Genomic DNA, 144,179 nt, shown 5'->3' on the forward strand with positions numbered 1-144,179 from the left:
AATTTCAGCCAATGAGTTAAATGGGAAAGAACATCCCATTTTAAAGCTTGCATTGGTAAGTTCAAACTCTAGGGGCCAAATGAAGTCAGAAGACCTTCCCATATTTTTACCAGAAGAGGAGTTGGTCCTTTATGTTTTTAAATGGAACTAAATGAATAAATATTTTAGCAATATATATTCTGGTTGCACCATTGCATATAGAAAGTTAAACAAACAATAATACCATAACTCAAAGCCCATTATGGTGCTTGAATCTTGTTAACTGGGTTAGAAAATATGAAGTAGCTATTATGCAAATGTTATATCCTTGAATTAATTACATGTTTTAGATGATGAGTCTGACCCATACTTAATAAGTCTCTCCCCTTCAATGTGTCTAGTAGGAATCATAAAGGTTTTGTATTATGAATGAGCTTGCCAATCATCTGACTTCTCCATAAAACACTACTATTAAGTCTCTACAGAGATGTTTCAGGCATATTTACTAATGCTTGCTGTTCATGAAGATAAAAAGACAGCAAAATTGCTGGTTCACACAAATTTTTATGCCTGAATTGCACACAGCAACAAATGCATTCTTAAATGCTGATTTGTCCGCACTGACCTTTTTAGAATGTAAATTGGTTATCACCCTATATAGTGTAAGCAACAGAATATAAGGCAATTGGTTCAGAAAAGAAACATTCTTTGAGCTCTTCAGGTGCAGACCCACCTATGGTGTGTGTGCGGGCGGGGGGGGGGGGGGGGAGGAGCAGGAGCAAAATTGCACAGGGTACAATTGCCCCGGGGCCTGGTAAAAATGGGACCCCGGGGTCCAGCTGCCGTTGTTGCTATTGCCGCAGTGGCCAGCATGCTGGGCTCTTTAAAGTGCCACTGGAGTACCACGCCATGCACTCCTGTGCAACTCTGAGGGCTGCAGAGGTGGGGGTGTACTGTGCTTTGGGCAGTGTGCACGGCTGGCTGCCCCTGGTCCTGCCCCTTCTACTTGAGGCCCTACCCCTTCTGGGAGCACTGAGCTGGCTCTCCCTCACTTTCTGTAAGGGCTTGCAGAGGCTGTTGGCTCCCCTATTAAAATGAAATTATTATTAAAGTAATTGCAAGGCGTAGCATAAGAGAATATAATGTGCATACCATGTACAGTAAGTGTGCATTCTCAACACAGTGTTTTAAAGGAAAGCATCTGTACCTGAGCAATTCTCAGGTAATCGGTGATGCTACAGTGGCTTTCATTCCGAAAGGCAAGCAGCAAAGATACAAATCATGTAGCACACACTAAGTATTGAGCAAAGGCCTGTATTGTAAAGCGTTAGTAAATTAATAAACCATGTTATGACTTCTGATTGAATTGGAAGATCTAAGCTCCAGACATGAATGAGCAAACATAAGACTCAGAATTTCTCTTTTATTTACAATTTGCACAGGTACAACAGGGTATGGATCAGAAAATGTTTCTGGGTCATGCACCGACCTCCTTTATCCACATGAATACAGCCTTTAAAATATAAACCGATAAAACTTAACAATAGTTTGGACCACACAGTTGGGTTTTGCTTCCGCTGGAGACACCCTAAACATCTCACTCATCCATTTTTTGTGAGATGGTATAAAGATTTTGTTGAAATTTCATTGGGGGAAAAATCAGCAGAATTACTTTTTTTAATAGACACTTCATTTTTAATTCCCCTCTTCTGTTGGCTAGCTCTCCTAACTGAGTCAATTAGGATTATTGCAAAAAAGTCTAAGTTATTAAAAACTCCTCAGGTCCATTCGGCTCATGGTTGTATGAGCCTACTGACAAGACTTGCTTACATCTTAAGGCATGAGGAAATGTGTGTGCGTGCTTGTGCAACATCACTAATATTGTCTCTAGAAAATGGATATTAGCAGAAGTAGAGCACAAATTGAAATGGTCAGGAGCACTATTTACAAAGGTCAGGGTTCTAGAACATGGCAATGAAAATCAGACTGCAGCTGTGGATTTTTCAATCAATCCTCTTAAGTAGGCGCTTGTTTCACTCAAACCCATCAAATGAAGCTGGCATCATAGTCACTGTTTTGGGTCTGGTTGCAATAGAAGGTTTGTTAGACATTGCAATTCAAAATGTTACTCGTTATTCAGAAGACTCTTTTCACGACAAGCCGAGTTACTGAAAGTCCTCAAATTATGGTTTGAAGACATCAAGTTACAGAGAATTCACCATTTATACTAGCTTAAACTTGCAAGTGACCCATGTTGACAAGGAAAGTGAATGCTGCCCCCTTCCATCATCCACCCGGAATCTCAGGCAATTTGATTCAGGGGAAAATGCTTTCTTGACTGCAAATATGGTGATCAGTTAGAACCTGAGCACATGAGCAAAACCTGCCAGGAAGATACCTGGGAAAGAATTCTCTGTAGTCACTCACAGCTCTCTCTATCTAATGTCCCATCTTAAGTAGTTGAGAATTTTTGCTACTGGCAAAAATTGTAAATGTGAGAATTTCAACTTACTTTTAAAATGAAAGTTCCTAGCCTTTGTGGTTGTGGTCTGCATGTGTGATACCTGGCAGTTCTATATTTGAAAAGGTATTGAAATCGTTAAAGTATATACAAGGATTGTGCCTCCGCCACAAATTACAGCAAAGCAACAACTCTGAGAGTGTTAAATTAAGGTAGATGCCCTTTTATATAAAACCTTGGTAAGATTTATGAATGAAAAGCATAACTTCAGAACAAAATATGAATACAGGTTTTACCTCCCTAAAGTGGGACTCTCTGGTCTGACAACATTCATGGTATGGCCAGTGGTGTGGCTGGGAGCCCGATAGCAGGAGGGGCTGGCAGGAAGGGGGGCTGGTGTCTGGCATGTCCAGCCAGGGCAAGAAGCTGAGCCAGGCCAGAGGGAGAGTGGCCGGCCAGGCCAGAAGCAGAACTGGCTAGAGGAGCCCTGATCCTGCAAATTTCCTCATTTGGGACAGTCAGGTCCTGAAAGTGCCAGATCAGGGAGGTCCAACTTGTAATGACTTATTTAATTTCCTCATTTAAAGGAATAATAATCCGTTTTGATATAATTCTCTCCATAAAAATCCTGTCTTCATGAAGCTGAGCTGGTTTTTTTGGGGTATGGTTTTTTTTTGGGGGGGTGGAGAGGGTTGCATGTTTTGAATCAGATTTTTGTTTTTGGCATAATAAATGAAATAAAAATCAAATTAGTTTATCATTGTTTTGACTGAAAAATGTTCATAGAAACAATAATAAAAGCCTTTATAGGATTTGAACTCAGGGTACGTTTACATAGCACACTTATTTTGAAATACAGGCAGTCCCCGGGTTACGTACAAGATAGGGACTGTAGGTTTGTTCTTAAGTTGAATTTGTATGTAAGTCGGAACTGGTACATATTGTAGGGGAAACTCTAGCCAAACATTTCTCCAGAGCTCAGTTTTATTCTCCCACACCTCACTTCCCTCAGTCCTTTATTCTCAAGCTGAAGTGTCTGCTGAGAAAAGTCGCTCCGCGTCTCCCTGGTCTGCTGGAGGGGGGGGGCGCTAGCTTCACGTCTCCCTGGTCTGCTGGGAGGAAGTAGCTAGTGCGGGGTTGCCTCACCCCGTTTGTAAGTAGGGATCTGATGTAAGTCAGATCCAGGTAACCCGGGGACTGCCTGTAAGCTATTTTTTTCCAAAATAACTGATTGTGAAGTAGCGTGTCTATATTTCCGGGAAGCCTCAAAATTAGTCCAATGCAGGTTTCCCTAATGTGGATGTGCTACCTTGATTTAGAGGCCCAGGAGGCACTGGAGAGTAACTTTGAATGGCCCTGGGAAGGAGCTATTTCAAAATAACAGCAGTGGAGCATCCAGACTACTGCTATTCCAAAATAGCTATTTTGGAATAAGTGTTATTCCTCGTGGAATGAGGTTTGCAGAAGTCTGAATAAGCCATCCACTATTTCAAAATTATTTTGAAATAATGGAATTGCTGTATAGTCGTTCACATTGTTATTTCGAAACAACTGCTGTGTCGACACACCCTCAGTAAACAGTAAAACTTGACTGGGGTGGTATAACCAGCCTCATCTACAATTTCTGAACTGATTTTTAATAGCCTAAAAAGAGTAGTTGGTGATGGAGTCTGACCCTGCCTTTTTCCATGTCTTTTATGAAATAGTGATGTTGTGAGGGGTCTGTACTTCTGATAGCAACCGTTTGCAGCGGTGGGTACCTGCATCCTGTTTTATTCTTGGCACCACGCCTCAACTGTTTCATAACTTGGCTGGGATTGGCCATACACCAGCCCACATGAAAACTGTCTGTTTTGCAAAGAAAGAAAATGTAAAAGTCAGATTTTTATCCACTTGATGCTGAGCACTATAAGAATCGAAGAGTAATTTTTAATCAATGCACAGCCTGCCCAAATTGGAATGCGATTATTTATAAAAACAAAATAGGGCAAGTGGTTTTTTTAGCCAACTAAAAATTCTTCGGTTAGCACTTACATGAATTTAGAGGCGTGATAAGTAATGTACTGCCTTATATTTAACTCTGAAGCATTTGAGGATACAGTTTCTAAGAATAGTGTTGAACACAATACAGTCACCTAGTATTATTTTGGTCACTGGAGACCTGTCATATTTTTGCATTACATATTATAGAAGGAGTACATGGAGGGAGGAAATATAGGAGTTACTAGAAGACTTGCCTGGCATTGCCTGGGTCCTTCAAGGCTGGGCCTTGGGGATGTGGGGTGGGGCAGGAGGCTGGGGGTCAGGGCTCCCCCCTGCCCCAGACAACCTCCCTAGGCCACCCAGGATCTGTTATCTCCCTCTTCCCCACTATCTACTTTCCCAGCCTATCTGCGCCAGTTCTCTTCCCCCTGACTTCCTCCTCAGCCTGCCCAGGGCCTGTTATCTCCCGCTCAGACCCATCCAGCAGCCAGGGGCCTGCTCTCTTCTCCCCTTAAGCTCTGTGGCCAGAGGCTGAAAGGGAGGGAAAAGCTTTGGGACAAAGGGGCTATTTACTAGCAGGCAAGATGGCAGAGCCCCAGCCCTGCTGGCCACTCCCTTGGTGGTACTGTTGCCCCCAGTGGATACTTTGCATATAACTCTCCCCGTGGGCTTGCTGCCCCCCGTGGCCACTCTCATATCGCCCCCCTCCAAAAAGAAGCCCCTCCCTTTACATGTTGTAGGAAACAGTCCCTTTCCCGGGGCTTCCAGTTCTCCTGGCACAACCAAACCCTGACCTTGCTTTAAGTTAGGAGAAGAGGAATCTACATATGGAATCTCAATAGCTCAAATATGGCCAAGCAGCTCATAGCAGAGTTTGTGGGGTAGGTGCATATGTATATGTAAAGAGAGCCCTTTCCCACCCTTCATCTGTCTTCCAGGAGGGACTTCGCATGTTTGTCTTGTAGACATCATGATATACAAGTAACTGCTGCCTGGATGCTAAAAAATACAACAGAAGCTGAGTTAAACTGAAGCCAATCTTTTTCCTTTTATCTAGCAAAGCAGGCCACAAGATTTTCATCGATGTCCAGAGGCCTATGTTTTTCTTGTAATGAGCTTGACAGGGTGTTTTGTATGACTCATCAGAGTATGACACGAGGGCTAGAGGGAGACAGCAGCAAAACAGAGGCGCTGCACTGTTCTGTATAATGGCTGATCAAGATTCTGCTCACTTGGACAAGATAACTTGGGAAGTCAAAGAAAATCATTCCGTACTGTACTGTGATTTGTAAAAGGATAGTAAAAATATCCTAGCTGAAATAACTGCTTTAATAAATTCAGTTAGGATAGTTGAATCCATTGCGATAAATAATTTAAAATGGAATAGTTCTGTACAGCCTGAACAACCCATTCTCCAGCGGGCTAAATTCTGCATTTATGTGCAGATCCTATGCAGCTGGTATGTCTACATTGTAGCTGGGAGTGAGCCTTGCAGCCCAGACAGGCTCATGCTAGCGGGACTTGAGCCAGGGCACTAAAATGAGCAGGGTGGGCAGTGCGGCTCAGGATGCAGCTTGTGTACTCCAGTCCACCAGGCCGCATGGGCTTGGGAGCCTGAGCTGCAGCCCAAGCCATGAAACCTATACTGAGGCTAGCTCAAACCCCACTTGCATGAGTCTATATGGGCTGGGAGGCTCATTTCCAGCTTTAGTGTAGATGCACAGGCCCTCCGATAGAGGGGGCAATTGCCCCAGGGCCCAGGGCTTCAAAGGGGCCTGAAGCTCCTGGCCACTACCGCCACTGCTATTAAGAGGGCCAGTTAGGTGAGTACCTTGGGCCCTTTGTATTGCCATGAGAGAACTTGCTCTGTGCAAGTTTGAGAGCTGGAGGAGGGGCCTAGCACCATGCTCCAGGTGGTGCTATAGGCTTACTGCCATCTGCCCCTCCCCTTGCACCCTCAGCCCCATCCTCTCCAGGAGTGTGGAGCTGGGACTCCTCACACCTTGCCCCAAAGCCCACAGTGGCGGTTGGCTCCACTGTAGATACAAACCATACATACTTCCCTAAGGAGGAGCCTAGGCAACTGTAACAAATCCACACAGCACGTGGGAGGGGGTATGGTATTTTTTAAAAAGTGAAACCCTGGTGCTGTAACTTAAAAATAAAGTGTTTGTTTTCCCCATCTCCTGCCACCATTGTGCTGTGAGAGAGCTGGAAATGTGTTGCTCAGTTGTTTTTCAGAAGCTCTGCTAGCCCTATATCTAATCTCTCACACACAGAAACAGCAAAGTGGCTGAAAATGAAACAGCACAACACTGCAGTCTTTGCAGAGATAAGGAGCCAAACTCTTATTCTGTTACATTAGTTTTATGCCAGTGTTATGCCACTGACATTAGTGGAATTACCCCAGTATGAAACTCACGGAATGAAGTAGAGATTCAGGTCCAAGGAGTGAGCTTGCAGGAAGCATAATACCTACTTTCTCCCCATGATCCACCTAAAATGTGTGTCCTACTGTTACCCTTGAGAGCTAGATGGGCTAGAAATGCCTAGGTTGTATGACAAAAAGCAATTTCACTATTATATTTATGGGCTATAACAGATACAAGCAATAAAAGGCACATTTGAATAATCTCTTTCTAAAAAGGTGTTTCTGGGAGGAGAGGTTATAAGCAAAAACTACTTCAGTGTGCAGAGCTTTCCGTAATGAACAACATGGGCATTATATTGGGTCATAACCTGAAAGATGGTTGTTGAAGTTACAGGCATGAGTGACTAAGTGGTTCAATAGCGCCACAACAGTAAAAAACACAATTTGTTGTAGGTTAGTGCTCTTATCTGCAGCATTTCATGTCAGAGACTAAGGCTACGTTGACACTACACTTATGTCAGCAAAATGAATGTCACTCAGGGTATGTCTAGACTACATGCCTCTGCTAACCGAGGCATAAGGGATCAGTCTGCAAAGGCTTTCCTTGCTGACCGATCCCCGTCTTGACTGCCACTTTGTGCTGACAAACAGCTGAGACGGCACAACACGGTGGCCATTTTTATTCTAATGAAGCAGGGGATATTTAAATCCCCACTTCATTGATGATGTCGGTATGTCTAATTTACATGCCTCGGTCGGCAGAGGTATGTAGTCTAGACATACCCTCAGGGTTTGAAAAAAGCACACCTCTGAGTTTCATGAGTTAGTGGGCATAATGTTTTGGCAGCAGGAAAACTTCTCCCACCAACATATCTCCTGCCACTGCTGGAGGTGGGTTTGTTATGCTGATGAAAGAGTTCTCACCCATCAGCAAAGAGGCACTACACAAGCACTCTTACAGCAATGCAACTGCATTGGTACAGCAGTGCTGCTGTAAACTCACCAGTAAAGACATGGCCTAATCTCTTCTCCCAGTATTACAACCTAAGAGTAGCAATGAAAACTGAAAGAAATCTATAGTACCTCTTTCTTTCCCTCCAACGAACTTTACAAATGACTCAGTGACTCATTAAACAAAATGAATTATTCCTTTATCATTGGCAGCCAGGGTATATAGAGCCAGATATAATTGTTTTGGAAAACTCAGGTAGATGATTCCCTGGATATCTAAGCATCATTAGTCAGTATTGTCAGTTTTATGGCTTCCAATGTCTTTCTAGGATTTTCCAATTGGAAAGTGGCTGGCAGGTGGTTTTTGGTTTTTGTTACAAAGAGGGGGAGGGAACCCTGAGAGAAACACTAAAGTGTGTTAGATCAGTTGTGAGCTTGCTTAAGAAATCATTTCCCTAAGAATAAGTCACAATAGTTTTTGACCTTAATTAATCTTCCTCATGGAGCACTGCTTAGGTTAGGATCTCATCTGCTTTTTCACATTCAACTGATATTTTATGTGGACAGTATTTATTCTATTTTCAGGTTGCAACGCATGATGAAAGTTATAAGCTCAGTTGTAACATATTTTATGATCTATGCTACAGTTGACTCTTGAATCTATGGCTATGTCTAACTGCAGTTTTGTTGGCAAAACTTGTCAGTCAAGGTGTATGAAAAAACTGCACCCTGGAGCAACAAAAGTTTTCCCAATGAAAAGTGCTGGTGTGGATAGTACTTTGTCAGTAGGGGTGTGTCTAGACTACAGGTTTTGTCAACAAAACTATACCTGCGTCTACACTACCACCGAGTTCTGTCGACATAATGTCGACAGAACTCGGCAGTTTTGTCGACGGTGGTAAACCTCATTCTATGAAGAATAATGCCTTAGGCATTATTGCATCTACACTGTCCTTTGTGTCTACACTCTCATGTCGGCAAAGCAGCTTGCTTTGTCGACAGAACTGGATGTAGTCTAGACACTCTTTGTCGACAGAAGCCTATAGTCTAGACATACTCTCCTGCTGACAACTACTGTTTTTCATTGGAGGTTGTTTTACTCGGTTGGTAGGAGATCTCTCTCCTGCTAACAAAAGGCAGTTACACTGCATACCTTACATAGTTGCAGCCTCAATCAACTCTCTTTTTTATGTTAAAACAAAGATGCCAACCCTCTTCTCCCCCTCCCCACTCCCTCTGGGGAAAACTGATTTAAAAATTAGTCCAGAACAGAAAAACATGAACTGTATTCCATCAAATCCATTTAGATTTGCAATGTGAGCAGAAACGGATGGTGTCACATCAGTAATGATGGATGTTCCAATATAAGGAAGACAATATCAGCTTATAAGTACAGGTGCATTTGCAATGTTTATCTCATAGCAACCGCCCCCGCCACAAAAGTAAATGTGAAAAATCTCTTTTGCATATAATAATAGAGATAGTGGCAATCAATGGAATCTCGGAAAGCAGGTAGATAATGTCATACAAGGAAGATGTATAGATTAATGAAGGCAGTTCCAAATCTCAGAAAAAATAACTTATGAAAGACAGAGGTAAATAGGAGCTGTGTATATGAAGAAACACACAGGAAAATCAGATGCTAAATAGTATAGTTCCACTAAACACTATGTCTAAAGCTGTAGCATAAACAGCATGCTATTAAATCTGCTGGCATGTTAGCTCTGAAATGGAGTTTTCATAGTTTAACATAGGAATTTCCATACCTGCTCACAAATATTCATCTAGTTCAGGGGTGGAGAGCCTAAGGGCTGGGGGCCAGATGCAGCCCTCAGCTTACCTGGATCTGGCCCCCAAGTCTCTTGGCTCCACCTCAGGATTGGGGAGCCTGTGCTGGCACTCCATCCCCCATCCCCACTGATCCCCCGTGGGACTAGAGCACACAAAATCTACCCGCCTAGGCTCTGGTGTGTAAGGGAATGTGGAGAGTGTCTTTTTTCTTCTCAGTAGGGGGCCACGTCAGTGAGGAGTTTTTGTTTTGTTATTGCTTCTCACTTGTGTATGGCCCCTGACTGATTTTTCTGTGGGTCATTGGTTCCTGACCCAAAAAAGGTTCCCCACCTTGATCTAGTTCAATATCTTTTCTGAAAGTTACCGTGTCCTGGTTTCTGCTTAAGTCTGCTTTTGGCTGCTCCAAAAGGTGCATCTCGGGATTCTACTCATCTAGACATTATGGTGAAAAAATCTCCTAAGAGGCTTTTTTCTGGTTTTCATGGAGTTGAAAATATTATGAGAATGAGGAGTATTTGAGTAGTAATGAGTAGTATTTAGCTTAGACTAAACCAGAGAGTACAGAATGCATGAAAAACAGGACATGTGAATATAGGTGTGAGGTCATTAAATACATGTAAGAATCTCAGAAATAAATTGGCTTAAATATTTGTCTAAGTATGCAGTTTTGAGTCAGTTGTTATGGTCTCATGTGGTTCTTAGAGACCTGGATCCAGCAGGCTACTTTATGTAGGCATCTGTTAGTCTGGAACAGCTTGAAGGATTAGGCCCAGAGGCAGTCTCTAGCTTAATCCTAAACTGAGGATTAGTTGGGAGGATATGCACCTTGAGCTGGAGTGGGACTGGTGGTCCTAGGTTTTTTTTTCCTCCCCTCAACTCATGAATAAAATTACCTTGCTCACCTCAAATTGCCAGGAAATTTGCCATAAATTGTTGTATAGTAATATTCTGGGTTTCTCTATGCATTTGACAGAGGCATTTTGTAAATGTTCTTCATTTACAGCACTGGCGCTAGGCTGATTGTGAGTCATGGCTTCAAAACATCTTTCTCGGCTGTGTGAAGTGAGAGTTTCAGAGAAGCTTATTAATGGATTTGTGACTGTGGTTGAAACAGCTGGTATCTGGATCCAGCTATCTTTTTTTTTTTTTTTTTTTTTTTTGCTGGCCCAAAGACAAAAAAAAAAATCTTGTTACTTTCTGTTCAGCAGACATAATCACCAATCAGTTTTAACCATTAATCAAGAAAGCAGCTTGTCAACTTGACAGTGAAGTTGTGCCACATTGTTTCAGCACATGAAAAATGACTTGTTCATTTTTCTTGGTATCTCATGCACTGTGAGTTGTTTTCGCTTTGATTTTTTTGATTTGATACTAATCCAGCGAATATTGTCTTTAGTCTCACTTGCATCTTCAATACTGGATTTTCTGCATTTGTACAAAGTGCACTATGACCTAGTATGTGCAGACATTATCACAGTTAGTAAATATGATCATCTCTAGGCAGAGTTATCCACTGAGGTATAATGCTGAAACGCTGTTGCAGTCAATGGAATATATTTTGCCCTATCATTTTAGTCTTTTTTTTATATGAGACTAATGAAAGACTTGCCGAGACAATTTTTTAATAGGAAAAAAACTATTTGTTTCCTCAATTCCCTTTTAAATTAGAAGTCATACAAGATAAAATGTGTCCATAGCTCTGAGACTTGTTTAATTTTACGTGGGCGAGCAAAGTAATTTAACCATGATGAAATGAAAGGTTAGACTTTCTCGGGTCATGTCATTGGTAGCCTGCAGCCAATATAGCTATACAGAGGCAAACCCCACAAATGAACAAAGAAGGTTATTGTTTTGATGGCTTAAGCTTACCTATTTGAAATCTAGATAACACCAACTCGTGCAAATTGCATCTTTCCTTGTCTATTTTTAGAGTTTGCACTAACGCAGTTGCACTGGTTGCTGGCCACTGGTTCTTAATTCGGGCCTAATTTGAAGTATAGATTAGACCTAGATGTTTTAGGAAAGAGAACCAACCTAGCTTTCTGAAATATCTGGGAGTGTTTTAAGTACTGCATGCTGGATGATAACATGAGAGGCCTTCATGTTTCTAACACCAAAGTGTCTCTTTATTAAGAGAAATATTTATGGAGGTGGTGCAGCTGCAGTTAGGATGACAGCCATGTGCACACAGATTGACTTCCTGATGCTTCTGCCAAACCCCTTTCTTCCTGCAACCTGTGCTCTCTCCCTCCCCCCACCCCAAATTTAATGCACGTTGCTTTAGTGAGCATGACCAGAGATAAAGTAGTTATCCATCTCTTTTCTCTTCAGGTACTACCTTATTTGATGTCTGTTGTAATTATTACTTAGTTGAAATATTTCTATATCCAGTCTATTTCATAGCAAAAGCTCCACTGAACTGGAGATGAACTGGAAGAGTGAACTGATTAAGATTTCTAACTCTCAAACCAAGTGTCAGCATATTAGATGTGCCAGGAAGTTTGCGCTCTCATTTTCTGGGAGCTTCTAAACACAGGATTCTGGGTGGACATTCTGGGGCCCCATCCTCTCTGAAGAGGAACACTGATCAGTGGGGTTCGAGGAAAATCTTATGCCTCCTTTGAGATCCATGAGTCACAGAGAAAATAATATTGTTGCTGGGTGGTGAGATAGTGAGGTCTTTGGTTTCTCACTCCTAAATGAAGAAACCAGGAAGCAATATAGAGAGCCAGGGGACTGTTGAGAGTTCTGTGGAATGGAACATGCAAAAAAATGGAACATTTGGATGATTAACAACCCCCAGGCCTGGAAGATCCACCTATCCTGACTCCTAACCCTGAGAATGTTGTGTTAGCGTAGAATTAACTGTTTAGATTAGAGCTGTATATTCTTGGTAGAAACAAAAGCTGTGACAATGGCTGAACTAGCAACAAAACTGGCACTCAGCCCGATGGTAAGTAATGGCATCTGCAGTCCATAGAGGTAACAGTGCCAACACTGGCATCTGTGCTACTTCTGGTCTCACGTCTCTGCGTTTGAGATCAGTACAAATTCTGTTCTCTGGCAGAGTAATCTCTTTAGTCCCTGGAAGAGAGGCCTGTGTTGCTACACAGTCCAGTCCAAATTTCTGTGGAAGCCCTCAGGAAATGTAAGTGGCTTGCGGGCCTGATTAGCTCTGCAGCAGCAGAGGCTCAGTCTGTTTTGTTCTTGGCTATAGCTGTACTTTGTGATACATTTTTGGCTATTGATGCTTTTGTCATTGAAAATCAGTAAATGTAAAGCCCTAGTTCAAAAGATTGTTTTCTCTCAAATGTATGATAAAAATCACTCTTGGCTTTGATCCGATTGTTAAAAATGAGCCCTGTGAAGCTGGGTAAACTGGTTTTTAATAACAATTTAATGCTCTGTGACTTTTCCTCTCAATCAAGATCGTTGTTCTCTATGAGGATCTTTCACTGAGCAGTATGAAAGCAACTGAGGGGAACACCCAAGGCCCATATGTGCTAGAAAGCTCAGGCTCTCTTCTGGCATGTTTATAACTATTTTTATATGCTCCCTGATTTCCCCCACCTCAACGGCTTAAGTTCAAGGTTCGTGCTGCATTCTAAAATGACCCACACTTATTCAGTAGAACAGGGAAGGCAGGCTCATTCAGGCAACTAAGGGGTTTGTGTTGGTTCTCCTCGCCTCATTAATCATGCAGTCAGATTTTAGGAAGGTGATACTGAAGTCTGAATATTTCTCTGAGTCTTGCAGTCCTTACAAAATCAAGGTGCCCATTCCCCTTCTGGACTCCTGAGGTCTGTGCAATGGTAGAGCCTGGTGTCACAAGCCTTATCATCAATATAGCTTGCTTTGCTTTCTTTTATCTTCACAGTTCATAATAAACTAGTGTCTAAATTTATTGACAGTCTCAGTAATACTAAATACTTTATATGTCTGCATGTATAGACACGCCCAAAGTTGGGGCGTGCTGATTGTTAGTGAAGCAGCGAGTGATGAAAACAAATAGTGCCATGAAAATTAAAAGGAAAAAAATGTAATCTGGTTTGTTAGATTTATTTTTCAATGCAAGCTTATCAAGAAGTAAATTGATATTTTACAGAATTTGCATTTGAATTAGATAAAATATTCCATTTAAACCCCCAGGCTTGGGACATCTTTCTATGATTCAGGTCTTGTAAACAATTTTATGCAAAGCTTTACAAAAGCTATTATATTCAATAATCTATTTCCTCAGCTAAAATAAACATATTGTCAATTTGCCCAGAGACTACAATTTTTTTCTATTTCATTTACAGCAGCTTTGGAGGTAAACAAGCCCCTTCTGAATTCTTCTAAAGTATATTAAATCAAAACTATTGCTGTGGAGGAGAGTATTTTCCTTTAACCATATGTAATCATAGCAGAAACTGATATTTAGGGTTAAAGGTTATCCAGGAAATATGAGATGCTAACATTGTCAGTTTAGCTTTGGCACTTTTAAATAACTTTTGGACACTACAAATATTTGCATTAGTCCTTCAAGGACTTCAGCAAAACCCAGTTCCACTCCCTCTTTTCTAGGCCTGAGAAATACCTTTTACACATTTTGGGGTCCATTATGTTAAAAATACAGTTGTGTTTGTGATATTATAAATTGTATGTATGCACCTTTCTCTAGACAGTACTTCAAAGGGCTTTTTGGAACAACACACGTGAAGTGTGTTTTCTAGGAAGAACCTGGGGATAAGGAGAATGCAAATGACCCGCTTTTAATTCAGTTGCTCAAAGCTATGCCCTGAGGATGAAAACTAATTACTTGTTCCTGGAAACTCCCAACTGAAGACAAGATTATTAGGAAGGTGCTAGTTCTGAACTGAAGCTGTGATGAACTTACAACCACAAGAAACACTTTGGGTGGCAATGTGAAGGACTGTTCCTGACAGAATCCACACTAAGTTGGGGAGACTCTGGTAAGCTCCTTAGCATCCATGCAGATTCTTTTATTGTTTTTAATATGTCACTTCTGCAGTGCTGTTACTTTAAAAATAAAATAGGCTGCATAAAAATGTTGAGTGTGAATGTTTAGCTCTTAACTCTGTTATCAGACTCTGAAGAGAAGACAAACAGGTGAGCTTGAACAGCCTGGCTCTGCTGGGATCAACACAGTGAAAGCAGGGAACTGTTCAGCCTGGAAATACCCCAGTCAGAAGGGTGATAGAGATGCAGCCATGTTAGTCTGGTCTAGGTAAAACAAAAAACAGGACTATGTAGCACTTTAAAGACTAACAAGATGGTTTATTAGGTGATGAGCTTTTGTGGGCCAGACCCACTTCCTCAGATCAGTATGTGGAAGAAAATCGGCACAACCATATATACCAAAGGCTGTGTCCAGACTCAGGGGTTTTTTCGGGAAAAGTAGCCTTTTTCCGAAAAAACTTCCCCTGCGTCCAGACTCAAGCTGCGTTCTTTCGAAATTAAATCGAAAGAACGCGGCTTTTCTTTCGATGGCGGTAAACCTCATTTCACGAGGAAGAACGCCTTCTTTCGAAAGTTCCTCTTTCGAAAGAAGGCGTTCTTCAATGTAAATAGGGCTTCTTCGAAAGAGAGCATCCAGACTCACTGGATGCTTTCTTTCGAAAAAGCAAGCCGCTTTTTCAAAAGTTCAACGTGCAGTCTAGACGCTCTCTTTCGAAAGAGGCTCTTTCGAAAGAGGCTTGCAGTCTAGACATAGCCAAAGTGATACAATCAAAAAAATGAACGCATGTGAAATTGACAAATCAAATTTTAGAACAGAGTGAGGGTGAGGGGGGAAGGTTAGTGTCTGTGAGGTAATGACATAGGGGTGATAATAGGGGAAGTTTCTGTGAGGTAATGACATTAGGGGTGATAATTGGGGAAGCTATCTTTGTAATGAGTGAGATAATTAGAGTCTTTGTTTAAACCCATACTTAAAGTGTCAAATTTAAGCATGAATGACAATTCTGAAGCTTCTCGTTGAAGTCTGGAGTTAAAGTCTCTTTGAAGCAATATGCATGTTTTAAGGTCATTGAGGGAATGGTCAGTCTAGCTGAAATGGCAAGCAACAGCTTTCTCTCTCTGAGAGAGTCTTATGTCTGTTTTGTGTGCATTGATTCTTTGGCAAAGTGTCTGAGATGTTTATCCAATGTACATAGCAGATGGACACTTTAGGAACATGTTGGCATAAATTATATTTCTGGATGAACAGGAATATGTGTTCTTGAACTTGTAACTGGCATGGTTAGGTCCAGTAATGGTGTCAGCAGAGTAAATATGTGGACAAAGCTGGCACCGGGGTTTGTTGCAAGGGAAAGTTCCAGGGCTGGAAGATAGTGAGATCTTGGTCTCCACCCAGAAAGACAACAGCAGGAGAGCTGGAAGCTGGGGAGTAAATGCCCTTGCTGGACCATTGATGGCAAATACAGGTGCAGTTGCCCTGAATTGTGACACACATGATTTACCATTCTGGTTTACACCCATGTTCCATCTAGTCCATGATCCTGTAACAGTGGCTGGTACCAGATGTTTTAGAGGAATGTGAGTAATCTCCCCCCCCCCCCGCCCCCACCCCCCACACACCATATTGGGTCCTCCTAACTCTTTTAGTTAGATATTGGGTTACAGCCTGAAATATGAGATGGAATATCTCTTCCAAAAGCATGTTAGCATAAACTATTGTAACTCCAAATATACTCCAAATGTATCTATATCCAAACTGTATTTGAATCTTGCTAACTTCTTAACCTCAGATGTCATCCAATGGGTTCCACAGTTTAAATGCAGATTGTCTGAAAAAGCATCTCCTTTGTGGTTATGAAGCTGTCATCTTTTAAATGTCACTGAAAGTCCCATTCGCGCATTATGAAACTGAGAGCTTCTGTGCTCTCTGTCTACACTCACTAACCCCTTCAATTTTCTTTAACAAATTATTTTGCTCTGTAAGATCTCAGTACTGAAGCTAGAGGGCTACATTCATGCAGGGCATTGACAAATTTAGGGCATTGACAAATTTTAGGGCATTATTGCATTGCTTTGACGAAGCTAGACACAAGCATATTTCACTCCTACCAGGTTGGGCTTTGTAAGGTGCTGCAGGAATTACTTTCTTGCTTCCTGGACTGCTATGACGCCTTATCCCTCTACTTCTTTACTCCTGGCCATCTGTGCTGGATCTCAGTAGAGATTGATCAGGAAGGAGACAGCTGGGATAATGGGAAAAGAAGATATTGGAGCGGGGATCTGGCCCCACCCAGCTTTCCTGACCATCTGGCACCAACCCTGAGATTCCTTCCAACATTCACCTAGCTTGACACAGCTGCCAAATTATGTGAAGCTCCATGTCTTGACTTTGCCACTGCTTGGGGGCAGGGTGTGTTATGGAAATGTGTGATTCTCACTCATCTGTCAGGAATGTCACCATGGAGCTGTACAAAACTAGGCAGCTATACCCACTTTTTTTCTCCTGCTTCAGCTGAACGATCATTCCAAGTAGAGGACCACAATAAAAAATAAAATATCTAGTCAAATTCAACAAAGGCTCACTGGTTGGATTCAATAGGATTCTGTGATAAATACAAGTGACTATCCAAATTTCTATTTATTTGAAAGCAGAGGGTATAGTATCCCTACACGTTCATACAAATTGCTAAAATGATATAAAATTATCAGAACTTCTAAAGGCATTAGACTGCTGTTAATTTTATCACTGATAAAATTCTGCCACTTTTAACCATATCAAGTGAGAGCTCATTTTCTGATAACTAAACCACTTATTTCATGTGGGCAGCTAACAGGCTAAGGTATGATTCAGCATGGCTAACATGGGTGGAATCTGGCATCTTTTTAAAAATATTCCAGTGTGTTCACATCTTTTTAGTAAATTCACCATTGTGCTTGGCACCATTTGTACACTACATGAATTTTCAGTGCGGACCTATGTCAAATGTTAAATATTATTTCGAGTTTGCAAAAAAATAAAATGTATATAGGTTTGTTTAGAAGGATTGGAATTTGACAGTATAAAATCTTGATGTAGACGGCCATCTTCAAGAGTAAATCATACAACACAGACATACCATGAGCTTCATCCTGATTGTCAACAGAGATACCTGCGACTCAGAAAATGAAGAGGAAAAAGGCAAATCAAAGCATCTGAAGAACAAATGTGTATGTTTGTTTTGCAAGGAAACTGTTTGAAGACTATCTAACATAACACCAAGAAGGGCACAGTGCACTCAGAAGGTAAACTACACACAATCACTCATGCCCTGGGAGAGTACAGAAAGACAAATCTCCTTAATCTCTGAGAGCTCCCTTTGTTCAGCAATAAGCAAGAACTTACAATATAGTGGCTTATGGAAACCTGCACTACAATATAAGTCCATGTCTTCACTTGCTGCACCAGAGATCGATCTTTTGGTGTTCAATTTAGTGGGTCTAGTTAAGACCTGTTAAATCAAATGCTGAGGACAGCTCTGGTCAGCACCACTACTCCTAACAGACATGAGGCATAAGGGAAGCTGACAGGAGTGTTTGCTCCCATCAGCCTCCCTCTGTGAAGATGGCACCAAGCTCAGCTTAAGGTAAGCTAACTGCAGCTACATATTATTTTTTTTATATTTTATACATATGTAGCTGGAGTTGTGTACCTTAACCCAGACTTCCTAATCTAGTGTACACCTGGCTGAAGGCTCATATTGGTAACTGTATTGTTCCCATACTGGGTGAATATTGAGATGTTTTACATAATTCCTGAAAATGTAAGACCATAAGAACGGCCATACTGGGTCAGACCAAAGGTCCATCTAGCCCAGTATCCTGTCTACCGACAGTGGCCAGCACCAGGTGCCCCAGAGAGGGTGGACCGAAGACAATGATCAAGCGATTTGTCTCCTGCCATCCCTCTCCAGCCTCTGACAAACAGAGGCCAAGGACACCATTTTATCCCCTGGCTAATAGCCTTTTATGGACCTAACCTCCATGAAATTATCTAGCTATTCTTTAAACTCTATTATAGTCCTAGCCTACGCAGCCTCCTCTGGCAAGGAGTTCCACAGGTTGACTACACGCTGTGTGAAGAAGAACTTTCTTTTATTAGTTTTAAACCGGCTACCCATTAATTTCATTTGGTGTCCTCTAGTTCTTCTATTTAGGGAACTAATAAATAACTTTTCTTTATCAGCCCTCTCCACACCACTCATGATTTTATAGACCTCTATCATATCCCCCCTCAGTCTCCTCTTTTCTAAAGTGAAAAGTCCCAGTCGCTTTAACCTCTCCTCATATGGGACCCGTTCCAAACCCCTAATCATTTTAGTTGCCCTTTTCTGAAACCTTTCCAAGGCCAAAATACCTTTTTTTGAGGTGAGGAGACCACATCTGTACACAGTATTCAAGATGTGGGCGTACCATAGTTTTATACAGGGGCAGTAAGATATTCTGGGTCTTATTTTCTATCCCTTTCTTAATAATTCCTAGCATCCTATTTGCCTTTTTGACCGCCGCTGCACACTGTGTGGAAGTTTTCAGAGAACTGTCCACGATAACTCCAAGATCTCTTTCCTGAGGGACCTTGTCAAAGGCTTTCTGAAAATCCAAGTATACTATATCTACTGGATCCCCCTTGTCCGCATGTTTGTTAACCCCTTCAAAGAACTCTAACAGATTAGTAAGACAGGATTTCCCTTTACAGAAACCATGTTGACTTTTGTCCAATAAATTATGTTCTTCTACATGCTTCACAATTTTATTCTTTACTATTGTTTCGACTAATTTGCCCGGTACTGAAGTTAGACTTACCGGTCTGTAATTGCCAGGATCGTCTCTAGAGCCCTTTTTAAATATTGGTGTCACGTTGGCTACCTTCCAGTCATTAGCTGGAAGATGATTTAAAGGATAGGTTACAAACCACAGGTAATAGCTCAGCAATTTCCCATTTTAGTTCTTTTAGAACCCTTGGATGAATGCCATCCGGTCCCGGAGATTTGTTAACATTAAGTTTTTCTATTTGTTCCAAAACCTCCTCTAATGACACTTCAATCTGGGACAGTTCCTCAGATTCATCACCCAGAAAGGACGGTGCAGATTCAGGAATCTCCCCAACGTCCTCAGCCGTGAAGACTGAAGAAAAGAAATCATTTAGTTTCTCCGCAATGGCTTTATCGTCCTTGATTGCTCCTTTTATAGCTCGATCATCTAGGGGACCCACAGGTTTTTTAGCAGGCTTCCTGCTTCTAATGTACTTAAAAAACATTTTGTTATTTCTTTTTGAGTTTTTGGATAGCTGTTCCTCAAAATCTTTTTTTGCTTTTCTTATTACATTTTTACACTTGATTTGACAGTGTTTATGCTCCTTTCTATTTCTCTCACTAGGATTAGACTTCCACTTCTTAAAAGATACCTTTTTGTCCCTCACTGCTTCTTTTACATGGTGGTTAAGCCACGGTGACTCTTTTTTAGGTCTCTTGCTATGTTTTTTAATTTGGGGTATACATTTAAGTTGGGCCTCTATTATGGTGTCTTTAAAAAGTTTCCATGCAGCTTTCAGGGATTTGGCTCTAGTCACTGTGCCTTTTAATTTCTGTTTAACTAACCTCCTCATTTTTGTGTAATTCCCCTTTTTGAAATTAAATGCCAGGGTGCTGGACTGCTGAGGTGTTCTTCCCACCACAGGAATGTTGAATGTTATTATATTATGGTCACTATTCCCAAGTGGTCCGGTAATGGTTATATCCTGGACCTGATCCTGCACTCCACTCAGGACTAAATCGAGAATTGCCTCTCTCCTTGTGGGTTCCTGCACTAGCTGCTCCAAGAAGCAGTCATTTAAGCCATTGAGAAATTGTATCTCCGCTTCTCTTCCTGAGGTGACATGTATCCAGTCAATATGGGGGTAATTAAAATCCCCCATTATTATAGAGTTCTTTATTTTGGTAGCCTCTCTAATCTCCCTCAGCATTTCAATGTCAGTATCACTGTCCTGGTGAGATGGTCGGTAATATATCCCTACTGCTAATTTCTTATTATTGGAGCATGGAATTACTATCCAATACTATACAATAAAATGTTACTTTATATATGATATTGCCTGGCTAATACTATAAGCATTTATCTAAATATCCATCATTCCTCCTTGAGGCTGTCTTTCTTGTGACAGCACCTGGACATGACAGCTCCCGCTTTCTCAGTATGCATGCCTGCAGTGAGCTTTTGTATGCTGAGAATGGCTGGATATATTTGGTATCTCAGAGTAGGGCTCAATGTTCTTTACAAACCGTCAGCCAACTCCATTGCAAATAATGACGCTCATGTAGTCTGATTGTTTTTTTTAACTGAAACCAGCAACATCGTCCTCAGGATTTCCTGTTGAAGATAGCTTTTATCCAAGGAATTGTGAATGCCTTGAAGCTTGGGCATCTGCTAACAATTTGCTCTCTCTGGAGGCAAAGAAAGGGATGAAGGGTAGGTACCAGATAGGAAACACAAAGAATACAGAAAAGATTTTTTTTCTTAAGTTGGATATTTTGGATCAGCACCCCAACTGGCTTGTTTACAGCAACACTTGGTAATGTATTTCTTTTCAAGTATCAGAATATCCCTAAACCAGAGCACTACCAAGAAGATAAAACAGAGCTAAAGAGGCTTCCTCCTTATAAAACTTGACTGCAACAATTTTTTTCAGAAAAATTAACCAGTCAAGTAACGGTTTCAAAACAACTGTTTTTTTTAACCCAAATCAAATTGTTCAGAGAGGAGCATGTCATAAAAAAAACCAAAGGCAAATACAATGAACAGAGGATGACAAGAGAAAGAGAGAAAGAAAAAAAATTATTGAAAAGGTCTCTCTGGAGGCTTAATAGGAGTTGTAATATTTGCTTTATTAGAGATAAATAACTAAAATTTTAGTATTTGGAAGGAAAATGAGAATAGCCATGGTTAATACTAGAAGTTTTCTGCTGTCTTTGGCTGACTCAATAGTTCAGCATGACACTAGTCATTAAAGCAGCATGCTCAGCCTTTGCCCTTTTCCTGGCTGATAGCCCAGAGATGACAGCAAGACAGGAATGCAATAGACAGAAAATGTGCCAGGTTGCTGATGAAGGCAGGGCGATATGTCCTGTGGTGAGTGGCAGTGGTTGTAATCATGTAGGAAGTCAGAAATAGGACATCTTTCTTTAAGCAATGTAGTTCTGTCCATCTGAACTCAGAGGATTTCTGAAGAAAATACATAAAAAAGGCAAAACTGATGGGTACTTTTGCTTTCTTAGCTACAATGTGCCCTTTATGCAACCTCAGAGGGCAGAACCTAGAGGCCAGAAAGACTCATGGAGCTTCTGGGATGTGAATGCCCACTTTGTCTTTAGGGTGCAGCTTATTCCTACCCGTATAGCAAGTGAGCTCTGGAAGCTCCCAAACTCCTTCCAGACATTTGTTGGGTTCTGTGCAGAATAGGGCGGATTAGACTTGTGCTGCTCCTGAGCAGCAGCTGCAATTCTGCCTGGCCTTTACTTAAGACACAGAACAGAAGTAAGGAAAGCTCCTGTCCATGCACTATGTACCCACAGAAGAGCTTGGCAGAATGTAGCTCTGACTATGTAGCATATGCGGCAAGGAGTCCTGTGGCACCTTATAGACTAACTGAAGTGTTGGAGCATAAGCTTTTGTGGGCAAAAACCCACTTCGTCATATGCATGTAGTGGGAATTTCCAGAGGCAGGTATAAATATGCAGGCCAGAATCAGGCTGGAGATGACGTTGTGGATCCAATCAGGGAGGATGAGGCCCACTTCTAGTAGCTGATCTGGAGGTGTGAATTCCAAGAGGAGAAGCTGCTTTTGTAGTTAGCGAGCCATTCACAGTCTTAGACAAAGTGGGTCTTTGCCCATGAAAGCTTATGCTCCAACACGTCAGTTAGTCTATAAGGTGCCACAGGACTCCTCGCCACTTTTGCAGATTCAGACTAACACGGCTACCCCTCTGATACTATGTAGCATATGCAAGTCAAGAAGATTAAATGAGACTTTTACCTGAGAATACACTGAAGTTTCTATGTAGCACAATGCTACATCTTTGTAATTGATAATACTGTTTTCCCAAGACTGTCCCAAATCATAGGCAGTGTCTGGGGAACAGTATGACACAGGCCTTTATTAACCATGAAAGATACAGCAAAGTTCTCCAGGAGTAAACAGCTGTGAAGTTTTGATGGGCTACTGTAGCCAGACAGAAACCCCCCTGTAACATCCATCTTTGCTTGCCTGGAAGCATACAGGGCACACAGAGCAATAAGATCCTTGACAGAAGGCCCGGATATGCAGGCTGCTGTGACCCTGGATGGCTGTAAACAGAGATAAGCCAATTGCTGACCAAGAGGATGCCAAGGAGTGCCCTTGACTGAAACCTATATTAATACGAACACACACTGTCCGGGGGGAAGAATCTCCTGCCCAGTAAAAAATGTCCAGTACACACAATTTAGTTATCTCTCTTGCAAGTGTAAATTAAGTTGAACTCCCTTGCAAGAACTGACGTCACAAAGACGGACCAACACAATTTGGCATCTTAGATAAGAAAGAGGATATGGGCCCCTATGGGTATAAAGATGGGTCCAGCAGCACACTTACTCTGAGTGTCAATCTACCATCTATCTGCTGGTCAGGTTAGGTGATTGGCCTCCCAAGGTTCCACGGGGATGCCCACCTCGTATTCATCTGTCCTAGGAATTGAGGGACCGGCCCTGGCCTGATACGCTGGAGTCAAGAGGCACAGAAGGGGGTAAAAATTGTACCTGGATGTGTCCTTTGTCTTAAGTGTACACATAGACTTAAAGCTCTTTAAAGATTAAGCTGTCACTTGGTACCATTATTTCTATTTTCTATCTTTATTTTCTCTGTAACCATTTTTAAGATCTATATTTGCTAGCAGTTAAAAAATAAAGCAATAGCCATTGTAACCATATAATTTATAAGCTTCTTTAATAAACATGTAACTGTTTAAGCTTTAACCTAACTCCTTCAGTTGCTGTAATAAAACCAAGCACAATTTAAAAAAACTCCAGCTGGTCATAAGGAAGAGGTATAGGAAGAGCTTGGGCACTTGAATCATGTCACTTCCATAAAACAGAACCGTAGGGGCATCTCTCAGTCTTCCCTAGGCTGCCCGCTGCGAATCCTGTATCCTAGCAGTTAAAATCGAAAATGTAATAAGCTCTTCCTATAAACTCTGGGGCATCTGTCAGCCTGTTGGCTGCCCTCCACGAAGGGATCCCGATCCTAGAAGACAAAGACACGGACGTTAAACTCCTTGGAGAGCCCGTCAGTCTCTCCTAAACTGCCCACGGCGACGGGGCCTTGTGTCCCAGCAGTTGAAAACTCGGTTGTAACACACACACACACACACACACACACACACACACACACACACACACACACACACACACACACACACACACACACTGCCCTGACCATCGGCTAACAGCTACTGAAGAAGACTGCTACGGTAGAAGAATCACCCCTCAGAACCCACCCCTCAGAAGATTACCCTGATCTACCCATCATGAACTTTCCTGGTTTGTGGAGACAAATGTCTTGTCACTACTTCAAGGCATCACTCAGAAAGCATCACATTGGCATTCTCAACACAGTGTACTCTGTTCATGTTTCTGTGAGGCGATGTCCTCTGAGATAAATGTCTAATAACCAAAATTATTTAGTTTAGGATCATAAATCTTCCAGGTTGGCTTCTACTGCAGTCATCAGTTTTTTAAGTGAAATTTTGTATACGATACAGGACAACCATTTTGTTTCCTAGAAGCAAAAGAGATTTAGGTTTTTTTTATATATTGTAAAGTTTTACTATTTCATTTTCAGCGAACCAGCCAGATTTCTAAGCAGTAGAATAATCATATGATAATGAAATATTTTTTTAACTGTCCCTAATATACTGCTTTTTGGTGGCACACTCTAGGGGTCTACAATGCCATTTCATTAACAGACAGAAATGAAAGTGGGACTGCTTACATGCTGACTGATTCATTTCAGATTAAATCAGGTTAATCGCATTTAGGTCAGGCATTAAAGGTGAACATACAGGTTCAGTTCATTATTGAAAATTGAATTCATATCATGGCAAGATATATTCTGGCGCTATTTTGACAAATGCTATATTGTTATTTATAGATAGCTAGAACGTCAGATAGATGAAATTAATAGTTTAATGTAACCAGCAATTTTCCCATCAGATTCATGAAACTGATGACATGCTATTGGTTTTTTGAAGCCATTTCAGCTGTTCAAAAACTTTCCAATTTACATGAAATCCATAGTCTCTTATCAGTGCTGGGAGGTAAAAATGTGGGTGTTCTGGTCCTGTGTCTCTCCAGTATGTTCTGGAAAGGAGGGGAGACCACTCATCCCTCAAAATAATCCCTGCAAGAGGAGAAAAACACTTCAGGAGTCTTCCCTCAGGATTCCTCCTGATTTGGGGAAAGGTGCTGAAATTCACTCTTCTGCAAAATACACACAGTCACCTTCTTTCTGATCAGCTCTTCTCCTGAAGAAAATATCTCTTCTTCATGTCTAATTAGGGTATGACTAGACTGCAGCACTATTTCGGGATAGTATCCCGAAACAGCAACCCTGAGTCTTTTAACGCTCCTGCTATTTCCCGAAATAGTGGGCGTGCTATTCTGGCATCCCTATAGCCCTTGTTCCATGAGAGGTAAGGGATTTGTCAGAATAGTACCTTATTTTGAAATGTGGTGCTGACTACACAGCGTCAACATTCAAAATAGGCTCTTTTGACCTAGACTCGGAATAAGCTACGCAATTTGCGTAGTGCAAATTGTGTAGCTTATTCTGACAGAAGGGTGCTGTCCAGACACACCCTAAAGCATGCTTGGGCTGTAGTCCCCATGGCTGCTCCTGCTACTATAGAGGACTGCACTTGTGAGTGGGCTTCAGGAAGTATCTCACAACAAGGAGTTTCCAGTATGGAAGAACTTAATTGGGTGGTACTCTCACAATTTCTTAAAATAATACTATTACTAAGGGATAGCAAAATATGAAACTAAAAAAAAGACCCACCATGCCTTTGAGTACAAAATAATTAGTGAGATTGTGTCCATTGACCTATTGCAAATATTTGCACTTAATGGGACTATTTTATGCTGTTTGCCCTGGAGCAAGGGGCTACTCTTTGTTTGTGTACATAGCTCTTCTTTGATATAGTACCCTTTCGCTGTGCTAGTAGCTACTCTAGTGTCCTTTTCAAACACATGAAGATAAAAATCGTACTATTCTACATGTTGTTTTTTATTATTTGTGGGCTTTCAGATTCATTGGCACATTAAAGACAACAGGAGTAGCAGCCATGTGTCTCAGGGCAAATTCTTGAACTGCAGTTTGATCTGCCTCAGTGCAAGCAATATATTTCCTGATATGTGTATGTTAACATGTTTATATTTAGACCTAAATATTTAGGATGTGTGAGGTATATTGTTAGTTTGTTGGTAGCCCATCACGACAATGATGATGATCTGAGAGCTGCGAGAAAATCTGTTTTAAGTGAGAAAGCTGTTGCACATGGGCAGTCCCATTCTCTCGACTGTGGAAGTCCCATGGGCACAAAGCATCATCATGGTGGGGATATCCTTTGCTACAGTGGGTGACCAGAACATCTTTGTTCTCTGTATGCCCCATAGTGCATTGCTGAACTGCCTTCATGACAGTGGATTCACAAATTGATTTCCTCCACCCAGTCCACCAGAACAGTCTTCACATGCTAGAGAAAGGCAGTTTCCCTATCTCACAGAGGGCAAAAGACCCATCAGCTACCTCACTCAGTTTGGCCTACTCGTCAAAGGGGTTCCATGAGTCAATGGTTTGTTCCGCCACTGTCACATGCAGACAGCTACTTGGAGTTACATGCCAGAGCTGGAGGTGAGGACCAAAGCAGATGAACACATGTTCCTCCAACAGAAATACTACCTCTCCCTAGTCCCCATGCACCCCTGTAGGAGGTTTTAGTTAAGGAACAGAATACTATTTAGATATAGACGTTATGCTGATTTACATAAGCTGAAGATCTAGAGAAGGGCTCCCCCAAAAAGAAGATATTTTATTACCACAGTTACTCAGTCATTTCCCTGTTATTTCCATAGCAGACTCCAGATACATCACTCAAATGGGATCTGCTCTATTCTCTGTATATAGCCACTCTGCAAGAGGATCATCTAATGCAGGGAAAACTGCATCCACTGTTGAGATCATCAGAGGGCATACTTTCCTTGCAACACCCCCTGTTGATTTAGTGGAACACGGCACATATTCCATGCCTCAGTTTACCCCCCACAGGAATCCTTCACTTCAGTCCCTCTTGATGTTTCATTTCATTATACCTTCCTTAGAACTTGTTTATTATAAAACTTCATATAAAATGGGCTACAACAGAGACTCCAAAATGAACAAAAAGATGCTTCTGGATTTCAGGTCCCTCTGAGGTCTCCCCTGCTAACTTTGATCCCAGACCTTTTAGTCTTTGTCTATCCTTAGCTGGAGTCCTAGCTCACGCTCTACCAGGAGTCTTGATTTATCCTCCTTCTGGAGTTGGATAAATCAAGCAATTACTATCCCCCTCCTTGCTGACAATCCCAGCTCTGCTCAGGAAGCTGGGTTGTAACTTATCTCCCACAGCTGGCCTCAGTTTGTCCACAGGCTCACAGAGTTTGACAGTCTTCTGCTGATGTTCATCCCTTGCTAAGTCAGGACCCTGTAGAAGCCTTCTTATTCTCTGTAGTGTCTGCAGGCATTTATGTTTATTCCCTACTCCCAGTCTATCCTGAATTGGTTGGGAGAGAGGAAAGCCTCATCCTGCCTCCTTAGGAAAATAGCATCAACCCCATCATTTAACACAAAGATTCAGTGACTCTCTTGAAGCTTAACAAACAGAAAATATCAATATAAATCACATACTATGAGCATCACTCATGCAATTATACCTTATATTGCCAAGAGGACCATGACTTATGCTTCCTATGATTTTAAAATGGGTTCTGAGACAGGAAAAATAGAAGATCCTCTACAATCTGACAAATGTCTAATACAACATAATAGGAACCTTTTAAAATATGAAACATCCATTGTCCAGTTGAAAAGTAAAGATTTTACTGAAATTGTACTGATTAGCCTTGAGCAAGTCATCAAGTAGCTTAAAAATACAGCTTTGAAATAAACTTGTGAGTAATGTTCTCCCCAGATTCTTTTCATTGTGTACAGACCATTGCCAAAATGCACAGATATAATCGCTTGCCTGAACTAGCTGCATGGTTACTGCAGTTACGTAGATAAATATGGTAATGGCAAATGTTTAACTAAATGATCACTTGTGCATGCAATTCAGTAATTCTGTGTGCAAATGTAGGTAATCAGAAACATGTACTTTTTTCCTGCATAGAGCTAGGTTCATAACTATTCAAATGTAGCCCATATCTTTTTAAAAATCAGTATTACTGAGAATTTTTTAAAACTGTGACTCTGCATGGCCCTCTGATAATTTTGCACTTGTCAGACATATATGTGTGGATACATTTTTTTTTTTACTATTTCCAGAACAACCAGATTTTCAGCTAATGCAAATCAGCGTAGCCCCCCCCTGCTTGCATAGTCTATGATAATTTACACCATGTGAGGCCTTGGCCCTGTTTTTCTCCTGCTCTTTTTTGGGCAGCTGCTGTATAGTCACTCTATTATCTCTGCCTTGACTTCTGAATGCTGCAACTTGATAGATTATCTCAACAACCTCAGGTTTCCATGGTGAGTCAGGTAATCTAACTTCCTCTGATGGGTGACAGAAAATGTGGCCAGCTGTATTATTTCTACAGGTATGGAGGCTACAATGTTTTAACTCACCTAGGGGAATTAAGCAGAGATAATTATATAGAGCAACATGTAGACAGAAACCAATCAGACCTGGCAAATGCATTGTACAATTTTGTTGTTACAAAAGGAATGTAGTGTTATTCTGGATGGTAAATATGCTACTTCGATATGTAGTTAGCTTTGAAGACAGTGGAACTTAAATATGTGCTTAACTTTAGACTCTCTTTTACAAGTTTTACTGAATGGGGGACATAGCTACAAATTAGATTTTGACAAAGTTCATTTGCAACTAATACTGTGTGATTAATCTGACCCTTTGTTCTGTTTGTAAATAATTGAAGAACTGATCTGGAATTCTACAGACATTTGTTATGAATGTGTATTTACTGAATAGTTTATATGAATAATTTTCATTATATTAAGGTTTCACAAATTGTTTGTCTTGACTATTTGATATCATGAATAGTCACCTATTTCACATAGGATTGTTTCTGTTTAAATGACTGGAACTCTTTAAACAGACGAATAATAAATAGCTAATGCCTAATTTTTGTAAACTTGAGGGATATGGATTTTACACACTCCATCTGTGAGTTACTGTAGTGGTCTTCATGTTAGTCATTGACACACCAAAGTAAAGATTCAATCAAATAGTATGAAAGTGATGTAGATACCAATTTTAATCAAATCCATGCTACCCACTGCTGTTTTATTTTTTAAAGTGTTATTACAACCTTTATTTTCATGTAGAGTGAGGGCTGGAGGCTAAAATGTTTCATTTCTCCTAACTATAGGAGAAATGTTCAATGAAAGTTTTAAATAGTTGTTTACAAAAAAAGTGTTTAGGTTTTTTTTTCAAATAAAATAGTCATGAAGGAACATTTGGTGTTTTCAGCAAATAAATTATATCTACTATATATTTAAGATAGTCTGTCTGTTGGTTCAACAACTACTAAATGGTAAGCACTAGGACCATCAAATTTGGTATATAGCTTCCTCTGATCATAACTTAAAGCAAGGTAAGAGTTTGCATGTGCCAGGAAAATGGGATGTGCCTGAAATGGGATTGCTTCTCAAAAAACCATACAGAAAATAGACAGAATCACAAGGCAGGTAAAAAGGGCTGGCTGGAGGCATGTCCCTCCCATCCGAGCCTGCTCCAGACCAGAGTCCGGTGACCTCTGGGAAGGGTGAGGGGCAAAGTTCCCCCCCTTGAATTCGTACGGGAACATTGCTGGCTGTTTCCCTTTTGTCAGGGAGTGAGGGGAAACTGCACAGTTTGCTGTATTCATCACCGACTGGAAAGCACAGGGGACAGATGAACCTGGACCCTGTTAAGGGACATGCACCCCTCTCCAGGCTGTGCCCGCTGGAGCTGCAGTGGCCATGGAGAGGTGCTTCTCACTAGGCCCCAAGCTACTGCAGTGAGAGAGGGCTGGGGTAGTTCTCATTCTTCAGGGTAGCCTGTATACTGAACTCCTCATTCCCAGTCCCACCTCAGAGCAATGATTTTAATGAAGCATGCACATTTTCATTTTATTTTCTTAAAAAGCCTGAAACATTAGTTGAGTTAAGGATCCAACCAATGGATAGATGACGGATAGAAGGATTGATTTGGGGATGGGAAAACTGAAGAGTGAAAATATATTTCACAGCTATTCAGTTGGCTACACTTGCAAATGCTCTCCTCATTCATCACTGACCCAGTTCTGCTCCCCTTAATCATACTGAAAAATATTTCACTCCATTAATAAAGGAGGCAGATGTATGATGCATATCCAAGTGGGACCTGAGTCCCTGAGCCCTTTATATATTGAACTTTTTGATGGTCATTTGGCTTTCCCTAGCCTACATATTTTTTAAAAATTTATTTAATGTATTTGGGTTTATAAAATACTGGGGTAAAGCACAACCAATATATTTTACAAGTTCTTGACAGTAGTTAGAAGATGAGAGGGAGAATGGTTGTTTGATTGGGAAAATTTACCTGAAACTTAGGAAACCCAAGATCGTGGCTTTTCTCTATGGCTGTGTCTACACTGCACCCCTTTTCCGGAAAAGGGATGCAGATTAGACACTTCGGAATAGGCAAATCAGCGGGGGATTTAAATATCCCCCGCGGTATTTGCATTAACATGGCTGCCGCTTTTTTCCAGCTTGGGGATAAGCCGGAGAAAAGCGCCAGTCTAGATGTGATTCTCCGGAAAATAAACCCTTTTCCGGAGGATCTTTTATTCCTACTTAAAAGGAGGAATAAAAGTAGGAATAAATGAAAGTAGGAATAAAAGCTCCTCCGGAAAAGGCTTTATTTTCCGGAGAATCACGTCTAGACTGGCGCTTTTCTCCGGCTTATCCCCAAGCCGGAAAAAAGCGGCAGCCATGTTAATGCAAATACCGCAGGGGATATTTAAATCCCCCGCGGATTTGCCTATTCCAGAGTGTCTAATCTGCATCCCTTTTCCAGAAAAGGGGTGCAGTGTAGACACAGCCTATGTGTTTAGGGTTTCTGAGGCTGTGTCTGTACAACAGCGTTATTTTAAAATAACCGATGTTATTACAAAATAACAAAATGCGCATCTACATAGCAAGCCATTATTTCAAAATAATTTTGAGAAGGAGGACTTCTTACTCCAACCCCTTTAAGCCTCATTTCATGAGAAGTAAGGGAAATTGAAGAAAGAGTGTTCTTCCTTTGACTTCCTGCTATGTAGACAGCACCAAAATCTGAATTTAGCTATTTCAACTTCAGCTGCACAGTTGATATAGCTGAAGTTGCGTATCTTCATTTGACTTCTGTCCTGCTGTGTAGATGTTCCCTGTGTGACCTTGGAGAAAGATCTTTAAAACCATTTAGTCACCTAAAAATGCAGGTGGGTGCTCACTGAGATTTCCAAGAAGCTAGTAGGTGCTTAACTACACAGTGATTTTGAAAACCTTAATAGATATATCTATGAATCTAAATACCATTAAAATTTTCACAATCTCTGTGGATTAGACTTACAAAAGAATTTAGGCATCTAACTGTCCCTTTAAATATTCAGCATCAGATCCCACCGAGATTCATAAAACATCCATTCAACTGTTACCAAACCCTGGAGGTGCCTAAACTCATTTGGCACCTAATTTTTGCAATAAAAGTTCCCTAGATGCCTGTGTTTCTACCTTGCACTGTTGAGCTATGCCAGGTCAGCATAAGGTGTTGTACCTAACCTTGTAGTGTAGTACAAAACTGAGGGCACCAGCCTCCGAATATCCCATAGTCCACTGGCCAGAGCACTCAGCTGAGAGGCTATTGAGCCCTATTCAAATCCCTTCTCTTGTGGAAGAGGGATTTGAAGTGGGGGGTTTCCCATAGCTCACATATTATACTAATCAATAAACTAAAAGTCATGAGGGAGGTCCTCTTTCCCAGCTTCTTGCAAAAATGGTATAGGCACCTAATGCTTAGAGAGGGTTTATAGCTGAAAGTCCCAAGCAGAGAGAGGAGTCTCCTTCCCATCCATACTTAGGTGCCAATCTCACTGATAGGAGGTCAGACTTAGGACGCATTCCTCACCTGGTCACCTTTCAGTGGCTAGCTGCCTCGTATGCTCTTTTTTGTGAATACCGTTCTAAGGAACCTACCTGCCCATTCAGGCTGTATCTAGACTACATGCCTCTGTCGGCAGAGGCATGTAGATTTGTTTGTTCAGCAAAGGCAAATGAAGCCGCGATTTAAATGATCGTGGCTTCATTTACATTTACGTGGCTGCCGCGCTGAGCTGACAAACAGCTGATCAGCTGTTTGTCGGCTTGTCGGCTTGCGCGCTAGTCTGGACATTCCCCCTGTCGACATCAAAGCCCTTTGTCGGCAGCCCCGTTATTCCTCGTGGAATGAGGTTTACCAGGGCTGCCGACAAAGGGTTTTGATATCGACAGGGGGAACGTCCAGCCTAACGCGCGAGCCGACAAACAGCTGGTCAGCTGTTTGTCGGCTCAGCACGGCAGCCATGTAAATGTAAATGAAGCCGCGATCATTTAAATCGCGGCTTCATTTGCCTTTGCTGAACAAACAAATCTACATGCCGACAGAGGCATGTAGTTTAGACGTACCCTCATTGCATAGGGAGCCTAAGCACCAAACTCAAGCTTTGTGAATCCCAGTGGTAGTTTAAAGGTAGGTATGATGGCAAGGGTCTTTGTGAATCTATCCTTCTGTGACTTAACTTATTGTCTCAATCACTTCATTTCTTTCCTTGAGAGAGACTTCTGCATGACACACAGGTTTGTCATGGGAAACATGAGAGAGTTATGAAGTATTCATGGCAAAATTTTCCAACTGTCTGTGTGATTTAGGAGCCTATGTCCAATTTTCAAAAGAGACATAGGCACTTAAACTACATTCCATAGTCTTTTAATTAGATTTTTAATTGTCTAAAAGTTGTTTTTGAAAATGGGACTTAGATTGCTACATTGCTTAGGTGCTCTTGAAAAATTTTACCCTCAGGTACCCTAATGATGTCACTAAGGGTGCATCTACACAGCAGGGCTTCACTCAAAATAAGCTACGCAAATTGAGCTATGTCAGTTGTGTAGCTTATTTCAAAATAGCTTATTTAGAAATTGGGAGCGTCTACACAGGGGCGGATATAGGGCAGGGCAAACGGGGCGGCTGCCCCGGGCCCCACACTTCAGAAAGCCCCGCGCATGCGCCATGGCGCCACCGCGCATACGCATGGCTGTCACTGCGCATGTGTCGTGGCAAAGGGGGGGCCCCGCGGAATTATGCTGCCCAGGGCCCCGCAAAACAGTCATCTGCCCCTGCGTCTACACAGCACTTATTTAGAAATAGAGCACTCTTCCTCTGACTTCTGTAACCCTCATTATACGAGGAGTAAGGGGAGTCAGAGTAAGAATTCCTCCAGTTTGAAGGTATTTTGACATTATTTCGAAATAACTGCTTGCTGTGTAGATGTGAACTAACTTATTTTGAAATAATGCTAGTTATTTCGAGAAAATGTTGATGTATAGATATGTCCTTAGATTCATTTCACACACATTTCCAGATTTCAATCAAAAATATTCCTCATCTTTGCACTTGTCTTTGGTCGCTAAACTCAGATTTTGAACTTAGCAACTGAGATTTCTTTCAAATGATTTTTAAGATTCACAATCCCTTGTATTGAAGGCTGCAATCCTTTTTTTATGTTTTAGAGAGAGTCCTGGTTTTAACCTTCATTTCTGTGATTTTTATCAAGGTTGCCCTAGATTCCCATGACAGAGTTGAGGTGTATGATTCATGCTCTTTCCCTTTCTCTCTCCTTTTATTTAGATAACATCATATTCTGCCTTAATTATTCTCCTAAGTATTTAAAGAAATAAAGAATAATGATTATATTTGTTAAGCTCACATTTCCACAGATTCAAGTAGCAAAACAAAGACAGAATTAGATATGAACATGACCCTGTATAAATATAGTTCATGTCAGAGTGGGATTCATACTCCAAGCAAAAGGATGGTACTGTAACTATAATTTCTGTCTCAGAAAGCCATCTTAAAATGGTAAGATGATATTTCACAGGTTGTTGTAGTAAGAAAGTTAAAATTACAGATTTACAGAATCACAGATGTTCAATAATTTTTGCATCATTATTTATAGTAGTGAGAGTATCAATTTCCTAACTAATGCTTGTCAATATTGAAAGATGTCATATTAAATAGATTCCCTGTTTGTTAGTATTCTCAGTGTGATCATAGGGTTTTATCAGGAAAATAACCAGTGGGACAAAATTTAAAGAATGCTAACTAGTATTTTCAATGCACTAGGAAGTAGTATAATTCTTGTGTATATTATGAATATGTTTGAGGAAAATGAGATCTTATTCATTAGAAATCTGAAGTGGGCATTAATGATGTTCGTATATACTATATGAATCCCATATTTTCTGTATGTGATTGTAGAATTTATATTGTTAGGATAATTTGTTTTCTTTTGTATCTGTTCATTGTTTTCTGTGATTCATAATGACAATTCAGACACTGCTTTAACATTTCAAACTGAGTTCAGTTTAAATGCATGAACAGTACTATTCTAATAACAGTAGGGACAGTCATTTCATTAATAAGTTTAGACACTTGCCTTGCAGCAAAGCATAACTAATACCCACAAATACAGGGGGGAAATAGAGGCAAAAATGTCTGACCATAAATGCAAAGAAATAAGAATGCTGAAATCTTAGTACAGGTAATGAGCTTTGGAAGGAATATCGCAAATACAGTTTGAGAAAGTGTTCTATAAGAAATAAGGTGTTTTGAGGATCAATCCTAAAAAAAAAAAGTCACTTAAAACACTGCAAAATGTTTCAAAAATAGGTATGAAAATCATATTTTTCAACCTCCCAGGCAGGTAATAGGTATATTTTCAAAGCAACACTCAGGGATTTAGTTGAGCAATTCTCATTGACTTTAAATGGGAGTCACATAGCTACATTTCTCTGCACAGCTTTGAAAATCTACCCCCTAATGTGTAACAGTAATTATCTGCAAATGTGTAGCAAAGGATCAGAAGTCATAGTATTTTGCATCATGTTTATGAGCTACAGAATTCAGGCACATCATCATTGTTAAATTTTCAAATGCAAGTTTTTCAGGTGATTACCCTCTGTAAGCAGGCCTGCCTAATTAATGACATGTGTCATTCACTTATATCCCTATTGTTTCATTTTAGCTTTCTTCAGTCCTTCTGGAGTCAGCTCATCTTGCTCTTCAACCCTCCTTCTGATCTGCATAGATGTATAGCACAGGCATAAACACAATTTTTCAACCTAGCCATCCCAGGTAGTTATCTTCAGGTTCTGACTCCTAACCCCCAAGCCTATTCAATTCCTAAGCAAATAACTGACATGACAGAGAGAAGAACCTTCTACTTTTTCCTTTCTTCTATTTCCCTTCATCTTCTCTTATTTTTTTACTCTGTATTTCTACCCTTTCCTTACACTTGAGTTCTCATCTATGTAACACTATCAATATTGAGCTAGCTTTCTTCGAGCTGACTAGACATTTTAAAAATGTCTTAAACATTTATCTGATTTACAACATCCTCTGATTTTGTCATTGTGAGCAGGTGACCTCCAAGTATAGTCCACGTATTGTGTAAACTCAAAATATACCTCTCCTCAAGATTTGGCGTTGTCAATAAAGAAAACAACAAGACCAGCTCATTTCTTTTTCTCCAGGCTTAGATGCTTCAAGGCTTACCTCCTGGGAATTTCCCAGACTACACCAGATATTCTCTCCTAAGATTCGTGGGATAAAATATTTTTTTCTTGTCCAAACATTCCTTACAATGCTATAAATAGTGGTGCTATTTTCATCCAAAACCCAAGCACCCTTCATTACTGCATCTTACTCCAAATTAACATTCCATAAAGATGAAGCTGGGACCCACAGGGATTGTCCCTCGCCTTTATTTGTGATGATCCATATTTGAGTCCTAGCTGAGGACAAAAGTGAAGTTGAGTTTGACAGTTACATTCCAATTCCTCCTTTCTTGTATAGGTTGAAAAATGATGGTCTGCTTGATGTAATCATTAAGCTGAATGCCCTTAGTGCCCAGTCTAATTAAAATGGTCAGGAGTTTAGGTATCTCTGCTGTACACACTCATTTTAAAAAACAAGGAATTTGACAGACCACAGAGTGTATGTGGACTGCACTGGAACACTTACAATCAAATGCATGGTGTAACCTAAGAAAAAGCAATGTGTCTAACAGCAGCAATACATTAAATGATGACAACATGGAATAATGTCAGGTATTTCTTCTCATGTGGAAGATATTTTATTTTATTTATTAATTAGTGCCACTCAGAGACCTTCTATTATTTAAATTCTTCTTTGGCACAATAATTTTCAGGTGCAAAATTATTCTGCTCTTTTTTTCAAGTGTCATCCTTATGATTAAAATTCACAAAGTCATTGTCTGTTATTTATATCTGTGCTTTATTCCTGTTGAAAAGGTTGATGCTTAGACACCTATTCAATATTTTCTGAGACAGAGAGTGAACTGAAAGAACCAAGCAATTAAAAAAACTTTTAGTAATCAGTGCATATCATTTTCCTTGCATGCAGTCAGGGCTGTCTGATCAGTGACAAAGGCATTTGAAATACTTCCCAATTTCATATTTCAAACACAGTATATATGCAGTTTTATATTTGTGAAGGAGCTTTGCAAAAATATAGGGCTGGATTCTTCACTCTGCTCAAGCAGGTCTTGGGTGCCACAGAGGAGTGGAATAAAGGGACCTGATTACATTTCTTTGATCCAGTGTCCACCACACCTGGTAGAAGTTAGAGCAATCACTGGCTTATTCAATCTCATGCTACTGTCATAAATGTCTAAAAGGATCTTTACACCAGCAGAGGAAGGGTGAAATGGACCTATGTACCCTAACTCCCTGTTCTCTCTGCCCACAATATGCCCTCTCTTTTCTATGAAGGGTAAAAAGGAAGTCTCCACTTGCCACAAATGGCTGAAATCAATTCCTATTACATTGACTGAGTGAAAAAAGTGAACAGTTGAAACCAGAGAATCTGGCCCATAATCTGAAGATGACATTATAAATTATAATTTTATAATGTATGCCTTTCTGAATGTTATGACTTTAAAAATTGTAGTTTTTAAAAGGCTGCAGATACATCACAAATGCTAAACCATCCATTAACCTTTTTATCCATGTACATGAATATATTGCTTTTGGAATGTGATATTACTGTAATATTGTACAAACCATCTTCTCAATAGCTGGAGATCAAATTCATTTCAGGCAAATATGACACTTGACAACTTCAAAAAAACCTTTATTTTGGCCAGGGGAAAAAAAAATATTTGCCTTTCACTTTTGACCTTAAGTTAGTTTTGAGTTGAAATATTCATAGTTCTAGATGACTCAACATAGGCTCACAACTTCTAATGCACTGATTTAGCCCACAAGTAGATTCGCACATTCAAAACTCCATCTGTAGAGTCCTGGGCTAAATGTTTTATTTCAGTCTTGCTTTACTCTAAATAGCATAAATCATAAAATAATAGTAAGGACATTGGATTAAGATTTTTTTAAACTGGCCAGATAGAGTGCTATCATTTTTTTTATAGTTTGAAAATTATTTTCAAATTAATGACCAAGTCACAAACACAACAAAAATAAATATCAATATACAAAACATATTTGAATAAATGTAATTAAAAATAAAAAGGCAATCTAAAATCCATTTTACTAGACAGGTCCTGGTATTGAGGTGCTATTAATACGGTTGAATAATAGTTTGTTATAATTCCTTCTTGTAGTCACATTTTGAAAATTTTCCCCTCTAAGCATAAAGGTTCTATGTTTTGATTTCTGATCCCAGGCAACTTAAAAAAATAAAGCTAGAGCAAAAACAATTCAGTGAGATGAAAATACCAAAAGCTAACTTTTCCCATTGGAAAAAAAAATCTAGTTACTTAAAAAAAAAACCCCCAAACCAACAACCCTCCAGATCAAATGGCAGCATGGAGATAGGTTCAATTTAGTAATGAATCAGGAGCAGCATCTTTCCTTGTTCTAGAAGAAATGATTTTTTTATTTGACCAAATCCTGATCCCATGTCTATGACAAAAATATATTAACATAGTGTGGCAAAGCTCTGGCTATTTCCTGTGGGTCTCTTGCTACTGATGGATAGTGTTAGCCTCAGAGGCACACTGTGGCCCTCCACACAGCCTCTTTCTCTTTACTGAGCCATACTCATCACAGCCTAGTTCATAAGTTTGGGGTAAAATCCCCTCTGGAGTCCTGATCTCCCTTCTTGAGGCAGAGATTGAGATGTCATGGGAAGGTTGGGAGAACCTGGGCTCACCTACTACTCTGCAATCTGGCCCAGGGACCCTAAGGCTATGTCTATATTGCATGATTATTTCAGAATAAGCTATTCCAGAAGAAATACTCCAGAATAGTTTATTCTGAAATAGAGCATATACACTACAGAGAAGCCTGGAAATTAGTCTGAGGCAAGCTCCCCTAATGTGGACATGCTACCTTGATTTAGAGCCCCAAGAAGTACTGGCAGGGTTCCAGTCACACTCTGTCTGGAAGCTTTACCTGGGCCACTTCCCCCAAATGATCCCTCCCAGTACCTTTCCTTTGGTACCTGCTCATTAGTCCTCACCTCTCCCCCACACAGCTCCTCCAAACAGTACTTTCTGTCCTTCACTCTTTTCCGTCTCCCTTCCTTACCTGGGGGGAGACCTCTTAATGCAGCACCACAGGTGTTAATTGGCCACAGGTGGCTAATCAGGAAGCTCTAATTGACCCTAGGTGCCTGCCTGATTATGCTGCAGGTAGGTTTGGGCTTTTTTTTTTTTTTTTTTAAACTCTGGGAAAAGAGAGAAGTTCACCCAAGCCCTGGCAGTAAGCTAGTCTGGGTCTGTCACAATAGAAATATGTATACAAGGCCTAGAACACTAGGACTCATGAATTTGCATTTTAAGGCTGTATTGTATAACACTTATCCATGTACACAAGTATTTATTTATGCAAATAAGTCTTATTGCTTCAGTTGGTCTATATGTTGGATTATGGTCTCATCAGCATTAATAAGGATCAAACAACCTATCCCTTAGTTATTATCTGTGCATCATACCTTTTTTACTTACTATCTCAGACCAACTTCCTAGGAGGCAAATGAATTTTGCTGAAGTTGTTAATTAACTTGTCCAAGGTGAGGTAGGAAATTGGATGATATCCTAAATCAGTAGAAGTTAATAACAAAATCCCATTGACTTTGTTGGGGCCAGAATTTCACCCCTTGTCAGAGTTGCGAACAAAACTTGGATCTTTGAAGGGATAGAACCATTTCTTATCTAATAGAAATACAGAGTCTCTGAAAATTGTTTCCGGTCTATCTACTTTTATTTTATCCTGCCTGAAAAGTGAATACTTGTCCTTTTGTCAAGCATTTTGAGATCAAAAATGCTTTGTAACTGCTAAGTGTTACTACTAGGTTCATTTTACAGCGGTAAAACTGAGACATGGAAATGATGAAAAATTAATCTGGACAGTCCTGTGAGTGGTGAGTTAGGCCTTGCCTTCCAAAACTTAACAACCGTTGTGTATGAATTTGCTACATTTCAACAGAAATTTTCCACTTTTTTTCATTTGCTTATATTCAGTATACCTATATTTAGACTATTTACAAAACAAAATGCATATTTTAGGGAGGAGATAGTTTAACACTTTTGTCAGCACTTATCTACTATGCATTCTACAGGGTGTTTTTAGCTTCCCCTTGTTTGTGTGCCTTTGATTACCTTTCCTTATATCCCTTATATGTCAGCTTCCAACATTGAACTATTAATAATTGTCCTTTGTGTTGAGGATTTTTTTGTGTTTTCATAGAATTATAGCAGATTAGGGTTGGAAGATACCTCAGGAGGTTATTTCGTATGACCCCCAACTCAAAGAAGGACTAAACTCAACTAAATCATTCTATATGGGGACACTGTTTGAAGCCTCATCTTAAAACCTGATAATGATGAATATTCCAACACCATCCTATGCAACCTATTGCAGTTCTTAACCACCCTCCTAGTGAAATAATTTTTCATAATATCCTATTTAGACCTTCAATACTGTAACTTGAGACCATTGCTCCTTGTTCTGTCATCTGCCACCACTGAGAATAGTCTGGCTCCATCCTCCCCTTCAGGTAGTTGGAAACCCCCCCCTTCAGGTAGTTGAAGGCCACTATAAAATCCCCTTCATTCTTCTCTTCTGAAGACTAAAATAAGCCCAGTTCCTTCAGCCCCCTATTCATTTTCATTGCTCTTTGCTGGACTCTCTCCAATTTGTCCACATCCTCTCTGTACATGTGGGCCCCAAACTGGACATGGTACTACAGATTTGGCCTCAACAGTGCCAAAGGGAGGGGAATAATCATTTCCTCAATCTGCTGGCAATGGTCCTACTAATGCAGCTCAATATGCTGTAAGCCTTCTTGGCAACAAGGCACACTGCTGACTCATGTCCAGCTTCTCAGCTATTGTCATCCCCAGGTCTTTTTCTACAGAACTGCTGTTTAACCAGTCAGTCCCCAGCCTGTAGCAATGCTTGGGATTCTTCCGTCCTAATTGTAGGACTCTGAACTTGTCATTGTTGAATCTCATCATATTTCTTTTGGCCCAATCCTCCAATTTATCTAGGTCACTTTCCTATCCCTACCCTCCAGCATATCTGCCTTTTGCCCCAGCTTAGTGTCATCTGCAAACTTGCTGTGGGTGCAAACCAACCCATCATCCAGAACAAAACTAGCTCCAGGACCCTACTGGCTGCCAGCTACACTGAGCCCTGTGATCTAGCCCTGCTTTCTATTAATCTTAGAGTTCATTCATCCAGTCATACTGTTTTAACTTGCTGTCAAGAATACTATGGGAGATCATATCAAAAGCTTTGCTAAAGTCAAGGTATATCACGTCCATTGCTTTCCCCATATCCACAGAGCCAATTATGTCGTAAAAGGCATGATTTGCCATTGGTGAATCCATGTTGACTGTTACTGATTACCTTCCTTCCCTCTAAGGGTACGTCTAGACTACATGGCTCCATCGTCAGAGCCATGTAGATTAGTTTACTCGAAAAAGGGAAATTTAAATCAAAATGGCCGCCGCGCTGTGCCGATCAGCTGTTTGTCGGCACAGTACGGCAGTCTAGATGGGGATCTGCTGACCCTAGAACCCTTCGTTGGCAGATCCTGTAAGCCTCATTTCACAAGGCATAAAGGATCTGCCAACAGGATCTGCCAATAAAGGATTCTGGGGTCGGCAGATGCCCATCTAGACTGCCATGCTGTGCTGACAAACAGCTGATCGGCACAGCACGGTGGCCATTTTGATTTAAATGAAGCGACGATTATTTAAATCGCCACTTCATTTCCCTTTGCCGTCCTGACTCATCTACATGGCTCCGTCGACTCAGCCATGTAGTATAGACACACCCTAAATGTTCCAAAATGGATTCCTTGAAGACCTGCTCCATGATTTTTCCAGAGACAGAGGTTAGTCTGACCAGTTTGTAGTTCCCCAGATCCTCCTCCTTCCCCTTTTTGAAGATGGTGACTATATTTGCCTTTTTCCAATCATTTGGGCCCTCTCACGATTGCCAAGAGTTTTCAAAGATCATGGATAATGGCTCTGCAATCACATAGCCAACTCTCTCTGAAGGGTCAGATGCATTAGATCCCACCCCATGGACTTGTGCATATCCAGCTTTTCTAAATAGTCATTTTTTCTCACCTGTGGGCTGCTCACCTCCTCCCCATACTCTTGCTCGGTGGAGCAGTCTGGGAGCTGATTTTATCTGTGAGGCAAAGAAGCATTCAGTTTTTTCCACATCATCTGTCACTAGGTTACCTTGCCCATTCCCACACCTTCCCTGATCACCTTGTTGCTAATGTACCTATAGAAACCCTTTTTGTTATCCTTTGCATCCCTTGCTAGCTGCAACTCCAATTGTACTTTGGCCTTCCTGATTGCACCCTTGCATTCTTGAACAATGTTTTTGTACTCCTCCTCAGTTATTTATTCAAGTTTCCACTCTTTGTAAGCTTCCTTTTTGTGTCTAAGTTCACCAGAGATTTCTCTGTTAAGCCAAGCTGGTCACATACCATATTTGCTATTATTTCTGCACACTGGGATGGTTTGCTCCTATGCCTTCAGTAAGGCTTCTTTACAATACAGCTAGCTCTTCTGGACTCCCTTCCCCCTCTGCTGGGTATCCATCTTACAGAAGTACAATCTAGTTTACGTTGCTCTTCTTTTCCCATAAAACCCTTTTGTGGAACCTCACCAAATGCCTAGCTACAATGAGGTACGCTGTGTCCACTGTATTTTATGCACACAGCTTGTTGATATATTTATGACATAATTTGTTTTGGCATGATTTTACAAGCCTGTTGCCTTCATCCAGGTACTGTCAGGCTGTTTGCTTTAATAATTGTTTATGCAATTTATCAGGTGCTGAATTTACATTTACCAGTTTAATTTCCCAAGTCTTTCTCTATTCTAATCAGGACATGTAAATAAATAAATAGAAGTTATCACTTTAAAACATGAGACAAGCACCCTCCAGTGATAACCATAATGCACAGATATTCATCCATCTGTCATTTAAATTCTTTCCCCACAAACCAATCTAAAAAAATGTACTAACAAAGGGAATATTTCAGAATATATATTCATTAATACTTACATATTACTTTCTATTCCTCATTTTAATAATTTTCATTTACTGTAGCTAATCTATGAACTTTGGGTTTTGCAGTAGCCTAATGCCTATTTCACTTTAAGACAAGCCACAAAAGCTACTGAGCCAAATTCATATGTATTGTAGCAGGGTGTTCTCCCTTTGTTGACTCTAAATCTAAGGACTGTGACTTGAATAGAGTTTTGCCCACTTACAAGTCTAATTTGGCCCATTTTATGAAAAGCCACAACTCACCCCCCCCCCCCCCCCCCGAACTATAGGTTCATATTATTACATACAATTCTTACTATCCAGAAGGCAAATCAACTGGAGCCATAATACAGTAACAATATGCCAGTTTCTGAGCCCAACTCAGCCTGACATCAGATCCCTGAGGGAGTGAGAGAGTCTGTCACTGCTAATAATATACAGCTTATAAGCCAACTACATAGCTTTAAGGTGCTTTCTACTCTCATAATAACAGCAGGACCACTGTAGAATACTGACAAGTCTACCTATTAGCTACAATAGCAAAATTCAGACTGTAGAGAAGTTAGCAGATCTATTAGTCAAATTATTGTGAGCTACACTGCATTAGTCTTAGAATAATTATTTTCTTTTCGTGTCAATAATGTTCAAACTAATTAAAGATTTGTGTTTCTAGTTTTGATTATGATGTGTCAGCAATTAAATGCAAAATAGACTACATGAATCATACACTACGACAAGCATGTCTCTCAGATAGATGTCGGATGGATGTCAGCACATAAAAGCTTTGAGATAAACTAATCAATGTTCAAACATGTTAATTGCTTATGCTCTTTGAAAACCAAATTTACCTTCATAAAGTAAAGTATTTATCTCACCAGAAAGAGGACAAAGTTACACATAAGTATAGAAATAGCACAATTATGAGTCTCTAGTAAAGCCTTTGTCATTTGCTTTGCCTTCAATCCAGCAAAACATATGCTTTGAACCATTGCTTACGTCCAGTTGCTTATAGCAGCCATTCTGCTTGTGTGCATTGCTGGATCACTAAATATTTCCTCATCAAACAAAAGTGAAATGAGGTCATTTAAAAAAATAGAAGATACACTTTTAATTAGTTACACTAGCAAAACTGTGAAAAGCTAATTATTTAAAAGTTAGCAGATATCTATTATAGTCTAAAGAACTCAAATTGGACTTACCTGTTTCTCTGTCCACTTACTGCTAATAGTGTAGCCAAAAAAGTTAAAATAATCAGGATTCAAAACTATTGGCCACATTCAATAAAATAAAGCCAGATTTTAATAAATTCTCATTCAACTGCCATATTTAATCACTAGGCTTTGTATCAATTTTCCCTAGTTCAGTGTGGTAAAGTAACTACAGGTGGAACCTCTCAAAACCAGGACTCTCTGGTCTGGCAACATCTGTGGTAAATAGGGCTTCTTCGAAAGAGAGCATCCAGACTCACTGGGTGCTTTCTTTCGAAAAAGCGGCTTGCTCTTTCGAAAGTTCCGCGTGCAGTCTAGACGCTCTCTTTCGAAAGAGGCTTGCAGTCTAGACATAGCATGTGAAAGTCCTTTGTGGTTTGAGAAGTAGAAAGAGGCAGGGATTTTCCATGCTGTAAGTAAAGGGGGCCAAGAACAAGGAGTGAACAGCAGTAGTGAGGAGTTGTTGGAGGGGAAAGCATCCACCTCTACCCAAAGTTGCAGCTGAGAAGTCAGAATGAATCAAAGAACAACAGGTTTTAATCCGTTCATGAGGCTAAGATCCAGAAAGAGGCATCTCAGTCTCAGCCCTTCTGTTCAAGGAGAAGGTGAGTCATGGAAGAAAATGTCAGTGAAGATTAAGATAATCAGAATTGAGACAGTCACAGGCCTGGGGAACTGATGCAAGCATCCTGGAAGAAATATGCATTTTAAGATCAGATAAAGATATTTTTGTTCTAGTTAATAGATTAATTTCCAGTATTTTATACATACAAATATAAATGTATAAAAAGCTGGCTAAATTAACTGCAACTAAATTAGATCCAAACCACAAAAAACTAATTATTTAAAAATTAGTAAGTGTCTATTTTTTAGTCTGAAGAATTCCAATTGGACTTATTGGTTTCCCTGTCCTCTTACTGCTAATTTCCCCTCAATTCAACCCCCCATCCTTCTTCAAACTATTCTACTCCAGTGTGAAATCACATTCACCACATCATGCTCCTAAGCTCCCCTCTTTTTGATAGTGTTCTTTCAACAGTCTTCTTACATGGCCTGTAAACTGCAGGCCTGGAAGGACATTTCCTAGACCTAATTTTTGAACACATTGCCCCAAGAGACAAGAAGAAGGGAAGAGGGAGGGAGAAAGAATAACATCTTGCCAACCAAACAGGAAAGGGAGTAGACTGGGCCAGTTTTTCTGACCTCCTCACCCCTCCTTTACCCCATTGAAGATGCAGGGAAGAATGGAAGTTAATAATTCCCCGAGCCACGTAATGAAGTTAGCCCACAATAATGCCATAACACTGCTCAAGCTGAGAACACACTAAGGGGGCATCCTCACAGCAGGGCTTAACTCAAAATAAGCTACACAAATTGAGCTACATCAATTATGTAGCTTATTTCGAAAATGGGAGCATCTACACAGCACTTATTTCAAAATAGAGCACGCTTCCTCCACCTTCCCTTATTCCTCATACAATGAGGGTTACAGGAGTTGGAGTAAGAAGTCCTCCAGCTTGACAGTATTTTGAAATAACTGTCTGCTGTGTAGACAGGGATTAAGTTATTTCAAAATAATGTTGTTGTGTAGATGTACCCTAAGAGAATGTTGATACAGATACGGGGGGGTACTTTAGAGAAAGCTTTTGTCCTTTTGTGGAAACACACGTCTCTTGAGGTGTGTCTAGACTACAGGGTTTTTACAAAAAAAGTGGTCTTTTTTTGAAAAAACTTCCCCTGTGTCTAGACTGCTGCCGCGTTCTTTTGAAAGTAAATCAAAAGAATGCGGCAGTTTTCTCGACTACGGAAAACCTCGTTTTACGAGGACTAGCACCTTTTTTCGAAAGCCCTTTTTGAAAAAAGGAGCTATGTAATGCAAACTGTGCTTTTTCGAAAGAGAGACTGCCTGGGTACTCTCTTTCAAAAAAGCAGCTTGCTTTTTGAAAAGTAGTGGTTGCAGTCTAGACTCTCTTTTTTGAAAGAGATTTTTCGAAATTATCTTTCGAAAAAGCCTCTTTCGAAAGAGGCTTGTAGTCTAGACGTAGCCTTGGAGAATAAAGAAAGTATGGAATCATATTTGTACCCAATAAGACTACAAGATAGCTTAAAGAGATTGCAATGCCATCGCTGGTATGCAACATGATACACCCTGCCTCCTTTTCCTTCACTCTTCAGAATTAATTGGTTATGAATTTTTAGAGCATGCAAAGGACTTCCTGCAAATAATATGGCATCAGCACTGTTATTTATCAAAGCTGCCTATCTAAACCAATCATAGTTTGGCATCTGTTCCTTAATCAACATGTCCAATCAATATGTGCTTCAGTAGGCTGAATGCCATCTGAAAACACAGACATGAATTCAGACAGCAAACATATTCTTTTTTTGATTATCATGTGCAGTCATTCAAGCCATCAGTCCTAGCAGACTGTCTAACAGCTTTCTGTTTAGAGTTAAAGGGATATTCTTTTGTTTTTTTAATCTTGACTGAAGATGCTTAAAATCACATGCGGGTTGTTTCAGAATGTTCTAATGACAAGTAGGTTTACCAGCTAATTCAAATTAGGGGCTTTAAATCGGACTCCCATTTCACTGCCGTGTGTAGACGCAGGCAGTTACTCCAGGCTAGTGAATTTCTAAAATGGCGACCTGCTGGGAACATGCAAATCAAGTGCGGGATATTTAAATCCTGGGCTTGATTTGCAACTTTGGTATGCTTCATTTGCCTCCCTACTTCGAAGAAGGGGGCAAGTGTAGACATACCCTTATATATTTTTAACATCCTTGCATCTCTAATTGTTCTTTAGAACAAGATCATTGAAGACATGAAAAAATATAATACTAAATGTTTTGTGCATCTTAGCCAAAAATTTGCAACTTTGCACCCAACCCTGAAAATAATCTTAAGTAACTTTATTTATGGGAAAGGTCCCACTCCCTTTATATTTAATATAGTATAGCAATTTGCATTCTCTATTTGACCTTTCATTTATCTAGACTAGACAATTCAGAGGAAAGTGTAAGAGCCCTGGACTAGGCATATATGGAATAAGTCTCATCCTGATCCCTAATTTTTAAGGTTTGTTTTAAGCCTTGAAGCACAAGGTTTAATATCACTTCCACATAATTCATTATGATAATTCTGGATATTCTTGATGACTACCTAATCCCTTTTTTGACTCTTGTTCAAGTCTTGGTTCTAAATAATTTCATGTGGCATTGAGTTCCACAGTGTAATTATGCATGTTGTGAAAAAATATTTTTCTTTATCAGTCTTGAATTTACTGCCTTTTAATTTTCTTGAATGTCCCCCTATTATATTATGAGACAGGAAGAAGAAAAGTTCCTTAACTCCCTTTTTTAAACCATTCATTGTTATATATACTTTCATCAAGCCCCTTTTTATTTGTCTCTTGTCTGAGGTAAACAATCCCAGGTTTTTTCAGTCTTTCTTCATATAGGAGTTTTACTGCCCCAATCATTCTTGTCACACTTCCCTGAACCCTCATTAGTTCCATAATATCCTTTTTGAGATGGAGTTATACAGTATTATGGATGAGGACACATCACCTATGTATATAAAAGCATTATAATGTTATCTGTATTATTCATCATCCCATTCCTGATGCATCCTAAAGCCCTGTGACAATTTCATTCCATGCACATCCCATTGTCCAGGCACAAGCAAACCCTGACCTTGCTTTAAGTTATAAGAGGAAGTTACATTCCAAATTTGGTGGTCGTAGCTCTTAGCATTTAGGATGCATTTCTGAACAAATGGACTTTCAGATGGATGGATGGATACACAGACTCTCTAAAATTATATCGTAGATAATATGGACTACAGATAGTGTGAGTGAGATTAATATATGCAGAAATTCAAGCATTTCATAAAGTTTAAACACTAAACAATTTATAAATCTAATATCTATTTTGATAATATTAACACACAAGTGAGTCAGACTTGTTTCCAGCTCTGTATTTGTCAGTGTTCTGTGAGGCCTCAGGGCCTTGTCATGAGCTGATACCTGGTCTGTCAGCATCACTAAGCACATCTGTATTCACACATTACACAGTAGTGTAATAATCTTTGTACAAATTAAGCCTCCTGTGATATCATTTGAAAACTAACAATTCACATCATTAATATTCTGCCATGATATAGGTATACAACGTGTATTGAGAGTTATGAATATATGCTGAAATTATGTCTAAAATGTGTTTAAACCAGGTATTTCAGCAGGAGTTGTTAAGCAGATCTACCTTAAATAAAGGAGTGTATTTACCTCATTGTACATACAAGCAGTAAACAAGACCATCAAGACAGCAGGAGGAGGAGATGCAGAACAATTTGCATTTCAGCAAACACAAATGGGGCAAGAGACAGTATGGAGCTTCCTTAATCAGCTCCGTGTCACCTCCCTCTTAGATTAAATAAACTTTACTCTAATGGTAACATTCTAAAGAATCCATTTCAAAGGTTTACTGGTCTATAAAGAGAGAAGTCTAAACCTCAGGTGATAATCACTTGAATCAATTGAGTGTATTATATACAATATTATTGTATTATAAAAGTGCATACTGATGTCTTTTTCTGAAAGCTAGTGACATACTGGTGATTAATATTGTGAAACATCTGGATTAACACTATATGAGGAAATACTTAATCATTTTGTATTTTGAAGAGTGGAATATTGCAGGCAGGCAATAGAATTCAGAGCATTGGACCAAGACTGCCCAATACAAAGGTTTGTTGCTGGCTGTGGGCATCCCAGGCAGAGAGCCACAGTGGCAGGACACTCAGGGTTACTAGGTAAAATCTCAGAGGGGTAGCCATGTTAGTCTGAATCTGCATAAACAACGAGGAGTCCTGTGGCACCTTAGAGACTAACAGATTTATTGCAGCATAAGCTTTCGTGGGCAAAGACCCACTTCATCAGATGCATGTAGTGGAAATTCCAGAGGCAAGTATAAATATACAGGCACTGAAAAGAAGGGAATACCAATCTAGAAGAAGGCCAGAGATAATGAGGTCAATTCAGTCGGGTAGGGTGTGGCCCACTTCTAGCAGCTGATGTGGAGGTGTGAACACCGAGGGCTTGTCTAGACTATGCTGAAGTTTTGAAGAGGATATGCAAATTATGCAAATTCTGCAGGATTTTGCATATCTTCTTCTGATCTCACTTTCGAAAGCGGAGCTTTCAAAAGTGAAAATAGTCAGGATGTGGGTTTTTTTCAGCAATCCCTCTCTTTTTCAATAAGCCGTGTAAACCTCATTTTTTGAGGAAGAGCAGCTTTCCAAAAAGGGGGTGGGGTTGCCGGAAAAAACCACGTCCCAACAACTTTCACTCTGCTTTTGAAAGTGAGATCGGAAGTGAGATCCTCTTTTGAAATTTCAGCATAGTCTAGACATAGCTCAAGAGAGGAGAAACTCCTTTTGTATTTGGCTAACCATTCACTGTCTTTGTTCAATCCTAAATTGATAGTGTCAAATTTGCAAATGAATTGTAGCTCTGCAGTTTCTTTTTGGAGTCTGTTTTTGAAGTTTGTTTGTAGTAGGATGGCTACTTTTAAATCTGCTACTGTGTGTCCTGGGAGATTGAAGTGTTCTCTTACTGGTTTATGTATGTTACCATTCCTGATATCTAATTTGTGTCCGTTTATTCTTTTACATAGGGACTGTCCGCTTTGGCCAGTGTACATGCAGAGGGGCATTGCTGACACATGATGGAGCATATTACGTTGGTAGATGAGCCTATGAAGGTGTGGCTGATGTGGTTAGGTCCTGTGCTAGTGTTGCTGGTGTAGATATGTGGGCAGAGTTGGCACCGAGGTTTGTTGCAGGGATTGGTTCCTGAGTCAGAGTTATTGTGGTGTGGTGAATAGTTGCTGGTGAGAATTTGCTTCAGGTTGGCGGGCTGTCTATAGGTGAGGACTGGCTTGCCTCTCAAGGTCTGTGAGAGTGAGGGATCAATGTCCAGGATGGGTTGTAGATCACTGATGATGCGTTGGGGAGGTTTTAGCTGAGACTGTAGGTAATAGCCAGTGGTGTTCTGTTATTTTCTTTATTGGACCTGTCTTGTAGAAGTAGGCTTCTGGGTACATGTCTGGCTCTGTCAATCTGTTAGGTAAAATTTGACAGCACTCTTTATTAATCTAGATTGTACCCCAGACTGAATTTAATTTTCAACTGTGTAAGGTGTACAAGCACTACAATTTCTTCCCTCCAATATGTATTAATTTGCATTTGTTGACATGGAATTACATTTGCCATTGTAAAATAGTGATAGAAATGTAGCCGTGTTAGTCTGGTGTAGCTGAAGCAAAAAACAGGACTATGTAGCACTTTAAAGACTAACAAGATGGTTTATTAGGTGATGAGCTTTTGTGGACCAGACCCACTTCCTCAGATCAAATAGTGGAAGAAAATTGGCACAACCATATAGATCAAAGGATACAATCAAATAAATGAACACATATGAAAAGGACAAATCAAATTTCAGAACAGAAGGGGGATGGGCGAGGGAGGTAAATGTCTGTGAGCTAGTGATATTAGAGGTGATAATTGGGGAAGCTATCTTTGTAATGGGTAAGATAATTAATGTCTTTGTTTAGACCTAGGTGAAAAGTGTCAAATGTAAGCATAAATGACAGTTCAGAGGATTCTCTTTCAAGTCTGTGTTGTCCATTCATCTAACTTGTTTAAATTTCACTCTGACGTTCTTCATAATCCCCTCATATTCTGAGTAACCTAAGCAATATGGCATCCACTGCAAATTTTGCTATTTCACTACTTATCCTGTCTTGTCAGAGCATTCATAAATATATAAAACGACACTGGATCTAGTACAGAACACTGAGACACTTCATTGTTAACACTTTGCCATTATGAACGTTGAGCATTTAATCCTATCCTTTGCTTTCTGACCATTTTTGACCCATCAATATATTTTGCTTCTCACCCCATGATTATTTAGCTTGTTTAGTAGAATCTTGTGTGATATCTTGTAAAAAGGCTTTTTATAAGTCTAAATAAATTATGTTAATGGAGTCTTCTTTCTCCAGTACTTTGTTGTCATAGAATCTAGAATACTAGAACTAGAAGGGACCTCAAGAGGTCATTAAGTCCAGTCCCCTGTCCTCATGGCAAGACCAAGCACCATCTAGCTCATCCCCAATAGATGCTTATCTAACTTGCTCTTTAAGTATCTCCAATAATGGAGATTCCACAACCTCCCTAGGCAATTTATTCCAGTGTTTAACCACCTGGACAGTTAGGAAGTTTTTCCTAATGTCCAACCTAAATTTTCCTTGTGCAATTTAAGCCCATTGTTTCTTGGCCTATCATCAGATGTAAAGGAGAACAGCTTTTCTTTCTCCTCCTTGTAACACCCTTTTAGGTCCTTTAAAAGTGCTATCATATCCCCTCTGTCATGTTCAAAGAATTCTAAGAAACTAATGAAATATGAGCATATTGATTAGACTCTAACATATCATAATTGTCCAGGTGAGTTATCTTTTTTATCATCCTTTCAGCCAATTTGCTAGATATAGCTTATAAGACTTATCAGTATATAATTCTCAAAGAACTTTTAAAATATATAGATTCAACATTTGGTACCTTCCAGTCCTCTGGAACAGTGGTAATTTTCAGTGAGATATTTCATATGTTGATTAGCAGCTCAGCCACTTCACACATAAACTGCTTCAAACTTTCTGAATGTGTCATCTGACCCAGGTGATTTCTTGTGTTTTAAAATGTCAGTTTTACTCCAGCAATTCTTCTTCTGACAATTCAATGTCTCAGAGTTACTTTGTTACTTGAAAAGAGCAGGTCTGGGACAGGTACCACCACAACATCCTTGACAGTGAAATAGTCATGCAAAAAAATCATTTAACTTCTCAGCAATATTTTTCCTTTCCTCAATTGCTTCCTTCTTCCCTCCCCCCCCCCCCCCCCCCAGTGATCCAGTGGACCCACTGATTCTTTCATAGGTTTCCCATTTCTGATACACTACAAAAATCTGGGACTAACTTCACTAGTAAAGTTACGTAAGTATTTTTAGGCCTGGGATCCCAAATCTACATTCAGTAGTCTAAATAAGTGGCCAAATCTGTAGATGTCCTGAGTATCTGAAACCATTAAAATAAAATCTCTGGATATGATGCTTCTTATATAAGTACATAAATATAATTGTAGATATGTCACTTTAGGTAGCTACGCTTGACATTTTTGGTGTGAGGACTTAAGGTATAAGAAAACATTTGGTAACTTAAGAAATTGAAGGTGGGCTAATACTTAACTTGTTTCAACTCTGTTGTTAAAGGGATGTATTCTGTTCTCCATTATGCCAGTGTACAACTGGAGAAACTCCAGCTGAGTTCAAAATTTTTATCACCTTAGCCAGGGCCAGAATATGGCACTAACTGCATAATAGACCTGACTTTTGAAAATATTGAATGTATAAATGCATGTGCAGAAATAAGCTCATTGCTTGCTGTAATAGAAAACATTTTTGTTTGAGTAGTTTCCTGAAGGCTAGACTTTTGCAGATTTAGACCTATAGTGTGGCTTTTAGATAAGGGAGCACTTTAACATATGTTCTCCAGTGTGCAGCAAATTGTGTTTGGGGAGAAGGGCAGAGGATGTGAAGGCCATAATTCTCTTTGGGTTCTCTACCTCTAGGGTCAGGGAAATGCTCCTAATGCCTATTTTCTCTGAGCACAAACAAAAGGAGTCTGAGATTCAGAAAGGACTTCTTGTGCCCTCTAACCCTCTCTGTGCACAGTAGAAGCCAGATTCGATCCCTTTATTTGTTTAAAAAAATTCTTGACCGCTATTAAAACCAAGCATGAATATTCATTGCTCCCTGTCACTGTTCACCAATTAAGAGAGCTGACAATTGGTGGAAACAGACACGTTCCACCATGTTTTTATACTTCAACACACTATCTACTACTTTACCATATAGCTCTACCACATTAAGTCATTGTGAATATCCTGGTTCTAGCACAATTGCTTTGTGCATTATGTTCAAAATAGATGGTTTAAAGGAACAGCATTAAAAGTGGAAACAGCCTGCAGCTTGGGTCTCAGCTGGTGGAAATAAATGCTGTCAAACTACAGAGGATGTCTTGTTTAGAGTCAGCCAGCGATTTGCTTTCACAAGTTAATCAAGATGCCTTTTGGCCACTGGGCTGGATTGCAGTTGAGTTACTCTAATAGTGGTTTGGATGGAGATGTTCTGATATTGGACTTGTTGTGCTCAGCTTTTAGTAGCTTTCTACATAAAGTCTAGTCATTTAAACTCTTGGTGCTGGCTGCTTCAATGCCACGTATTTATTTATACCTACTCCATAATTATCCTTTCTAACTCCTAATCAATCTAATCTTCTAGATATTTGAGAGAGTCTGTCTGTGTGTCTGTCTGTTTGTTCACGAACTCCTCCTCAACAGAGCTGGGACCACCAAATTCCGTATACAACTTCCTCTTATCACAGAGGTTGCGCCAGGACAATGGGATGTATGTGAAATGGATTGCTTCTCATAAAATATACAGAAAAGAGACAGCATCACCAGTCAGGTGAAAGAGGCTGGCTGGGGGTGTGCTCCTGCCAGGACTGCCCTAGCCCTGAGCCTTCCACCTTCCCAACAAACTTCCCCCCTCCTCATTTGCACAGGAACATTGCTGGCTCTTCCCCTTCATCATGGAGTTAGGGTAAAGTGAACAGTTTGCTGCATTCCTCACTCTGGCTGGGGCCTGCAGGGGACAGTCAAACCTGGACCTGCCCCAGTCAGGGGTGAGGGGAGGGAGACATGTCCCCCTCCCCCGACTGTGCCTGCTGGAGCTAGAGCAGCCATGGAGTGGAACTTTCCAGCTGGCCCCAAGCTGCTGTCATGAGAGAGGTCTACGGTTGTCCTCTTTCCCTGGGACAGCATGAATACTGAACCCCTCATCCCTATCCCCTCCCAAGAGCAATGATTCAAATGAAGCACATACCTTATTTCCCCCAAACCAAGAATTAACTGAGTTAAAGACCCAAGCAATGCTGGGTAGACCTTTTGATACTGCTATAATTCTACAATTTAACTTTATTTAACATACAATGATTATTTATGATGTTAGTTAATTATAATACCACACAATAAATGAACAATAAACTAAAATCATTGGCTACACTTGTGATCTTGTTGCTAACTTCTAACTTGAAATGGAAGAGCAATATTGCAGGCTCTCAGAACCATACCTCTCAAACATGCCTTATGTTGAGAGGTATCAATCATTTTAGCTCCAAACATAAATGTTCCATGCAAATTTTGTATCTCCTTCATTTTTGTTGATAGTTATTACATCAGAAAAAAAGAATAAGGAAAGTGAGGTTATAATAGCAAATGAAGGCATTTCACAGCATTTTAATTTTTGTGTATGTCCAGGAAGATGAATTCAGACTCTAATGGGGGTCTGTTAGGATGAACAAGGGAATAAAGAGCCTGTCTTATAAGAAATACATTAAGAGTCAACACAAGGGATGAAGAAAAGGTAGTTAAGCTAGAGGACTTTGTTGGCACAAGAGCAAGTGGGGATAAATAACACTGAATATAAAGTCTGGAAAATCAGAAAAAAACTTTTAGCCATTAGAGCAGTGTGGTTCTGGAATAGCCTTCCAAAGAAACAACCTAACTCATTTTAAGATAAAGCTTTATATATTTATGAGTGGGATTATATGACCTGGGTGGCTGCAATAGTGAGCAGTGACCTAGAAAAACCCTTTCAGTCTTAGGATGCTCATCCAGAGCATGTCTACACAGCAGCATTATTTCGAAATAAGTAGTATTATTTCAAAATAACAAACTGAGTGTCCACACAACAAGCCTCTTATTTCAAAATAAATTTGAAATAATGGGTGGCTTATTTTGAAATCTATAACCCTCAATTTACGAGGATTAATGCCTATTTCAAAATAAGCGTGAAGTGTAGACATAACCTCAATGTCCTTGACACATAGTGTATGTCACATTTGGGCCTTGGCAAGGTGCCAAATATGCTAAGAACTATGAGATTAAGTAAGACCAAAGGCAGCTTAATGGTGCATGATGTGAAGGATCTAGATACACAGGAAATAGTAACATACACACACACACACACAAACATTTTAGGCTGCATTTTGCTCCTGGGCAATCTTAAAAAACCCTTCATTTTCAAACTGTTAAGTAGAAGGTCAGCCAATTTTGGACCTCGAAAGTTTGATCTTAAATTACAAATAGGAAAGGCTGAATTATTAAGTAACTGTAAATGTTGCAAGAGTCCTTCTTAAAATGTACACAGGTTGATAGCCTTCCTCTGAACAAAATGTTACTGATGTATGGGACTGAATACCGTACAAAAGATAAAACATAGTTGTTAAAATCATTTCTGATCATCTTACTTTTATAACCATATAAATATTGTATAGTATATTTCACTGAAATAGAAACTCCTGCATATGACATTCAGTATTTCTTTCTTTAAGCAGACAGTACAGGAATTCACAAAGACTCCCTTGACCTTTGCAATATTAAGAGAAGCAACTATCAAATTTAAACCTTGCTTGAATTATGAAAGGTCATTTTTTTTTCATCAGAGTGTTTTCTTCTGAGATTGTGAAGGGAAAATCTCAGTTTCAGGCCTCCAAGCAGCAAGCTTTTTCATCTGCAAATATTTAATGCCTTTTCTGTGTTTCAAGACCCAGTGAATAAGTAGGCTAACAAATAGATAGACAGAATTTCTGTCATCATTAGTTTGCAATGAAACCATAACCAACAAACTGGAAGGCATACAGAACTGGCATGAACTCTTATTATGTAAACATATTGAGTACAATTCCCCAAACCATAGTCTGGCCAAGACAATAGATATACACACAAAATACAAAACACTATCTTAAGAGTTGCAAAGTCAAGCAATTAAAAATTAAGAAATGCCAGAATTCAGTTTGCCTGCTCAATCTGAATTCTCCCCTTGTAAGTGTATGCATTATGATACAGTTTTTGCTTGTGTGATCACATGCTGTTTTTCCACGTGACCCCTCTTTTATTCAGTACGCAAGATAGGCTGTCATTGGGGATGAATCAGGTTAAGTAAAGAAGGCTGTTTCTGCCAGATCCCTCCTTCATTCGTTGCAGAAATTAGAAAGTATGAAGGGAATGAGGTAGGGAATTGGGACTGCAGGAAGAAAAAGGAAGGCTTCATGTTATAGTTACCTGAATTCTGCCCTGGAGAACTGGATTCAACCCCTTACTCTCTGTTACTAGACAAGTCACTTATAACCAACTTTTGGGTGTTAATAATGGTGTGTTCCTTGTGTGACACATTGACTGGAAGGTGATAGGGGGTATTCAGCTAGGCTGAAAATTAGCCCACCTTTGTGTAGGGGCCTAAATAAGGATTCAGACCTCTAGTTTTAGGCACCTGTCAGCCGACGGTCAGGGCAGTGAGTGGTGTGTGTTTGTGTGTGCTATACACCCGAGACTTCAACTGCTGAGACCGGGGTCCCTTGCAGCGGGCAACCTGGAGATTGATGAGTGCCCCAATAAGTTTACAGGGAGAGCTTATAACACTTCAGATTTTAGCTGCTAGAATCCGTGATTCCTTCGCAGTGGGCAGCCTGGGGGAGGCTGAGAAGTGCCCAACGGATCTGCCACCTGGGAGTGACACAAATCCAAACGCCCAAGCTCTCCCTATATCTGTCCCTTAAGACCGGGTGAAGTTCTTTTAAATTGTGCCTGGTTCTATTACAGCAACTGAAGGAGTCAGGTTAAAGCTTAAACAGTTACAGGTTTATTGAGGAAGCTTATAAATCATATGGTTGCAATGGCTATAGTTCTATTTCTTAACTGCTAGCAAAATATAGATCTTAAAAATGGTTAGAAAGAAGATAAAGATAGGAAAACAGAAATAATAGTACCAAGTAACAGCTTAATCTTTAAAGAGCTCTAAGTCTGTGTACACTTAAGACAGAGGACCATATCCAGGTACAATTTTTACCCTCGTCTGTGCCTCTCGACTCCAGCGTGTCAGGCCAGGGCTGGTCCCTCAATTCCTAGGAAAGACGAAAATACAAGGTGGGCATCCCCATAGAACCTCGGGAGGTCAAACACCTAACCCGACCAGCAGGTAGAGGGTAGATTGACACTCAAAAGTGAGTGTGCTGCTATACCCACCTTTATACCCATGGTGTCACATATTTCTCTTTCTTATCTGTGATGCCAAATGGTGCTGGTCTGTCTTTTTTGAGACCAGTTCTTACAAGGGAGTTGTGAACTTAATTTAAACTTGTAAGAGAGATAACTAAATTGGATGTACTGGGCATTCTTTTCTCAGTGGGAAATTCCTCTTCCAGGGACTGTGTGTTCGTATCAACATGGGTGCCAGCCGGGTACTTCTCGCAGCCTCGAGGCCAGCTTATTGCCTTAATCGTTCTCTCCTCATATCTATGCTTTCAGCTTCTCAGGATCAGATGAGCCAGCATAGACTATGCTGATTTTATTGCTCCTTCTCTGTCCTGTATGCTTCAGGAACCTTAGAGAGGCAAAATAAGATGGATGAGATGGGGGGGGGGCTGTCTGGCTACAGCACCCAAGCTTATAGATGTTTGGCCATGGTGGGTTATGGGAATGAGTAATTTAATAAAAGGTTGGATGTTATTACACTGATAAGCATATGGAGAAGAAAATGTTTGAAAGAGAAGCTGTAGAGAAGAGTGTCTTACCTTAAACTGTTGTTTGTAGAAATAAAAACAAAAACATTTGTAAAAAAAGACAGATTTTATGTAAATATTTATGTAGAGCAATGATTAGTCCAAATAACCTGAGTATTGATGGCACAGATTTCTAAGTAATTGGCATCCCTCAGCTGTAATCTAGCTTCTTGTGCTTTAAATCTATCTGTTTCTTGCCAGAAAATTGCAGTTATGTGACTAACAAGACTTCATTGTATGGTATAATGGTGATATATAACACAGAGACTCAGCCACTTCTCCAGAAGCATTTACGTGGATGATGAGTAGTTTTCTACAAACTATCCCTACTTTTTACAGGATCATTGTGCCCAGCAAGTCCTCCTGGGGCCTGGCCCTTTAAATTTGGAAGAACAAAACTGCTGCAGTTCCAAAGTGTCCCTTTGTAACTGGCTGCTGCTTGCTGTATCTCCCTTTCTTCCATCTGGTAAGTGTTAACTCATTCTGTTATGCTTTCCCTTTCTTATTCTGGAGGACATGGCACATTCTCACAATCGATTGCTTGCTCGTCTCCCATTAACTTGAAGAAGATACTTAGGAGTGCTAGGGATATTTTGCTGCAGGGATTCAGTTTTATTCTAATCATCCAAAAAAACCCAAATAATCTCCATAAAGAAAATAAAGGAACATCAACTGGCGGCACAGTTAAAGGTCAGTCACGCAAGATGTGTATCCCCCTGGTGCTATACATCAAATGCTCCTGCCCTCCTCTGTCTTGTATAGATTTGCTCACAAAGCTCTCTGTTGATTGTTCAGAAACAGTATATTTCTTATGATTTTTATCTGCACTGTGAAACTGATATTTTAGAAAGAGTCATGTAATTTTTATGACTCATGCACTCTATAAAGTATAAACAAAAGTCTGATCCATTCTTTCAGAATGTAGGTGGGATCCTGTGCTGAACCCATTAGAGGAATTGTCCTTGCTCCTCCGGAGTAAGGGAGGTGAATCATCGTAGTATATTTTTATTTATCCTCCATTGGACCTTGTTAAACAGTGTTTTAATAAAACTTGATTTGTGATATAAACTTTGTGCTATGCCTGTCAGTAGCTTTTCTTCTTACTGCTGTACTTCTGTGTTATACAGTACTGTGTATGTGGATCAACAGGATGCCATGTCAGGAATATTCCCCTCTGCCCCCTTTTACTGACCTTTGCTATAAAACTTAGAATCACAGAATAATAGAATCATAGGACTGGAAGGGTCCGCCCTCAAGGCAGGACCAAGCTCTGTCTACACCATCCCTGACAGATGTCTATCTAACCTGTTCTTAAATATCTCCAGAGAGGGAGATTCCACCACCTCCCTTGGCAATTTATTCCAATATTGGACCACCCTGACAGTTAGGAATTTTTTCCTAATGTCCAATCTAAACCTCCCTTGCTGCACTTTAAGCCCATTACTCCTTGTCCTGTCCTCAGAAACCAAGAGGAACAAATTTTCTCCTTCCTCCTTGTGACACCTTTTTAGATATTTGAAAACCGCTATCATGTCTCCCCTTAATCTTCTTTTTTCCAAACTAAACAAGCCCAGTTCATGAAGCCTGGCTTCATAGGTCATGTTCTCTAGACCTTTAATCATTCTTGTCACTCTTCTCTGTACCCTTTCCAATTTCTCCACATCTTTCTTGAAATGTGGCGCCCAGAACTGGACACAGTACTCCAGCTGAGGCCTAACTAGTGCAGAGTAGAGCGGCAGAATGACTTCACGAGTTTTGCTTACAACACACCTGTTGATACAACCTAGAATCATATTTGCTTTTTTTGCAACAGCATCACACTGTTGACTCATATTCAACTTGTGGTCCACTATGACTCCTAGATCCCTTTCCGCCATGCTCCTTCCTAGACAGTCGCTTCCCATCTTGTATGTATGGAACTGATTGTTCCTTCCTAAGTGGAGCACTTTGCATTTCTCTTTATTAAACTTCATCCTGTTTACCTCTGACCAGTTCTCTAACTTGCTAAGGTCATTTTGAATTATGTCCCTATCCTCCAAAGAAGTTGCAACCCCACCCAGTTTGGTATCATCTGCAAACTTAATAAGTGTACTCTCTATCCCAATATCTACATCATTGATGAAGATATTGAACAGTACGGGTCCCAAAACAGACTCTTGCGGAACTCCACTTGTTATCCCTTTCCAGCAGGATTTAGCACCGTTAACAACAACTCTCTGACTACGGTTATCCAGCCAATTATGCACCCACCTTATCGTGGCCCTATCTAAGTTATATTTGCCTAGTTTATCAATAAGAATATCATGCGAGACCGTATCAAATGCCTTACTAAAGTCTAGGTATATGACATTCACCGCTTCTCCCTTATCCACAAGGCTCGTTATCCTATCAAAGAAAGCTATCAGATTAGTTTGGCATGACTTGTTCTTCACAAACCCATGCTGGCTATTCCCTATTACTTTATTACCTTCCAAGTGTTTGCATATGATTTCCTTAATTACCTGCTCCATTATCTTCCCTGGGACAGACGTTAAACTGACCGGTCTGTAGTTTCCTGGGTTGTTCTTATTCCCCTTTTTATAGATGGGCACAATATTTGCCCTTTTCCAGTCTTCTGGAATCTCCCCTGTCTTCCATGATTTTTCAAAGATCATAGCTAAAGGCTCAGATACCTCCTCTATCAGTTCCTTGAGTATCCTGGGATGCATTTCATCAGGACCTGGTGACTTGCTGACATCTAACTTTCCTAAGTGATTTTTAACTTGTTCTTTGTGTATCCTATCTTCTAAACTTACCCTCTCTCTGCTTGTATTCACTACGTTAGGCACACCTCCAGACTTCTCGGTGAAGACCGAAACAAAGAAGTCATTGAGCATCTCCGCCATTTCCAAGTTTCCTGTTACTGCTTCTCCCTCCTCACTGAGCAGTGGGCCTACCCTGTCCTTGGTCTTCCTCTTGCTTTTAATGTATTTATAAAAGGTTGTCTTGTTTCCCTTTATACCTGTAGCTAGTTTGATCTCATTTTGTGCCTTTGCCTTTCTAATCTTGCCCCTGCATTCCCGTGTTGCTTGCCTATTTGCCCTTTGTTATTTGTCCAAGTTTCCATTTTTTATATGACTCCTTTTTTATTTTGAGATCATGCAAGATCTCCTTGTTAAGCCAAGCTGGTCTTTTACCATATTTTCTATTTTTCCTACACAGCGGAATTGTTTGCTTTTGGAATTGAAGAATTGTCTTGCCAAAGGTAATTCCTGCCTAAAAAGTGATTGGGTAGTAATTATTAGCACAACAGGTCCACTGAAAGGGCCTTCTGGTTTGCCATATACATGGGAATTTATGGGAACATTGCGTGCATGGAATCTGTGCCATTTCTCCTGGGAACTAATATCTATTCAGTATCTAATTTATCTAATTTGCTAATGTAATAACAAGGAGCCTCCAAGCACTGCTCACACATACTGGAAGACACAGTCCTTGCCTCAAAAAGCTCACAACCTAAGAGGATAAGGAAAATCCAATAAAGTTGAGAGCATAGGCTCTGCTCCTACATTCATTGGCTTTGCTCTTGCAGTCAGATCACACATCCCTCAGCCTGTTCTGAGGTGTAACAATTCAGTGGGACTCAGTGCCAGTTAATGTTATATTCGCAGAAGTGGTTTATTTCTTTTGTTTAATAAATGCATGTCAGCTGAGTGGACTTAATACATGCCCTCAACCTATCCATTAGTAGTTGATCCTGCCTGGCCTTGGTGGATCTTGAAGAGAGATTTAAAGAAGGAATGGATAGTAGCCTTTCAGGTCAGGAAGAGCATTGTATAATCCTTTCCCACCTTCTTTCTAGTTTCACAGAGAGATTCATGGATTCTCTTAATTTCTTCTCACACACAAAACGGTGAGTTTCATACTTCTGACTTTCACATTCACATATCAGACTTCACTTCTGTTACTGAAAGAGATGGATCTTTCTTCAGCACTGAGCTTTGTATGTGTGTATGGATCTGATTTAATAATGTATTATTTTCTGATTTTAATATCAGAAAATCCTACAATTTCTATTTGATTTTTGATCTACTTTTGTGTAGAAACTAGAGTTTCATTTTAGAGTTGAGTTTTATAATGTGGGGCTAGATTGTGTCTTTGCCTGAGAAGAAAAATAAAGCCCTTTTCTCCATCTTCATTTCAGGTCTCATGCAGTGTATAACCTCTTATCCCCAAACATTCCCCACCACAAGCAAGGGATTAGAGAGTGAAGGGAACCTTGGATATATCCTGCCAGGTCACAGGCTAAAGTAGCTGACTGGGCTCATGGGAAAGCAGTTTTAAGGTCTATAGTAACTCATTTCCCCCAATTTATGACCGCCAGAATTCCTTCCTGGGACACTGCACTGCCCCTTCCTGAGGACTGAGTCTAATCACTCAGTCTAGCCTCTAATGAGTAGCAAAGTTGACTATGAACCAGTAATTCTGAGAGAATTGCCTTGAGTTTGGAGTGAGAGAGAAAATACATGAGGATACAAGTTGAAGAAGGCAGATAAATAATATCCCTGTAATTCAGAATGGGAAAAGGAGTCAATAATAACTACACCAAGCAAATTAGCCAGCTATTTTAAGGATGTTAAGACAAACCATGCATAAAGAGAGGTCTAAAATTTCTAAGGTATTTGCAGAGGCTTATAGTAAATGTAATGTACTTCTAATGAAAGCTCAAATCACAATAAGAAAAATGCCATAATATGAATTCCAATGAATAAAAAGCTCTGGGCAGCTATTTTGTCCTCTGAATTTCATAAGGTTATCAGATGACGAATAGAATTTCTACTAAATATGTTTAAAGCTTTTAAAGAGAGACTGTAGTGTATTACCCAGAAACTAGGTGTTCAGCATAACTTTCTATAGTTCAGAAGAAATGTCACCTTTGAATTGCAAAAAATTCTGGTTCTATGTTATTTACTGATCAAATCTGTAAGATACTTGAGAAGATATTCAAAATATGCCTAGAGACTTGTCTTTCATCCTGTCAATCCACATTTCTTTTTTATTTTTAATAGACCATCTGTAGGAACCTTTTAAGTAGTAACAATAAAGCTGTTTCCACATTCTACAAGATGTTGCCTTCCTCCTGGATGCAATGAAGGTGTTTGCTGAATTGGAGGGGCTCCCTTGTGTAGTTACTGTCTACATTTAAACTGGGGGAAAATCAAAACATAAACAATGTTATTTTACACAGGATCACTGGTCTCACTACTGGTGAACTGATATATTTATGACTAATGGAATATTCTCTGAGAAATTGAATCTGCATGTAATTAAATGCATCAGAGTTGTCTGCTGTCCCTGTAGTTGTGTTCATGGTGGAGCCTATGGTGATAAAAATTAGGGTAATCTGGTATACAAAGAGTTCCTGTGAATCAGTTATCTCAGAAACTGTAGATTTATACTGATGAAATAACTCTTGTCCTACAGAAGCCAGAAATCAGTCTCTAGCCTGCTGAGTCCAAATGATTCATCTTCATTATTTTCTGTTTTTAAGATCAGCTGGGTGAAGAGAGGCTTTACCACTTTTCAGATTTTTGCCTAAGCAATGTATTCCCATTCTAGAATTTTCAGTTGTGCTAGGGGAATACAAACTACAGTACCGGGCCCTGATATGTGGACTACTCTGCCTCTCACTGACATGGTGAAAAAGAAGTCTCATGAGGGACTCTTCAAAGGGATGTTGGGAAAGGAATTAGACAAATTTCTAATAGTAGCAGCTTTTTCAATAAAAAACACCAAGGCTTCAATAGATATGTCAAGAGTCAACCTGATTTATGTCTTCATACAACTGTGTTCTCTTAGGCTATGTCTAGACTACAAGCCTCTTTTGAAAGAGTCTTTTTCAAAAGATACTTTCGAAAAAGCCTCTTTCAAAAAAGATCATCTAGACTACAACCAGTACTTTCGAAAAAGCACAGTTTGCATTACATAGCACCTTTTTTTGAAAGAGCACTTTCGAAAAAAGTCGTTATTCCTCGTAAACAAGGTTTTCAGCGGTCGAAAAAACTGCTGCCTTCTTTCGATTTACTTTCAAAAGAACACAGCAGCAGTCTAGACTCAGGGGAAGTTTTTTTGGAAAAAAAAAGCCACTTTTTTCGAAAAAAACCCTGTAGTCTAGACACACCCTTCATGCTGAATAGACAAGACAAAATGAGGAGGTATAACAGCGGAGACAGAAACAAGTGATGCAGCTCCTGCTCCATTACATTCCAGTTTAACTTTCTTAATCGGAAAAATGAGTCTAATCCTCTCAGTGGAACAGTCAGGTTATATACAGGGTAATATAAAAAATGTTAAAAGTACATCCATTCTTGAATACACTAGACCCCTTATAATTGTATTAAGCACATAAGCTAGGGAAACTTAACTTTGTATGCCTCAAGAGGCTAGATAAAGGAGTAAATATAACTAAAGGATGATGATCTGCTCATAAGGTGCTCTATCTTATTGTAGTGTTTTTTCTCATTTTTTTAATATGTTGAGGACAGACCAGTTGTCTCCTAATCATGTACAGCCCTAGACACACACAGTCAGTGCGCAACAAATACAAAAATTAATAATAAAGATGTAAGCATGTATGTGGAAAACTTAAATGAAAGAAACAATGAAAAGACATAGGGGTGAAACCCAGTCTCACTGAACTCAATGGAAGTTTTCCCACCGACTGCAATTGGACCAGGATTTCACACTATGGTACTTTCCCTTTTAATTTTCGAATGGGAAAATCAGAGTTTAAAGCATCAGAGTTTAAAGCATCACAAGGGTTGAATTTTGCCCCCTATCTCTAATAGAGAAAGATTGCTTATTCCTTCAACAGAGGAAAAAAAATATCCAAAAGGAAGCCTCTCACCAGAATGGATATGATTTAAAAAAAAAAAAAAAAAAAAAAAAAACACCTTACATCTTCTTATTCCAGTTGGCTTTAAACACAGTACAATACAGTATTGGACTCTATACTTAACTGCTTATGATAGTTGTTTCTATTCTAGACTTTTAAAAAATACTCTAGCAATTTATATGACACGACCTTGATTTACGCTTATTGCTTTTAAAGGGAAGATACTAGTATCAGTCTAGCCCTGTAATATGATTTTTAACATAAACTTTAAGTCAATGCTGCTTCATGGTACAAGTCTGAAGGATTAAACAAATCCAGAATGAAGATGGTTTCTGAGTGTCACAATAGCTGCAAAGATGCTCATTCTCTGCAGGAAGAGTGCTTGCTCAGATGTAACATCCTGGTGCAATATAAGGTTAGAAACTACAAAATCCAAGAGAGTATTGTTTGTAAAACTCAACAGGCTTCATATTTTGCGGCAAATATAGTACAATTCTTTAATGCAATCCGGCAGCCAACAGACTTTATCAGACCCTGGACAAAGTGGCTCCAGAGCCCCAAAAGGGGTGGGGCCTTGGAGGAAGGGGAGGGGCTAGCAGCTAGCCCCCCTAACCAGCCCTTTAGTGCCGCCCAGCATGAACTATCATGGGCTCTGGTAGCAATTTTAAAGGCCCATGTCTACGGCCACTGCCCCTACTCCTGTAGGCAGGTCTGAATACAACGTGCAGAGATGAGACACAGAAGAACATCATGACAGTTTTCTGATGCCCTGAATTCAAAGAAAACTCAAATTCATATAAGGATGACTACCTGTTCCTCTCTTGGTAAAAGGCAGCAGTGGCTGTTTTGAAATGATCTAGTTATACAAAGGGTCAGACTTAATGATCTTCTGACCTCAAATCTATTAATCTGTTAATATTTCTCTCTCATATACATATTGTGTGGGAGTCTTCCTAATGTTTCCTCTGTCACATCAGTAATAGTTGATTTTGTTTCTGTGGTTTATGAGATAAATGCTGCATGACTTAATTAATTTCTAGCCAAGTTCAACAGAACAATCAGTCACAGAACTGTTATAATTAATCCCAGTTTTATAAGTATATGTGCACACTGTATCTGTCTTTTTCCTATTTACATATAATTTTCATTTTCATCAATAACAAATTAGTGAAAAAATCCTGATAAATTGCAAGATTAGCATGAAAAAAGTGAAAAATATCACTTATCAGCCCAGGCCTCTAAAACTTTAAGCACACAATATGAAAGCATTAAAAACAACAACAACAAAAAGAGGTACCTCTATCTACTACATTCATTATTGTCTGAATTATAAAACAGCAATTGTCAAATAAAACAAAATAAACCACTACTCAAAAAAGCTAATTCCTATTCAAGTGATCTCCCTTTCAGAATCATGATTAAATAAGATTTGTCTACATGATGACAAAGTATTAATGTAATTAAAAAAAAACACCTAACACAATTAAATGAATGAGAAGCCAAAAGAACATCAACTGTGAAAGCGGTCTGTAAGTAGGTCATTTTGCCAAGAGCAGCAACATAGGATCTGTTCTGCTATCACATTCTTGCAGAAATACCAATAACATTATGGATATAACAAAACGACACCAGCAATGGAATTTGTCAACAGATCTGATTTTAACTCCTGGGATGAGGTTTACCTGGGTGGTCGACAAATACCTTTGATGTCGCCACCCGTGCATCCAGACTATCACGCTGAGCCGACAAACAGCTGATCAGCTGTTTGTCGGCTCAGCGCGGCAGCCATGTAAATTTAAATGAAGCGGCGATTATTTAAATCGCCGCTTCATTTTCCTATGTCTGGTAGCCTAATCTACATGCCTCTGGCGACAGAGGCATGTAGTCTAGACGTACCCTTAAGGGTGGGGGCAACTGCTCTGGGCTCCAGTGATTCAAAAGGGCTCAGGGCCCTCAGCCAGCACCACATTACTGTAGCAGTGATGGTGTCCGGAGCTCCAAGCCCTTTAAATTGTTGATGGAGTGCTGCACAGTGTGGCTCTTACAGCTGCCTTGGGAGGCAGGGGCACTCACTCCCGGCAGCGGCGGTGTGTGCTATGGCCCCTGGCCCCACCTCTTCCATCTAAAGGTCCTGCCCCTCCTGGGAGTGCAGAGTCAGCCCTCCTTCCCCTCTCCTTGCTCAGGGGCCCGTTGCGGCTATCGACTCCCCTGGTTAAAATGACTAGACTTTCAGAAGTACTGAGCACCCACAAATCTGAATGAAGTCAATAGGGGAGGCAACAGCTTAGCACTATGTTAAATCAAACAACATGTTATCAGTGAACTTTTGAAATATGTTGCTCGCAGGCCATGAAAGTTAGTCACTCCCAGTGGCACTGCAGTGTACAAACTGAACACCCCTGATGTGCTAGGAAGCGGCCAGTCAGCATTAGCAATGCGGGCCTTTCTGTGAGCTGCTGTTGTTGGGACAAACAGTAACTTCCCAGACTGTCCAGTGCTAAGCTTTCTGCTACTGAGGACTCTTTGTTCTTGATTGTGCCAGATGAAGTGCCATTCCCCAGGCAGAATCAAGCCTAATAGATGTCCCTAGAGTATGAATCCGTACTGAGGCAGAGCAGCCTTCCACAGACCCAGAGAGGGAGGGGCTACTCCAAAGCCTGGGTGGGCAGAGCCAGGCCATGTTCACCCCTCCCACTGGAAGTCAGTGGGCAGGACAGGAAGTATAAAAGATGGGCCTGGGATCTCAGTTGGTCTTCAGACACTGAAGGGGTCATACGCCTCCTGCCTGCTCCTGAGCTGGGAGACTGCCACAGGCCCCTGAGGTGCTGAGGACTGGTTGACGCTGCCAGAGCCACCTGCAACCAAGCCCCAGAGGAGTTGCCAGGACTGCCTCTGACCTAGTACCTGTATGACTCAGAGGAACCCTTATAGACCCAGGTAGCCCCCAAGGAGGAGAAAAGAAATAGCCCAGGAGAACTAGAAAATTGTCTGGTTGAGAGCTGGCCTGCAGGTAGATCCACACTGAGAGTGTTGGTCACCTCTGCCACTGTTCGTGCTCTGGGCTTGGATGCAGTAGGTCTGCATCCCCCCGTGACCCCATCCTGGGGCACAGTACTCCTCCTCCTTTGGCCAGAGGGTTTGCATCCACCTACAGTCTGTCAATTGAGGACAGTAAGCTCTACTCCTTCCTAAGCTCCTATAGATTGTGTTTGGGGGTGCTTTAACCTTGACTGAGCTCCCCTAGATGGAGTTTGGGTATTCTGCTCCAACCAGAGCTCCCCTAACCTGCGGTTAAGTTACCCTTCCCTGAGCCTGAAGGACTAGTTGCCCTGACTAAGGGCTTGGGCTCTGAACTATTTGTTTGCTCCTGAGTATAGAACCCAGACACTGGATCACCTACCTGTTTGCTGCATGGCCTGGAATACAGGTCTAAGCTACAGATCTTTTATTACTCCAATAGCAGGCTACAGACCCTGACTGCTAGTCACCCTGGCTGGACTGCTGACCAGAGCTACAAGCCAAATGTGATATACTTAAATTCCCCAACGGTGAGCAATGCCTCATGACATACCGAGGCAGAGTGGCCTACCGCTGACCCAGATGGAGAGGGGCCGCTGTGAACTCTCTACAGTATCATAACTGTTAGAATGACCATACAACATGGTGAGTTAAGGTAAATTGACAGACTTAAATCCGAACACTGTTAATTTCTCTCTTCATACTAAGATTTATCTTTTTGCCAGTGTTTGGCGCTGACATTTAAATGGAACCACTATCATGACTTACGCTGGTAAAGTGTCAATATGCTGATTTAAGACAATCCCCTTCATAAAGAAGACATTGATGCTGAAGGAAGCAAAACTTCCTGTACCTGATATGGTGTATTTTCAAAATGTTCATGTTATAGACAATATTAGTATGTATGGAAAATCCTCTAATCCAGTGTTCAGTAGGTCCAGCTTTCTCCGTGTATGTATACTGAACCTCTCCATAAGGTTGTTTTGGGATCCAGAAGCTGTACATTACACAAGTTTATAAAGGGAGCAATGATAATTGTATCCCATTTGAATTCAAGACCTGAACAAGATACTGTAAATACTGTGTTTTGAAACTTTTTTCCCTTATCATATCAACTATCCACACAATAGTGAATGCCAATGACTCACTGTATTTTGAGAGGTAAGACAGGAAGACTCAGTCATGATGACTGTCTCAGTGATGTAAGTTTGCCTCCTACTAATCAACAGAGTTGAAGGGTTGCTATGCACCAGCAAGAGGTGTAGGATTCCCAATATCTAAACCTAGATTCCACATGACAAATACTCAAAAAATCACTGTGTAAGACTGCAATGTGACCTGTTATAATGCTTTCATCATGCTTGGAAATAAATGACATCTTTTCCAAAGGTAACTAAGCACAAGAGAGCTCATATTAATTAAGAACATGATTGAACAATACAAAACAACAGTTTATATGTCAGCATATTATTATTTTTCATCATGCCTAGACAGAAGACATTGTAGTTCTGTGTTTAACTTCGAGAAACTGTTTGAATGATGTATGGCCTAATCCAAGAGTAGGAAGCCAAGCATGAGTTTCCAAATAGGTATCCAAGTTAAACAGTGGGCTACTAGTCTCACAGGGCTGTGGTTCAGGACCTGGTGAAGAAAGATGGGCCCAGGTCTTCTTACTCTACTCCTCACCCACCACAATGTGTGGGTACTGCCTGAGGACTCTTGGCCACTGGGCCACATTACCTGAAAGCAAGGATAGCCTGAAGGGCTCTGGCCACCAGGCCATAGCACCCCACTTTATAGGTTAGGACAACAGTATTTACTCTAGCCACTTGAGCAATAATCCTGTATTGATCACACACAACTTGATCCCCGGGACAAGTGTACCCTGCAACAGGAAGTTCTGAACTGTGGTTTTGATTTTCTGATCTACAATGTTTTGGTGTATCATTACATATGTGTCAATAAATTAGGCTAGAATTCAGTAACCTGTGTCCATGTCAACTTGCTGCTTTCTTGGACAAGAAAACCATCTACTTTTGGTGTCCAGACTTTCCTTGTCAAGGGAACTGATGATAAATTATTGGAGGTAGTTTCCAGACATTTGCATAGTTTTTGTTTGAATCACGCACGTTTCCTGAAAATAAGAAGGATCAAACTTACTCATAGATAACACTGTCAAACTCGGAAAACTCTCCCTGCCCAGGCAGACGTGCATTCATTCTAATAAATGAGGACTGTCATCTGGCTGAATGAGAAATGCCAGAGTGAGCTGCTGAAATGATATTCAGCTGTAGGCTTCACTGCCACTCTAATAAAAAACAAAATAAGATTTCCAAGGCTTTTGCTATAGTCCCTCCATAGGCTTTCTTTGTTCCATTGTTAAGTTTAGAACATTAGCCAAAGGTTTATCTTTCTTGATCTCATAGAGCCAGAACTTGGTGTTATACCAATGCCCCTTCTTCACCAACTCTAGAGATGCATCCCCATGCCTACATCAGTTTTGTTTCTTTGATGAGTGCATGGAGGAAATAGGGTTGATATTCTGGGTCTGATAGACAGATCACTATATATAATCAATTACTCTTATTTTGTAGCCAATGCACTGCATAATCAATTACTTTCCTTGTAAGTATAATTTATAGGTTAAAAAGAAAAAAGAAAATAAGAGTTATTTTCTGCTTTTCCCCTCATCCTTTACCTCCATGAATACAGGACCAGAACAATCTCATTATGCTTAGTAAATCACAATTCACACATAACATGAGTCCTTGAGATTTGTAATGAGATTTTCATCAAGATAAAGTTGGGTCACCAGGTACTATAAATACTTCTATATTGCATGATCATATTCTTGAATTCCAGTTAATGTTTTTTTTCCTGGGAAACAATTCTACAATCACAATGAAAATGAGTGCACTTCATCTTACTAAAATGGATAATTGGCAAATATGCCAGGATCTGTAGTTCATATATATGTTAAGTCACTGAAAGCTTTACAGTTGACAACAGAATGCTGTAAGGAAAATTATTTAGCTATTTTCATGTTTCTTTCATTTGATATTGTACAAGCTATTTTCAAACAGTGTTTAGAAACAAAGAAGTAAATGCAGAGAAGGACAGAGAAGTGGTGAATGAAACAGGGAACGGTGTAAATAATAGATGAAATTGCTGTTTTTCCTAGTAAATAAAGTGCAAGACAAAAGTGATACACAATATGCCCCAAAGGCCACTGTAACTATGGCAACAACAATACATGTAAAGGCTTCATTGTGGAGTAGTCAAATAAATCTCTAACTGCTGTATTATACATATTTTATATATGCTATAATTACTTTCTAAACAGTGTTTTTATTGCAATGGGCTTTTTCATGATCTGTCTTCTGAAAGATTTCTTCATAACCTTTACTATATCATTATCTTCAAAAGGAGACAAACTGTATCGTACACAATTCAGCTACAGTTCCATACTAATTACTAAATCAAGATTATTTCCCACAGTGGGAGAGAGATGTTTGAGCAGAGCAATCACCTTTCATGCCCTTTAATCTCCCATATTTCAAAACTGGCACTTCTCAGACCAATATATCTTAGAAAGCCATGTAAGAAATCTTCTTGTCTGAAAAAAATATTGCCCATCACTGCCATTAATACCTTTTAATTGTGAGTTGTTTCTTTGTGTTCTTTCTAAGTACTTGGTATTTTGCATCTTCAGGCTCAGTTAGAATAATTGTTAAAGGCCTCTCTGTGCACTTAATTTCTCCTCACTTCAGAGCCGACTGACCTAACCAAGGAGAAAGGTCACCTCCCACAGATATCCAAATCTCTGTAAACCCTCAAGATGCATGTCAGAGAGGTTTGAAACCACTTAGAGGGAGAAGAATGCACAGAGTAAATTAACTTTCTATGTCCCATAGGCTACAACTTCCTTTGCCATTTGTTTAGTGTCTTTTCCTTTGTTCATTTGTGATGATGCAGCCCATAGGAATTGCTATATGATCTTAAGTAGGAAAGAATTTACTACTTTTACCTACTTTTAATATGACAGATGTGAAGTAGCCCTGCCAGATCCTTAGAAATAAAAATTGTCAAATTATTCATTGTGAATAGTTTGTCCTTTTCCCATGAATCAACCACAGATAGGTGATGTTAGCAATTCTATTAATTTTTCACAATTGCTTGAATTGTCTGCACTGGCAAATTTTAAACTGAGGTTTGTTAACAAACTGGTTGGAGTATTCAATGTTCATCATTTTCTCTGTACACTGTACAATTGATCCTTTAAATCAAATGGTTCTGTTGCTATTTCCTGATTGTTGACCTACCTTCATAAGCAAAATGATCTTTTTCTGTTCTCAAATTATCTTTGAACTTTCATAACTGTTTGGTCTGTTGCCTAAATAATAAAAAAAGGATCTTCAGTGCAAATATTCTTGAAAATATCTATTCATAGTAGTTTATGCAATGCTTTTGCTTTCTGAAAACTTTTTTTACAAATAAAAATTTGCCTACCCACATGTTGACAAATAAACAAAAGAAAAGGAGGGAGGGAGATGGTGTATACTACTGATGCGAATCAGTGGGGTTTATTTTCAACAATATTTGTGAATATTATTTGATTGGTAGTCATTAGGAGTGTGATGAATGGGGAGGGGAAATATCCTCTTCTGGACATTCCAGCCATTCAGTTAACTCAAGTCTTTTTTAGTAGTTAACTTCTGGGACCTATCCCTAATTGCCTTGCTTGTAAGTGTTAAAACCACATACAGTGGATCCTAGTGAGTCCCCAGGAATGCTAGAGAAGCAGGAAGTGAGATGGCAATAGGCCAAGTAAGCCAATGGAAACAGTGTGTGGACTTTAGAATTGTAGTCAGTAGCCTTTCTGTTCTTTTTCTTGTGTAACCACAGCAGAGCTGGAAGGACATGAATTGAGCCAGGCATGGAGAATCCAGCAACAAATATTGCTAGGGAAGGACTAAATCTTGAAACAACATATATGTGAGTAATGCAGGGAATGTTTAGTCAGACATAGTCAGGTTATTTTCTTTTATTTTGAGGTTTGTTGGACTTCTCTGTGATGAGCATGTGTAACTACCCCTTACACTGTAACTTTCCAAACTGAATCCCAGGGAAGCAATTATCTGTGTTTTAATCCTTTTTTCCCAGTCACTCTGTAATACGTAAGCAACCAAATAGGCTACGTCTACACTGGCATGATTTTCCGGAAATGCTTTTAACTGAAAAGTTTTCCGTTAAAAGCATTTTCGGAAAAGTATGTCTAGATTGGCAGGACGCTTTTCCACAAAAGCACTTTTTGCGGAAAAGCGTCCGTGGCCAATCTAGACGCGCTTTTCTGCAAAAAAGCCCCGATCACCATTTTCGCGATTGGGGCTTTTTTGCGGAAAACAAATCTCTGCTGTCTACACTGGCCCTTTTGTGCGTGCAAAAGTTTTTAGGAAAAAGATTTTTGCCCAAACGGGAGCAGGATAGTATTTCCGCAAAAGCACTGGCAATCTTACATGAGATCGTCAGTTCTTTTGCGGAAATTCAAGCGGCCAATGTAGACAGCTGGCAAGTTTTTCCGCAAAAGCAGATGATTTTGCAGAAAAACATGCCAGTCTAGACACAGCCATAATGTTTCATCAAGTGGGTTTTCTTTGTTTAATTAATAAAAATCATTCTTTTAAGTCCATGATCTGATTTCTGTGTCATAGAAGACAGGAGGTTCTGTGAACACATGCCTAAGACTGCAAAGCCAGACTGTGATGGGGTGTATCTACCCCTCAGTAAGGGGCAGGGAGTTACCCTGACCCAGCTGCCAAAAAGGCCCCACCCCCACTGCCCTGCTCACAGGGGAGAGAGGGTATAAAAGCCCTGGGAGCCACTCAGTTGGGAATAACCATCAGAGGGGAAAGAGCTCCAACCTGAGCTCCAGAGCAGCAGCAGCCTCTGCACCTGCAACCTCTGTGGCAGCCATAGCGAAGGAGGCCGTCCGTAAGAGCCTAACCCACCGAGCGATGCAGTGAGAATGAAGCAGCACCCCAGGAATTACAGAGCCCAGCCTGGAGGATAGTCTTCCAAGAGCTCAGCATGTTTCAGTTGGAATCCCTGCTGATCTGGCAGTGGAAGCTTCCACTGCCAACTGGGCCCTGGGCTGGGACCTGGATACCCCTATCCCCGCACTCCATGACAGGTCAGCCCCCTGTGTGGAGGCTTACCTGTGTTCTAGGCCTTCAGGCTGTATTCACCCTGGTAGGAGGAATTCCTCTATGAACTGTGCTGCTAGGCTGTAATTACACCAATAGAGGGGATTTCTCCATGAACTAGGCTGTCATGCCATGCCTACCCAAATGTAGGGGACTTCTAAATGAACGAGACTGTTAGGCCATATTTACTCTGGTAAAAGGGACTTACTCATGGATGAGGTCTCTAGGCCACTGTTGCCCCAGAAGAGAGGACAGTGACACAAACTTTGGGACTTCAGGACAGGCAAGGGGGCTTTCCCCTCGACACAGACACTAAGAAAAATTACAGTTTTCAAGTCCTCTCCAGAAGGAGTATTAAAGGAGCGTGAAGGTACCTCACAGGAAGGAATTCCTAAGTGTGTCTTCTAAGGCTCTCAAAGGGTTTTTTCCATTGGATTGGTGGCAAAGATACCTATCCAAGGCTAGAGAATCTGTGACTGTTGGAGAGTTTTTAACACAAGTCTTTTAGTGGCAAGGTATTTTAAAGTCTCTAGCAGGCTCCCACATTCTGCATTCAAATTGCTAGAGTGGGGAACAGTCTTGACAAGGAGTCATCATCAGAATCACCTGACCTGTGTGCTCATCTGATTGGCTAACCTCTAGAAATGAATTGCAAGCCAGGGAAGATTTACTTTTTGGTATGGCTCTGTGATGAGGCATCTGCCCTGTGCTGTGGAGCCCACAGCTAAGGCAGAAACAGCCAATTAGGGCCCAAAGGGCTCCTGGAAGGAAGGAGAGGCCTGGGGAGTAGGAGAGGCCTGTATGTCAGGGAAGCTGGAGGCTTCCTGAGACAGAGCAGTGCTGGGGAAAGGCAGGAAGAGCTGGGGAGCTCTGGCCTGACCTCACTCCCAGGCTGCAGGGCCTGAGGCAAGGCCTGAGTGTACTTAGGCTGAAGGGAAACAGCCAGGGATAGGAAAAGGCAGCAGACCCACAACCCCTTACCAATGATGAGTGGCCATTTCAGACTGCATGACTGGCAGTGGGTCACTGAGGCAAGATGGGCATAGGGGTATTGGAGATTCCCTGGGAGCCGAGGACCCTAGAGTGCAGGGGCACTGACCTAGGACGGTACCAGCAGGCGTGACACAGTTGAAAGGGGGCTCTCCAGGGCTGAAGAGCTAATTCCTAGAGTGTCCAGCAGGAGGCACTCATGGGGATGCATGTCTGCCCAATCATAGGCTCCTTTAAAATTATTTTTGTGAATAACTTTCCAGAGAAAAACCTGCTTCCCTGAGAAGATCCTAGTGTCCACTGCAACTTCTCCATAAGTCATGCACCATATTTTCTGATTGGGATAAAGTCATAGATTCCGTGTGAAGCAGCTGCTATATGATAAGTGTTTGCTTAACACTGGCATAGTTTATTGGAAACCTTCTGTGGCTGAAAAGGACATCTGCAGAGTTTCCACTGGCTTGCAGGTGTGGTGATTGTTCTGGGGATGGACAGAGCTGTTAGTCCAACCTAAGACATGCTCAGTAAATGTTTTATGTTGATTGGTGCTAAATCCTGAGTGGATTACAGCATCTAGTCATAAAAAGTGACACAAATAATTCAGTTTAATTTCATAGGGTTGGTTATACAAAATGCTGTGAGTTGCTGTAATATAATGACAGAGTTATTTTGGAGGGAAAGAGGAGGCAAGAAGAGGTCTAGAGATATGTGAGGGCAAAGAATATTTCTGTAACTTTAAGGAAGCTCATAGTGTGGCTTCCTATAGTATTTCATAGATGTTTCAGTCAACAGTAGGATTCATTTTCTAGTATTAATCCCTCAGCTCTCATATCCAAAAAATTAATTTAATTTAACAGGCAGATTTTTTGCTTATGTTGTTTGTTTATTTTTTTATTTAAAAAAAACCTTTCCCAATATCTGAAATGTTACACTTTCTCATTATGTTTTCTAAAACAATTCCACAGCTCAGAAAAGAACAGAAAGATTTGGATTTTTTTCCCCTCTAGAATTCAGCACTGCACATCTTTTTTCCAAAACATCAGGTAGTGAAATGGGAAGGTGTGTGGGAGAATTTTGAGATAAGAAATCCTCTAATGTGATTGATCAGCACAATTTTACCCGATCCGGTGCCTCAAAGGAGCCTAGCAACTATCCTTCAATTCATTGCTTCAATCTGGACTTGGCTATGCATCTAGCAGCTTTTCAAATAAGCTGCATAATTAGAACAATTCTCTGTCTTTCCTCTGAATTTCTGTAATGAGCAGAATCTCCTTTTTTTATAAACCTTACCTGAGTCATAGGCATTTAAAATGAGAAATCGGTGACACACCGCTCCGATTTTACGTTATACTCTTCATCTTTCACTCAGGATTTAATATTTATCAGTTTGCTGGTCTGCTAAGTGCTCTAGGAGATAACAAATCCTCAGAACTTCTTTGCAAAGATCAATAAAACTGGTACATAATTCATTATTATGTATTATTGTCATACATAAGGCCAGTGAATAAATGTAAATATAAAGACTTGCCCAGCAGGATATGAAGACAACTATTCAGCGAGTAGCTTCAATTTTAAAAAATCAGTATGTGTAAACAGATGCCATGCAGTTCTTAACTATTTACTAGTATTGGGAGAAACAGTAGCATCCCATATTCTGAATTTTAGTGGTGACCTCTCTGTGTAGTGTTCAGTATTTGTAAATAGAATGCACAGATTTTAATAAAATACCTGGAATTCAAATAGAATTCCACAGACTTGTGTGAAAAGATGTTTAGAGCAATATCCCAGTAATATTTTCTCATCTCAGTGTAGTCTCCTCCTAATATCTTATTTTCACAGACCTGTACTGGCAGAAAATGGAATAGGTAACCTAATGTGATTTCTCCCCTAACAATGTTCCCCTGGATACCTGAAGAATTTCATGGGAACTCCCAGGCAGATCTCTACCAGGTGAGACATAAAGACTTTTCTTGATGAGAGTGACTATTGTCACATTCAAACAAAGCAGGTTCTGTGATGATAAACCCAATCATGGCTGCAGAAGCTGCTTTTCATGTTCTGCGTCTGTAACACAGAAAAGCTGTTCCTTCCAATGAGGTTTTCAGACAACTTCAAGCTCTCATTTACATTCACAAACTATTAGATTAGTTGGAATCTAGAACTTCCCAGTTATCAGTATCAAAACTGCAAACTCTTAATTGTCCTATTCAGGCAAGTTTCTGCATGGAATTAGGGCAGGACTGTCTGGCACATTAAGATGGCTGACCATGAAGTCAATGGCAGTTCAGTAAATCAAACGGTACATATCTATTTGATCTGAGGAAGTGGGTCTGGCCCACGAAAGCTCATCATCTAATAAACCATCTTGTTAGTCTTTAAAGTGCTACATTGTCCTGCATTTTGCTTCAGCTACCCCAGACTAACACGGCTACATCTCTATCACTATTCTACATATCTAGTGAATGCCAGTATTGTCCTGGTTTGCCGTTTTGGTTGACCATCACTGCTAGTGCAGGAGAACCAGCATGGTGTTATGGAATTCTGTTTTGGAAACTTAGGGTGACCAGAAGATTCAGATTTCCAAATAAAGAAACAGATCCTCATAGAGCTGTGTGACAAACCTGACCCAACACTCTAGTGTCAGAATACTTAATTCTGTGAATCCGTATCTGTTTAGAAGTGGAAGACAGTTACATCAGACAGCTATAGGGGTGTTGCAAACCACTTTGGGTTTGCAAAGTCCACAGTTAGAGTTGTGGTTATGCAGTTTTGTGAGGCAATTAACAATGTGATTTACCGAAGGGTAGTAGTAATAATAGTAATAGAATACCACTAATAAAAAAAAACGCAGAAATAATAGCTGGATTTCAAAAGATGGGATTTCTAAACTGTGCAGGAGCTATTGATGGCACTCACAGCAATATTTTTCCCAGCAAAAGAGTCAAGTCAGTATGAAAGCCAATTAAGTTACTATTCAATTGTTCTGCAAAGTGTAGTGGAACAATTCACACAAATTCCAATGTGTGAAACACCAACAGGTTTCATGACACCAGAGTGCCGAGTTGATCAATCTTGTATTTTAAGGATGAAGAAGAAACTTTATTTCTCATAAAATATATGGTTCTGTATTGAGTTTCTGTGCCAGGTGCTTTGTTGGGGATTCCCACTTATATGCTCTTGCTTAGGCTCATGGGACAGTAGCCCAGCATCAAGGATTTTAGAAAAATGGAATTCATTTACTAGATAAAGTATCAGAGGGGTAGCCGTGTTAGTCTGAATCTGCAAAAGCGACGAGGAGTCCTGTGGCACCATATAGACTAACTGAAGTGTAGGAGCATAAGCTTTCGTGGGCAAAGACCCACTTCGTCAGATGCATGTAGTGGAAATTTCCAGAGGCAGGAATAAATATGCAGGCCAGGATCAGGCTGGAGATGACGATGATTTACTAGATAAGTAGCTGTAGAGTGGTTATGATGTGCACAGGCGGTACACTGAAAGCTTGTTGGCTCTGCCTGTGTACCCATTTAAATGCCAGTGTGGCAAACACCATTTGTATAATTGTCGTCTGCTGTGCACTATGTAGTATTGGTGAAGGGGAGCTTTTCCATCCTGAATGGGTTCAGGACAAGTTTGGTTTACAAATTCTGTACCAGCACCCACATGCATTTTGGTTCTGTTTCACAGCAGGCTGGGGACATTGGGGATGCCAAATAGGTCCAGACCTTGGAACAGCTAAGAAGCAGAGGATGACATTTCTCTGTGTTGAGGGACACCTTCGCATCCTGTACAGCTGCTGTGAATCTCATGAGGGAATACCAGTACACAATGTGCACTGCATATTATGTTCCCCTGAAGGAAAGGTCATGAACTGTTTGCTAGTGTGATATTACATGCATTAATGACCATTATATTCCTGCACCCCCATTAGCTAGGCTTGTTTTGTGAAGGTGGCTGCTGACTTATTATGTAGTCACTGTGCAATGTTTTTGCCCTCACTGCTCTCGCTTCTTTAGAAACATCTTTTATCAGGAGCACTTAAACATTTTTAATGGGCTTATGATGGTTTCGTTTTTGCAGAGGAGTGTAGTGGTCAATTGCGGAAGAACTTTGTATGTGATAGTTTAGGGGTGGTGAGGCCTGCATTCTTTCCCCCCTTTCCCTTTTCCCTATATTTGATGAGCCAGAAGCAAGTCTTTGGGAACATACGCCACTTAAGATAAGCATGTCGCCAGTATACCAAGAACAAGTATGAGATAAGGGTAAAAGGGCAAGAACTCATAAACAATTCTGTTTACCCTAATGTGCTGATCACGTAAATAGGGCCAAAGAACAAGAAGATCCAGATCAGAACCAGATCGATAACTAACAGCTAAGCTCTACATCAGCACTAATGAGTAAGCCCTGGAAATTTCCAAACTGCCAAACAAGGCAGGAAAACTGTATTTAAGGCTGCCTCAGAGCCTAGCAAATTGGACCTCACTGATGGGCTTTGGGTACCGGTGCCTCAGAAGCTGAGACAACCTCCCACTTCGTCCGCAGCCTACACGGGGTCCCAGGCTTGCAGGAAGGGATGTAAGATATGCTGCTTCTTTGTTATGTTGTTCTTCCATTTATGGGACACAGCTGTTAGCTGTCAAGAAATAAACTACTTGTGTTTGACAGATACCTGTGTGGCGTCCTTTGTACTTTGGGAACCCAGTATCGGATCTGAGACTTACTCTTGCCGACTACAAGGAGTATTGCAGCCATTGTGTGTGTGTGTGTGTGTTTGACTAGGTGCAGTTAACAGCTTTTACTGAAGCACTGATGCCTACTATGGTTCAAACTGCTCAAGATTTCAGAATGGGGTAATGGCTCTGGGTGGGTGGTGGAAAGTGCTATTATTGCCAATATGTTCCTTTTTCTTTGTTATTGTTCTTTGGTTTCAATATGGTCAATCAAGCCAGTAAAAGGTTGATCAACTATTTTGTGTTTTAGACATCTGACTGCTGAACAAAAAAAAAAAAAAAAAAAAAAAAAACCAGAAGGGCTTTTTAATGCACATGATGCATACACTGCACTTTCCTCATCCATGCACCCCAGTGACTTACATTTTTTCTGAAACTTGTCAGGAGGCAGAGAGGAGACCTTATAGTGTTTGCACAATGACAACACCAGCTTTTTACATAGAATTCCATACATGAGGTGGGAAGCTTGTTGCTCATTCAAGAATAACAACAACAATCTTCAACTCATCATTAGGAAAAGGACCAATGCACAGTTAAATATTTATTAAATGATGAAGTAGTAGGTTTAATGACAAGATTTTGAAATCAGAAATAAGTGATTTTATCAAAGTAACTTCACCCATCTCCATGAGAAGGGGTAAATGAAGACAGAAAATGACTCTGTGACAACTGGAGACAGCTCATGCAGAGGGTTTTGCAGGCTGGTACTTGGCAGCATTCTGCTACACCTGATGGTTCAGCATTCTCAACACAGGGGTGATTGCAACACGGTTCTCTGGCTTGGTAGCACTCTGGGTGGCAGCAGGAGGTGATGGTGGCATCAACTGATGGGCTGCTTCTGAGGCCTCAGCAGTATGCAGATAGCCATTCTTTCAGCCTCTGGTTTAGTGAGCCTCTCATTACGCAATGTCCCCATTCCCTTGTGTTGCTGGAAGACCAGATACCAGCTCTTGCCCACACTACAGAAATAAGCTAAGAACTATTAGTCTCATATCTGGAGACCAGACCAGTTCATCTGTAAGATAGTTTTGCTCAAAATAAATATTAGTGCTATTTGAATGTAGAATATATTCAGATTTTATGAAATACTTGTAAGTTGTTGCATGCGTTAATTTTCCTTGAAGTGCCTGTATTCCATGCTATGAGAAAATATGTAGGTTTTGCTTTATAAGTTTTTGAAAATGTTTTCTCTGAATTTGTGAACTCAGGCATGGGAATCATCCTCTGCCTCCCCTCCCCTCGAAGACTATCAAAATCAGATGGGTCATCAAGGAACATCACAATATAAAGGATTAATTAATGGCCCTATTTCACTTGGGAATGGCTACATGCAAGAAAGATTGTCCTGTGGACTTAGAAGTTGAATGAAAGACATTAAATAAGATCACAGGAAAATTTTACATCTTTTTGGCTGTTGACCTGAAGGGCCAGATGCTCTTACCTGAAGCCTTAGATCTCCAGGGGCTGCATCCTGGGGCTGCCGTGAAAGACACTTTTGATTCAACAAATCATTTCAATTCTGTCCCTCTTAGGATTTAGTTGGTAACTCATTTTGTGTGCATATGTTTGCTTGCTTTAAACAAGTTTCATTTCTTTTACCTAGCTAACAGACCTTTTGCTAGTTAATTACAGGATTGGCTACAGGCATTGTTTTTGGTGTAAAGTCTAGGGTACCAATTGATATGGGATAAGTAATTGGTCTCTTCAGTCTAGAAGCAGCCTTGAATGTACTGTGCTTTTTTGGTGTAAGGGACCATTTATCTCTGTCCCGCATGGATGGAAAGATAGATTGGTGAGTCTAGGGGACTCTATGACTCCATGGTAAGGCTGTGACAGTGAACCACAAGTTCACTCTTGTTACTGGGTTGTGAAATCTAATTATAAACCTCACCACCCATTTGGGTGTCTGCTCTGTTTTGTCCTTTTTATATGTGTTCACTTTTTTTGATTGTATCCCTTTGGTATATATGGTCATGCCAATTTTCTTCCACAGTTTGATCTGAGGAAGTGGGTTTGGCCCACGAAAGCTCATCACCTAATAAACCGTCTTGTTAGTCTTTAAAGTGCTGCATAGTCCTGTCTTTTGCTCTGTTTTTGACAGTCTGCTCTGATGGGTGGTACTCAGAGTCCTCAGCCATTCTACACAGCGTGACATCCCTATTGCAGAATCAGAGTGCTTGTGTGTCCTCCCACTTAAGAGACATGTCCGCCAGTGCTCTGAGGAATTCAAATTGCTCCACGTTTCTCCTTTCCACCCCTATAAGCTGTTTTTCCTGTCCTTCTCTGTCTGCCTATGCTTTCTCTGGGGTGTTGCTTTTGCCTTCTTGGTGGCATGATATTGCTCTTGGGAGCTGAAGGTCCTGCCACTTTTAAGAGAAGGAGGGCATTATAATTTAGGGTGTCTGAACAAGCCAAAAAATCTCCCCACATAACAAACTTGCTGTCAAAGGCCACAATTTTGATACTTCTTAGCATTCCAGGAATATAGCTTACTTATTCAGCTTGAGACGTGCTTCTGGGGTTAAGTGTAGGTGACCGAGGATTATGAAACGTGCTTATACCCTAAGAAAATGAACTTGGAAGACTGTGTAACAGCAGCACCAGATGATAACTTATGTAACAATAAAATAGGTGCAAACTAGCACTTACAATGCAGTTTATTTGTACACTACAAAGGCATGCATCACGTTACTTCCACACACGCTTAGGTAGATTATTAAATGCACAGATACAAGAGCTTTAGGAACATGTGATTTTACATCTTCACCTTTTAATCACTGCCTTTTCAAGACAGGTACATTTCATCTCCCTCTTTAGCTTTATACCATTAACCTTAAAATGTGGTTCAACATACTGATTGGTGTTGGTGGGTGATAGGTAATTTCCTTCTTTGAAATGCTAATTGTCAAGGCAAAGTTTATGGAGGCAGCTGCAAAATAAAATGTAATTAATTGTAGATTTTGTTCTGTATAATTAATGTTGAAGAAAAACATTGTGTATGATGCAGTTAGGTGTAATTTGGAACACCAAGGGTAATTAGTTACCATAAGTAAATTGGACATTTCTGGAAAATGTGAAGTATCTAAGGCTTCCCGGAAAAGCAACTTGGACAACTTCATTCTTTCTTTTCGGAGTTAGCATTTTCATGACGAAGGAGGGAAGGTTGAAGTCACTACTACACTCTGTGGAGGGTACTGTCTGTCATAATTCCAGAGGCTGCATAAATCCATCTCTTGTGGTTGTGGGAAAAGCACACTGTGACATGCAATACTCTGGTAGCTTTAATTTGCATTTGGGACTAAACCAAATCCTGGGCTGGTCACAGGCAAGAGAAACAAAGGTGATGCAAGTCTCCTTTTGCCCCCCCCCCCCCCCCCCCCCATGCTGTGAGTGCAGATTAACTGGCCTTGAGGGATGAAGTTTACTTTGGAAGGAGTAGTTCGCAGGACACTTACAATTTTAATGTATAGTATGTGTATCTGCACTGTGTTAAAATGTTGCAGTTCCTGCCTTTTTACTTACTCGTTTCTAATACTGTATTTCAGAGGTTTAACACCACTGTAAAAGTGTCCTGTGGGCAAAGCATTCCATATAAGATTTTATGCTAGATCTGAAATCACTGTATTTCTCATAAATTGGAGGAAAAATCAATTTGGTAGACTTGTAGTTATAAAAAAGTGTCAAATGTTTCAAGTGAGAATGAATAATTACAGCTTTGTTATTTCCGTGAAATGGTACGAGGAATGATAAAATAATCCTTTTCGATTAATGTGAGAAGAAATATAAAATAGCAGAATTATTCACTTTTCAACGGAGCCAGGATAATTCACTTTTCAACGTATGCCAGGTAGATAGCAGTTACAAATTATGAGAAGAGATTCTTAGCTAGTGAAAATCACAGTTCAATAATTAATAATAATCAACAGCCAATAAATATAGTGTTTCTTTTACAAGTAGTGAGGGGTATTAACTCTTACAGCCTCTCCCAGCATATCTGGGAGAGCCAGCTTCAGAAAAATTGTCCCTGGATCATTACCCTTATCTTGTTAATATTTGTAATTTATAGCATGCTTATAACAAATTGCCTAAATGTAAACTTAAATTGATGGGTAAGGCAGATCACGTTAATCTCCAAATCTGCTAACAAGGTCTCCTTGTTAGCTAGCTTAGTATTAACACAGTGTATTTCCTTCTTTTCTTGCTCTTAATTTTTCTTTGATTCTACTTTGTTCCTTTCCCTTTCCCTTTCCTTTTCTGTCTTCACAATTCCCCTGAACAGCTGACTGGTCACTTGAGTTTCTTGACCAGAATGACCAAGCAAACTGTCCTTTTCAGCATCATTAGATTTATTAATGGCATTTCTGCAGCACTTGTTACAGTCTCAGGCGATGTCTACACTACGGAGCTTTATTGGAAAAAGGTACACAAATTGCGCTCAGCAATTTGCGTACCTTTTTCTGATAGTATTTTTGGAAGAGGCTTTTCCAAACTTTGGCCCGTCTACACTGGGCCAAATTTTGGTAAAAAAAACCCTCTTTAGGAAAAGTCCTTCTTTCTCATGGGAGGAGGAAGACAGGGCTTCCAAAAGAGCATGTCTGTTCTTCTTGAAAAAAAATCCGGAAGAACAGACGTGTTCCCTGGATGTGGCGGGATTTTTCCAGGATATCTCTGGTATCCCAGAAAACCCCCGTAGTCTAGACATAGCCTCAGAGTTGGATCTTGAAGGACTCTGGTTTTTGGACAGGGAATTCATTTTAACTGACTTCAACAGCAATCAGTAAACCTTCCAGTGAGCTTGAATTTGTAAGTAATTCAAATTAATGAGAACTTTTCTATTGTGTTTAATGGGATTAGGATCACCCTAAATGCAGAATGCGACCAAAATCTTTTTGATTGACTCCTAAGGCATTATATGTATTTGTCACAAATGAAAAAGAACTGTCTTTGAGGCCTTCTGATTAATTCATCTAGTCTGCTTCTGTGCTGATCAGTAAAAGTTCCATAACTGAGCTACAGCTATAATATACAGTGATTTTTCAGTAACTTGCAGTAGCACAGCTTTGCTATGATGTGACTAGAGCAATTATATAGCCTTGCATATTGCAGATTTTTTTCATCATCTATTACTTTTCTACCTGTTGGGAAGTTTTGGACTCTTTCATAAATCGCAACACTATAAATGTGAAGCACCAGATCAGCATGTGAACGGAAGATCTTTGATACCAGATAAGCAAAGTAGGTCAATTAGTGTGAAGGACTCAAAGACCATGGTTTTCCATTTGCCATAAATGCAAGAAAAGATTAAGAACTACTGGTTGTGCCTCTAAAATCTGGGATTCTCTGGTTCGGCAACAAACATGGTCTGGCATGATCACGGATGTTCCAGGAACAGAGAATCCTGGGTGCTGCAGCAGGGAGGAGGCCTGAGAACTGGCGCGCAGTTCACTTAGGCTGGAAGAGGGGAGCCACGAGTCAGCATGCAGCTCAGTCGGGTGGGGGAGGAAGGGAGCTGGTGTGCAGCTCATCTGGGCTGTGAGGGAGGGAGGCACCGGGAACTGGTGCATGTCTCAGCTGGGCTGCTGGGGAGCCAGGAAGCCCCATGGGAAGTGGCAGGGAAGCAGCAGCAGGGGGCCTGAAATGACCTCCCCGGTCCATAAAAATCCCTCATCCAGGTCCAGTCAGGTCCCAAGGATGCTGGACCAGGGAGGTCTAACCTGTAGTGTGATGTGTTGTTTATCCCACACCATTTCTGAAGGGGTTAAGGTAGGCCATATGGGATGATTAACCACATAGGCTGTGCCTGGCAAGGAGACAATTAATTAAGGATTAAGTTTATTTGGGCAGGAAGGGGCTTTATAAAACTAAGAAGCTGAGAACAGAAGGGAGCTGATTAGAGAAATAGTCTGAAGCAAGGGAAGGCAAGATACAGCCCACAGGCTGGATACAGGCCTCTAGATTTGGCCAGTGGGCCACCCTCCCGGGAGCATAAAGTACAGAGCAGATAGCTGCTTCAGAGCAGCCCCATGCCACTTTAAGCAGCTGTCTGCTCTCTATGTCTCTCTGCTGGGAGTAGGCGAAAGTTTCAATAGGTAGAAATCAAGCTATTTTGAGCATCCTGGGACTGAGGCAGGCAGAGAACATGCCTTGGTGTCCTGCAAGGCTTCTGGCCAGAAGCCACCTAAAAGTAAATGCTTCCCAGCCAGAGCCTGTCTCTGACACACCAGGCTCTCCCTCATCCCAGCTCCCTGCTCCAGGTCTTCGCCCAAACTCTATGCATCCCCCTCTCCCAGGTCACACTCCCTCCCAGACCTTGTACCCCCTCCCCCAGGCCAGAATCCTCTCCTGAACCCATATCCCCTTCAGAACCCTGCACTCCAAGCTCCTGCCACAGATCCCAACTTCCTCCTTCTGTCCCCACCACAAGCTCCCTTTCCCACCCAACCGTCATCCCAAACCCCACACTCCCTCCATAGAAAAGTGCAGCCCTTGACCACTTGCCAAAATCTTGGCATGGTCCCCCATCAAAAATTATTGCCCACCTTTGGTCTGCAGTCACTCCCTGACAGAAGGGAGGTTTGTTAGAGATTAAAAGGTCTGGCAAGAAGCAAATGGGGAAGTAGCCACAGGGAGAGGGGGAAGTTTGGATCACTGAGAACCCAGAGGTGCTAGAGGATAGAAGGAGGTCAGAGCCCAGGGAACTAGCAACCAAATCTGTGAGTAAGCTGACATTAGCTGCAGAGCATAGGTTCCTTGAGCTAGGACCCAGAGCAGAGGGTGGATGTGGGTTCATCTACCAGCCCCTGTGGAAGTGACATAGCTTTGACTGCAGAATGGAGGACTGCCTGGAATGACAGAGGGACAGCTTGCCCAGAGAAGGGGTGAACTAAAGTGACCAGGCTGGAGCGTGGAGTCACAAACTATCCTGAGCCGTGGAGAGAGAGACAAGATTGAGCAACCACAGGAAGGGGCATCCAACCAGTAGCGAGCTAATCCCCAGTGGGGCCCTGAGCAAGTGCACTTGTGAAGAGTAATGAACCCTATTGTGCTAGATATAAATTGAATCAATCAGAAACAATTTTGGTTCCATATTGGATTTAGGGATTGATGCTACTCCCATTCATGAACCAGGACCCAACTATACTAGGTGCTACACCAACACACCACACCTGCCCCAAAGCGCTTGTAATCAAGCAAGCTTGCTTTTCGGTGCTTGCTTTCCTGAGAGCTGAGGGCATTTTAGACATCCTCCATTAGTAGACCTCTATTCATTTTTACCTGTCTTTGAAATTTCCTGTCAAAGTTGAACCTCACTGCAAAGAGTAATTAAACCACAGGATCCAACATGAGTATTCCCAACAGCATACGTGACTTCTCTAACACCACTGTTGAGAAAGCCTTTTCCAGCGCTGCTGATAGAAATCAGGATTTCCTGACTTCAGATCAATTGACAAAAACTGATTTCTGAGAGCCACCTATTTTGTGGTAAATAAATCTGGCTCATTTACACTTAGGGTGTGTCTAGACATCATGCCTCCATCATGCCTCCATCATGCCTCCGTCGACGGAGTGAGACATGGAAAATGGGTCTGAATTTTCTTATGTGGTTTAATTTAATGCAATTTAATTCTATCAGACAATGCGAGAGATAGAAAAAATGTTCTTTGTACCAAAACTTCATCCAGTCCCCCTAAGGACTTGTCTAGACACTAATGTAATGTGCTCTATGGGAGAATGATTTCTAAAGCACACTGTGTTGTGATCTCTGTAGACCCTGTTGGTGTGCTTTAATGTAGCACCATTTGAAACCTTATACATTAAAGTGCACCAAGGAACCTTTAGCAAGGTTCTGCATGGACTAATTAATGTACAACACATTAGTACACCTTAGTAATCACACCCCATAGAGTGCATTATCCTACTGTGTAGACAAGCCCTTAATAATTTTTCAAGTAAATACCTTTTTTTTCTTTGATTTTTTTTCCAGATATTTATCTTGCAGTACAAGCCTGGGCAAGGAACAGAAAAAAAAAATCAAGACACATTATCCTGTGAGGTGGAACTAAATCACTATAGCAGCACTAATCTAAATGAGCACTATGGGGCAAACAGCAGTGAATCAGAAGGCATTGTGCTGCAGCACATTTTCCTTAGTAAAGTGTAACCATTTTTTTTTCCAGTTTGCTAGAGTAAGAATTTTGTTCACACACCAGACTCCACAGTGCTGAAATAAATCTTCAGTTCACTTTAGAGAAAAAAAATTATTCCTGGATTTCCAGAAACCTTACCAAAGAGAAGTCAATTTTCAGAGTTTGTCATAGTGAGAAAAATGGGGAAAACAAGGATGTAGAATTTAGCATTTATCACTGCAGTTTAAATTATAACTGCTAATGTACTAAAAGAATTGAATAACAAAGATGGCTTAGTACTGTTCCCTGTGAAGGCCATAGAAAAATCCCATTCAGTTCTACTAACAGTAGAATAAGACTCTCTGTTAGTCACCTAAAAATATCATTGGCAAAGCAGTAAGCTGTAGTATCCAGTCCTTCATTGCTTTTATCCAGAAGTAATGGATGTTTTCACACATTACAACACTCTAAATATGAGGGGCCATATTCTTAGCTATGTAATCAACACAGGTCCTTTGACGTCTACAGAGCTATATTAAGTTATTCCAGCTGAAAATCTGCTTCTTACAACAGTATACATCTGGGGTGCATGTAGACTGGCAAGATTTTGTGCAAATGCGGCTTGCTTGTGCAAATGCGGCCACGAGTATTTGCGCAAGAACACTAACTTTGTACTGTACAAAATCAGTGGTTCTTGAGCAAATATTCCGATGCTCCCGCTCAGGGATAAGCCCTCTTGCCCAAGTATTCTTGTGCAAGAGGGCCAGTGTAGACAGCCAAGTTAATTTCTTGCTCAAGAAAGCCCGATGGCCATTGGAGCTTTCTTGCACAAGAGAGTGTCTACACTGGCACTGATGCTTTTGCGCAAAGGCACATGCCAGTATAGACGCTCGCTTGCGCAAATACTTTTAATGGAAAAACTTTTCCGTTAAAAGTATTTGCGCAAAATCATGCCAGTCTAGAGGCAGCCATGAAGCAAAGTTTTGTTTTGCAACTGTTTATTTTGCAACTTTCAGTACATGAGGTGTGTGTATTTATTCTCCATTCTGAAAAAAAATAATCAGCTGATACCAGAGAATAGATAATGTACATCTGCTATGCACTTCCATTCATTCAGTTCCTGATCAGGAGTGGGGCTAAATGTCTCCTGGAAATAAATGCTGAGCCTTCTCTTCTTCCACTCACTAACTCAGCACAGAGGCTGTGAAGGATCTTTACTACAAGGTATTGAGTGCCCAGGAAGTACCCTCTGCCTCTATGGAATACCTTGATTCAGTACCGCACTTAAATATATGCTTAGTCCATCCCCATTTAAGAAATCATTTAGACACCAGCTTAACTTTGACTTTAAGCATGTACTTAGCTCCCATAATTTCCATTCAATAGATGAAAACATATGCTTAAAGTTAAGAATGTGTCTTAATTGCTGTTCTGAAATAGGATGCTTTCCTGAACTTGGGCTGAAACCAGCGGGAGGTAATTGTTCTCAGCACCTTACAGGATCAAACTTATAAGTCATCTCCTGGTCAGCTGAAATCCACAAAACTTTTGCCATGGCCTTCACTTAGTTTTGGCCCCCGCTGAACATTATAATTTATAGGCAGGGCCATAGGTAGGCTTGAAGCTCTACAGAATAAAAACATGATTCTAAATCCTGTCTCAGGGACCCTGCAATGTTAAAGAAAAAATGATACAGCAGGGGCGACATAGGAGAGGATTGTGGGCAGTTAGGAAATAATGGGGAAAAATCATTTTTATTATTTGGATGCCTGTTCTCGCATAGTACACTTTATTTTCTTTTTATCAGTTTTGTAACATTGGAATGACTGTGCATCACTGAGAGAAATAATAAAATAATCTGTTTATATGCACCATTGTTCACACTGGGGAAAATACATATTTTGGTTTCCACAATAATATTATGATTAAAACAGATATTGGTGCCATACATAGGCTTAATGTAACACATTCTGTGCTGGTTAAAGATGGGCAGTGATTTGAAGAGTTATATATGGTATAAAATTATAAAATAAATTCAGTGGAACTTTAGCTTAGGCTGATACAGATGTTTCAGTACCTACAGCTTAAATATAAATAAAAGTTATTGCAGATGAACTTACTGGATGCAGCCTTCAATGATTTTTAACAATTGATTACTTTTACTTTCCTAGCATTTAGTAAGGAGCAGTTAACACTTTCAAATTTCTGTTGATTCTGACTTTTGGTATGTACAAACTTTACATTAAAAATTAAATTTTATTAATTAGCTCTAACTACTAAATCAAGTCTATAGATTCAAACTGATGTCACAGATGTATTGTCTTAATCTAAATATTTAGATCTTTTGACAATAATGATCTGGATAAGTTGTATTTGCTGGTTGTTTAATACAGTTGATATTAAGCTCATACTTCAGCTGATATTTGTAAAGGTTTTTAATTTGAAAGCAAAATGTTTGCTTTAGAAAATTATTCAAGATCACATTGCTCCAAGTTTCCTCATTTTGTTCCATCAGGGTTTTGAGTGCCAGACCCTACACTTCTTGTATCCTGGAGAACCTGGGGTAGATCTGTATCTCCCTGTTGGATTTGGGTCTTTTGATTATCTGCAGCTTCCACTGACACATCATAGAGGGTCCCCCTGGAAAAAGGAATATTGTTCTAGTCTAGGTTATAAGTGTAACAGGTTAACTTTGTCTCCATGGCATTGGTATGGGGAGAATGGGTCAAATTCTCCTCTCGTTTATGCTAATGTAAATTGAGAATGCTGCCAGTGATGTCAATGAAGTTCCTTCAGTGTAAGTGGAGAATCAGTCCCACAACGTAAGCATCACAAACCCCATTTCTGACTCTTCTTCCTCCAATGTAGACCTATCCATTGGTCACCCCATACCTGCTGCTGCAGATACTGGCCTTGTAAAGAGTCATCTACAGGATCCCCGAAATAGGTGGGAAGGACAAAGCTACAGAGGGCTGCCTTTGTTTGCAGCTGGAAAGGTGTGATCTAGTCTTTTTGCTGGTTTTAATTGGTGTTATGGCCATCATACGTATTCATCCCTGCCTTGGGAGGCTTTTATGCATGAATTAATGTTTTATTCATTTTACAGAGGGCCTATTTCATATTTATGCTCTTCTGCACTCTACATTGTCAAAGACAGGTAACCACATGCAATGGAAAATAACTTTATTGAATCCAGGGTGTGACCTCTCAGACCAATTCATGAAGTTAGTGTTCATGCCAAAATATATTTGGCAAAATTCAAACCTCTGATGCACTAACTTCTTATTTGTTTTTATGGTAGGTGGGTATGTATATTTAAGATAAAATGTGTTCCCCTGGGAACTGATACAAAGCCCAAGTAAACAGAAACTTATTTTTATTTCATTTGGTGGTAAATTGGAGCCTTATGTTAAGACAATGTTATGCTGAAGATTTTACATGCACAGGTGTCAGGAAATTTACTCTTGTGAATGCCAGGGCTATGTAAAGACCCAAGCTGGCCGTTCTTCTGTATTTGATCACTCATGCCCTTTCATGGCAGTTCTAGGCACACAGCAGCTAAGGGACTGCACCTGTAGTTCTGTCCTCTGCATTATTATCCTAATTTTAATACTTTAGGGCTAAGCTCTCCTGTCCAATCAAGAGCCACAGAAGGCCACAGCCAGTGCAGTTCTACTGTACCCGGTAATAGGATGTGCTGAGCATATGTACAGCCCTGTGCCTAGGTGTGGCATGTGCACAGTTCTCTGGGGGAGAGGACCATTTAGTGCTATCACAGGATTTGGTGAGTGGATAGGACTTGCCTGGGAAATCCATAACTATGTAGAACTAGTGGTTGAATTTTCTCTATAGGAAATGCAGTAGCTCTATGGGTGCCCCTAGATATTAGAGAAGCATTGGTAAGCTTATGTCAGCCGACGGTCGGGGCAGTGAGTGGTGTGTGTGTGTGTTATACACCCGAGACTTCAACTGCTGAGACCGGGGTCCCTTCGCAGCGGGCAACATGGAGAAAGTTGACGGGCGCCCCAGTAAGTTTACAGGGAGAGATTATTACATCTCAGATTTTAGCTGCTATAATACAGGATCCCTTCGCAGTGGGCAGTCTAGGAAAGACTGAGAGATGCCCCAACGGATCTGACACCTGGGAGAGACACAATCCAAATACCCAAACTCTTTTTATACCTGTCCCTTATGACCAGCTGAAGTTCTTTTTAAAATTGTGCTTGGTTCTGTTACAGCAACTGAAGGAGTTAGGTTAAAACTTAAACAGTTACTATTTTATTGTTACAGGGTAAGCTTAGCTGTTAAATGCTACTACTGTGTTACAGATAACACAGCCACTACAAAGGACAGGACAGAAATTACACTAAGAAGTTACTTACAGGTACCATGAAACCCTTTTGGTTCTCTGAGCTCTTATTAAATGCATGCAAAATAGACACCTAGCAGGTGTATATTCTCACCCCTGCGTTCCAGACTTGGCGTGGCCAGCGTCTTTCTCTCAATCCCTTGGGAAGAAGTAGGACGAGGTTGGGCATCCCACAGACCTCGGGAGACAATCAATACCTGCCAGCAGGTATAGATGATTGGAGCGCAAATGGGGTGGGCTACTAAACCCCTCTTTATACCCCTTGGGTCATGTAGGCTTCTTCCTGGTCTCAAGTGGCCAATTAGGAAAAATGGCTTTGAACACCAAGTTTCCTACAAAGGGAGCAAAGCATAATTCACACCTGGGAAAATGCAGACAATGGGCACCTCTGGTATGTGATGGGTGAAGATTCCTCTCCTGGGACAGTGCAGGCGTGTCAATTATTGGTACTAGCCATCAGGGTGGCGGGAGGCCCCGGGTCGTCAGCTAGCCCACTTACTGTCTGGTTTCTGTTTATGGTAGAGTCAGGGACAGGCAGCACACTTGACTGCCTTTCTCTTGCTCTCTGGAGGGGGGGAAAACAAGATGGGGTTCATGTCTGCCTACAGCTTAGCTGTATTCAGTTGTATATTTTTATAATGTCAATGGATAATATCAACTACAGGTTGAACCTCTCTAGTCCGGCACTCTCAGGACATAACTGGTGCTAAACCAGAGAATTTGAGCTAGGGTGGTCAATATTGTCTAGCAGCATTACCAACATTTCCACTGCTTATTGGGCTCTTAGAAGACATGTAGGAGTAAATTAGAGCTAAATAACAGCACAGAACACTGAGTGCCAGGACTGATGCCTGTAAACAAACTTTATAAGACCACAGGAAACTTGGCCACACCCATGATAAGTGGATATCTGGCTAACTAAAATCATGCCGGACCATGGATGTTGGAGGCCAGAGAGTGCCCAACTAGAGAGATTCAACCTGTATTTATATTTAAGCTTTTTTAATAATTTTTATCAATTTGAATATTCATTGATGTGGAAAATCATGGGGGAATCAGAGTGGAGTGTCAGACAATAATAACAATAGATGCTAAGATTCAAAAAATTCAAACTTTATAACCATTAAAACACAAATTGTCAACATCACGAGTCAAAATATGCAAAGTAAATATCCTGAAATAGATTCTAGGAAGTTTTCAAGTAGCATATCTCTTACTTTCCCTATTGGTGAATTTCAATTATTATTGATGGAAATATTTTTTTCATTGTTTTTTTTTGGTGTGTGTGTGTGTGTGTGTGTGTGTGTGTGGTGAAATTGACATTTACTGACATTTGAAAATCTGATCTTTCCAAGACTAAGCATTGAGTAGCTGGGAAGATTTACTCCAGCTGTATGCAGGAAACAGGATTTGCCTGCAGGATATACATAAATTGCAAGCTCACTGAATTACAGTTGCTCTGGAAACCATACTTTGAGTTTGCTTAGACTAGAGCATGCAATTTCTCAATATTGTGTTAATATTTTGTAGTTGATTTCCCATCCTCAAAAAATTAGATTTATTATTGATTGCACATTCAAATAAACAGGGGAATACATGCATTTAACTAAATATATGTATGATGTGATAATATTAATAGGAAGAGTATTAAACTTTACTTGATAGTCTATTTAAATGATTGTAGGCAGATTTATTTGAAGGCATGGATATCTGAGTGGATGTCCTTCAAACTTTTTTTAATGTATTTTGTTTCATCAGGTATTGCTCCATTTTCTTCAGGTTATATGTTATTAAAAAGATGTTTCTTAATTTTTTTACCTTCAGCCCCAAAATTCAAATTTAAAGGGAAAACCAGAATTCTTTAAGGAACATGTTCAGATCAGGTTTGTCCAAAAATCTAAACTTCTACACAAGTTTAATCAATGTCTAGGATAAGGAAATATTTCCATTTAGTTATTTTTGAATCCAGGGAACTATATCTTTTAAAAAAATAAAAAAATAATCCCCTTGCAGTTTAAAGCATCCCAGTCTTTGCAGTGCTGTGCTCACGCACAAATTAGAAATAATAGTCTTGAAAATTAGTATACGTGAAAGTGAAGCTGACTAGTCTAGTTTTTGTCCAAATTGTGAACCATTTTTTTTTAGATTTTTTAAAAAAAAATGATTAGACTAAATAAAGTATTCATTAGAATCCAAATGAAAATCTATTTTCAATGTTACTCTTTTAAAAAAAATATGACTCACATGATTTAACCTGTATCTTTAAACTACAGTACTGTAATATATTAATAAAATACTTCCTTCCATGTATTCATAGTGAATGTAAAGTATCTAGATTCTTTAGGTACATTGCAGGCTCGTACATGTGTTTTAAAAAAAACAACATCTTTCATTCAGTTCTGATATTGAAAAAGACTAATCCTTTTCTATGTAAGAAAAGGATTTGGGAACAGAATTTCCTTTCCTTTACAGGATTGGAACCTATTTTCATGTCCCATCGTCTTGTGTTATACATATATAGGGCCAGATTTTCAGATATGTCCAGAAAAGAAGGAAAAGAGGCATAAAGAAACAGGCTGGTACTCTGGGATTCTGCTACTGGTTCTACACTGATCTTTGGTTCAACAGATTAAAGTGATTCCAGGGCTGCTGTAATCTATTTTTGTGGGAATTGAGTCCCAGCAGTATTCCAGTCTGGGAATGGAGGGATCAAAAGGCACTCCCATTGCTGACCCCTTCCTCACATGCCCTGCTCAGGCATTGGAAGCACTTGGCATAGGAGATGAATGCACCACTCTGCACCTAATATGGAGTCCCAGCACTTGGGGAATTATCAGCAGGAGAAATCCAGTGGCTTTCCACTCCTATTGTACTGTCAGAGCAGGCTACTGCCTGAACCTGGTCCATTCTGTCTACGTACAATAGACAGAGTAAGAAACTTGTGAGGCCTGTGATGGGGTAGTCAAACACTTCGTGGCAGTAGCTCCTAGTTGTCAACCCTCCCTTAAAGGGTTTAAAAGGTCTAATATAAGGACTTGAGGGAGATGAATAGTAAGGAAGTAGTTTAGGGAATGTGTGATTCTTGGGAGGAAATCCTGATACTGTATCTTTTAAATACCAAGGCCAGGATCATTGCAGAAAAAGTAGGGAGTGCCTGTCTACTAAACCAGTTGGGAATGAACTGGGAGAATGGGACTTGCACATATATGGCATCTGCTCCCGCAGAACAGGTGAGACCCCAACAAGGGGAATGGGCCTATGGAACCTATGGAATAGTTATGGAAAAGGCCATCAAGGAAAATACAGGCTAAGAGCCTACAATGGGCTAAATTACAGCCTGGTTCCAGGAGAAAAGCTGAACTCCCTCTATAAGAGGAGACTCAGGGTGCAACTACACAGCAGGGCTTAACTGGAAATAAGCTATGCAAATTGAGCTATGTCAATTGAGTAGCTTATTTTGAAATTGGGAGCATCTACACAGCACTTATTTCGAAATAGAGCACGCTTTCTTGGACTTCCCTTACTCCTCATACAATAAGGGTTACAGGAGTCAGAGTAAGAAGTCCTCCAGCTTGCCAGTATTTCAAAATAACTGCCTGCTGTGTAGATGCAAACTAATACTAGCTAACTACAAAAGCATGCCACGCATTCACTGCCTCCATTGTGTGGCTAGCTAACTACAAAAGCAACTTTTCCTCTCTTGGTATTCACACCTCCAGATCAGCTACTAGAAAGTGGGCCTCATCCTCCCTGATTGGATTCACCTTGTTATCTCTAGCCTGATTCTGGCCTGCATATTTATACCTGCCTCTGGAAATTTCCACTACATGCATGTGACGAAGTGGGTCTTTGCCCACGAAAGCTTATGCTCCAACACTTCGGTTAGTCTATAAGGTGCCACAGGACTCCTCGCCACTTTTGCAAACTAACACTAGTTATTTTGAAATAATATTGCTGTGTAGAGGTACCTTCAGAAACTACTATTATTAAACTAGTAGCATATTTTTATTTCTCTAATAATAGACTCTAGAAAAATAAGCACCTTTTTTAACATACGTTTAGCTTAGGTCTTGCATACTCTTCCCATGTTGCCATAGAACAAACAACTGGTCTTATTCTGATCTCACTCTTTTGTTTATTGCTGGTGTAACTCTGTTGGCTTTGCTAGTTTGATTCCTGACTTTCACAATTGAAAATAAGTTATAGAAGTCTTCAAAACATGATTATGTAAATATAAAGTCTTAAAGTTGCAGAAAATCTGTAATTGATGCTATTTGAAATCAGCAAGTCATCTGTGCTCCACACTGCAGAGGCAGGCACAAAAAACTGAGAGATGTATGAACAGGGTTCAGAGGGCCAGATTCAGAGAAATCCTTTTGTTCTGAACTATTTTTAATAAGTCTTTATAGTAAGCCAACCTCAAGGGTATTATTGAGTCAAAAGGGCCTGAAGTGGCATTACTGTGTACCTGAAAGGGGAAATGGAGGCAGTGAATGTGTGGCATGCTGCATTTAGCTGGAAAGAGCAGTGGGGAGTCACAGCCTAAGACATGTGCATTTGGCCAAGTGCCATCTGAAAGTTGAATTGTTTTTTGCCTACAACTATTCTAGGTGAAGGAATATAGTGGATGGTATTCTTTTGCTAGCTTTCTGATGTGCTAAAATTGTCCTTTTTGCTGATCCTATGTTGACAGAGTTTACATTAACAGAGTTCTCCTTTTACATAAAGTAAATATAACAGCAGAGAGATGATTTTAAGAAGTGGATTCTCTTCCATTCAGTCACTAGATCTGCATTTAAGACCATAAATCAGAAAATAAAATGTTGCTTTAGGTTTTCTTGCTGCGCTGCAGTTCTTGATAAAGAATATCTATTTCAAGGCCAGGTAAATATTAAGAAAGAAAATGATTTTGCTGAGGCTGTGTTTCCAGTGGTAAAGGTTTTGCTCTCCTGGTGTGCAGAAACTTAATATTTGTGTTTTATTCATGAGGCCTCAGGCGGCAAAGGCACACATTTTACTATAACACTTTGATTTTTCAAAGTAAGACTGCTTCTTAGAAAATTTGGATTTCAGTGAATTGTGCAGTATCACTTTTGAATGAGAGTCAATTCAAGAAAATCTGATATATTTTATTTTTCAATTATATGGACTACTATTATTAAACTGGTAGCATATTTTTATTTCTCTAATAATAGACTCTAGAAAAATAAGCACCTTTTTTAACATACATTTAACTTAGGTCTTGCATACTCTTCCCATGTTGCCATAGAACAAACAACTGGTCTTATTCTGATCTCACTCTTTTGTTTATTGCTGGTGTAACTCTGTTGGCTTTGCTGGTTTGATTCCTGACTTTCACAATTGAAAATAAGTTATAGAAGTCTTCAAAACATGATTATGTAAACATAAAGTCTTAACGTTGCAGAAAATCTGTAATTGATGCTATTTGAAATCAGCAAGTCATCTGTGCTCCACACTGCAGAGGCAGGCACAAAAAACAGAACAACCACCCCTCCCCCGCGTCCTCTACCAATTTGACTAGGGGGAAAATTCCTTCTTCATCCTAAATATGGTAATCAACAAGTTCCTATGAAATATTTCAGTTTTGCTGAAACTGTATCTTACAATGGATATCTCTTTTGTCATACATTTTGCAGCCACCTCTACTTCCAACAAATGTTGAATTTTTACTCTTTTAGTAGTGAGTAGTAAAAATAAGTGGCCTCTCTATGGCGAGGGGTTTCTTCCCCTTTAATTACAATAGGCATATTAAGAGAGATTTGGGAGTGCTGACAATTATGATTCAGTCATTATTCTCACAATATTTTGTGAGTTACTGCAGAGCATTATCTCAGTGCCTGACCTGCATTTTCAGATTAGGAGCATATATCCATAGAAATGGAAAGTTTATCTGCTATTCTGTATCATTCTGAGATGGAGCTATGCAGCAATGGATCTTGGAGGAAGAGAAGAGGGATGATTGTTTTCTTTATGAGTGTCATTTGAAAATAAAATCAGCTGGTGAAGGCTCACTATTCATGCACAGTGATAAATGTGGTTATGTATACATTTAAAATAGCATTGAAAAAGAAATGCATGATTTAAAATTAGAACGTCACCTTTTTTCATTAGTGCTGGTGCAGCAATATTAAGGTCCCAAGTGGGATTTCCAGAATCAGAGATACAGAAGTTGAGAAGAGTGGAGGAGGCATGTTGCTATGGATTTTATACCTGTTTGTTTTGAAGTGTCCTTTCAGAAGCAGAACATTTGTTTTAAAATGGGCATAGATATAAGATGAATGCAAACACAAACATTTTCTTCTTGAACTCCAGTACTAATTCCCAAGTGAGTATATCTTGGTCTGAAGCAGGCATCAAAAATCATACCTAAGTCAGATAATTGAGAAGGACTCACAGAAAAAGTGGGGGGAAGAGATGCCCTGACTTGAAAAGAAATGCATAAAATGGGGCTAATCTATAACTGCTAGCTCAGAAAAGACTTTTAACCCTGAGCCTGTGCTGTGCAGTATGCAAACCGCACACTGGCCAGGAAATGCTTAATTTGAGGTTGTGAGCTCAGTCTGCCCTAGCTATCTACCCCTGCAGTTGGTATCAAGCTTGGAGGGAGAGATTAAAAGGGCATAACCTAGTTCAGCAGAGTGCTGACTGGGAGAAAGGGCACACTGCCAGCTGTAATCTGTGAGAGAATCCTTGCAGAGGCAGGATTTGACTAGAATTGGCTGTTTGCTCTAAGTATGGCATGGTACAATGGTTTGGGGTTTACAACCAGTGACAAGCCAGTAGTTGTGGAGGCAGGGGGCTACTGATGTCCCAGATAAAGGGGTGACAGTCAACTACATTTTTTTTGCACCTAATTGGGAGCATAACCGTGTCTTTTCATGAGTCTAAAAGTGACTCTATGACAGGGCATTTTTCCAATTACTTTTGAAAGAAAAAATGAACAAGAAACATTTACATTAATACATCTCACTGGCAAGCTTAATAGTGAATTGTAATGCTGACAGATTACCAAATGTCTGGCTTATTCAATTCTGTTCCGTGTCTGAGCTTGGAAGAAAGCTGTAAGATCTACAAACACAGAATATTTAAAAAGAAAAATAAACAAGTTGCATTATCCGAGTGAAGAAGGCAAATTTGATGGTTTGTAAACTGGTGAATACTTATATCACATGTACTCATACTCAGATATTTTAAGCCATAAAAATGATGACATAGTGTTCCATAAATTCATTCCCCTTTTTGGAGTCAAATTCTGTGTGTCCACTGCCACATACAGAGGGAGCAGTGTAGTTCCTGTATATTAGAGTGTGTATATAACAAGTATGAAAAATCAGGACACTATTTTGGGGGAGGGAGAAGGTATAGTTGCATATATGAGACAAAAGCCACTAATATTAGGATATCAGGTCTCCTTATGGTATATGGAGGGAAGAGTTAGTGAGTCCACGAATAGGGGTCACACCTGTGGCATTCTGAAAAACTCATTTCTACAATGTCTGCTGAAATCTGAAGTAATTACTTAAAGTATTGATTTTTTTTAAAGTAATGTCTAAATATCTATTACTGTAGTCACCCACCAAATAGTAGCTCCATCTAGGTTGTATTTCCCTATTTTATTAATGAAGGTCATGTGACACTATGTTAAAAGCTTTACTAAAGTCTAGATATACCACATCTACCACTTCCCCTCTATCCACAAGGCTTGTTATCCTGTCAAAAAAAGCTACCAGGTTGGTTTGACAAGATTTGTTCTTGACAAATACATGCTCACTGTTAATTGTCATATTTTTATCTTCTAGATGTTTGCAAATGGATTCCTTAATTATTTGCTCCATTATCTTTCTTGTCACAGAAGTTAAGCTGACTGATTTATCGTTTCCTACAGTTTTCCTTAGTTTCCATTTTATAGATGGGCACTAGATTTATCCTTCTCCAGTTTTCTGTAATCTCTCCTAACTTCCATGCCTTTTCAAAGATAATCGCTAATGGCTCAGATACCTCCTCAGTCACCTCCTTGTGTATTCTAGAATGCATTTCATCAGGCCCTGGTGACTTAAAAACATCTAACTTGTCTAAGTAATTTTTAATTTGTTCTTTCCCAAAACTGTTCTCTGTCCCATTTTCACTGGTATTCACCATTAGGTATCCAATCACTACCATCTTTTTCGGTTAAAAATGAAAAAAAAAAGTCATTAAGCACCTTTGTAATTTCTACATTATCTATTATTGTTTCTTCCTCTTCATTGAGTAATGGGCCTACAATGTCTTGGATGTTCCTCTTGCTTCTAATGTATTTGTAGAATGTTTTCTTCTTGCCTATTTTGTCTCTAACTAGAGTGAGCTCATTTTGTGCCTTTGCCTTTTTAATTTTGCCCCTATATACTTTTATTTGTTTATATTAATCCTTTGTAATTTGACCTAGCTTCCACTTTTTGTAGAACTTCTTTTTCATTTTTAGTTTATTCAAGATCTCTTGGTGAAGCCATATAGCCTATCTTTACTATGCGGTTGAATAGATTGTTTTTGTGCCCTTAATGTCTTTTTGAAAAACTGCCAACTGTCTTCAGTTGTTTTACTCTTTAGACTTGCTTTCCGTGGGATCTTGACTACCAACCCTTTGAGTTTGCTAAAGTCTGCCTTTTCAAAATCCATTAATTTCATTTTGCTGTTTTCCCTCCTACCATTTCTTAGGATCATGAACTCTATCATTTCATGATCACTTTCACACATGCTGCCACCCACTTTCAAATTCTCAACCAGTTCCTCTCTACTTATCAAAATAAGATCTAGAAAAGCCTCTTCCCTTGTAGCATTCTCCAACTTCTGGAATATAAAATTGTCTCCAATATATTCCAATAATTTGTTGGATAACTTATGCCTTGTCTGTTATTTTCCCAAGATATGTCTGGGTAATTGATTTCCCCCATCACCACCAAATCCTTTGCTTTGGATGATTTTGTTAGTTGTTTAAAAAGAGGCTTATCCACCTCATCTTCCTGGTTAGGTGGTCTGTAGTAGATCCCTATGATGACATCTGTTTTATTTTTTTTACCCCCTTTTGTTCTTACCCAGAGACTTTTACCAAGTCTGTCCCCTATTTCCATTTCAATGTCAGACCAAATGTATACATTTTAAATATATGAAGCAACTCCTCCTCCCTTTTTCCTTGCCTGTCCTTCCTGAGAAACCTGTACCCTTCTATACCAATATTCCAGTCATATGTATTATCCCACCAAGTCTGTGTGATGCCAACTGTGTTCAAATACTAGGATTATGAGTTCTTTCTGCTAATTCTCCCAGTTCTCTCTCTGGTCTCTCTTTATTTTAATCAAAACTGTGTATCATTCATTTCAACAAATGCTATTTTATTCCCTGCTCCTTTCCCTCCCTCGTTTTTTATTTTAGCTGTTAGTTTCTTCCACTTTATGTGCAAGTTTGTTTCTGATGTTTCCCTGAAACCTCCATGCAATCATAAATATCAGCATTTCATAAAAATAAATTTCAGTTTCTACAACAAATTGTGGCATGGAATCAACTGCTTATGTCAACTGAGATATTCAGAGTATCAGGAAAAAAAGGTGTTTAGCAGCACTATCATTCTCAGTAAAAACTTTTAGTTTTTAATAAATCTTCTGTCAGCCAGTGCTACAAACACCATCCAACTTCTGAAAACTGACCTATTGTTTTGCTGCTTCTATCTCACTACTAAATAAGATTTTGCATCTGAAATACAGCTGTCTGTTTTATTGACATAGCAGTGTTGGTTCTGCAACACTAATAGTATTAAGATATATACCTTTGTCAATAAATTCAGCAAGTGTGACAAACACATAAGGGAAACAGATGTGCTGAGTGTGAAGCAGTGAGTTTTTTTCCGGTTGTTGCTTACAATGATGCTGTAAGCACAGTGGGTTTATTCCATAACTTCATTTGGTCTGACAAGGTAAAGTTAAAAACTACAGATTTGCAGGAAAGAGCAGATGATTTGGGGGTAATGTTGTTAGGAAACAGGAAGGGGTCATTATCAGTCCTAAAGGATAACAAAATCAACCCAAGGTAATTGGGATGCTGCTGGCCCATAACTAGACTGGGTAGACCAATATCTATCTGACTAATTGCTACTATAAAAGAAATAATTTAACAAATATTCTCTAGTTGAAATGTCCTTAGCTCAGTGGGGAAGATGCTGTTTTTGAGTTAGGAGAAAATGTGGGTTAGCAAATGGTCCTAATTATCAGGACTGTCAAACAGTTAATTGTGATTAGTCAAGGTTTAAAAAAATCATGACTGATTGCAGTTTTAGTTGCATTATTAACCTAGTGTTCTGTTATTATTTAAATATTTTTAATGTTTTCTACATTTTCAAATATATTGATTTCCATTACAACAAAGAATACAGTATACAGTGCTCACTTCATATTTTTTTATTACCAATATTTGCACTGTAAAAAAACAAAGAAATAGTATTTTCAATTCACCTCCTATAAGTATTGTAGTGCCGTTTCTTTAGCATGATGGGTTTGTATACCCCTTCATGCTTTGGCCACCATTTCAGAAGACATGCCTTCATCCTGATGACAGGTTCTGCCCTGTAATAATCCACTAATGTGTTAATTTTCATCTTCTGAGTCTGATGCCAGCCATAGAAGGTTGCTTTTCTTTTTTGGTGTTTCGAGTTCTGGAGTTTCCAAATCAGGATGTTGCTCTTTTAAGGCTTCTGACAGTATGTTCCACACCTTGTCCCTCTCAGATTTCAACAGGCACTTCAGATTCTTAAACCTTGTGTTGAGTGCTATAGCTGTATTTAGAAATCTCACATTGGTACCTCCTTTGTGTTTTATCAAATCTGCTATGAAAGTGTTTTTAAAATGAAAACCGTGTACTGGGTCATCATCCAAGACTGGGGTAATACAAAATATATGGCAGAATGCAAGTAAAACCATAAAACAGAAGACATGCAATTCTCCCTGAGGAGTTCAGTTACAAATGTAATTAATGCATTGTAAACAAGTGTTGTCAGCATGGAAGCATGTCCTTTAGAATAGTAGCCAAAATATGAAGGGGTGTACACTACAAATGTGTTCTCTGAATGCCTGTGATCACTTTCAGGTGACACTGTAAATAAGAAGAGGGCAACTTTATCTCCCATACATGTAAACAAACCTCTTTGTGTTAGTGACGCTAAACAAGAAATAGGTCTGAGTAGACTTGTAGGCTCTGAAGTTTTACATTGTTTTGGTTTTGAGTGAAATTATGCAACAAAAAATCTACATTGGTTAGTTGCACTTTCATAACAAAGAGACTGTACTAGAGTACTTGTAGGTGGTACATTGACAATATTTTAAAAACTTTTTTGCATTGCAAATATTTAATGAAAATAACAAGAGTAAGCACTATACATTTTATATTGAGTTGCAATGGAAATGTAGAAAAACATTCAACATTTAATTTTACATTACTATCTGTTCTCTATTGCGATTTAAAACAGTGATTAATTGTGATTAATTTTCTAATCAAGTTAATTTGTTTTGAGTTAATCACTTGAGTTAACTGTGATTGACACTCTTACTAATTATTTAAAATTATTTTGCTCTCTTTTCCTGCTGGGAATCCACAGGGTTGGGACTCATGGTGGTTGACTTGACTTGTTTTTTAATGGGAATTAGTGAGACTAAATGCCTACATACCACAATAACAGGCCTCCTAATGAAAGCAAGAGAGGCATTGGTTCAACACTACAATGTTATAGATGAAGTCAGACAACAGAAGCATAACCTATGAATACAGGTGAGGTTCAGAAGGATCAGGGAGTTTAACCTGTAGTATTGACCTGGTGAGGCAAGTAGAACAATTTCTTAGCATAGAATATAGAAAAAGGAGGGGAACTTTGGAACACCGAAAAATTACAATAAAAATGAGCTGGGTAGAGCAGTGGATGCAAAAACTGACAGCTGAGCTGCTAGGGAATAGTGCAGGGATGCATTGGAAGACCAGCTGAACATGCTGTGATAAATCAATGAGGCAGAAGCCTTTTTTAATAGAGCATCACAGGAGACAAAAAATTGGCAAAGTTAGATGCTGTTTTTATGTATTCCAACAGTACAGGCTTCAAAACTATCACTTTACGTCATGCTTCACCTCCAAATTTTACTGCCTTCAGGAGTACTGAATAATTTAGTGAAATGATTTAACAATTAACTATTACTGAACTTAGTTGCCTCCGTTTTTTGTTGAACAATCTAACGCTTGTTAAAGGCCAGAAACTCAGAGTGGTTGGGAGGTGCTCAGCACTTCCTGAAAATCTGGCCCTTTTAAGGTGTCTCAAAAGAACACCCACAAATGGAGGCACCTCAAATCCCTAGTAATTTTTGAGGGGCTGAGAGGCAAAAGCATAAAATCTTATTGGTTTGAAACTGTCATTTTTGCTAAGTGCTAGCTAATCAATATGAATGATATTCAGAGACTGGATGAACTACTTACCTATCTGACTCAGTTAGTTAACATTATATATCGGTGATAGTCATCCAAATGTACTCCAACAATGACCACAGAATTTTTCTTACTTTAATAGAAATGTGCCAGTAGTTTGGCTGGATGACTTAGTAATGCTCTGTAATTCCATGCAGGGAACTGGGGAACAACTTACTGCTGACTCCATGATTAGTTAGCAAGTGATTAGGTAGCACTTTATAGACTAACAAAACATGTAGATGGTATCATGAGCTTTCATGGGCACAGCCCACTTCTTCAGATGACCGGAGTTATGACTAGGGGATAAGAAAACTCGAAATAAATAGGAGAAGGGAAGTGGGGAGGGGAGAGAAGAGAAAGATGCTCTGTCGCCCACCCCCCTACCTCTATACATAAAGTATCAGGAGAAAGGGTGCTAAACCCGAGTAGATAAAGATCAAAGTCAGTGGACAGATTGGCAAGGCAGGAAGGATACCATTCAGAAATCTGTTAGCACCTTCAGTGATAAAGAGTCCACTACCCTATATCTTGATTAAGCCCATTACTAATTGAATTGAATTTGCACATGTATTGTAATTCCAAGCTTTCCTTGTGTATTTGGCTTGAGGGACTGGCCTGTGACAAGACCAAGGCCAGTGCAAGGGTGGGTGCGACCACAGAAACAGGCCTGTGCCAGTCTCCCTGGAGCAGTGCAGCAAGTGGACAGAGGGAAGCCGAATCATGTGAGGCCTCGCCACGGCCGGCCCGTATCAAGAGGAGCACCCATGCCCCAGGGCGGGTTCCCACGCAGAGGACCTGAACTTCCCTAGGTCACGAGTGGAGTGACCCTGTTTGCTCTCTCGGAGTGGGGAGAACTGTGAGTCACCTTCAGATCTGTGAGATTATGGTTAGGTAAACAGAGATGTTCTGCCACTGGCTTCTGAGTATTTTTTTTACATATATCTGATTTGTGTCCATTGTTTGCTCCAGTGATGAATTTGTCAGTGTAACTATGTGGGCAGAGTTGGCATCTTTTCTGGTTGCAGGGCTGGGTTCCTGGAGGCTTATGATGCGGTTGTGTGGCATGGTTATCTGAAATACTACGTTTCAGGTTAGGGGGTTGTCTGTAAGCAAGAATAGGTTTTTCTTCCAAGGCCTCTGAGAGTGAGGGATTATTTTCCAGGATGGGTTGTAGATTGTGTATGATGGGTTAGGTTAGAGGGGTCTGAGTTGTGGATTGTAAGTAACAACAAGATGAGTTCTGTTATTTTCTTTTTTGGGTCTGTCTTGAAGTAGTTCATGTCTTGGTACTTTTTTGGCTCTGTCAATTTGTTTTTTCACTTCCCCAGGTGGGTAAATTTCAATTTTATGAATGCTCTGTAAAGATCCTGTAAGTGATTGTCTCTGTCTGTGGGGTCGGAGCAAATCCAGTTGTATTGTAGGGCTTGGCTGTATACAATCAACTGAAAAATGTGTCTGGGATGGGAGCTGGAAGCATGAAGGTAGGTGTAGTGGTTTGTGGGTTTACAATATAGGATGGTTGAAAGTTGTCCATTATTTAACTTTACTGTAGTGTCCAGGAAGTGGATTTCCCTTGTGGACTGGTCCAGGCTGCAGTTGATAGTGGGGTGGAAGTTGTTGAAATCCTGGTGGAATTCTTCAAGAGTCTCTTTCCCATCCTGGAAAATGATCCCTCACTCTCAGAGGCCTTGGGAGAAAAATGTATTCTATCCGTGCCACACAACCACATCATAAGCCTTCAGGAACCCGGCCCTGCAACCAGAAAAGATGCCAACTCTGCCCACATATCTACACTGATGAATTCATCACTGGAGCAAACAACACAAGCCACAAAATCAAAGGGTCATTTGACAGCTCACCTAGTAATTTGATCTACACCATCAAATGCCAACAGTGCCCCTCTATTATACATTTTCTTGCTGTTTTTTTTCTGTCACAGACTAACTTGGCTACTCCGTGAAGCTCTGGAGGGTTCAGCCTCTTTGTAGAAGAGAGTGCCTTGTGATGCTAAGCCATGATCCATCTTTAATGCTGATGATATCTGCAGGGAGACGCATTCACTGCTTCAGCAGGAAGGGTTTGATATGGAACCATTGGGAGCAGGCAGATTAAAGTAGCAGAAAGTGAGGAGCTCACTCAGGCAATACCACTCACACAGTGGAAAGTTATACAGCCAAGCATGGTGTTTGTGATGATAAAGGCACTGTCCACAATTATTATTTTTACTGTAGGCACATTCATATTCAGCGACGGGGGGGGGGAGCATATTACCCGTTCATCTTATGTTTCCTCCAAAAGTGTGAACTGCAAATGCATTCTATTTTCAGATTTGATGATTTGAATAAAATGTGTCTGTTTCACAGCAAAATTGTTTGTTTGTTCCCTGAAGGGCTCTTGCTTTTGTTACAAGGAAGAGAATAAACTGATTTTGTGTAGTCAAGGCTCCATGCATTCTATAGTGAGTGTCATGGCTGCCATCCTGGCAGACACACTAGGCCAGAGGCTAAAAGCCTTTGCTGCTATAACTTAAGCAAAAGACATCCCTTTGTATATGGGGACAATACCAAATTGTATCCTTTGAATCAGGCACCAAGGTGGACTTAGAACACCTGAAACATTGGGATTACATGAGTCCACAAACTTTACCATAGAATTCTTCTCTAAGTAGATGCAACTGTGCATTCCATGTAGGTGTACACTTATTCAGTGCACTAAAGTGTGAGAACTTTGCCTTACAGTACCCATAGCAGTGTCACTTGCAGCCTGTGATCCTAGTCCCTTTCCTGGCTATATAAGAATGGGCCAGGCTTGACCCCCTTCTTATTACCCACAACAACAGCCAGAGTTCAGTGTGATGTTTTCATGTCACATTTTCAGACTGAGAGGTTTTTTGTTTTCCTCCAGATAATAGTAGCAGTGTTCTCGGTAAGCTGAGCACTTGGGTGGCCACCCAGAAGAGATTCAAATGCTGCCCAGCTGATTGGCACAATACCCAAAGTGCCCACAGATGGCAGCATGTTTCTACTGGTGGTGCACATCCACACATGCCTCGGTGCAAATAGCAACTTTTATTCTGCACATGGATGGACAAAATTAGAGGGAACACCGGTAACAACTTAGATTTAGTTTAATGTTAGAGGAGCTGGCTGCCCTGTGTGATGCCCTCATCAGTGTTCATTGTCCATGTGGGAGGGAGCATTCCCAGTAGTGGCCCCCACAGGGGGTACTTATGGCTTCTTGGCGAGAGACGCATTAAGGAAGAATGCTCTATTTGTAAGTTGTGCAAGAAGAGGACTCAGGTAGTGAGAGTCCTATGGCTGAAGCAGCAACAAGGCCTCCGTTGGTACCTAGGCCCTCCTCTGATCAACAATCATCTTTGTATCCAGCAACTAATGCTGTTCCATGTTCACCTGACATCTCTCCCAAAAGGAGGAGCTGAAGAAGTGATCTTAGAAGATTAATCAAGACTATTCCAGACCTTTAGGAGGCTCTTTGTCATCAATGGCATTTCTAAGCAATTGATTCTATAGTAGACATTTCCAGGGCTGAGCCTTGGTCCTCTGTAGGTATTTTTTATACACCACTGTTCTCGTCTCTTGCACCTAGATCGGCTGAAAACTTTGGGGAGGTAATCCTTTAGTTCTTGTTTAGATGGATCACAAGACCCACCTCCTGCAAATGCTGCTTGTGTGTTACCTGCCTGGAATACACAGCTGCATCCACTTGAAAATGTGACTTGCCTGCATTGTAACTCTTCTTCAGGATGTGGTGCAGATGTATATCAAAGTTTATACTCTTGGCATGCAGTGGGAAGGAACTGAAGGGGATCAGGGTGACACCTCCTTTATGTAGCCAGTGAAGGCGCTAGGGCCTCATGATAAGCACCACTCCTATTTGCACTGCTAGGCAAAGTTCTCTGGCTTCAGTATAGTGGGCACACACACCTCCATGGAATACACATCTGCTTCCCTTCTCACACAACCACTGTCTTATCTGCAGCATTTGAACTAGCCAGTCAGATGCTTTAAAAGTTGTCTAATTTAAGTAAAAAAAAAAGATGATTTAAATGGATTAAAATCAGTATTAAAGCCCCTGTTGCTTATCTTAACTTTTTGCCCCACACTTTCAGTTTTCAATTTGTCCCAGGCTTTTATATTGCTATTGTATATCTTGTACTATAGGAGCTTGTCAGGGAAGTCAGAGCTCTCACAGCTAGATAGGCTGCAGCTTTTGAGGCCAGAAGAGGGATGGATAACATTTTCTGATTGCAAGATAAACAAGCTAGATGGAAGTTTACTCAAAAATGACCAGCAGCGAGAGTTAATTTTATCATTTACAAAGTCATCTTTCACGTTCAAAGTGAAATGACCCATTGAGAAGAATCAGAGCAGGCACACCTCTCACAGCTGTTTTAGGCTGTCTTCAGGCTATAGAGGGTAATGCAGCATCAGTTATTGCTCACCTCACATTTTCAAGCTTATGCTTGCATCTTTGAGGGCTGTCTATAAACTTTTTATTAAATTTTGGAATAATAGGATTCTGCAGCTTAATAATCATAGTATATCTGTGGCCTGGGCCATAGAACTAAGATGTTCACTGACATCTCATTGTAGCTGAATAGATATTTTCTGAATATTAGCAGTCAGCAAGCAGAAAGGGGCTAGAATACCTTCTAATCACTTTCCATGGCTGAAAAAACAAATGAATAGATAGATATGGGCACTAGAGTCTCTCCTAAGCTTGATCTAAATTTACTGGGCAAACTACCCAGATAAGTAGGGATTCAGAATAAGAAATATTCCCTAAAATATTTTCCCATTACACTACATCACTAAAATGGTAGAAGTATTGTGACAAAATAAAATTAAACTGTTGGTTTAGTGTTATAAATCTTGAACTCTAACAATATTATTAAAGCTGTGTTTGTTTATTTGTGCCAATATTTTTTTTTGCATACGCCTCAATGAACTTACATAGTATATTGAAATTAGCAGTTGCAGAGCTATAATGTTGATCGTTTGGGTGAAAGGGATCTGTATACTAAGAGTTAACATTATGCTAATTAGCGCCCTTGGTAAAAGGCAGTGAATTACAGGGCAGCATATGATTTACAGAAACAATCTAAGAGTTGGGTCAACTTTCAGTCAATAAACCACAAAGCCAGTCACTACAATTTATTTGGAGTTTTTCAAGAAGGTGAGTGTGAAAAAAGGAACACCCTCTGTAGTTGTATTCACAAGCGGAGTAGCAAATACTTATCAGTAGATATTGCTACTTTTTTCTGAGTTTTTCTTTCTTCACTCAGCACACAGTCAATCTATGGAACTCCTTGCCAGAGGATGTGGTAAAGATTAGGACTTTAACAGGGTTCAAAAAAGAGCTAGATATATTAGGTCCATCAATAGCTATTAGTCAGGATGGGTAGCAATGGTGTCCCTAGCCTCTGTTTGTCTGGAAATGGGTGACAGGAGAGGGATCTCATAAGGATTACCTGTTTTATTCCCTCCCTCTGGGGCACCTGACATTAGCCACTGTCTGCAGACAGGATAGTGGGCTAGATGGATCTCTAGTCTGACCTAGTATGGCCATTCTTATGCTAAAGAATATTAGTTTTTACTGAGGCAATGTTTCAGGTAAAGCAGCATTTCTCAAAGTGGTCCACAGATCCACTCTGAGAAACCTGCTAATTTGACAATGCAGTTTGTTTATTTACCAATCCTGCAGCCATCCAGCCTCACAGCTCCCATTGGCTCCAGTTCACCATTTGTAGCCAAGGGGAACCGAGGGAAGTGGCAGCCCAGGCCACACCACTTCCTGCAGCTCCCCTTGGCAGCAAATGGCAAACTGGAGCCAATGGGAGCCGCAAGGTTCTGTGGCTGTGGAGCTAGTAAATAAACAAATCGCAGAGTCCAGTTAGCAGGTTTCTCAGGGTAGATCCATGGACCACTTTGAGAAACACTGAGGTAAAGGTGTAAGTTATGGCTTTTATTCCGTCTCACTGCCTGGCTGGCATGACATCCATTGCTGCTACTCTGTAAAGATCAGGGGTGAAATCTGGCTCTACTAAATTTGATAGAAAAATTCCCATTGACCCCAATGGGAGCAGGTTTTCACTCTTGATATGGATGGTAAATATGGTATGATCCTTGGTTACAATGCTGTTCTAGTCCAGCATAGCTGCACTTGCTTAAATATAAGAGCAGTAAAGTAATAAAATGGGAAATAATGTAATGAAGAAGTAGGTTTTGCCCATGAATGCTCATGATACTATATATATATATATATATATATATATATATATATATATATATATATATATATAGTAAGTCTCTAATCAATAAAGGGAAGATACAGTCAATTTATAATATTCGTGGACAGAGTCTGAGGGTGCATTCCCCCAGTGTTATCACTTAACTATGTGAGGCATTGAAACCTCACTGAAAAGTCAGAAAGCAGTGGAGTTTATGCTAATTTTACTATTCTGCAGTGGTGAATTTTATAAGACGGGGCCAGCACTATAGAGAGCCCAGTCTTTTGTACATGTTCATCTTACCATTAATGAGCAACATTCAATTTTTCCTCAGGAACAGAGCTAATGAGGACAATAAAAGCCCTGGAGAGAAAGATCGGCTGTTTTGGGTCCAGATCACTAAAATCCTTGAGTAATAATAACCAAGATTAATAACCAAGATGAATTGCTGTGCAATGCTCTGTATGAAGCCAGTGGTGCGAGTGGTGCATAGAGGGTGACTTGTGCTCAGTAACCCTAATTACAGGCAAGATTCTGCATTCTACACCCTTTGCAGTTTTCAGGGGTGGTGCTCTGAACCCTAAAACATAATTGCAACTGAGTAGTCTGCTACTGAAAGGCAGCTATTCCATCCATGTAAATTCTACAGTATAAAACACAAGGAAAACAGAACACTATCTCAATGTTCATCTCTACAGGCAGCATTTGCTATGGTCCATATTTACAGGAGGAGAAATGTGTGTTAACTTGATAGAACCACAGATATCTACATTGCTCAACAATACACATCAAGCCATCTTTGTGATATGCTCACAATAGATAGCCTGTAGAAGCATTAGCAGAGAAGCCTTCTGTTTCAAAGGTAAATCAGAGAAAAAATGATTTGCCAGTGATACCTTATTCTTCCTTCATTAGTTTTCAGGCATTTTTGTTTTTTAAATGTGGGGGGAGGGAGAGAATTGCCACATCACTCTTGAAGGGCACAATGTAGATCTGGATGGTGTTCTGCAGTTTCAATGAGCTTTTGGAGCATGAACATTTTACCAGGTGTTTACTTCTTGCTTCAGAGACTACAGACTGCCTTGTTTTTCTAACTATTCTCTTAACATCTCAAGACTTAATGAGAATGGATTTAGCACAAAACATTACAATATCTAAAATTATCTGAAGCGGAACATAAAAAAATGAGTATATTGCATGTAATGCCTCTGTCACTATTGTACCAGGTGTTAGTAAATGCAGTAACCAGGTTCAGTGCTAGCCAGGTTCAGTGTTAGCTTTTCGTTTTCTTATACTGTATGGCTGTGTCTACATTGGCACCCCTTTCCAGAAAAGGGATGCTAATGTAGACTTCGGAATTGCAAATTCCGCGGGGGATTTAAATATCCCCCGCGGCATTTGCATTTACATGGCTGCCACTTGAAAGTAGGAATAAGAGATCCTCCGGAAACGGGCTTATTTTCTGGAGAATCACGTCTAGACTGGCGCTTTTCTCCGGCTTATCCCCAAGCCGGAAAAAAGCGGCAGCCATGTAAATGCAAATGCCGCGGGGGATATTTAAATCCCCTGCGGAATTTGCAATTCCGAAGTCTACATTAGCATCCCTTTTCCGGAAAAGGGTGCCAATGTAGACACAGCCTATAGGCTTTTTCATTTATGCATTCTGGCTCAGGGGCTTACAGCACATCTCCATTTCTATTTCTTCTCTTCGCTGCTCTTTGTCTTTTAACCCTTCCTCCACTCACATGACTTTTTTGATATACTTCCTAGGTAACTTACCTGACATCTTTAAAACAGTGTGAGATGCATTATTAGTGCCACCTCACAATATATTGTTACTTTGCTTTGTAATTGCTAGAATTATAACAAAGTCCATTAACCTGTATTCCCCTTTCATAGATTCCAAAGCCAGAAGGGACCTTTGTGTTCATGTAGTTTGACCTCTGTATAACACAGGCTATGTAACTTCCCCAAAAATTCCTTGTGCGTCTCTTTTAAACAAACACCCAATCTAACTCTAACATTCAGTGATGGAGACGCCACCATGACCCTGGCAATATTGTTTCAATGATTAATTACTCTCACCTTTTTAAACTTGCACCTTATTTCCAGTCTGAATTTTCCTAACTTCAACTTCTTGGATTGTCTTATACCTTTCTCTGCCAGACTTAAGAACCTTTGTGCTATTGCGTTCTCCCTCCTGTTGCTAGTGCAGGATTTCTTATTCAGTGCCTTAATATACTGCATTAATGAGCAGTGGTATTCAGACCTGTATGAGATATCTGCCAAAGAAAGAATCACTTCTTGCCATAAAAAGCAATTATAGGAACTTGAAGATATTTTGATTCTGTTTCTTGATACATTTGAATAAAAATTTCGAGATGGCTCAAAGAATGCCAGACCTGCCTTCCACGTAACCTCTCCTTTCCCTATTCTCCCTATACTTGTATGTCTTCTATTTTTATTACTGGTAGGGTGGGGCAATGTGTAATGTTTGTGTAGCATCATCTAGTTTGTAGTATTTGACAATTTTATAATTCTATTTGAGTCCTGTGAAGCAGATAGAATCTGAAAACTTACACAAGCTGTAAGTAATGTACTCTTTCATGCTTTTCATAGTCTCTGGAAATGGAAAATGACTACCTAGAAAGGAATACTATGGAAAGGGATCTAGGAGTCATAATGGACCACATGCTGGAAAAGAAAAGACATAAAAGCGTTAAAGTACCTAAAAGATTGTTACAGGAAGAAGGGAGAAAATTTTTCCTTAATTCTGAGGACAGGATAAGAAGCAATGGGCTTAAATCGCAGCAAGGGAGGTATTGGTTGGAAATTAGGAAAAACTTCCTAACTGTCAGGGTGGTTAAGAACAGAAATAAATCACCTAGGGAGGTTGTAGAATCACTATAATTGGAGATTTTTAAGAGCAGATTAGAAAAACACATGACAGGGATGACTTGATGACCTCTCAAAGTTCCTTCCAGTTTTATGATTCTATGACACCCAAGACAATGTTAACCACAAAAAGCACCAACACCTTTCATTCAAACAAACCGAGCAGGTTGAATATAATGTGATTTTAAGTAAGTAACCAGCTGGCACCTATTAATATCCAATAGTTATTCAAACCATTTAACAAGTATTTAAGAATCATGAATATATTTTAATAAAATCAGATTTGATTCAACAATTGCCATCATACAACAAATACATTATTTGTGACAGATAGTTCAACTTGATCTATTCCTGTGATTTATCTAGAATAACTTAGAGTTCAGTAAAAATGTATACAGTGACTTACAGCCTGTCCCTAAAGTCTTTGACATCTGTCTGACTTAGTCAATTAATATGGGTCAGAAAATAAACTTTGTTAACTTCTTCCTGTAGCTCTCTTGGGGGTCCAGCATTTAGCTGACAAGCTACTTTGCACTTGAATGCTTTTTCTGTCTATTATATGATTAAAGATGCCAGCTTGTTTTTTCTAGTTTCATATCAGTTAAAATCAAAACTCAAAAGTCTATTATTTAAAGAGCTGGTGAAGCCACATGGAAACTTCACAAAACCTATGCTGAAGCATCTTTAAATATAAAGGTTGGGTTTGGTGATTTTTTTGTTCATATAAATAGCCTATTTGCTCTCTTGTCTTGCTGTTTATTCTTTTTCTGAAATCACAATCCTTTGTTTATGATATTATAATAAATTTCCACCACAACTAATCATGCTATCAAAAACAGTGACTTATATTTTCAGATGGTAGTAAGAAGCAAGTATGGATAGACTTTTAAGAAAAATCCTGTTTTCATCCAACTGTTCCTTTTGTATTCAATAATGGAAGAGAAGAAATATAGAAAACCTTCTGCAGTGGGATCTGAGGATGTTAAATGAATTTGCTTTCACCACAGTAGATGTACCACAGTCAATGTATTATAATGAAGATTTGAGTCTCCTCAGCTATTGGCAATCATGGCACAGCAATCCTTTTAAGAAGCCTTAGTGATATAACCCAATTTATACATATGATTCCTCACTTTAGTCACATTCTGTCACCCGTTCGCATCACTGTGATCAGTCAGTCATTGCTATATTCATTGGCTCTACTCTGGTCACGGTCAGGGGATGGGTGGGGGGAAGAAGGGCTCCTAGTTGCTGCCACAGCTACTGCAACAACAGCATCATTAAATCACTGCCAGAGTGCTGCACTGCATGTTTCTTGCAGCCATCGGGCTTGGGAGGTAGGGAGATGCTGTGCTCCAGGCAGTGCAGATGCTCCGGGCAGCTGCTCCTAGCCGCACCCCATCTGCCTGAGGCCTTGCCCCCACTTGCCCAAGCCTGCAGAGGCTATCAGCCTTCCTGGTCAGGGGTGTTTTTTCTTTCCTATTTTCTCACAGGCCAAGAGACTATGGAAGTGCTTGGTTCTCTCTGGGAACCTCCTGTTTCTCACAGGTGGAGGGGAAATAGTTCTCTTCCTTTCCTCTCACTTTCATTGAAAGAATTGTGTGGACTCAGCTGGTCATAGGCCCTGCCCTGAGGTGTATGTATAATATGGGTGGGGGGGCGAGGGGGAGGTGTAGATATATTTTCCCATGAATTTCTTTCCTGACAGCCTGAATCATTGGAGGAAAGAAGACTGACACTCTATGCTGAAGTATAACCCATGTGACTAACAGGGAGATATTTCTTTAAGAGATCTTGAGAGAGCAGGGGGGAAATGAATTTAGCTTGGGCCTTTATTGCTGGGCAGCTGCACAATTAGTATTCCAAGCCCGGAAGTTTCCGGAACTGGTTTCAGACATGCTCAATAGGCTCCCCATAAGTAGATTAATACACTTTTTTAAGGGCAAGTAGTCAAGGCAGCTGCTTTACATAAAGATATGTGATCTTGTCCATGTAAAAAGGCTTTTTGTTTGCTTTTGGCCAGTCAGGTTGGCATTTTTAGGAAGTCATAGCCTGTAGTTTTCCCCTCGTCTTGAGGACTGCTTTTTTTAAAGCTATTTGCTATGAGCATTTGCAAATCCTGCCAAGAGCCATGAAGAATTTCAGATGCTTATATTCTGGTTTTTGTGAGGGTTTTCCTACTGTTTATGCTTGGTTAGCATGTGGCCCCCAAATCTGAAGCCTTTTTGCAGCAGGGAAGCACGGGCAGCATTAGTTATAGAAAGGGGGAAATTATTTTTTTTCCTTTTAATTGTATACTCTGAACATTCTTTGATCATAGCCAAATTGTTTTAGTCAACTTGTCTTTATCAGTTTAGTTCAACTCTCTTATTTAAATGTTGGACATCTTATGCATTTCATGACATGTTTGTTATCTCCTCTTGTACTTTCATCCTGATATTTCAGACAAAGCATTCCTATTTGCCACCTGTTATTGTACTTTCACTCTTGATATTTCAGACAAAATATCACTATTCAATCACTTTTGTCAAGCTATTTTGTTGTGTGCTAATTTGAGGTGTCCTTGTACTGTCCTGCTGGAATGTATTTACGTGTTCTGTTTGTTTTAGCAGTGATAGCAATACCGATGCAGAGTTTGTCACACACAAAGATGCTATATTAAATTATTATGTGGAAGAGCAGTGCTGAAAGAGTAACATGGCCACCCTCTGAAAATTGTCTTCTTACTGAATCTCGTTAGAGAAGCAGCTGCAATTATTAATCCCCCAGATCTATTTTTGGAGGGCAGGAGAAAGCCTGTCTTCCAGTTTTACTAGTCCTAGAATGTATTGATAAAATACATTAAAATGCCAGTGCTCAAGAAGATGGTCAGCAAGTACAGAGACAATCTATCCACTATGAAATCAGATTGAAAGTGTTTTGATGCTCTCAATGAAATCAAGGCTACATACAATTATACAGCACATTTTTTTGTTTGCAAGGTATCAGTTTCAGACATATGTTAGAGGGTTTTTTTTTCTTGTTTTGGCCAGGATGTGGTGTACTGCATGCTCAAAAACTTACATTGTGAGCAAATGAATGAAGTGAGCAGATCTTGACATTCAAATGGCTAGCACTTTACTTGGTGGCCGTTTAGGTGCTTGTCAGAATAATTGTCTTCTGAGTTGAATGCATGTAAGAAAGCCACTGCTTCACAGGCTGCAGTTAGGAATATTATGCAGTACAAAGAGAACTGATCTTGAAAAAGGAAAGAAATGCCAGGTGAATTTCCAAAGGATGAAAGGTCATCAGAGCCTGAAAATTCTTGATATATGAGAGTTTTAAGTTTGCTTTAGACGCTATTAACAATTGATGATAAGATGCATAAGTGCCACCGTGGATTTATTTAAATAGTTGATTTTAATCCATTTGTACTTCAGTTGTTTTCTAAAGAAAGATACAATCTCTCTGCTTGATTTAACCATTAAAACATGTTGACTTGTGACCAACCAAGATTTTAAACTAGATGAGGTACATGTTTTTTGCTACCTAGGGGAGTATGCTATAACTATGTACATTTATTTAAGCAATGTAACTTATTTTCAGATAGTTATTAATTGTACCTTTTCAGTAAGTTAGAATGTGGTGAACATTGCTTATTTACTAGACAATTTAATTGTTGATCTCTCCATAAGAAGAAAACTAGATAATTTTTGGCTCCAGATTTGTGTCAAAACGTATTAGAATGGTAACTGGAATTTAATTAATCACACAGAACAGCATATAAAATCAATTTTATTAAACAAAGTAACTTTAAAATAATAAACATTATATATCCAAAACAGTGGTTCATATTTAAACCTACATGATTTATTAACTACAGAAGGATTAACTGTAGCCAGTGAATTAAATTGATTATTTCAAGTCAGCCTGGGAAAACTTTCAAATATGCCTAAACAAAAGACACAGGAGCTTACGTGCTTTGTTTCACCTAAATGTCTTGAAAATAAGAGTTTCTTAAATTACTTAGGCTGACTTATTGTGCCATGTTAATAAAGCTTGACCTTGAAATTAGATATTTTCTCTCGATCCTGACTTTATATGGAAAACCAGCCTTTGAATTAAAGCTTTTAATAGAGATGCATGAATTCATCATGTTTATTATTTATTTAAATGTTTTAAGATATAATAATTTAGGCCTTAACATAGATAAAATTAAATTCAGATTACATTTTAAACAAGTATATTTTTTAAAATAAAAAAAAATAATAATTTAAATAACAATGAAGAAATCTATTTTTGTCTACTCTGGGAAGTATGTTAGAAGCATATCTTATTCTATTCACACATAAGAAATGGAAAAGTCACAGAAATAAAGAATACAAAAGGCACTATGGGCTAGTGTCCCTGGTCACCCACTGCAGACAGGTAGACAGGCATGCATTTTTTTGATTGTATCACTTTGGCTATGTCTAGACTGCAAGCCTCTTTCGAAAGAGCCTCTTTCGAAAGAGAGCGTCTAGACTGCACGTGTAACTTTCGAAAAAGCGGCTTGCTTTTTCGAAAGAAAGCATCCAGTGAGTCTGGATGCTCTCTTTCGAAGAAGCCCTATTTACATTCAAGAACGCCTTCTTTCGAAAGAGGGACTTTCGAAAGAAGGCGTTCTTCCTCGTGAAATGAGGTTTACCGCCGTCGAAAGAAAAGCCGCGTTCTTTTGATTTAATTTCAAAAGAACGCGGCTGCAGTCTAGACGCAGGTGCGGTTTTTTCGAAAAAAGGCTACTTTTTTCGAAAAAACCCCTGAGTCTGGACACAGCCTTAGATTAGGTTTCTGCCTGTCTTCAAAGGTCGGTTGATCTTCCCAAACAAAGGATCAGAAGCATACAAAACCTAGCACTAGTAACTCTGTGGTTAGGGTTTGGACTGGGACCTTCTGGCCTTCAATAGCTACAGGGCAGGACCCTTTCTGTCCCAGGGAGGGCTCAGAACAGCCCGGTGGTCAGCCTCCCAGCTACTCTGTGGGGTAACGACCACAGACACAATCACAAGTGCAGTCTTATCTGTACTACAGGTTTCATAGAATCATAGAATAATAGGACTGGAAGGGACCTCGAGAGGTCATAGAGTCCAGCCCCCCACCCTCAAGGCAGGACCAAGCTCCGTCTACACCATCCCTGACAGATGTCTATCTAACCTGTTCTTAAATATCTCCAGAGAAGGAGATTCCACCACCTCCCTTGGCAATTTGTTCCAATATTTGACCATCCTGACAGTTAGGAATTTTTTCCTAATGTCAAATCTAAACCTCCCCTGCTGCACTTTAAGCCCATTACTCCTTGTCCTGTCCTCAGAAACCAAGAGGAACAAATTTTCTCCTTCCTCCTTGTGACACCCTTTTAGATATTTGAAAACCGCTATCATGTCCTCCCTTAATCTTCTTTTTTCCAAACTAAACAAGCCCAGTTCATGAAGCCTAGCTTCATAGGTCATGTTCTCTAAACCTTTAATCATTCTTGTCGCTCTTCTCTGCACCCTTTCCAATTTCTCCACATCTTTCTTGAAATGTGGCGCCCAGAACTGGACACAGTACTCCAGCTGAGGCCTAACTAGTGCAGAGTAGAGCGGCAGAATGACTTCACGAGTTTTGCTTACAACACACCTGTTGATACAACCTAGAATCATATTTGCTTTTTTTGCAACAGCATCACACTGTTGACTCAAATTCAACTTGTGGTCCACTATGACCCCTAGATCCCTTTCCTCCATGCTCCTTCCTAGACAGTCGCTTCCCATCTTGTATGTATGGAACTGATTGTTCCTTCCTAAGTGGAGCACTTTGCATTTCTCTTTATTAAACCTCATCCTGTTTACCTCTGACCATTTCTCTAACTTGCTAAGGTCATTTTGAATTATGTCCCTATCCTCCAAAGAAGTTGCAACCCCACCCAGTTTGGTATCATCTGCAAACTTAATAAGCGTACTCTCTATACCAATATCTACATCATTGATGAAGATATTGAACAGTACGGGTCCCAAAACAGACCCTTGAGGAACTCCACTTGTTATCCCTTTCCAGCAGGATTTAGAACAGTTAACAACAACTCTCTGACTATGGTTATCCAGCCAATTATGCACCCACCTTATCGTGGCCCTATCTAAGTTATATTTACCTAGTTTATCAATAAGAATATCATGCAAGACCGTATCAAATGCCTTACTAAAGTCTAGGTATATGACATCCACCGCTTCTCCCTTATCCACAAGGCTCGTTATCCTATCAAAGAAAGCTATCAGATTAGTTTGGCATGACTTGTTCTTCACAAACCCATGCTGGTTATTCCCTATCACTTTATTACCTTCCAAGTGTTTGCATATGATTTCCTTAATTACCTGCTCCATTATCTGCCCTGGGACAGACGTTAAACTGACTGGTCTGTAGTTTCCTGGGTTGTTCTTATTCCCCTTTTTATAGATGGTCACAATATTTGCCCTTTTCCAGTCTTCTGGAATCTCCCCTGTCTTCCATGATTTTTCAAAGATCATAGCTAAAGGCTCAGATACCTCCTCTATCAGCTCCTTGAGTATCCTGGGATGCATTTCATCAGGACCTGGTGACTTGCTGACATCTAACTTTCCTAAGTGATTTTTAACTTGTTCTTTGTGTATCCTATCTTCTAAACTTACTCTCTCTCTCTCTCTGCTTGTATTCACTACATTAGGCACACCTCCAGACTTCTCGGTGAAGACCGAAACAAAGAAGTCATTGAGCATCTCCGCCATTTCCAAGTTTCCTGTTACTGCTTCTCCCTCCTCACTAAGCAGTGGGCCTACCCTGTCCTTGGTCTTCCTCTTACTTTTAATGTATTTATAAAAGGTCTTCTTATTTCCCTTTATGCCTGTAGCTAGTTTGATCTCATTTTGTGCCTTTGCCTTTCTAATCTTGCCCCTGCATTCCCATGTTGCTTGCCTATATTCATCCTTTGTTATTTGTCCTAGTTTCCATTTTTTATATGACTCCTTTTTTATTTTGAGATCATGCAAGATCTCCTTGTTAAGCCAAGCTGGTCTTTTGCCATATTTTCTATCTTTCCTACACAGCGGAATTGTTTGCTTTTGGGCCCTTAACAACGTCCCTTTGAAATACTTCCAACTCTCCTCAGTTGTTTTTCCCTTCAGTCTTGCTTCCCATGGGACCTTACCTACAAGTTCTCTGAGCTTATCAAAATCTGCCTTCCTGAAATCCATTACCTCAATTGTGCTGGTCTCCCTTCTACCTTTCCTTAAGATCATGAACTCTATTATTTCATGATCACTGTCCCCTATACTGTCTTCCACTTTCAAGTTCTCAACTAGTTCCTCCCTATTTGTTAAAACCAAATCCAGAACAGCTTCTCCTCTAGTAGCTTTTTCAACCTTCTGAAACAGAAAGTTGTCTCCAATGCAGTCCAGAAACTTATTGGATAGCCTATGTCCCACTGTGTTAGTTTCCCATCAAAAAGTTGCAAACAGAATCACTTTTTAGGTGGCCTTGCCCAGTTACAATTTATCAGGTAAGCCATCTGCATTTTAATAAGCCAGTAATTACACATTTACCAGATCCAGTGAATTTAGGAAATTTAGGAAGGCAGATCTTCAATATCTCTCAAATAAAATGTTTTGTTGTTACGTATGAATCAAGTACTCCTTTCCTCAGCTTAGTCTTCACAGGGGAATTTGTGCTCTTTAAGTCCAATCAAGGATTTGCATGGTAATAGTATGGATCCATAGTATAATCTTTAACCTCAGTCCCCCAGCCCAAAATGAGGAATTCTGAAACAAGTCAGCAACTTCTCATGCTTGAGAGGAGAATGTAAAGATGATGCACTTTATGAAATCTCATGGAGGCAGTGTTGCTGTCTGTGCCATTGATCCGGTGGGTTATCCTCAGTTTCTCCATCCATAAAATGGGAATAATGATTATCACCCTACTTTGTAAAGAACATTGAGAGTACTGTGTATTTTTTTATTTAGTAAGCTCTATTTTTCATGCAAAAGACTGTTAAAAGAACATGTTTGAATTATGTGATCAGATGGTTATATTACTCTTCAATAATTCAAATACCAGATGGTAAAGTAGCTACACATTTTAAAACTAAGCTAGATATCTAAAGTGACAGTCATTGAAATATAGTCAACTTATCCCTCACAAATGTAATACAACTGGATAAATAATGGCATATACTGGTAGTACAGAGAGATTTATATAATGAGACTGAAAAAGGAGTAAACTTTTTAAAAATCATTTTTTTCTCATAAGAGAGGGTCTACATTGTATTCTATATTATGGTTCATAATCAAAATTCAGAAGCAATCTCAAAGTCCACATTATTTTAGAGCATACACTTATTCAGTTTGCAGTATCCCTCCTCTCTATGGTCCCAGTTTAGGAAATCACTGAAGCATTGCCTAAATCCTTATCTTGCCAGGGAAGCATGTGAAGACAATGGGATTGAAGCACGTGCTTTACAAACATTAAAGAAGCTTAAGCTCCCTTCCTGAATATTGATATTTTTTTCTGAATTGAAACCTATACAATCAGGTATGAATATTATATGAGTAAATGATATTTTTTTCAAATTCTGTTAATAAATTATAACTCTTCTTTTCCAAACAATACTTCACAAAGAACCTCAGCCAACATTCAAAACCAAGGGTATAGATATTAGCCAGATTTTTATAGCATAAGCTACAACTGGCTTGATTTGCCATTGAATTTGTGAACCTAAATGTATTAGTACATGGGTATTGTATTAGGCTTGAATTGTAGATGTAAGTGGTAAAATATAAATTGGCTCATACTACAAGGGTATAGAACTAATAAGTATGTATAATTGATGAGGATATATTAGGTATCTAAGTAAGATAAGGATGTAATCCAAGGCCTATAGTTCCTAACTCTGTGATACATAGCTTTGTCATGGAAGGCCTCAGGCCTAAAATAGGCGGGGATGATTAGTTGCTCAAGAGATAACCTATAAGATTACAATAAAAGATGTATCAAGGCGCTAATGTCCAGTAGACTGGAAAATATGCTGCTCTGTATCAGTCAGTATTGTAAGATGACTGCCAATAATGTCTTGAAGATTTCTGCAGTGATCAAAAGTTATTAACATGAATGCACGAGGAACAAAGGAGTTTGCCTATGAAAAACAAGGTACTCTGAAATTAGTAGAGTGGAAGTACCTGTTAGGAATGTGAAAGCATAAGGTAGAAGAGCATCTGTGTAACATGCCATAAAGGCTTGTTTTCTGCCCAGGCACACAGGGTGCCTGGGCAGAAAAAGATGCCAGGAGGACAACCTATGGTTATAGTGTCAACTATTATTATGAAAATAATAGTTGACAGATTTCCTGGTAGGGACCCTAAGTTAAGTAATGCCAGTATTAGTGAACATGCTGTAGTACTCCTTTATTTCTTGATGTGTTAGTGTTTTTATATACAGGCAGTCCCCGGGTTACGTACAAGATAGGGACCGTAGGTTTGTTCTTAAGTTGAATTTGTATATAAGTCGGAACTGGTACATATTGTAGGGGAAATTCTAGCCAAACGTTTCTCCAGAGCTCAATTTTATTCTCCCACACCTCACTTCCGTCAGTCCTGCAGACCAGGGAGACGCGGAGCGGCTTTTCTCACCACGGAGGACGCGGGTGGCGGGACCACGGCGCGTCTCGGTGGTCTCCTGGGGGGGGACGCAACTAGTGCGGTGTTGCCTCACCCCGTTTGTAAGTAGGTATCCGATGTAAGTCGGATGCATGTAACCCGGGGACTGCCTGTAGTTTATCTGCTTAGTAAGACAGTTGAGATCTTCTAAGTACATCAGTTATGGTCATTGTTCTTTGTGTGCTCTAGAGCAGTGGTTCCCAAACTTTTCAGCATCACACCCTCTTTTTGATTTTTGAAAAACCCTCAGGTCCCCTCCCAAAAAAATAGCAGCAAAATTGTTGAGAAAAAAAAAGGAACTGACCGGGGCAGCAAAACTTGATGGGGGAAGGTTCTGGGATGCCTTGTGCCCCCCCTGGAATTTCTTCATGCCCACCAGTTTGGGAACCCATGTCTTAGTGATATTCCTAGTGTTGATTCTAACCTTGGTAATCCAGATACTGTAAACATTTAGGAGACTGTACACTTGACCTAGCTCACTGGTTTTATATTATCTCACAATCAGCATTCAGTGTTTAATCCATCAAGTGATCAGGCACACAACACCATTGAGAGGTGCTCAGCAAATTGCAAGCTTGATCTAATATGCAGAACAAAAATCTGATGCAAAAATAATAATACTGGTTCATTTAAATTTAGCAATTCCAAGGGAAGATCAATTGCCTTTGGTGTGTGTCATGTAACATCTAGAATTCTGCTAAGGAAAAATGGTAATTTAAGACTATTCCAGATTATATGTTTTGATATACCAAAACTATATTTACAGCACCAATGTATTAGTAAGATCTTTTACTCATATTTCTAAGTGTGTCAAAGCATAATCAGGGCTGTAAATACAACATTGCCATAGGAACAATGTTCAAGTGAAACCAACATTATTTCAGTTAAATGTGGTAGATGTATTATAAAACTAAATTCTATATTAAGTATCTACTACTGTGTTTTGGTAAATTTCATTTTGTAGAGTTCCCACAGTGAAATTTATATAACCAGTTTCTGCTTGCTTTTTCATTGCATGCTATTTCTAGAACAAATGAAAGTCCCATTAAGCAAGTCTGTTTTTAGCTTAAAAATAAAAGTAGAGCATTTGTTTTTCTATTGAAATAAGCCAAATATTCTTGATGCATAAAAGTTCTTTATCTTGTACTCCATCTCCCACACATCTCATTTTTCGCTATTAATGGGATAACATGCTGCAGCATTCTATAGGTTTGTAGGTATTTCTAAGTGTTTTGTATGTATTTCTAGTACTCTTGAACCTCTTTAATTCAGTCTCCCTGGGAAACAGGGTATGCCAAATTTAAAAAAAAAAGCACTTTTTTGCTAGGTCAGGAAGGGCATTGCGGGATCTGGGCATGAAGAAGATTGGACGGGTGCTTAACTGGCACCCTGTTCCCATGGGGTGGGAAAAAGTCACAGGGAAAGCATGTTGCTGCACTGCTATTTCCCTTCTTTGGGGGTGGAGGGCTACTTCCTCCTCTGTACCACAGGTGTTCCCAGATTAGGAACACATGGAGTACATAGGTTCAAGTGTACATATTTAACTCTTTGCATAACTTTTAAAAGAGATTAAAACAATGAGTCTACATGTAGTTGTCTAGAATGAAAGTCAAAATACCTTCTCCTACTTTCCTCCCTATACAGGTAACTTTAAATGCTTCATTAAAATGCTTCATTAAATTAAAGTGTAAATTACTGTATTTAAGACTGAAATATTTTCTTCCTTTGTTTGGTTCCCCCATGAAATTATCAGTGTTAATGGGAGCATTAAGGACTGTGACTGACCCATATCAGCTGGCTGGCACTCTCTAATAGAAGGCAGATATGTTGGGCTCTGGGTAAGCATAGAATCATAGGGCTAGAAGAGACCTCAGGAGGTCATCAAGTCCAGGCCCCTGCCCAAAGCAGGATCAGTCCCAACTAAATCAACCCAGCCAGGGCTTTGTCAAGCCGAGACATAAAAACCTCTAGGGATAGAGATTCCACCACCTCTCTAGGTAACTCATTACAGTGTTTCACTGCCCTCCTGGGGAAATAGAGTTTCCTAATATCCATCCAAGACCTCCCCCACTGTAACTTGAGACCATTGCTCCTTGTTCTGCCATCTGTCACTACTGAGAAAAGCCTCTCTCCATCCTCTTTGGAACCTCCCTTCAGGAAGTTGAAGGCTACTATCAAATCCCCCCTCACTCTTCCCTGAGTAACCAGGAGTGAGCCTAGTGCAGCACAATCAGGCAGGCACCTGGGACCAATTAAGAGCTTGCCAAAAGCAGCAGGATAATCAGAGCACCTGCAGCCCATTAAGGCCTGCTGGGAGTTGTTTATAAGGTCTTCCTACAAGGCGGGCAGGAGCAAAAGGTTTGAGAGTGAAGAGGTGCACTGGGTGAGAATTGAGGATTGTGATCAAGGCAGTGTGCCATGGAGGAGGACAGATGGATGGAATTACTCAGGTACCAGAGGAAAGATACTGGGAGGGATTGTTTAATGAAATGGCCCAGGGAAGAAGTTGCTGGACTAAGAGTAGAGGAAACCCTGTCTTTTGCCACTGTCTTAGGGTGCCTGGGCCAAAACCAGGAGTAATGGGTAGACCTGGATTCCCCCCAATCCTCTCCATGCCACTGCAGAGTTTTGCCCTGATAGAGAGATTTTCACTACAGAGAGATTTTCACCCCAACGGTGGACTAGCCTACCATCCTGTCTCAGTAGGGTGTGACCCCTGCCTCTAATAAAGGAAAAGAGACTGTGTGGATGGTCACAGTGAGCCTCTGAGGCAAACACTATCTCCCAGAAGCACAAGACCCTCAGGGCACAGCCAGAGCTTTGCCACAGGACCTAATCCAGCACATATTGACATTGATGGGCTCTTTCCATTAACTTTTATGAACATTTAATCAGATCTTAAGAAAAGAATATACTCCAATATTTCTATTGGATAGAGTCATGTAATGTCAAAGGGTTTGTCTAGACTATATGGCTCCATCGACGGAGCCATGTAGATTTGTTTACTGGGCATAGGGAAATGAAGCGGCAATTTAAATAATCACCGCTTCATTTAAATTTAAATGGCTGCCGCGCTGTGCTGATCAGCTGTTTGTCGGCTCAGCGCGCTAGTCTGGACACTCCGCAGTCGACATCAAAGGCATTTATCGACCTCCCCGGTAAATCTCATCCCGCGAGGCATACCAGGGAGGTCAACAAATGCCTTTGATGTTGACTGTGGAGCATCCAGACTAGCACGCTGAGCTGACAAACAGCTGATCAGCACAGCGTGGCAGCCATTTAAATTTAAATGAAGTGGCGATTATTTAAATCGCTGCTTCTTTTCCCTATGCCGGGTGGCCTAATATACATGCCTCTTGTGACAGAGGCATGTAGTCTAGACATACCCAAAGAGTCTAGTTCTTTCTGGATCTAACATTAATGACTTCCCTGGAGTTACACCAAGGTGAATTTGGCCCAGTATTTGAATCCCTAATTTAGTTGAGGTAAATTCCGCATGAAAGGGGGACAAATAATTCCTATTCCCAATATGGGAAGCTGTATGATGCACAAAGTGAAAAATAGCTTGCTATATTGACTTTTTTTGTTTATCTCAATTTAAATTAAGAGCAGCAGCTATAAAAATTCTTTACTGTTACAATGTTTTCACAGTAAAGTTGTATTGTTGACTTCAATTGAATTACACTGATGTAAAAGTAGTGTAATGCAAAGGCGAAATAGGTCCCTTGTCTAAAGCAACTGGGACTGTAAAGTTATCTTTACATTGGTGTTAATGAATTATCTTTGTAAATCATTTTATGTAACTTTTCCTTCAAATGATTTATTTTCAAAAAGAAGCAATTTCATAAGGGATGAAATAATGAGAAAATACCCTCCAGAATTGGATGAAGAGATAGCAACACAAAAGGAAATGCACTGCAGTCAAGAAAAAATATATTAAAATAATTTCTTTTGACTGTGTTGGTGTAAACTGATTAGAATTCAAATAACATAATTGTAGAAGAGAAATTCAATTTTTACTTTCTTTTTTGTTACTAACAACAAAGATGACAATTTGAATGATAAAAATGAATGCTTGAAAAATAAAGAAACTTGCACCTAGGTTACAGAAACCAGACAACATTTCATAATTAACAGTATATTTAAATTATTTATATAGTGTATATATCTGAAGCAAAGCACAGTAGCAAGGTGTCTTAAAATGGAGAAAAATGCAGTTTACAATATATTATGATGTACAGGGAATCAAGCAAACTGACAGAACACAAATATGGTAAACAAAATATTTTCCTTTACAATGAGTTATAATAATATCTCCACATTTTCATCCACAAATAAATAACAGTGGAGCCCTGCTAACTTGGAGTTTGAGACACCAAGGACCAGACAACTCTAGAAGCTTTCGGGAATTAACCAGACCAGCTACACAGTCTCTTTCATCTAGAAGTTGAGTGACTACTCTACCTTCTGTGGAATCATAAAAAAGGAACTCATGTAGGGAACTAAACTCCATTCAAGGAGTTTTCTTCTTGGGTGAGGATGGGCTGGTTCAGCACATTGGGTGAAAAGGGTATTTGCTATGGTTATGCTCACCGACCTCACATATGAAGTGTGGTCTTTTTTATGCTCTCATGTATTTAGCGAGAATGAGGAATAACTCTGTTGAAGTCAGTACCTTCGCTGGTGTGGATGTGAACAAAATCATGCCTTGTCTCTAAGTAACATGTTGCTCTTTAGAACAGATGATAAATGTAAATTTAAAATATTAGTGTTATGATAAATGTATTACACATGTTATGATGATTTCTATTTATCTACAGATAGTGACATATTCTTATATACTCAGCTCTCATTTTTCCTTGTTTTCTGGCCCATGTGATGTTTCTGGTCAACCCGCTTTTCTTTCTGCTACTGTATCTGAGAGGAGAAGGCCAAAATATTGTTCTTTCATGTAAACAAGTATTCTCATTGCCTTAAATTACAATGTTAAGCACGTGTGGCAGACTCTTAGAATCAAAACCAATTCAGATTCAGCTTTCTTTTCACTTTGAAACTGAATGCTAGCTGCAATGGACTAAGAGTAAGTTGTGTTAATTGTACTGACATCCATTTGAATAACAGAATATATATTGCTTGAAATCTTGGGTCTATTTTTATTTGCATGTCTACCTTTTTCTCCCTCATGGCTTCTGCATGACATCTTGATTATTCCACATTCTGCTCATCAGATATCCAAACTAGGGGAGCTACTTGGTCAACAGAGCACAAAAGTGATATTTGACTAAAAGTATTAATCTAAATGTACCTCTGTTGGGACACTCCTTTTTGCATAAGACAGCACACAATACTGAAATGATGATTTATTAAATAACACCTGGAACAATGGTAATGTTAAAGAAGAACCCAAAAAGAGAGAGACACAGATGATTCCTTAGAAGTGCCAGTTACTGAAAACTCAGTGGTAAAATAAATATGAATGTACATGGGTCTGAAATTAGATCTCGAACTTGAATTAGTGTCTCGAACTTGAATTAGTGTAACTTGCATTCATTGGGTATGGGTAATATAGGTATGTCTGATCCAAAGCTGATTGAAGTAAATGTGAGTCTTTTTCCTGACTTCTTTGGGTTACAAGACAAGCCATAATGTACATATTCAAGATGATAAAAATGTTAGGTAGCAAGAAATGCATCTCACATGAGAGTGATACCAATAAGATAAAGTGCAGTGCCCAAAACACACTCACCCCTTTCTGGCCTTTGCTTTTCCTGCTACAACACCTCTTGCTAAGCTCTGGCTGGACTCATTATATTCACCTACTATGAACTTGAAGTTCAACCCAATCTGACAAACTCTTAAGGATATTTTATCAGTTGATATCCCCTTTTTTTTGTGAAATGCTTTTAAAACCCTGAAGTGATCATTATAATTCTTTTAGTCTCAAATAAGAGCTAGTACTTCTAATACTGAGAGGGTGAGATTCTCACTCTTGCTCTGAACCCTTTATGTGAGGTAAAGGGTGAGCCTGGTATGAAGGGTCTTTAATAAACATAGGTCTGGCCAGAAGAGAATTCCTGTCATGCAAGAACTGCACAAGTGAGCCTCAGACTGTCCTCTGAAGATCCTCTATAAAAGGGGGCATGTCAAAATAGGGCTGCAGCACATGGCATTGTGGAGATTTGGGTAACTCATCTGCTTGGAGGCAGGTTGCTGTGAAATGGGCAAGTCCTAGAGCTCTCAAAAGTATACCGGGGCTGCTCCCATCGAGAACAAAAAGGTGGCTTTGCTCTGCCTTTGCCCGTTTTGAAGTAGTCCTGGTTCTTACCCTAAATTTACCTCTCATTTCATAGATGCACCATGTACCATTAAAGTTAGTTTCTAGAAATAGAGCAGAAATCACTTAAATAAAGGGACTGTGAAACTCCTTTCCTCCCAAGGCTCACAAACGTTGACCTTTTCAAATTATACTCAGATGATGTGCAAAAACATACAGTGACTGCACAAGCTGGAACACTCCTAACTAGCTTCAGCCAATTCACACTCTTGTTTAACAATTCAGTACAAACAAGTACATACAAAAACACAACTTAGACCACAGGCTATAAACGCTAAGAAAACATTTCTGATTAAATAAAGGACACACAGTAGAGTTGCAATAATTGAAACTTGTAAGAACATAAGAACGGCCATACTGAATTAGACCAATTGTCCATGTAGTCTAGTATCCTGTCTTCCATCAGTAGCCAATGACAAATTTGTTTCCAAGGGAATAAAAAGAAAAGTCAATCTTTGAGTGATCCAGCCCCTGTTGTCCACTCCCACCTTCTGGCAGTCAGAGACTAGGGACACCTTAGTCTCCCTGAACATCTTGATGGAGCATGAATGTATCTAAATCTTTTTTTTAAAACTTCATTATAGTTCTGGCCTTCACAACATACCCTGTCAATGAGTTCCACATATTAATTATGCATTATGTGAAGAAATATTTCTTTTAGTTGGTGTTAAAATGGTTGCCTATCAATTTCTTTGGGCAGCCCTGGTTTATGTTATTTGAAAGGAGTAAATAACACTTACTTGTGATGAGTTGGTGTGACGGGGCAGGCACAGGGTCCGCGCCACCCCGCACTGAGAAGGGGAGTCCGGGAACAGGAGTCCCGGCCGAGACGATCGTCGGCCCGCCGCGTTCCCCGGCGCCGGGCGATGACGTCACCGGAGGCGACGGGGAGAGCGCGGGGAGGGGCGGGGCCTGGAGTCACGGGACCACGCCGGCCCCGGCGCCCGCAGGGGAGCGGGCCATTCAAAGGGCACCGGACCATGGACCGGGAGAGGGGAGTGCTGAAGGCAGGACGGAGGAGCCGGGTCTGTTGGGAGACCCTGGGGAGGAGACACGGTACTCGTGGCGGCTGAAGCCTCACCCGCGACAGGGACTCCGGGTGAGTCTATCCCCTTGCTGGGGGGAACGCGCCGAACAACCGGCCGGGAAGAAGTGACCCAGGGCGGGGCCGTGGTCCCCGCGAGTGGAGGGTTTGGGGGGAACGTAACCCCCTCCACTGACTAGGGACTAGCGTCCCCGTCTCAGGGCCCTGGGTCGGGGCTCGGAGTGAGGGAGGGCCTGAGCCCCCTTCCCGGCGTCTGCGAGCCAGTGCGGGCTCCGGCATCCCGCACGGTCGGCCGGGAGCTACGATCGGTCAGAGGGCCAAGAGTCCGATCAGCTAGGAAGGACGAGGGTCACCCGAACTCGGGGTGACCACCAGGGCACAGGGTTACAGATGGTGGAGAACATGGGCATGACCTGAGCCCCGGTTAAGGGGGCACATATAGACTCACTCGAAAAAAAAAAAAAAAAAAAAAAAAAGGAGAGAGAGAAGAAGAGAGGAGAGGGGGCCTAGAGGTAAGGGAGCGAAACAGGTCGGTCCTCCCAGGGGTAGGGTCCTTCCTCTGGTTATAACAAGCTAATTTCCCCAGGGATAATGGAGCTGAACAAAGTAGTGGACTGGCTAATAGATAACCAGAAGCAGTGGCAGCAGCAGCAGTCGCAGGCGCTGCAACAGGTCCTGGATAAGCTCCAGGAGCATCAAGCTGCAACTAGCATGGCCGGTGGGGGCGCGACACCGGCGGGAAACGACGAAGACGTAGTGGTCCGCCAACTCCCCATCAGGCTGACGAAGTTGGGCCCTGAAGACGACCCAGAGGCCTTCCTGGTAACCTTCGAACGGGTGGCGTTGGCGGCGAAATGGCCACAGGACCAATGGGCAACGCTCCTAGCTCCCTACTTGTCAGGGGCGGCCCAACTGGCTTACCGAGGAATGTCCGCAAGAGACGCGTTATGCTACTATAAGGTAAAGGAGGCCATCTTAGACCAACTAGGGATCTCCCCGGAATTCCACCGACAAAAGTTCCGCGAGGCCCGGTACGGCCCAGGCGAACGCCCGCGGGCCGTGGCTCAGAGGGTACGGGAAGCGGGGATGCGCTGGCTGGAACCCGAAAATAAGTCCGGAACGCAAGTGGCCGAGGCGGTGATCTTAGAACAGTATGTGAAGATCCTCCCAGCCGAGGGGCAGCGTTGGGTGAGACGACACCTCCCAGAGACTCTCGAGGAAGCCATCACCTTGATGGAACGCTTCCTTGCCGCCGAAGGAACAGAAGCACCGCGCCCCCGCACCGGGCCACGAGAACCACATTCAGGAGGCCTTGCCCCAGCGAAAAGTGGCGCAAAGACATACAGCCCCAGAACACCGGCAGGCCCAACCATGGGACGAGGACTGGCGCCCCGGTGGGACCACCCGGAGGGACGAACCCCAGAGGCCGGAGGGCCAACCGGAGTGACGGAGAGGAACCCACAACCCGAAGGAGGAACCAAAGGAGCCTGCTACCAGTGCGGACAGGAGGGGCACTTTAAGAAAGACTGCCCCATGATGGATTGCACCTTCGGGCAAGGCCCCACGCGAAAGGTAACCCGGGGCGAACAGGGGCGGAGGCAAATGTTGCATGAGATAAGGGTTAATGGACGCCGGGTGAAGGCGGTGCTAGACTCCGGGTGCGGGCAAACGATAATCCGAGCCAACATCCTGGGGTCCCAAGTGCCCCGGGGGCCGAGAGTATACATGAAATGTGTACATGGGGATATCCACCCCTATGCGACGACAAGGGTGGAAATTGATGATGGGAGGATAAGGGACTCAGGTATAGTCGCAGTGAGCCCCAAGCTAGCATACCCCGCGTTGCTAGGCAGGGACTGGCCCGGACTGGGGCACCTACTAAGTAATTGGGGGTTGGAACAACGGAGCAAGAAGGGTGAAAGGGACAAAAACCCCAGGTTTGCAGCTCACGGGGAGGAAGTAGACGACCCAGACGCCGGAGAGGAGGGGATGAACGAGACAGAGACACCAATGCCCCACCTGGACCTGGACGAAGGCGATTTCCTCGCACTCCAGAGAGAGGACCCGACCTTGCAACACGTGTGGGCTCAGGTAGGAGAAGCCGGAGACACCGGAAGAGGGGGACAGGGTCCCCGGTTCGAGGTGCATCAGGATCGCTTGTTCCGGGTCACTCCACAAGAAGGGGGGACGGAGGAGAAGCACCAGTTGCTCGTGCCAAAGCCCTACCGGGGGGGGGTGCTAGAGCTTGCCCACGATCACACCTGGGCTGGACACCTAGGAACAGAAAAAACACAGCACCGGGTGCTCCAGAGGTTCTATTGGCCTGGGGTATATCAGGACATAAAGAATTATTGCGCCTCATGCCCCCAGTGCCAAAAGACGTCACCTACAAGGGTGCCTCCGGCGCCTCTTATACCTTTACCCATCGTAGGGACGCCTTTCGAGCGTATCGCACTAGACCTGGTGGGGCCACTAGAAAAGTCCAGCAGGGGCTATATCTACATACTCGTCATTATAGACTACGCCACGCGATTCCCCGAAGCCGTCCCCTTGAGACGAGCAACCGCGGGAGCGATAGCTGAAGAGCTAATGAGGCTATTCTCGCGGGTAGGCCTACCAAAGGAACTATTGACAGACCAGGGGACGAATCTAACGTCCCGAATAATGACAGAGTTATGCAAGCTTTTACAGGTACGAAAACTACGGACGTCGGTATACCACCCTCAGACAGACGGCCTTGTGGAAAGATTCAATCGTACCCTGAAAGAGATGTTACGAAAATTTGTCAAGGAGGATCCGCGGGACTGGGACCAACTACTACCCGCTCTGATGTTCGCGGTACGTGAAGTCCCCCAGGCGTCGCTAGGCTTCTCGCCATTTGAATTGCTGTACGGGAGGCAACCCCGAGGGATCCTAGACCTGATAAAGGAGGGATGGGAAGAACAGAGAACACCGGCCCTGGGAGTAGCCCAGTACGTGGGCAAGTTAAAAGGAAACCTCCGCCGGTTGGCGGAATGGGCCCAGGAGAACCTGAAGAAAGCCCAAGAGAAACAGCAGGCCCACTATAATCGAAGGGCCCAGGTAAGGGCGTTCACACCGGGTGACCTAGTCCTCCTCCTGCTCCCTAAGGGAGACTCCAAGCTAATGGCCAAATGGCAAGGACCCTTTAAGGTAGTGCGACAAGTGGGGCCCGTAGATTACGAGGTATTGATTAACAGCAACCGAAAGGAGACACAAGTCTATCATATAAATTTACTAAAAAGGTGGAACCCGCGGGAAGCGCTCCTGATAGACCCGCAACCCCTAGATATCGAGTTCGGGCCCTGGGGGGAACCGGAGGTAGTGGTCGGCCAGGCCCAAACTGGGGAGGGTCTGTCACCCACCCAACAAGATCAAGTGAGGGCGGTCCTGCGGCAGTTCCAAGAGACCTTGACCAGCCGACCGGGGCAGACACAGGAGGTCTACCATGAGATAGCAACGGAGCCAGGCAAGATAGTTCGAGATCACTTGCGGCCCGTACCCCGGAAAATGTGGGATACAGTGCAGAAAGAACTGCAGAAGATGCTAGAATGGGGGGTGATTCAGGAATCGCGCAGTGAGTGGCGGAGCCCCATAGTGTTGGTCCCAAAACCAGATGGGACCACTAGATTTTGTATAGATTTTCGAAAGGTAAACGCCATATCACGATTCGACGCGTATCCCATGCCGCGCGTAGACGAATTACTTAACCGGGTGGGGAAGGCCCAGTACTTGTCAACAATAGACTTAACAAAGGGATATTGGCAGATACCCCTGTCCCCCGAAGCGCAGAAGAAGACGGCGTTCGCCACGCCCTTCGGACTATACCAATTCTTAAACATGCCATTCGGCTTACAGGGAGCGGCCGCTACCTTCCAGAGACTAATGGACCACCTGTTGCGGGACCACCATGAATATGCCGCCGCCTACATAGACGATATTGTCATTTTCAGCAGGTCCTGGGAACAACACCTCGAACACATCGCGGCCGTTCTAGAGACACTCAGACGGGCAAACCTGACGGCTAACCCAAAAAAGTGTCATTTTGGGGAACGAGAGGTCTCTTACCTAGGATATACAGTGGGGCGGGGCAGGCTCAAACCCCTGCTGAGCAAAATCCAGGCAGTTCGGGATTACCCGGCCCCCACCACAAAGAAACAGGTCCGCCAGTTCCTCGGGCTAGCCGGATATTACCGACGGTTCGTAGATAACTTTGCGACGGTAGCCGCACCCCTAACGGACCTCACCCGGAAGGAGCAGCCCCAAAATGTGAAATGGACGGAGCAATGCAACAACGCATTCGAAAGACTAAAATATGAGCTCACTCATGCCCCAGTGTTAATTCAACCCGATTTTAATAAGCCATTTATCTTACAGATGGACGCGTCGGACCTTGGACTGGGAGCAGTACTCGCCCAGGAAGAGGAAGGGGCCGAGCACCCCGTGTTGTACCTGAGTCGCAAATTGTTCCCACGGGAAAAAGCCTACGCTACTATTGAAAAGGAAGCCTTGGCCCTTAAATGGGCCGTTGACTCTTTACGATATTTCCTTTTAGGTTCCGAGTTCACGCTGGTAACGGACCACGCCCCCCTCCGATGGATCCAGGGGATGAAGGATACGAACCCCCGTATAATGAGATGGTACCTGAGCCTGCAACCCTACAAATTTGAAGTAAAACATAGGTCAGGTATTGCAAACGGGAATGCTGACTGTTTGTCGCGGGTGCCAGAAAGGGGGACCGGGGGAGAGGCGGGGGTAGTCAGGAGCCTAAGGGGGGAGGGATGTGACGGGGCAGGCACAGGGTCCGCGCCGCCCCGCACTGAGAAGGGGAGTCCGGGAACAGGAGTCCCGGCCGAGACGATCGTCGGCCCGCCGCGTTCCCCGGCGCCGGGCGATGACGTCACCGGAGGCGACGGGGAGAGCGCGGGGAGGGGCGGGGCCTGGAGTCACGGGACCACGCCGGCCCCGGCGCCCGCAGGGGAGCGGGCCATTCAAAGGGCACCGGACCATGGACCGGGAGAGGGGAGTGCTGAAGGCAGGACGGAGGAGCCGGGTCTGTTGGGAGACCCTGGGGAGGAGACACGGTACGCGTGGCGGCTGAAGCCTCACCCGCGACAGGGACTCCGGGTGAGTCTATCCCCTTGCTGGGGGGAACGCGCCGAACAACCGGCCGGGAAGAAGTGACCCAGGGCGGGGCCGTGGTCCCCGCGAGTGGAGGGTTTGGGGGGAACGTAACCCCCTCCACTGACTAGGGACTAGCGTCCCCGTCTCAGGGCCCTGGGTCGGGGCTCGGAGTGAGGGAGGGCCCGAGCCCCCTTCCCGGCGTCTGCGAGCCAGTGCGGGCTCCGGCATCCCGCACGGTCGGCCGGGAGCTACGATCGGTCAGAGGGCCAAGAGTCCGATCAGCTAGGAAGGACGAGGGTCACCCGAACTCGGGGTGACCACCAGGGCACAGGGTTACAGTTGGATCACAGTTATGCCCTTGGGGTTGTCTCCCTGTCTGCTGATCAATCCACTGAAGCCCAACTTCCTGCCCTCTGGGGCTTCCCATCACCTTGTCCAGCTCAGAGAGAAGCTTTGATCTCCTCCAGTCAAAGCACAGAATTGGCGTTATTGTCCCCCTGCAGAGCAACTAGTTCAGCTCTGGGTGGGCTCTGTTATAAGGGCTCAACCCTCAGGAAACAATTTCCCCAAAGGGCCCAAAACCACAAATAAATCAGTCTTACTTTGTGTATAAGTTTTACAAAGAGAAAGCTCATAAGGTCAGCCCCCTTTATCAATGAAAGACATATGCACAGTAGTTACAATTATTTATGCTGGGCTTGATAATAAACAAAGGTATGTTTAAGTATAAAAATAGGATTTAAGTAGTTGCAAGTGAAAACAGACAGATCAAAGCAAGTTACTAAATTAAAATAACAACAACAACAAAAGCCAGCTAATTCTAATGGACTAAGGCTATGTCTACACTGTGAAGCTATTTTGGGATACCGGAAGTATCCCAAAATAGCTATTCCATGTCTTTTGAGCAAGCCCATTATTTCAAAATATTCACTATTCTGACATCCCTGTAAACCTCGTTCCATGAGGCATAAAGGACATTTTGGAATAGCACTTTATTTTGAAATTAACTCAAAATAAACTAATGCAAATATATACACACACAGATTCAGCAGACACTAACTTTAAAATTGGTATGTTACATAATGCATTCTGCATAAAGTGTCTTTGAGTTGTGCATATTCATAAGCCAATTTTCATAAAGGGTAGGGAGGATGATTTCTTAATTCACTTTCTCCATACCATTCATGATTTTATATACCTCTGTCATATCCCCACTGTATCCCATCTTAATCATTTCTTTTCCAAGTTGAAAAGTCCCAATGTTTTAATCTCTCCTCATATGGAAATTGTCCCATGCCCTCAATCATTTCTGTTGCCCTTCTTTGTATCTTTTCCAATTCTAATATGTCTTTTTTGAGATGAGGTGACCAGAACAGCATACATCAATTTATAAGGCACATCATGGATTTATATAGTGGCATTCTGATATTTTCTGTTATATTATCTAGCCTTTCCTAACATTGTTAGCTCTTTTGACTGCCGCTGCACATTGAGCAAATGTTTCAAAGAACAAAGACAAAGGCTTCAAGATCTCTTTCTTGAATGGCAACAGCTAATTTAGATTCCATCAATTTTCTAGGTATAGTTCGGATTAAATTTTCCAATATATTTAATTTGCACTTGTCAGTATTGTGTTTCATCTGCCATTTTGTTGCCCAGTCATTCAGTTGAGAGAAATCTCTTTGTAACTCTTTGCAATCTGCTATGGATTTAATGATCTTGAGTAGCTTTGTGTTGTCTGCAAATTCTACTATCTCACTGTTTACCTTTTTTTCCAGATTCCTGTGGGTCACCACTATTTACCTCTCTCATTTTGAAAAATGATAGTTTATTCCTACCCTTTGTTTCCTGTCTTTTAAGCAATTATTTATCCAGAAGAAGACCTTTCCTCCTATATCATGACTGCTTGCTTTGCCTAAAAGCCTTTGGCATGAGACTTCATCAAAGGAGTTCTGAAAGTCCAAGAACATTATCACCCTTGTCCACATGTTTGTTGACCCTTTCACAGAATTCTAACACACTGATGGAACATGATTCCCCTTCACAAATGCTATGTTGACTCTTCTCCAACAAATCATGTTCATCTATGTGTCTGATAAATCTGTTCATTATTATCATTTCAGCCAATTTGCCTGGTACTGAAGTTAGGCTTACTGGCCTGTTATTCATAGGATCTTCTTTGAAGCCCTTTAAAAAAAATGTTCATCTGATTCAGAAGTTGATTTGAAACAGGGGTTACATATCATAGTTAGTACTTCTACAGTTTTATATTTTTGTTTCTTCAGAACTTTTGGGTGAGTACAGTTTGTTGCAAAACTTCCTTTACTGACACCTCAATCTGGGACAATTCCTCGGATTTCTCACCTAAAAAGAATGGGGGGGGGGGGATCTCTCTCACGTTCTCTGTAGTTCAAACCAGTGAGAAGAATTCATTTAGCTTTTCCACAATGACTTCATCATCCTTGAGTGCTCCTTTAGCACTTGGATTCTCCAATGGCCCCACTAATTGTTTGGCAGACTTCCTGCTTTTGATGTGTCTGTGCTCCACTTAAGACTTAAATGAGCTGTTTCTGTGGTGGGCTTCTTCACAAGTATATAACATTTAATTGCATTATGGTCTGTATTACCATATGGTTCATCTATGGCTTGGATCAGACCTCTGCTCCTCTTAGGGCAAGGGTGGACAATAATTTCCACTCCATGAATTTTGTTAAGTCATCATAGTCACGCATTTCTATTTTATTAGTGAAATTACTTCACCATCTTTTGTAATAAGATCCCGCCATTATGATCATTACACAACAAAGTAATTATACTTAACTGAATGCATGATTATCCAAATTACTTTGTGAACACTTGTAAAATTTGTAATAATAATACTAAAGCTAAACTTTTATTTACAATTTATGTTCATTATTAAAATTAAGTATAAAAGAAGAAATTAAACTCAGTGTGAAGAAGAAAGTCTCTGATGGGTATTAACAAGGGAGGTGAAGACAGGGGTTATCCTCAGCAAAGTCGGGAAGCTCTGGGACCCCAGAAGGGGTGGGACCACATTGTTCTGGAGCATGGAGGAGACCAACAATGGCTCCAAAAATTCAGAATGAGGAAGGGCACCTTCCTTGAGCTGTGTGAGTGGCTTGCCCCTGCCCTGAGGCAACGGGACACACACATTCCTCTCCAGAAGCATGTTGCCATTGCCCTCTGGAAGCTCTCCACACTGGAGAGCTACTGAGCCGTGGGGAACCAGTTTGGCATGGGGAGATTAACCATCGGGGCCGTGGCCATGTAAGTATGGCATTCTTGGGCTGTTGTCCCAGGAGGGAGGTGGAAGGACGGAATGTGTTTCCCTAGGAAAAGGGTGGTGGGGATCATGCAAGCCCCCTCCCCGGGAGGGTTTGTTCTGTCCTGCCTTCACAAAGCACTGCCAGGGGAGGGTAAGATTGCAGGGGACTGCTCCTGGTGAGTGAGGGGGAGGGGGACTAAGAGCAGGGAGCAGGAGGAACTCACAGGTACTCTGGCACCCCTGTGATTCTCAGTTTGTTTGTCTCCTTCTGCCGGTGGTCAGGGCCATCAACAGCATCCTGCTGCACAGAGTCATCCACCTGGCAGATGTAGACCTGGTGTCCTGGGATTCCCCAACTGCGGGGGAAGGGGGGGCTATCAACGGGACCCACATCCCTATCTGTGTCCCAGACCACTGATCATCAAGCTACATAAACCTCAAGGGATATTTTTTGGTGGTCCTGCAGGCCGTGACTGACCACCAGGGCCAGTTCACTGACATATATGTAGGGTGGTCGAGGAAGGCGCATGACACATGTGCCTTCAGGAACTCAAGCATGTTCCAGAAGCTGCACACTGGAACTTTCTTCCCTGACCGCAACATCGGGGTGGGGGAAGAGGACATGACTGTCTCCTTGGTGGGGGATGTGGCCTATCCCCTGAAGCCATGGCTCATGAAGCCCTCCCTATACCACCCACCTCAACCCCTCACGACAGGCATTTAATGCCAAGCTAAGCAGGGCCCTCATGGTGGTTGAGGGTGCCTTCAGCCACTTGAAGGTGCATTTTAGATACCTCCTCACCTGCCTGGCCCTAGGGGAGCACAACATCCCACACGTGGTGGCTGCATGCTGTGTTCTGCTCAATGTGTGTGAAAGGAAGGGGAGGCCTTCGTGCCAGGGTGGGAGGCCAAGGCTGACCACTTAGGCAGGGCCTACAAGCACCTGTGTATGGCTGCCATCCGGCAGGTCCATCAGGGAGTTGTGCGTATTCAGGTGGCTTTGAGGGAGAGCTTCTCCGCAGGGTACCAGTGACCCTCTCCCCTGGTCTACCCCACTGGAGGCTTCTGCTTCTGTCCTCACTGCTGTCCCTCCACTTCCTCCTCCCTTCCCCCCTTTCCTAATGAAAAAATAAAGACACGTTGTTTTGGCAAAACTAAACACTCTGTATTTTACATACCGGTGGGGTAAAAGAAACTGGGGAGAGAGTGGGGAAAGAGTCGGGGAGAGGGGAGGATGGAAGAAAGTGTTAAAAACCCTGGAGGAGGGAGCTGGAGAGGCTCAGCGCTCGAGCTGGGAGTGGTGCTGAGCTGTGTGGATCCCACCACCATGGGAGTAGGGGCCTCGGCATCCACGGGAGGGTGGGGGAGAATGTGCAGGGAGAAACGGGAGAGGGAGAGGGAGGAGTAGCGAGAGCAGGAGCTGGAGCAAAGGCTGGAATGGGAGGAAGCATCATGCTCTGCACAAGTGAGTGCACATCCTTGCACAGGGAGAGGCCCTGCACAAGCAGCTCCCGCCAGCTCTCCCATCATAGCTGCAGGCCCTCCTGGACCCAGCCCTGCATGGTGTGGTGCATGGCTCACAGTGCCACCAGGTACTGCCGCTAGTCCCACTCCATGGCACGAGTGCACCTTCGGAAGCCTCGGGTGAGGGAGAAGGTCCCGGAAGGTGTTGACTGCCCTCCACTTGCAGCTGGTCCAGCTGTGGAGAACGAAAAGAGATGGTCAGTCATCCCTGGGGACACAGTGCCTGAAGCCCAATCGTGAGCTGAGAATGACAGTTCTCAGCTCTGTCACAGGTGATGGGCTTGGAGCCAGGTCATGTGCCTCTGTCCAGTGGGCCCAGATGTTCCCAGGAATGGGGGCTGCCCCAAGACTGTGGGCATGCCCCTGTGCTGTGTGAGGGTTTGCTGAATGTGTGTGTGTGTGTGTCCCCTGCCTCCTTCTAGAGGTGGCTTGTGGAGGGAGGGTGTCCCACCCCAGGGTCAGGAGCATGGCAGGCTTCTCCAGACACCCCATGGCCAATAGCCCAAGGGTCCTCTGTCTCAGCCTGCTGGGGCCATATGCCCAGGAATGGCACGACCAGGGGCGGCCTGTGAGCCTAGGCGAGCTAGGCAGCTGCCTAGGGCACCGCTGGCCCGGGCGCCCGATGATGATGTCACTGGGTGCCAAGGTGCCCCATGATGACATCACAGCCATTGACGGCTGTTGAGGCAGAGGCGCCGATTGCGCCGCCCTGTCTAGGGTGCCAGCTGCTGCAGCCGGCCTTGGGCCGCTCCTGGGCATGGTCCATGCTCCCATGTGCACAGGTTGCTGCATGATCTGCAGCCAGCAAAGGCCAAGTGTGGAGCACTTAGCTCCCCCCAACCCAGCCATCCCCTCTACCCCCCGCATGAAGGAAAAGTGATGGCACTCACATGATGTTCCTCCGCTGGCCTCAGACAATGCCTGGGACTTGTCCACAGAGAGGCTTTGGGGCTCCTGGGTCAGCTGCGTGCTGAGGCTGGCCTCCTCTAGGTCCCGGTCCTCCTCCTCATCGCCACCATCTCTCCCCTCAATGAGGATGACTCCAGCCTGGAGTCTATAACTTGGCGGTGGGCTGGGGGGAAGGGCTGTCCCACCCCCAGGATGTGGTCGAGCTCCTTACAATAAGGGCAGCTGTTGGGCTCTGCCCCTGATCGGTAGCTGCCCTTCTTGGCCCTGGCATAAGCCTGGCAGAACTCTTTCACCTTTATCTGCACCTGTTCATTGGTGGGTATGTGGCCTCTGGATGCCAGGCTGTCGGCCATCCAGCCATACATGTCCACCTTCCTGTGTATGGTGCAGAGATCCTGGAGGTTTTTCTCATCCCCCCAAACTTCAATAAGGCCAAGGGCCTCTGCACCAGACCAGGAAGGCATACATCACTTGCGGCCACTGGCAGGCTCCTGGGAGCTGTCTGAATGCTTCCTGGGAGCAGTGGAGGGCTGGGTGGCTGTGTCAGAGTGGCTCATTTTGGGCCTAAATGTAGTCAGGGATAACTACAGGGTGGCTCAGGGCTGTTAGGCCTGCTGCGAGCCACAAACCCTGTTTGCACAGTCTGCAGCTTTGAGGCCTCTAGAGGAGATGGGGGGAGGAGGGAATAGAGTTTTCCTCTGTGTGTAGACAGAGCGGCCAGCAGGGCACTCTGGGAAGGGCTGCAGCCCCCTATTTCAAAATATCCCCTATTCCCTGTCTACACAGCCCCTATTCTGAAATAATGATTTTGGAATAGGCGCTATTCCTCGTAGAATAAGGTTGACAGAACTCGAAACAAGGCGGCTGTTATTTCAAAATTATTTCAAAATAGCGGTTTTGCTGTGTAGACGCTCGCAAAGTTATTTCGGAATAGCGGCCATTATTCCGAAATAATTTTGCTGTGTAGACACACCCTAAGTGTCCCTTATGCAGTGCCTCTGTGCATCCCAACTGAGGACTTAATCAAAAATGTTCTTGTGGGCTCTAGGACCAGCTGCTCCAAAAAGTAGTAATGTATGGCATCAAAAAGCTGTATCTCTGTATCCCATCCTGTTACTCAGGCAACATGGGGAGAGATGAAATCCCCCATTATTAGAGTTTTCTATTTTTATAGGCTTTCCTGTCTCACAAAGCATTTCAAAGTCACCATCACCTCTTGTCAGGTGGTTGGTAGTGTATCCCTACTATTTAATACTTATCATTCAAGCATGGGATTTCTATCCATGGAGATTCTTTAGTACACTTTCATTCATTTAAAATTTGTACTCTGTTTCACTGTTTCTTCACAGATAGTTTCACTCCCCCACAAGCACAACCTACTCTGTTCCTATATATGTTATAGCCTGGTATTAACTGTGCCCCATTGATTACTATCGTTCCACCAAATTTCCACAAGACCTATTATATCAATATCCTCATTTAATGCCAGACACTCAAGTTCACCCATCTTAGTAGTTACACTTCTAGCATGTCTATACAACCCCTTATAAAACTGCATCACTCATTAGCTGTCTACCACTAGGTGATGTAATTGAATGGGACTCTATTTCAGTTGACTGTTTCTCTTCAGTTCCTTTACCAACTTCCATCCTCTCCTCCTTAATAAGATATAGAAAATGGCTGTTAATAAAACTCCCATTTAGGGATGTCTCTGGGTGAACTGTGTGCTTTCTTCCCAGCCCTTAAAAACTTGTCTACCATTGAACACCAGCAATCTGGCTCCATTTGGTTTAGGTGGAGCCCATCCTTGCTGTAGAGGCACTTCTTTTCCCCGAAATTTCCTCAATTCCTAATAATCACAAATCCCTCCACCCTACATGTCATGTTATTGGGTTTTAATGTGTGGGTGTTTGCCCCAAATTCAGTGCAAAGCGGGCCATGTGAAGTACCCAACAAAAGCTTATGCTGTGCTGACTCTGTGAATATTATGAATTATGGGTTTTGTATTGATATTTTACATGTTTTTTGTCTGGAAGGGGCAGTTGCTTGATACTACATGGACAGTGTTACCAACCGACACCGGAGGAGCACATAAGGGCCCCTTGCCTGAGAAAGACATACCTGGGGACTACGTGGCTCCTTGCCTTAAAAGGACAGAAATTGGTTTGACAGTCACCAGCACCCAGTGGAAGAATGGGGTTTCCCTCCACATGGGAAGATTATAAAAGTATCCTGAGGGAGCCTCCATCTTGTCTTCATTCCTGCCCTCCACTCCAGAAGTACCACAGGTAAAGACAGAGGGCCCAGAAGGATCTGTGGACCCTACATAGGAGGTACACCAGAGACTTTTAAACCAGCAGTTGTTACATCTCTGCTAAGAGCCTACATCAAGAATATGGTGATTGATGTATGTACTGTATTCTCTTTAACAATCTCACTCTTAATCTTTTCCTTCTGTTATTAACGAACCTTTAGATTTTGGTTTCAAAAGGATTGGCACAGTGTGATCTTTTGGGTAAGATCCAAGGTATAAATTGATTTGGGACTGGGAGAACCTGTTCAGATTTGGCAAGATTGGTTTTTATAACTTCTCACTTGTGAAAGGTGCAGAGCTGGCTGTGCTACAGGGAATGCTGGAGAGTCTAAGGGCATTTGCTTGTGTGATTTCTTGCTGGCCAGAGTGGCAGCTGCAGTGCTCTGTGTGACTGGTTTGGTG

The 144,179-nt window shown here is 41.2% G+C and overlaps 1 long non-coding RNA gene across 1 annotated transcript; it reads left to right on the forward strand.

Annotated features, from left to right (window-relative positions):
* The first annotated feature begins 28,263 nt into the window (after positions 1-28,263).
* On the forward strand, positions 28,264-61,499 carry LOC142827115 (uncharacterized). The gene is made up of 4 exons (XR_012901543.1): positions 28,264-28,347; positions 57,942-58,068; positions 60,804-60,846; positions 61,444-61,499. It is a non-coding gene; the product is annotated as an uncharacterized LOC142827115 (long non-coding RNA).
* The last annotated feature ends 82,680 nt before the right edge of the window (positions 61,500-144,179 follow it).

The sequence above is a fragment of the Pelodiscus sinensis genome, chromosome 2, assembly GCF_049634645.1.
Source record: "Pelodiscus sinensis isolate JC-2024 chromosome 2, ASM4963464v1, whole genome shotgun sequence".
Classification (NCBI taxonomy): domain Eukaryota; kingdom Metazoa; phylum Chordata; order Testudines; family Trionychidae; genus Pelodiscus; species Pelodiscus sinensis.